Source organism: Pelodiscus sinensis, chromosome 3, assembly GCF_049634645.1.
Source record: "Pelodiscus sinensis isolate JC-2024 chromosome 3, ASM4963464v1, whole genome shotgun sequence".
Classification (NCBI taxonomy): domain Eukaryota; kingdom Metazoa; phylum Chordata; order Testudines; family Trionychidae; genus Pelodiscus; species Pelodiscus sinensis.
In genome coordinates, this window is record NC_134713.1 from 87,660,711 (window position 1) to 87,804,889 (window position 144,179).

Consider the following 144,179-nt stretch of genomic DNA (forward strand, 5'->3'; position numbering starts at 1 on the left):
GTGAGATTCTGTGGCCTGCATTGTGCAGAGGTCGGACTAGATGATCAAAATGGTCCCTTCTGACCTTAAAGTCTATTAGTCTATGAGTCATAGTGCTTTAAAAATACAATGATGGACAAATTAAAATACCAATAATGGAAACAATACAAAATAAGACTGAAAGAATTGGGCTTGTTTAGTTTGGAAAAGAGAAGATTGAGAAAGGACATGATAGCGGTTTTCAGGTATCTAAAAGGGTATCATAAGGAAGAGGGAGAAAACTTGTTCTTCGTGGCCTCTGAGGATAGAACAAGAAGCAAAGGGGGCTTTAACTGCAGCAAGGGAGGTTTAGGTTGGACATTAGGAAAAACTTCCTAACTGTCAGGGTGCTTAAACACTGGAATAAGTTGCCTAGGGAGGTTGTAGAATCTCCATCTCTGGAGATATTTAAGAGTAGGTTAGAGAAATGTCTATCAGGGATGGTCTAGACCAGTGTTTCTCAACCTTTTTTTGCTCATGGCCCCCTTCTGAGCCTTATTCATCATATGCCTGGCAGTTAAGTGTGGGGGGCCCCCTCAGAAACTTACTGTGGCCCACTAATGTTCTGTTTTTTTCCATGTGGCCCCCTAGAAGTAATGAATGCCCCTCTGGGGAGCCAAATGGCCCACTTTGAGAACTACTGGTCTAGACAGTACTGGGTCCTGCCATGAGGGCAGGGGACTGGACTCAATGACCTCTCGAGGTCCCTTCCAGTCCTAGTATTCTATGATTCTATAAAGAGTGAGGATACGTTGGCACTAAAAATAGTTCGCCAGCCCTTCATCTTTAGAGAAGGAATAGGATAGAACGTAAGCCATTCATCTCTCATACAAGGGAAATTAATTAGATTTTTAGATTTTTGTTCACCTAGAAAATCCATCAAACATTTTGACACAGGTCCATGCCAGGACTAGAATACTGAAATGGTCATAGATCAAGATTAAGGCAAGGGTTCCCTGGGGGAAGTTTCAGTATTGTATGCTCAATGTCAGGTGCATTTCAGTACTATCAATTCATCAGAGTACTAGGAACCAAAATATATGGAACATTTAAGAATGCAGGGTTTGAGATTCAAGGAATATTAAACATCTTAACTGATTTTTGCATTCTTACACATTTACTCAGATTTATATTGTCTTTAAAGTAGTAAATAGTGATGCTGCTAATCTAATTTAGATTTAGTTCCATCTACAATTTCCCATAGCCATCGGCTTCTATATAGTAGATAATTTTTTATTAACTGTTTGTATATAAGAGTTGTATCTGCACAAATGGAGGCCAGGCTGAAGCCCATTGACAATGTGACTCCTCATACTATGAGTGTTGTGTCTTTTTTAGGCTGCAAGTCAATCCAGGTAGCTAGTCCCATGGATTTAGCAGCTGGAATGAGATATTCTCCCTTAGGAATATACTCAGAGCTCTTCTATAAGTATACCTTTTTTGCTTTCAAGTATAAATGATATTTGTAATGTCACTTGTTTAATCTGTTACTCACAATGTTAGCAATTAAATCCATATTTTCTGCTTTGTATTTGGCAGTGTACTCTGTTCTGTAAAAGCACCTACTTGACACTTCTGCAGCACTCTGTATTTTAAAAGCACTATGCAGATCACTTATTAATCTTCAGAGTACTTCTGTGAGGCAATTAAATAGCATTACATACATTGTACAGGTAGGGAAATGTGGGTAGGGAAATAGAGAGACTCTCCTGCAGTAACAGTGAATGGAGGAAATTATAGTGTAGGAGGCCCTGGCTCCCAGCCCTAAAAACACCTAAGGATATGTCTACACTACAATGTTATTTTGAAATAATAACTCCCGAAATAACTATTTTGAAATAGCATATGCACACTATATGGATGCCTTGAAATTAGTCCAAGGCAGGCTTCTTTAATGTGGACATGCTACCTCGACTTAGAGACCCAGGAAGCATTGCTAGTAATAACTATTCCCCAGAGTTATTCAAAGTAATTTCAAAATAAGTTCAGCTGAGCATCCACACTAACACTAATTTGAAATAGAAATTTTGAAATAGGTGTTATTTCTCATAGATTCAGGGGTTATTGAATGTAGACTGAGGGTACCCTGGAGGGAAATAAAATTGAACTAATGAAAGTTTGTGCTCCCAGTAGTATGTAAATTAATAGGTAGCATGTTTAAAACCAACAAAAGGAAGTTTTTCTTCATACAGCACACAGTTAACCTGTCAAACTCGTTGCCAGAGGATGTTGTGAAGACCAGACCTTTAACAGGGTTCATTAAAGAACTACATAAATTCCTGGAGGTTAGGTCAATCAATTGCTATAAGGATGGTAGGAATGGTGTCCCTAGCCTGTTTGTCAAAGTCTGGAAATGGATGACAGGGATTACTTTATGATTACCTGTTCTGTTCACTCTCTCTGGAACATCTGACATTGGCCAAGACAGGATACTGGGCTAGATGGACTTTTGGTCTGACTCAGTATGGCTGTTCTTATGTTCTTATGTAACAAATATCCCGTCTTGAGTTTAATTTAAACTACAGTACTTGTGGCTCACAGAGATGCAGACATGTGGTAAACCATCCTTTGCAATTGGGGAAAAAAGTACTTGCCTTCGAGAAAGATAATGCTCATATTTCATTTCCCCTAGAGACAAAGTTGACTTCAGGGGAACAGGATAATATGAAAAAGGACTAAACCGATTATTACAAGAGCATGGGGATACCTTCATGTAATTCCAGACATTCATGCAAGTTGGAATGTTAAATCTCACATTGTGGAATGAAGAATATAGATTGAGGGTATTCTGGAGGGAAATAAGATTGAACTAATGAAAGTTTGTACTCTCAGTAGTATGTAAAGAATTTCTTCAATACTGTCATAGCTAAAATAGTGTCTCTGGGCAATGTGAGTATTATCAGAGATAGAGATTTGAGCGCCCCTCTGAAAACCTGTGGATAACATACATATCATTTGTGCTGAGAGATCACAGTCTGTGGCTTTTGGAGGTATAAGACTGGCTGGATAATATCTTTATTTTATTGGACTACTAATAGTTGTTGAAATAATCTAAAATTAATTTGCACATTTTTGTGCCTTTGTAATAGGGTCTGTTCCCCACAGTCACCCTGAAAGGGGTTAATGTGGGCCAAATGGGCCAATGAACAAAATAGGCTACACACTAGGGTACGTTTAGGCTGAGTGCAAAGTCCTAATGAAGGTAAGCACACCTGTGAAGGAACAGGCAGGGTTTCTGTAATGCTTGAGAGCTAGTGGCATAAATGGGCTGCAATCACTGTCCCTGGGGCAAGGAGGAGAAAGGGTTTGTCTAGCAGACTGGGATTTAACTAAAAGGGAGACACGTGAGCCTGGATTAGATAAGTTAGGAAGCAGTCTAGAGGAATGGCAGGAGGGTTCATAGCTCAGTGATGGGCAATCTGCTGCCTATAGGCTGCATGTGACCCATTAGGATAATCTGACTACAGGCCGTGAGACATTTTGCTGACATTGACCCTCCACAGGTGGCCCCTCTGCCTGCAGGCACCACTTCCCACAGTTCCTATTGACTGAGAAAAGAGAAACGTGGCCACTGAGAGCTAGGGGTGATGGTGGTGGTGCTTGCAGATGGTCAATGTCAGCAAAATGTCCCACACCCAAGAATCAGATTATCCTGATGGGCCGCATGTGGCCTCTAGCCTGCAGGTTGCCCACCTCTTCCTGAGCTGGGGGTAATAGGACCTCTGGGATGGTACCACAGAAGGGGAGGACTATTGTGACTTGGCTAGAGGGCTAAGCCATGAGGATGAGGCACGGCAGCGTCTAAGGAACAAAGAGGAGCTGCAGAGCAAGAGAAAGAAAGAGACTGAGGAGGAGCTGAAGAACCGAGAGAAGAGAGTATCAGGTTGGCAGAGCTAATCGCTGGATGTAGCCAGAAGAAGACACCACCTGCATAGAGGTCCCCATGACAGTCTTGTTGCAGTTTGTGAAATAGTGATACTAAAGCAATTACATTTGGACTAACTTCATTCTGAAATATTCCAGGGTACAGGTGTCAGACTGAAGTTTGTCAAGAAGAAATAACCTTTGAAAGTAACTCTTGGTTATTGTGGACAGATTTCAAGGCAATTAAATATAGATACAAATATGTGTGTCTTAATTATTAAAGTTCATAGAGAGATCATAATTACAAATCAAACTATTACAAAATAGTATAATAATCAGAAAATGTGTCTTAGCAAAAAGGATATTAGGTTACTGGAAAAGTTCAATGCACTAAAATTACAGCTGTTCCTTCTTGATTACCATGTGGCTTGTTGAAGTGAGTACAGTATTTCCCAGCAAATGTTTTATAAGGTGGATAAATTCCTTGCAAGGCTGAACAAGAGGGAAGCATTTCCCACTTTCATTATTTTCCATAAATGATAAATTAAAATTAGCTGCATTAAACCAGCTTTCAAATAGGAAAAAAAAAAGTTCAAGTTTTTATCTAGATGTAACTCCTTGGGTATCATGGTGACAAGATATCTAATTTTGTAAGTAGGAATTAATAATTCATAGCAAATGCTATAGGCTTAGTACCCTGCAGCAAATTATCCCTAAAGATGTTCCAGTAGCTCCAACATAACTATACAAATGTTTTTCAGATAAGCTGCCACAACTGGTGTGGACCTGGTTGCTGGCTGCTTGTGTTAGTGAAGAGCTCTTGAATGGGATTTTACTTCAGCTCTTCAAATACTTCATTGCTGAAACTGCCTCCTGCTCTCAAGAAAACCCAACTTTTCCTGGGGACCCTTTTCAACTCACTGTTATCAAAATGCATTACCTAAATATCCTTTCCCCTTCTGTCTTCCTAAATATCCAGCTATTTACCCACTTCTGTCTACTCGAAGTCCACACACACCTAGGCTGTGTCTACACTGGGCCACTTATTCCGGAAAATCAGCCACTTTTCCGGAATAAGCTGCAAGCTGTCTACACTGGCCCTTGAATTTCCGGAAAAGCAACGACGCTCTACTGTACAAAATCAGCCGCTATTCCGGAAAAGCTACACTGCTCCCATTCGGGCATAAGTCCTTATTCCGGAACACTGTTCCGGAAAAGGGCCAGTGTAGACAGCCCAGTAGTCTTTTCCGGAAAAAAGCCCCGATCGCGAAAATGATGATCGGGGCTCTTTTCCGGAAAAGCGCGTCTACATTGGCCACAGATGCTTTTCCGGAAAAAGGGCTTTTCCGGAAAAGCAGCCTGCCAATGTAGACACGCTTTTTCTGGAAATACTTATAATGAAAACTATTCTGTTTTAAGCATTTCCGGAAATTCATGCCAGTGTAGACACAGCCCTAAAGTTTTCTTCTCCACATCTTCTTCCTGACACTATATGGGGAACATTTTCTTCTTTACTCCCAGTGTTTGAGATTATGCATGCTGTGCAGTAAAGATGATGTAGTTTACTAGACTCAAATAACACACAACCTCTCAAAGAACAGAGGATATTCAAAATCTTTTATTCTCCAGGGTGACTTTCTAAGTTATACTACTCAGAAACAGGGCCAGCTCTAGGCACCAGCAAAACAAGCAGGTGCCTGGGGTGGCACATTGCCAGAGGTGGCATTCCGGCCTGAGAAGGAGCAGGCGGGGAGCCCCACGGAGACCGTCCTGAGCTAGGAGCCCCACGCCCGGCTGCTCGGAGCCTGTGCCTGGCCCCAGGGCACTGGGAGGGCGGAGTGCCTGGCCCCCGCACAGGGCAGCTGCGGCTGATGATGCTGAGCCTGGTGGGGCAGGCCGTGGCCATGGTGGCCGCTCCTGGAAGCCAGCTCACTGGTGTGGAGTTCAGGGACTCAGCGGGTGCTGGGGCTCTGCCACGGCGGGGCCCTGCCATGGCAGGGCCCCATCCCCTGAGTGGGGAACCCTGCAGAGGCCACCCTGAGCTAGGAGCCCCATGCCTGGCTGCTCGGAGCTTGCGCCTGGCCCCGGGGTGCTGGGAACTCTGCATGGGCAGTCCTGAGGCGCGGCCCCTGCTGGGGTGCTTCCTGGAGGGCAGCGTGGGGCAGCCATGGCTAGTGAGGCTGAGCCTGGTGGCCTCTTCTTTGCCTTCATGAGTGCGGCCCCCCCACTTGTGTGCTCCCCCCCGGCCGGCCACCCCTCCTCCCGTGCACCCTTCCCGCAACTCCCCCTCCCCTGGCTCCCCCGCCGGTGTTCTCTCCCCCGCAACACCCCTGTCTGTGACCCCCCCTTGCCCGGCTGTCCTCCCCCCAGCCTGTGTGTCCCTGCCTGTGACCCTCCCCCGCTATCTCCCCCTTCTCTTCTCCTCCCCCGGCTCGGCCTCTGCCCAGCCACCCCATCTCCTGGCCCACTTCAACCCTGCTAAGACCCTGTCTCCTCTTCTTCCCTCCCCGCCCACCTCCCACCTGGATCCCCATCTCCTGTCTGGCTGTCTAAACAATCCTCCCTTCCCCTACTCTCTGAGCCCTGAACCCTCCCCCCCCCACACACCTGCCCAGGAACCCAGCCCCCTTGTGCTGTGTCCTCACCACCTCACCCCTGCCTCGTACCCAGGTGATTCTCCCTCTCCCTTTGTCTGAGGAAGGGGAAGTCTCGTGGTCCTAGTGCCCATGTCCCCAAGTCCCTTCCTGTCTGGGGCAGGAGAGCTTTATTAAAATTGGAATTGTGATCCCATTTAAATAGGCTTTGTTTTAAATAATATACCTTTACAATTAAATTAAAAATTATTACGGCCTACATTTATCATAACCTATTTAAATAACGTATGAATTAAATTTAAAAATTAAATAGAACATGTCTCCTGTCAATTTTTAAAGAAATTCTACCAGTTCACTAGTGTAAGTACTCAGAACCAGTGTTTACATCAGCAGTAGCTTCTTCTGCAGGTGAAGAGAGAATGTTTTTATCACTTTGGTTTATTCATCTAGTTCAATTCAATGATTAGTTCATTCACCGTTGAAAAACTGAGAGTTGATGAACCAGAAAAACTTGTTTTCCTCTTCTCTCAGTAAAAAACTGGTTATGAGAGAGTTCTAACATCTTGAAGAACATGATGACTAGATTTGATCTGTTAAATTTACTATGGATATTTCCTTTGTTTAATAAATGAATTTTAGCTGCAAAGTATGTTTGGATACTTTTTTGTTATGTGTCCTTCACATTTAAGGTAGTTTTATTTCATACACAAATTAAATGCTGGTTTTGTTTATTTTAAATAGAATTTCCGTGCAGACAGAAGTAAATGCAAATCATATGTTTTTAAAAATGTAGCTACCACTGAACAAATAATAAATGGGGTAAAAGCTGTCTCTTAAGTGTTCCTATTACACACCATTTTGTAATAGAATAAAAATGTAAAAATTAAGAATCTGGTTACATGTAAGTTACATAATTATTTGGGCATTTATTTAGTTGGTAGCTGTACTGAGTGTATTCTCCTGGTTAATAAATAGAAGCACCAAATTTGGCAAAAAGGTTATATTTAGTTGTAAATCAACATGTTTTAAAGGTTGCTAATCAATAAGACTCAACCATCCTTTAGGAAAATATTTTAAAAGTATAATTTTAATGTTTAATTGCTCATTTAAACATGGGTTTTCTTGCCAGTTTAAATCATGATTAAAATTAGAGATTTAAATCAAAGCTATTTAAATCAATCCACCCTGCTTCAGAGGCTATTTGGTCCGTCCCTGAAGGAGAAAGCACAGGGCTGAGCTCATGGAACAGGTCCTAGGCTAGTGGGGTTTTGTTGTCTGGTGCCTGTCTTGTTCTGAACAGTTGAGCTGTGGAGTTGAAACAAAAGTTCTCTTAATCCCTTTGAACTGTCTCATTGTATAGAGAGGCTGATTCTTGTCCATGGACACGAAGAGTTGGCCAGCTTATGTATTGGGGTTGGAGTCTGAGTGATTATAAGGCTTCTAATAATAAAATCCCTTTGCAGAGTGAGGAGTGAGACTGGGACTCCAGCACTAGGTGATGTGAACAACTGCGTGCTTTGGAAGTCTTTAACTGACTTGCTGTGGATGAACCTGCCCTCCCATTGTCCTCATGTGGGGAGTCTTTGGCACTCTCCCTGGGGTTTGGGCTCCCCCTGAAGCACATGCCCCACCCCCCAGGAAGCCGCACAAGTTGCATTTGCGCATGCACCCCCAGCAAGTTGTGAAAGCTGCATTTGCGTGCACACCCTCCCTGGACAAAAAACGGGGGGGGGGGGGGGGGGTGAGCCAAAACATTTTTTGCTTGGGGTGGCAATAAACCTAGAGCCAGCCCTGCTCAGAAAGGAAGATTTTCCCCAGCTAGCTAATACACTGGCTCTTCCTACCTGTACAGTTACACACCCGATCTCCATAATCAGTGAATACAAAGCTATTTTTGAAAGGACAATAATATCCCTTCAGACTCTTATAACTGGGATTCTAAGTGTCCCTGTTGCAAACCATCCAACCTCCAGAGCTCCTAGGACACACTGACAACTGCATCTAACCATGTATCAAGCTATATAGCATAAGCTACATCTTTGTAAATTCAGCCCTCTTATGAGTGTCCACCTGGTTCCCACAGGCTTTTCAGATAACAAGTGTATTTCCATATAGTTACTTGTAAAGTATTGCAAATGGAGGCAAAGGACACGCTGAAGAGACAAGAGGACTTAATTACACTTTCCTTGCTAGCAATTCAAAGCAATTAAAAATGGGAATATTGACAAACTCACAGTTTTCTATTTCACATCCAACAACTGCAAGTTCAATAATTTCTCCTTTGTGTTCTTCAGCAGGGTTTCTGAGATGTCAATATCACTAGCACCAAATTCAGCATCTTCTCCAACCTCCACCACTCTCAAGGATTCAGTTCCAGACAAGTTGCTAATAATGTCTCCTGTTTTACTGACACAACGTGCCCTACATGTGTTCTTGCACATCAGTGTACACTTACTTGTCCTAGCATCCGTAAGTGCTTAGAAGGTGTGTTAAACTGTTGCATACAAGAAAAAATAAACATGCCAGGGATTGATCACAATGATATATCCTTTCAGGGCCATCCTTATGTTTTTTGTTGTCATATGCATTCTTGAGCACCTGCATCCTCCATTCCCCAATGGTGGATGTGTGTGTGTATGTGTGTGTGTGTGTATGTGTGTGTGCACGCGCGCACTCACTCACTCGATGGGGGGAGGGTTGAGCTCAAGGCTGGGAGGAAGGCAGGAGGAGGGCAGAGAGCAGGCGGACTAGGTGGTACAGCAGAACAGAAGATGGAGCAGGTGAGAGTGGCACAGCTAGTCAGAGCTGGAGGCAGAGCAGGCAGAAGGAGGGCTGGAGGATTGGGGATACTGCTGCCCACAGTGGCCCTAGGCATACATAGCATAGGGCTACTAAATTTGGGGCTCTCTCTGTGGAAAGCAACATTGATTTGGTTGGGGGTACGATGTTTAGAACAAACTATTAGATGAGATGTAATCGCTCTATTCCTATTGTCCTTTCATCTTCCACTAGTTACAGGAGACTTTTATAGCCCCATTTTTATCGTGCTTGACTATAGTGCAAGATTGAAAACCTCTAATTATAAAGTGTACCAGGCTTCTGGCTCTCACAGTGTTTATTCCCTTCTGCAGTAGTGTTTACAGCAAAAATCCTACATACATTGAAAACAGTAAATTCCTCTCCGCTCTGCCGAGTCTCCAAAATGTTCTGGAGCTCACATTAACCCGTTAACACTTGTATAACAATTACATGCACTGAGAGGCAAAGGCAAAGGCAAAGGCAAAAGGCAGTTAATGGGCCATGTGAACGTCTAGAGAAGTCCAGCCTGAAGACATTTTTTCTCAGCTAAGAAACAGATCTTTTTCTTCTTGTTGATATTCTAACCTGCTTTCTAAGTAACTCATCAGTGGAAATATCAGTCTGTCCCCATTTGTAACTAACATGGCTGCAAGGAAACTTACAATTAAAAGAGAAGAGGATACTAACCAAGTTAAAAATGACTTTGTTGTGTGGCTATACTACAGTCATGCTACTTGTTGCTTGGCAGCACCTCCTTGTGGCTCATCTGGAGAATTACCTCACTTTTGTCCACCCTGTTCAGCCTGTTGCCCCAGTCACTCACACTGCAGTGCTCTCACTTCTGAGGAGGTGAATTCCTTCCTGGCTTAGCCCTTTGGCCAACTCTCTATCACCCTCCCTCTCCAGGGATCTAACCACCTCCTTCCTCAGAGTCTCAGGCAGTCTCCATCTCCTCAGTGCTGATTGCATCACTCCCATATTGACTGGAAAGGGAACCCAGACTTGCCCTCTACCTTGAGTTCCAGTCCAGTGACTCTCAAACCAACAGCTCAGATCTATCTTTCTCAGACTTTTCTGCTTCTTCCTATTCTGCCTTTCTTTGGTGGTAGGCAGCAGGCATGTAGGCAGGCTCCTTCCCTTATATCAGAAAGTGTGACTATAGGCTTCCTTACTGCAGCCCACATCTACTACCAACTTCTTCTCTTTATAAACCTAGCCAGTTCTGTAACCAGAAGGACATGACTCCCCCGCCCCACTCCACTGGAGTCCACTGGACATATTCCTCTGCTCTCCCCTTTTCCATTGACCCTACTTCTCTTAGTTAGGGGTAAGTTAAGTCCTTATCATGTCTTCGGTATGTTAACCCATAGTATTTACATTAGGTCCTTTTAGTATGTCAAGTAATTCAATTTATGGTAAGTTTCTAGTTACTTACCTAGAAACCATGTAGCTTATGAATATGTATATAATCTGTGGAATATGTGTGAGGTGTGAATAAGAAATACCCAACCAAAAAGGCAGTTTAGGACGTGTGACCTCTTAAGGCAGACAAAGACACTACAAGCAGATAAATTCACTGAAAAGCAGCCAAACAATCTCTCTCTCTCTGACAAAATGTAACATCACAGCAGAAACCTGGGACTGGCCCAGAAAAAGTAAAGCCTCCTGCAGATCTGAAGGGATCTCCCAAGGAACATCATGGTCAAGTCTCCAGGAAGCTGATCCTGGCCAGCACTCCAGCTACCAGCAATATTAAAAGTTATCTACACTGCACTTGCAGCCTGCCTCCAAACTGTCAGCATGAATGCGATCAGTGTGCGTGAGTATCACCTTACTCTTTAGAAGCTGTACCAATAAGCAACCCCAAAATTAATACTGCTTCAGCCCACCCTTTGTCCGGGTTTGTTCCTCAACAGGTCTGAGGAAGTGCAACAAGTTCTTCCCACAGCTGGACTTAGCAATTAGAGCTTAGCATCCCCTGGTTTTCTTGCAGGTGCAACCTGTAAGTTAATTGGCCTAATTTACCCCTGCAAGCCTTTTGTGTGGTGAACACCCCATCAAAGTTACATGAAGAGAGTACTTTGTACATGGCTATGATAATATAGCTTGCCATTCCACATATCATAGATATCCAAGCACTGCTCACTCATAGCTATTCCACTGTTGAGTTATGTAAGTGTCTCTAACTTATGTATTAATAAGGCACATTCACCGCCAAACATGGAACTATACTTCTTTTAACCACAGAAGTTCAAGAGAATTGCATCATATGCCTTGATGGTTCACAATTTATGGTCCCTGGACAATGAATGATTGACAGAACACTTGTAGATAGTTTCATGTTGCTGGCTATCCTTTTTATTTCCAGTATTAAATACATTAAAAGATGGCTAAAAGTCATATATGTTTTCCTAATATCACTTTCCCATCACCAGTTGCTGTAGCTAGTAGGTGGACACTATGCAACTGCAAATAGGAAGGGAGACTGTACATGTATGGGAATAGCATTGGTATGTGTGATTGCTAATAGGTATAGAGCAGCTTCACAAACCCATTGCTATTAAAATATGATCCAGAGGACAAAACTGTTGAGAATCTCTCTTATGTCCCATTCTGTCAGCCGATGATCAGGGCAGTGTGTGTGTGTGTGTGTTACACCCGAGTCTTCAACTGCTGGGACACAAGGTCCCGTCGCAGTGGGCAGTCTAGGAGAGACTGACGGGCGCCCCGAGGAGTTTAACATCTGTGTCTTTGTCCGCTAGGATCAGGATCCCTTCGCGGAGGGCAGCCAACAGGTTGACAGATGCCCCCGAGTTTATACGAAGAGCTTATTACATCTCAGATTTTAACTGCTAAGATACAAGATCCCTTCACACTCGTAGCTTGAAATACGCTACACAATTTGAGCTATGCAAATTGCATATCTTCTTTCAAGTTAATTTTGAAATAGCTTATTTTGAAATTTGGCATTGTCTACTTAGAATCACAGAATCATAGAATACTAGGACTGGAAGGGACCTCGAGAGGTCATCGAGTCCAGTCCCCTGCCCTCATGGCAGGACCACATACTGTCTAGACCATCCCTGATAGACATTTATCTAACCTACTCTTAAATATTTCCAGAGATGGAGATTCTACAACCTCCCTAGGCAATTTATTCCAGTGTTTGACTACCCTGACAGTTAGGAACTTTTTCCTAATGTTCAACCTAAACCTCCCTTGCTGCAGTTTAAGTCCATTGCTTCTTGTTCTATCCTCAGAAGCCAAGATGAACAAGTTTTCTCCCTCCTCCTTATGACACCCTTTTAGATACCTGAAAACTGCTATCATGTCCCCCCTCAATCTTCTCTTTTCTAAACTAAACAAACCCAATTCTTTCAGCCTTCCTTCATAGGTCATGTTCTCTAGACCTTTAATTATTCTTGTTGCTCTTCTCTGGACCCTCTCCAATTTCTCCTTTTTTTATTTTAACTTATTTCGAAATAAATCACTATTCTGAAATGTCCCTTACTCCTCATGGAGTGAGGTTTACAGGGACATCGGAATAGCAAACGTGTTATATTTTGAAATAATGGGCACACTCAAAAGTCACAGAATAGCTATTTCAGGATACCTCTGGTATCCCTAAATAGTGCTGTAGTATAGATGTAGCCCCCTAGTGCTTGTTGAGTATTACCATATCTGGACAGCATATGCATGTGAAATGACTATTGAATTTTTGAGGGAATTCACTGGAGAATACAGTTCCTGTATGCAGTCTCAGTTACTTTTTATTTAAAACACTAATCTATGTCTATCAGGGGAATGTTTCAAAGGCAAAAGGGCAGACAGGCTCCTAGCTCACATTGAAAGTTTAATTTATTTCTCTTTGTGCCTTTGAAAAACTCTTCACAAGATTTTCCATCTCTTTTTCTGTTACCTGTGCTGTGGTAATCTTCCAACATCAAGATGTCAGTTTAAGATTGGCATAAAAAACAAAACAAAACCCAGAAATACAAAAAAATGCAGTTTTCCAATTAAACTTGAGACACTTTCAGTATTATCTCCCTTGTTTCCTTTTCTATAATTTTTTTCTATTATTCTGACAAGGACTGTTGTAAAAGCCAAAGCTACCAACCTGAAACTGACAGAAACAGTGGAATAAACACCAAAAGAACAAATTCTTTTGACAGAAATAACAGGACTCTGTCGTCTGTTGGAATCACCTTTCATTTTTCTTTTGTGCATTTTCTTTCCGTTGGATTCCCTTTGCACACCTAAGTGTCAGCTGGAGGTTGTCAGACATAAATCTATGAAGACAAAGAAAAAGAAATGCTACATGACAAAACTGAAGGGGTATCTGTTTTTCCTGACCTAAGATTAATTTAAAATCCAAACACAAACTTTAATTTTCAGTCATGTAGGAAAGTGGCCTATGAGCTCTTTGATTCCAGCTTGGCTTTGCCACTTATAAAACACAGATCTGTTTCCAAGTGCCCCTTCCAGTAAGCTGGAGAAATATATGCAGTTAGGACCTGATCTGAAACGCACTTCAGTGGACACTGTATCAGGCCCGGAGATGGTAGAAGGGTGTTCCTCCTTGATGCGGTTATGAGTTCTATAGGAAAGGTAGGTATATCAATAGTTACATGTGTTTGCTGGTTGTGTTTCCTCAGCACATGGGGCTGGACTAGGTCCCGCTCAGCCCTACTACATATCTATGGTTAATATAAAAAGCCCCATCTACTGTAATGTAAAATTATGGAGCATTGTTCATAATTATGTAAGCTCCATAAAATCATTATATATTACACATGGCTTCATGAAAGCGGCTCTTTACTGTTAGTGCTGCCACCATAACGTCTACTATTATGGTGCCAGCACTGCTTTCCAAATAGCTCCTCTGGTGGAAGAATATGTTAGTGGCACGACTATCAGTGTTAGGTCAACAATTCACAAGAGTGGCCTGGTACGTTCAAGCTGTAACATCTCAGTGAAAAGCAGGTGAGTACACCTTAAAACAAGGGATCACAACATATGTGGATACGGCTACACTGCCATTTTTTGTGGAAGAGGATATGCAAATCATGCTCTCATTTGCATATCTTCTTTTGATTTTTTTTTTGCAGAAGAGGTTTTGCCAATGATAAGCCCTGTGTAGACCAGGCCATTTGTTGGAAAAAAACCCTTTTGTGCAAGATCCCGTAAACTTTGTTTTTTGAGGAATAAGGGATCTTGCAAATAAGGTTTTTTTTCTGACAAATAGCCCCATCTACATGGGGCTTTTTATCAGCAAAACCTCTTCCGCAAAAATAATCAGAAGAAGATATGCAAATGAGAGTGTGATTTGCATATACACTTCCACAAAAACAAAAACAAAAACAAAAAAAATGGCAGTGTAGCCATAGCCCACAGTGATGAACTCTTTAATTCTGAGAACATAGTTAATGCAATATTTAGCAAGTGCAGGTCATTCTAATGCAGTGTTTCTTAAACTGTGTTCCACGGCACACCGGTGTGCCACGAGGCAGTTGGAGGTGTGCTGTGGAGAACAGAATTAAATATGGCCACTCTTAAAGGAGAAGGTGACCTTTTTATTTCTTTTTTAGTTTATTTTATTTTTTTGCTCAATAATTTTTCCCCAATCCTTTTTTTTTCTCTCGGTAACTTTCCCTCAACCCTTTTTCCCCGCAACATATTTTTTGGCTTTTTTTTTTGCTCAACAAATATCCTTGGTGTTCCTCATAAAAAAATATTGTTTGGTGTTCCTCACTCTTAGAAAGTTTAAGAAACACTGTTCTAATGTTTCACCATAAGGAGTGAGCCTATAATCCTGTCTCAAATACTCAAAAACCTCAGCTTCAAAAACCTGAGAGTTGGCCTTGCTGCTTCATTATCTGCTCTGCAAGGATCATCTTCTGTAGCTCTCTTTTGTCACACTGGCTCTGAAGCCATTCACTGAGGCATATGAACAGCACTGGTCATCTCAGCCAGGTATGCATTTACTATTTATAAATCACCACTTCCCAGCGGAACATGAGAGTTCACAATGTTCCTCATTCTTTATCCAACAGGAAGAAGCTGAAATAGCAGTGTGGTAACTACTAATAAATACTGACTTTTTAATGGCAACTGCTGTATCACATTACAGCCTCTCTCCAAGTTACGAATGAGTTATGGACCAAACACTTGGCCATAACTCGATCCATTCGTAACTCGGACTCCATTGAGTTACACGCGACCATGCTGTTCATAAGCGTGGGTCGCGTTCGTAAGTCAGGGACCACCTTTACGACAGTTCCATGGGAGCTTTGGTTGTAAGTGCAAACGGTCGTAACTTGACCATTCGCAACTCGGGGAGCGGCTGTAATTGCTGATACTCCTTGTTGTTTTCCACGGCATCAGCGTATTTGGCTCATGAATATAAGAACTCACAGTGTGATGTGTTGTGATTCCATAAGTATTAAAATCAGAAAGTTTCAAAATGGCTTCAAGCAGGTCCTGAATACTGCACAGCAAGCCACGTTTGCCTGACCAAACTGGGCAGTTGGGGGTGGGATTCACAAAGGTAAGTAGATACCTAAGTCCCATATTCAGGCACCACTGTAAACCACAAGACTTGCTCAGCAGCTGCCTAACCTCGTAGGCCCAGAACTCATTCAGTGACTAAGCTCTGGCTGCTGCTGCCTCCCTTTAGATGGCAGGTCATCTATCCTCCACCTAAGTGCCAGAGCAATTCACAAACCTTGGGAAGATAGGAATCTAGCAACCAAAGTCACATGTGGTGGACTGGGGGCCCAGTCTTGCAGGCTCAGAGGTTGTCAAACTCCAAACAAAGCAGAGTCAGACTTCCATTATAGTTTTCAGCTAAAATATTGGAGACTCCTGGTTCAAGTGCCTCATGGAGAGAAGGGATTTGAATAGGGTTCAACCTTGTTGCAGGTGAATGCCCTAATCTCTGGGCTACAGAATCATTCCCATTCTTTTTCTGGACTAATTTATATTTAAATAAAAGTAGAACAACTCAGCTTGACAGTATTTTGACACTATTTCGAAATTACTGCCTGCTGTGTGGATGCAGACTAAGTTATTTCAAAATAGTGTTGCAGTGTAGACGTGCCCTTAGAAATCTCTCTCTCCCTGTTATTGTATAGGGATGTATGGACCTGACTCAGGCCTTGTGGATTGCAGTGTTGTTCCTGCACTGTTCTAGATATCTAAAAATTAGGCATCATGATGTTCAGCACCACAACACCAAAGTCTCTTTGTGGATCCCACCCTTGGTTATCTAAATATCCAATCAGTGCTGACAAAAGAGAAGGTACCAATTTAAAGGCCACTCATGAACCTATGGTCCCAAGAGTGCAGATGTTCGGTGAGGCTGGATAGCTGGTTGCTGTGACCAACACATTTTTCATACAGCAGACTTGTAACATCTGTTAGGTGAGGTGATTGCAAGTAAGTATGTCTTTATAGGGAAATTGTTTAATTATGTAGTTATTCACACCAATCAATTTATAAGGAACAGATAAACACAAGATGGGAAGAGTAACAAAACATAGTGGCAGAAGCCTTAGGATGCTTGCATCAGCTTCTAAGAAATAACGGGGAATCACATCATTAGAGGCTCTCTCCTTGCGTGTGGCATGTGAATGTTCAATTTAAAGTGAGACTCAAGAACATTAGGAAAGGTTCTGGTTGTAAAAGATTGTTTTCAGGCTAGAATTATGTGTGATTAAAGTGAACCAAAATAAAGCACGATAGACTTAGACCAAACTTTTCAAAATGTGGTTGTTACTTTTTGAATATGTAGGTCTTAAAACTCAGTTTACCTATCTTTTAAAGTATCCTGGATACTTAGCTCAGTTTAAAATTGAACTCAAGCATTATAATGCAGAGATTGAGTGGCTCAGGTGATTGGTAATAAAATGTGGACTCATTCACCATACAGCTGGTGGTGTAATTTGTGTGTTCTAATATTGAAAAGATATCATTATGTTATGGCTTTTCAGTGGTTTATATGAAAAGTTTTTCATTTGCTAGTAATAGTTCGCTTCATCGCATTAATCACCATTACTAGGGCCACTAACCGGCAATCTTAGCAAAGAAGCCGAGTTTAAATGGATAGAAGAAATTAGTGCTGATCATCCTTTTTTGAACAAAATTGATTTTAATCAAAAAGACAATTCTTCCTTTCTTATAAATGTTCACAAAAATGCTCATTTGAATACAATGAGAATATGGGAAGATAGCATTTTTCATATTTCATTTTTGTTTTCTTGTTTTTTCTCTCACTTCCGATCTTTCTTTTAGTGACAAAATGCAAAAGTATGAAAGGGAGGAAAAGAACAAAAACTGATAACAAACGGAATAGAAAGAAAAAGAAAAGAATAACAAAATAAAAAGAAGGGGGAAAGTTTGCAGGAGAATAAAAAAGAAAGAGAAAACAAAAACATTAAGAAAAGGAAAAATGAATAAATGAAAAATTTCAAAATCAAAACATTATGATAAAAATATACATGAAAAATGAAACCTGCATAAAGAAAATGAGTTCAAGATTTTGAATTTGTTTTCAAATTTCCCCCCTCAGTGCGTGCGATACCTGTTTTAATGGAGGATGAATGCTCCTGTCTTGGCTGGAGATTTGATTGGACAGCTGGAGTTTAGTACAAAGATATCATCACTCTAGAGCTAGGCTCTAATGAATGGCAGAAATGAATGGGGTTTACTCTGTTCAGTGGATAAATAGAATTTTGATTTCCAGTATTGTCCATAATTCAATATAAGCTATTAGGATATTTTCATGCTGGTCTTCATTCATGATTGTTCTTAACAGGATACAATGTGTTTTCCTTGACAACAGTTAGCCTATTGGATACTACTGCCTATTATGCTGGCCAATATTGTCTCATTGTTTCCTTGTGCTTCTCCATCTGTCTGTGTATCCATCTGTTGTCTCTTACTTTATGTTTACATCATATGTATCCTGTGACTACATCTACACTGCGGAGCTAATTTGGGATATATTTTCAAAATATAATGTGCTTGCTATTCCACTGTTCCTGTAAACCTCATACCATGAGGCTTAAGGGATGTGCTGGAATATTGCTATATTTCAAAATTAACTTGAAATGAGCTATGCAATTTGCATAGCTTATTTTGAGAAAAGGGAGCAGTGGAGACACACCCTATGAGTGCTATATCAGTAGAGCTACGATGCGGTAGCTGTACTGCTGTAGCACCATAATGTCGATGCTTCCCACAATGACAGAAGGGGGTTTACTGTTGCTGTAAGAATCTGTGTCCCCAAGCAGTGGTAGGCAAGTTAACAAAAGTATCCTTTCATTGACCTACCTGCAGCTGCACCAGGAGTGAGGTCTGCATAACTATGGTTCTCAGGAGAGTGAATTTTTCACACCTTTGAGTGATACAGCCATGTGAACCTAAATGTTCAGTGTAGACCAAGCCTTAGACTTTAAGATTGGACAGGGACTGTCATTTTGTTCTGTGTTGAGGCACTAGGATAAAGCCAGTGATGCAGTGTGAAACGGACCTCCAGAATCAGATGAATGGGACCCGAATCTAACTTTGCTTGCTCAGCAAAGGTAGTATGAAGGAAACACTGGGCTTAATTCTTATCTTATGCTGGTGTGACTAAACAAAAATTCTAATGTTGTCAGTGGAGTTATAACTGTGTAAACCCAGTATAAATAAAATTAGAACCAGTCTCTTTATAGCAGCCCTAAATGCTTTTAAAGTATGTTACTGTTACATCTTTTGCTTTGTTAGACTTTGGTAACATAATCAAGAGCATTTATAAACTAATACCTTTTAGGGTTGCCAGGTGTCTGGTATTGGCCTCTGTCTGCTAAAAAAACCAAAAAATACCGGACACGTAAAATGTCCGGTATTTTCTGTTTTTCTTGGACAGAAGGATGCTTGGGACATTTTTGGGGGGCAGGGGGAATGGTGAGCGTGGGGATTTAAAGGCACAGCACCTCTTTCTTTTGTGCTGTTTTTTGCTCAGCAACTTTGGTCCCCTCCCTGCTTTTTTTTGCTTAACCAATTTTTTTCCTGCCATGTTCGGGTTTTTTCAAAAAAGTATCTGAAAACCCTAATACCTGTTATTCACAGACGTTTGAAACAAGCATCTTTTTAGGTCATCTTAAACAAATTAGAATGAGTTACTTAGTAGTTGGATGTTTTCTAGTGGGTACATTCAGTCTCCTGTGTTGAGTGTTGTGTCCCTGACAACTGAAACAGAAGGAAATCCAATTACCCACCGCTTGCTTCTTTTGAGAATATTTTCACTTTCCATTCAGTACACTTGTTGTGTATACTGATGGGTGCCTTTAAGGAAACCATAGTTTTGTAACCTCAGAATTGCAACAGTGACTTGGTTTGTACGAAAGCTATGAGAGGCAGAAGCTGGTTAGCCACTGCAGTGCCACCAGTATTAAACCTGTACCTCTGTGTGTGTGTGTCCCTGGATGTTTCACTTGAAGTTCTGAAACATGTTTTTAAATATTCCTCAGAGCAGGCCTAGTGGACCAGTGGTAGTGAGTTCCAGGTAGCACTCATCCATCATGACAGGTTAGTGGCTGAACTGTGCATGAATAAACTCCTGTGGCACTCAAAGTGGTACTAGCGACCTCCAGATGAGGATATACTCATGTGCTTCTTTAGCCACAGAGAAAACCTTTGAGGGAGGTGAAAATAAGTGAAGGTATCTCTGAGTATTCTTGCCAAAAAACAGCCCAGAAGTACAGACCTAGGATGGTACAAATATTCTAATACCACACTAATATTTGCAACTTTATAGCAAACAGTAAAGTCAAGTAAAGTCAAGTACAGTCTAGAGTTATCTCTGGAATATGTACAGAATTTGTCTGGATTGTGTATTTTTCATAGCTACTACTCAGTAGACTTTATAAATCATACTACACTTGACAAGATTTACAACCTCACCAGTTAGATTTTTCTGGGTAAGTAATCCTTTGATATTTAATGTTTCCAAATGCCACCGGGTATATCTGATCTTTAAGTGTAAATCTTCAACTTAATGAAGAGAGATTTAGCCAAAAGTCTCCCATGAACGTGTATGGCCATTCAGAGTCTAAAATCTTTCATGGTGCATTTGGACAATGCCCAGGACTGTCAAGATTCAGCTGCACAATTAAAATTAGAGGAAATGTTAAATCAGAAGTATGATTTGAAAATTCAGTTCTTAATGTTGTCCTAAAACAGAGTAGGAAGCCATTCTGGAAGCATGCTCTGTGACTACAAAAAGAAGTTTTGGAACTAGAAGTTTAAAGCAGAATGATGTTCTGATCTGAGCTTCACAAGGACTTGGTTAACTTTGCTACAATGTTAGAGCATTAAAATCCACTTGTCCAACAAGAAAGGAAGCATTTTCAGTGTTATTTAATAGCATTAATCATGAAAAATAGGAAAGCACCACAGAACAGACAGAATTTTAAGATTGCAGAACTCTTATTTATTCTTGCTCTTCCTTATTTGTGGAGAAACAGCTGTTTCATTCTAATATTTTAAGGATTTCTAATAAAGAATTCAGAACCTCAAGAACTAATTTCATCCAGTAACTTAGGTTCTGTCCAATTGTGAATTTCACAGTTTCTCAGTCAGCACTGTAGTATGTCATTATATCCTTTTATTCCATCATTAATAGTGATGTGGACCATAGTGTTTAACCTTTTCATTAACATTATAATTTATAGAGTTAGAGAATTTAAGACCAGAAGAGAACACTATAATTATTTGATACAACTTCCTATTATGGCCAATTGCCATAGAATTTTATTCAGCAATTCCGACAGTAGAGGGAATTATTCTTCCCTACTTCTCTAAATTTACAAACCTTTGGTGCAATCCTTGTCCCAATGAAGTTAATAACAAAACTCTCTGACTTTTGTTTGTCAGGATTTAATCTCTGGGGCTTTCCTCTTTAGTTGATGTAACAAAACATTCATCTAGGGCTCGTTGTATTATTTCAGTAAGATAATTCACTGAACTCTGAAACAAGCTGAGTTTGTTATAATTTTTAGAACAGGATGTCTGTACTTAAAAAATACAAATATGTGCAAAAGGGTTTTATTTAAGTTACAGGCTAGACTAAATGGTACCACAGGCAAGCAGTCTTCAACATCCTCCCCTCATTTTTTAAACGTTTTAATCTTATTTTTTATTACAATTGTAGCCTGTTTCAAGACTTTGAAACATAATTTGCATACAGGATTCATTCCTGTCATATAAGATGATAAATTTGCACATTATGATCTGTAAATCTGTATTTATCATGCCATACATAAGCAAATAAGAAAAATAGATTTCCTCTAAGCGTATAGAAATTTTTAATTATAAGAATAACTGAAACGTACTAATCAGAAGAAATTGAACTGTGCACCAACATTTGTTAGTAATAGAACTTTCATCATTTATGCTTCATTCCTCAATTTCTTCTGCACTGGGGAGGTTGCTATTGCCTGAAGCCTGGTCTATGTTTTTCTGTTTCAGATATCTTCCCATCAAATTTGCCTTTTGCTACAAACTAGATTGCAATTGAACTTTTTCACTAAACTGAGCTCTTGAAGTCTTCTTTGGGGACATCTTTTATTTTCTGTGGGAGAAAACAAGTGGTATTAGGGAGAGCAAAAGTCTATGTTCTGTAGTCTTAGAAAATCATCAAACATTACTTATGAAGAATGGCAAAAAAAGTAACATTATTTCTTATTATATTGTTACATAAATAGGGATTTGATAGCTATCTCTGGCATCTCATTAAATATGTCCCTTAATAACCACTATTTACACTCTTCATGTCTTAATTACACAAGGTTCACAATATAACAGCTGGCTTCTCAGGGTATGTCTACACTGCAGAGTTTTTCTGGAAAAATGGCCATTTTTCTGGAAAAACTACACATACGTCCACACTGCTATTGCGTTCTTTTGACAGAAAGTTGAAAGAATGCAGGAGGTTTTCTGACTGCAGTAAACCTCTTTCTATGAGGAAGAAGCCTTTTCCCAAAAAAGCTTTTTCAGAAAAAGGTAAGTGTGGATGTGGAAGAGAGTGTGTTTTTTTTGAAAGAAGAGGACTCCAGGAAAAAGCACAGGTGCTCTGGTGGTCATTCCATCCACAGTAATTACAACTGAAATGTGAGATAGTGTCTAATAAATGTGGATGCTATCTTTTGAAAAAGCAGATTGCTTTTTCATTGCGCTTTTGCTGTGTAGATGCTCTCTTTCGAAAAAAGTTTTCTGGAAAATCTCTTCCGGAGATGCTTCTTTCGAAAGAAGCTTGCAGTCTAGACGTAGCCTCACTGCTCTTCACTTCTGTTCTTATATTTCACTGATTCACTGGTGACACCCTAGCCCCTATATACCTGTGAGGGCACAGCTGACAATATTCTAGGAGGTTCAAAAAAATGTAGTTCTCAGAAAGTCTGGAAGGTTCCATGAAATTATACAAAGGTCCAGAACATTCTAGGTGGTTAGTGAAAAATGAATCCACACAAAGAACATCTGCAACATTTTATTTCAAACATTCTATTTCCCTTTTGTCACTAATAACAAAAACAACAGCCTAAGACTGGTGCCTTCCAAGCCCCATACCTCAGGTGGTTGCTTGGGTCACTTGCCCCTAACTCTGACCCTGATTTGAGCTTTTCTTCCAGTATTACATCAGACATGTACTTCACCCAACAAGTGTAAAATGTGGGCTCATGTGGGCCATATTTTGCTCTTAATTACCATACATACAGAGCCAAATCTCTGTTCCTAGATCTGCTCCCTTTGCACCACTCAGGATGTGTAACATGAAAAGTAATGGTAACTCTCAGTATTTTCTTATGTGAGGGAGTCATCAGAAGGCACAGAGTTTTCAAAAGCTGCTTCCACACCCACCTCCAGTCCACCAGGCTTTTTAAGGTTGACATGGGGCAATAGCAGAATGCACCAGCTCCAGTGATCTCTGACTGGTAGATTGCCCCTGGATTCAGACTTCTACAGTCTAGTCATGAGCAGATGTCACATCAGCATGCTGTTTCTTTACTACAGATATTGGTGAAACTGAAGGCACTGACTCACTAAAAGTCCATTCTCTTCAAGTTGCTGCTTGAACATTTCTATAGTGCCAGAGGTATATATCAGAACGTTTTTTAACAGAACTTGCTCATAGCTATACACTGTATTAATGTTACATAGAATTGAATTGTGTTTCCCAATATCCTTTTCCCTTGCAGCAAAATATTTGAACTTGCTTGATAAGGACTCAACAACCCCCGAGATGTTTTTATTAATCCCAGCTTCTGATTCTGAAGGAGGATGATTTGTTTATATGGCAGATTAATTGTTGCTACCTAGAATCCATCTCTGGAAGATTTTCTGCTTCTGTTGTGCCTGACATAGTGGAATATTTATTTTCCTTTTGAAGTCTGGATCTGGCGCCACATCCTTGTAGCCTGGTAAGACTATGGGACTAGAATGAGGCACAAAAGTTATAGTGTTCTAGTCTGAATCTGGGATCCAATTTTCAAGGGTTCAGCACCTGCAACTCGAACCAAATTTCCAAAAGAGCACAGCTCACAGTGAGGCATATAAATAAGGGCCAGATTTTCAGAAGTGCTCAGCAGGGTCCATTGTAACACATAAGTTTCAAAAGCATCTAGCATCCAGTGTCATGAGCATTTTTGAAACTGATTACTTTTTTCAATTTTTCAAAAAGCATCTGAGTAACTTCAAACCTGAGTGCCATTTTCAAAAGTGGTTCGGCTACTTCAGAGCCTAACTCTCACTGACTTGCAATTAAACTTACATATCGAAGCACCTAAATGATTTTTGACAATGGGGTTTAGATTCCAAAGTCTCTTAAGCTCTTTTGAAAATGTTACTGTGAGTCCCTTTTTAAAGCATATGAGCATATGGTTCACTGCAAGTACATGGTCAAGTGTTTAGCTGAATAAGTGTAGATTTAAGGATGTGTGTGAAATGGGCTATCTGAATGTGGTGAAAATTAAATATATATATAGTGACATGCTCAGTTATAACAGAATGCAAGTGAACATCACAATTAATGACCACTGGGCCCAGAAGGCTAATGGCATATTGGGCTGTATTTGTAGGAGCACTGCCAGCAGATCAAGGGAAGTGATTATTTTCCTTTATTCATGACTGATGAGGCCTCATCTGGACTACTGTGGCCAGTTTTGGGCCCTCACTACAGAAATAATGTGGAAAACTTGGTGAGAGTCCAGTGGAGGGCAAGAAAAATTATTAGGGATCTGGGACACATGACTTCTTAGGCGAAGCTGAGGAAACTGGGCTTATTTAGCTTGCAGAGAAGAGTGAGAGGGGAATTTGATAGCAGCCTTCAACTACCTGAAGGGAGGTTCTAAAGAGGATGGAGCCAGGCTATTCTCAGTGGTGGCAGATGACAGAACAAGGCACAATGGCTTCAAGTTACAGTGGGGGAGGTCTAGGTTGGATATTAGGAAAAACTATTTCATTAAGAGGGTGGTGAAGCACTGGAATGGGAGGTGGAAGAATCTCCATGATTAGAAGTTTTAAAGGCCCTGCTTGACAAAGCCCTGGCTGGTATGATTTGGTTGAGGTTAGTCCTGCTTTGAGCAGGAGGTTGGACTCTCTGACCTCCTGAGGTCTCTTCCAACCCTAATCGTCTATGATTTTATTGGTGCCTAACTGATAGATGAGCTCATTTGAAAATCTGGCCTTATGCCACACTATGGTAGTTAAACTATGGTCAAATCAGGAATAGAAATGCTGCTGCTGCTAAAACTGAAATTACTTGCTGCAGTAAGAATTGCTCAGAAAGCGCTGATCCTTTTCCACAGAGGGAAAAGGCATCAAGGAATGCCTGATGTAATTACTTCCTTATAAGTCCTCCATTATTTCTTTTATCTAGTTACACATTCTTACATTCTTGTTCCAGCTCCTGCACTCCTCTGTATATCAATTTAGTTAAACAATTTCATTCTAAATGAGAATTAGCATCTCTGAAGACATCTTTACTAAGAACTTATGCTTAATTGACTTTTTATTTTTGTTTCAAATCTGGCATCTGATTGTAGTACTTGCAGAACTGTTAGGATCCTGATTTTTTATTGTATGAAGTGTAGGCTAAAGGGACTATAAAAGCATCAAGGAAAAATAATAGTTTGTAAGTGCAGCAGGAAATAGGCTTAGATTTACATAATGGATTTATTCACCCTTAACATTCAGCAGAGGAAAAAGTAGGGATGAACAATAAATAAATGGCATCATTTCATAAATATATTACATTTAACTGCATTTCTTGTTTTTTTTTCTCATTGTTTAGGTTGGGTGACATGTTGGAAAACACGTTTCTTCATTACACTATTTAAATGGCTTGGTAAATCTGCTTTCAGATTACAGTAAAAATCCCTTATTGCTTCTAGCAACTCATTTATTTTAGAACAAACCTTTCACATTTTTATATACAAGAATTGAAAATAACACAAAAACATTAGCACAGTGAGCCCTGCTGTTGCCCATCTGGCTCAAGAAGAACATGGCCAGGGTTGTGTTTCTTAAGCATGCTCTGATTTCAGGCTGCCCAGATATGTGCATCTTTCTTAATGTTCTTGTTCTGGGTTCATTCAGTCCAGGAAGGGCCATCTGTTTCAGTTACTGAGAGGGCATTTTGGTATTTGTCTATACAATTTACAGCCTTTTATCAAAATGATCCTAAGAAGAAGCTTGTGAATTGCACTTTGCTCTGGTATTACGTGGTTGAATATTTTTGAATGACAGACTTTCAAATAGAAATAGGGCCTTTGCTGGAAAATGAAATTTTCACAGAACATTTTTGTTCTGTGAATTTTTTTGATACAATAATAAAAAACCTGCGTTGTTTCTCAGTTTTTGTATTTTTTCTTCCCCCTCCCTTTACTGTTTTTCCCAACCCCTGCTTCCTTTTCAGTGATAAAATAGAAAAAAGGGATAAAGGGGATGTGGACTTAGAAAAGGGAAAGTGAGGAAAGAAACTGAAAACCTCCAAATTATCAATTTTTTTTGAGAAAAAAATTGTAAAGAATACGCTACCTTAATCATTTATTAAAAAAATGAAATTAAAATGTTTCAAAATGTTGAAAACTCATAGCAATGTTTTCCTATTTTTCAGTCACCTCTGCTCTTGTATACTAAGCTAAACTGATGTTTGCAATGGCAAAAAACAGATATTTTACAATATATATGTTGTGTTCTTTATTGTAGGTAATGCACCTGATGCTAAAAGGTGCTGAGTACTTTCATCTCATGTTGATTTGGATGGAAGTTCGGGCCGAGGCAATCATCACAGGCTTGTACCACTTGTTGGCTTACAGTATCACTACTGCAGCACTGAAGTTATGATCGAGGATGTTGACTATTAGAACCAGGAGGTTCTGTGATGAGCGGAAGCGACAGCTAGGGAGGTTCGACTGATAGTTTTTCATGGAGCATGGGGAGAGCCTTTCAAAGAGTCTTCTGCGAGAACAGAAAAGCTACTGATATTTGGTTAGAAAGCAGCAAGAATGTAGTGTGTGGTGGTGGAGAAAATGGTGGTGGAGAAAAGTTAATCTATCAGAATAGAAGAAAGAGCCCTTACAGTTAATTCTGCAGCAGTGAATGTGCTCAGCAAAACGTTGGCTGATTAAACACTAGCAAAGGAGTCCTTGCAGCACCTCCAATCTTCAGACAAGTCCATAGAAGCTAGGTATCCAGCTCAGCAGTGACTCATGCTCCAGAAGTCTATCTCTCCAGCTGCACGTTCTTCAGACATTTTGACGTACTGCAGCTGTGAAGAGATAAATACTTTGATCTGTACTTTGAAAGAGGAAGCGAGCATATAAATAGTTGATCAAGCAGAGGTTAAAAATGTTATTTAACCTCACAAAAAAACCAAAGACAAACAAACAAACAAATAAACAAAAAAACCACGCAAGCAAACAAATAAACCAACCCTGGAGATTTTGTAGCCTAAACACTGAGAAAAATATTTTTTACAGTGCTGTTCATTGTATATATTTCTATGTTTACTTGCTTCTTTATTCAGAACATATTCATTTCTGTGTATCTGAGTGTTATGTGTTCATTGGACAAAGGATGTGTTTAACTGATCGGGGAAATTGTTTGATTAAATGTAGAGATTCTGGAAAGTTTTTTAGAGTAGTTTACACCATATTTTTCATGAACACAGCTGTACTAGGAATTCTGGCTCAGATCCACAAAACTATGAAGGCTCCTAATTTCCTTTGATTTTCAATGGAAGTTAGGTGCCTAAACACCTTTCCTAGATCTGGGCCTCTCTTCTAAAGCACACTATCTTTTCCATTGTTTTTCCTCTTCTGCCTTTGCCCCTGTTTAAATTTTGGGTTTATAACTGAATAGTCTTGCAAAGAAAACAGTGTAATACGAATTGGGGGAAGAACAGTGCACATGTTGTATCTTTTATGCACAGTTAAAGAATTTTCAAGTATAATATATTTTATTTGCACACTAAAAACCCAGTCACACACTCCCTTCTCAAGCAAAGCTCACATTAACTTTAGGAAGGAGCTCAATTCACAAAGAGTTTTAGGTACCCAGGTCCAAAATGTAGATCCTCAGAACTCTGTCTCAGCTGCTGCTTAATTATGTTGGTGCCTATACTGCCTAGAGGCCTAGATTTCTGCGGATAAAGTCCCTTAGGCACTTACAAATCTGCACCTAGTAATGAAAACAGCCACCCGATAACCTGACAACTACCTCATTCCTAAAACTTGGTATGATCCTCAAACTAGGCATTCCTCATTATATCCTTTGTGTGGCTCAATATAGTACAGTAGTGTGTTTTAGAGGAATAAATCCTGCACAAAGTGAGGCAGAAGGTGGAAGTCTATGGACTTCTTATAACTTGGACCTAGTGGTTTGTATAGCCACCTAGGATGTAGAAGAACCAGATTCAATTTTCCTATCTGTCTGATGTAGAGCTGGGATTTGAAGCTGTGTCACCCACCTCTCAGCTGTGTGCCTAAACTCCTGAGATGTCAACTATCAATTGCTCCTTTTGAAACTGTTCCACTTTGTATAAGTAATCATTGGAATAGGGACTTTATTTGGGTCTTTCACATCTTAGGGGAGTTCCTAACTATTCAGCTATAGAGTAATTTTCACACTCTCGGGGCTAATGACTGTTCCATATTAATACAACTTCAGCAGGAGCTATTGAGAGAATGCCACCTCAGATTAACCCTTGCCTGGTGGTTAAGACACTTCCCTGGAAATTAGGAAACATGGTTTGCAGTCCCTTTTAGGCAGAGGACAAAATTGAACCAGATTTATGCATCTAACTCCCTTTGAGATACAGACCTTAGATCACGCCCTTCTCCTTAGCATTTTCTGCTAGCTAGTTTAAACAAATCCCTGCTCACCCTGCTGGCTTTTGTGGATCCCATTCTTAGGCACCTAACTCTCCCTATATATTATGTAGGGAATCCTTGCATTTAGTGCAGGGCTGTGAATTCAGTTTAGTGGAAGGGTGCCTAAAGTGAAGCGTTGCAATGCTTAGAATCTACCCCTGGGAGTTTAGCCTAAGAAGTGCAAGATCAGAGTGAAAGACACTAATCTTCACTAAGGGCTAAATCCAATTTTAAGAAGCAGGGTATTCCTTTGTAATATAATGAATTCAAAGAGTAAAGGCCTCTAGTGCAAGGAATATTAGACTTTTATAATTTATTTTTGAAACGGAGGGGCTTTTCCCTTAACAATTATTTTCAGAGAATGCAACCAAAAACTAATGAGTATATTTGGAGTATAAATCCAAAAAAGGAGCCAGATGAAGAAGAAAAACAAAATTCTGGCACTGCAGCCAGGGCTTGATCCCATGCAGACATATACACATGCTTAATTTTATAAAGGTCAGTCATCTAAATGGTTTCATTTAATTTTGTATTTGAAGGACTGAGGCCTAACATGAGATTATTGTTTTTCCGGGTATCCCTGTACTCAGAAACCACACCAGGTGTCAAAGAAGTAGTTTTGGAGTTGTCAGAATGAAAATTCTTAGCTAAAAAAATCATTAGCAGATAACATGTTCCAATTCCTCATAACCAGCCAATTTGAATTTTACAAATTCATTTTTAAAAACTCTCCAAATACATTTAAAAAGTCACTTCTTAGGCTGAGAATAAGCAAGAGTCATTCTCCACATAGGGCAAACATTCTCCCAAGAAGTTGCTAGAGTCTAAATTAAAGAATTTACAACGATAAACTGGCTGGGGATGATGCTGAACATTACCACAGCCGACCCCCCTTTTCCCACGCCATAGAAGGCCAAGTATGTTCTCCAAATTCCTCTTTTAAACTTTTCAGCAACAATGGCGTTTGTAATAACCCAAGCCACTGGTGTGGTTGGTTTGGGGGCTTTATTTTTCGTCTCAAATCCATTTAGAGCAGGAGCAGAGACTGATCCCTGTAGGAGGAACTAGACACTAATGAGTGTCCATATGAATCGAAATCAACAATAGCTGCTAATTCCGCTGCAGTTTGTCTCTCTGCACACACAAGGGTGGGAAGAATAGAAGAAGGGGGAGGCAGGGGGCGTTTCTCAGAGGTCGGAATATAAATATTCATTTGCAAAAGGCTTGCTGGTCTTCCCAAGCTGGGCTAGGGAAGCAGGTGCAGGGGGAGGGCCGGGGGCTCCTCTGTGGGTTTTTGTCTGTATCCTGCAGACAGGAAGGGCGAGGGAGGGGGAAAGGGCTGTGCTGGGTGGGTAACAACAACGTGAGCGACAGAGGGGCCGATCCGAGCTGGAGTCACCGGCAGCAGCCGCCTAGGGGGCCCTGATTGACGCAAACCTGCCGGCAGCCACGCACTGAACACAACGGCAGCCGCACCAGCCGACGCCGGCTTGCTCCAGAGCAGCACAAAGGCGGCGGCGGCGGCGGGGCCAGCGCTCTGTCTCCATCGCCTGCCCGCCAGACCCCCGCCGGGCTGCAGGCAGCGCGCGCCTCGGGGAGCACGAGCCCGCTGCTGGTGCGGGGCGCGACTCTGCCTCTCCCGCCAGCTGCCCAGCGCCGGGCTTGCCCCCGAGAGGAGCTGCTGTTGCTGATGGATGCCGGGAGGTGCCGCAGTGCCTAGCGGTGTGTTCGCCTGCTGCTGCGGGCCGGAGCCTGGCGAGCGAGCGGGGCTCCCCAGCCCTTTCTTCTTGCGGGTGCATTTTTGCGAGGCGACTGCGGCCAGCTGCCGGGGAGAAGGACGAGGATGGGCGGAGTGCGGTGTGTGGGAAGACCTGGCTGAGATAAAAAGCAGGGGGGGGGGGCATCCATCATCCAGCCCCAGCTCCTGCTGGTGCCATCTGAGCTGACTGGGTGTGTAGGTGGGAAGAAGGAGAAAACCCACCCCAAGCCACAGGCTGCTCTGCTCTCTGGAGTCCTTTGCCTGCGCTCAAGAGGATCTTGCAGCATAGACCCGTGATTCAACGACATGTAGCCCCCCTTTTGCCTTTTAAAGCAAAGAAACGTGTCTCTTAACCAAGGCGAACGTTGCTCTTAAATCAACGGGGCTTTTGGAAAGCAACCCCCGAGGAGCTCTCCGTGTGAGGGGCCCCTTTATTCATATATGGGTTATAATTAGCCCCGGCTCCTGGGTCTCTAGTGATTGCAGCATCGGGGGTGAGATCACTGCTTGCATGGGAGAGGGATAAAAACCTCATCCCAAACCCGAAGGGGTCCTGCTTTTTTGGACTCGCTCTCTGTGAGCATGTGGCTCTCGGAAAACCACGGCAACGGCAGCATTTGATTACACCGATGAAATGCCTCCCTAACCCAAGGGGCAAAATTGGGTCTTCTGTGGGAAAGAGCCCTCCTCCTGGAAACTCTGCTGGGGATCCACTTTATTAGTTATTACTAGCTGTAACTGGGCTGCTTTCCATAGAGATTTGCAGCAATAGGGTGTTTGCCTGTGGCGTGTTGTTGTTATACTGGCTTTTCTCTCTACAGTGACTGCAGCTATTGGGGTTCTGGGGAAAAGGTTATTTGCAGGGTGGAAGAGGTGTATCATACAAGGCACAGGAGCAGCAGGTTGCTGGGGAGATTTGGGGAGAGGGTACACAGTCTAAAGGTGAGAAATAGCAATATTAGGCTTTTGGGGGGGGGTGCATCCTGTAAGGGAGAGGAGCACTGATAGTAGTGACAGAGGAGGGAGCAGCACTATGACTCATTTGCAGGCAGGTCTGTCCCCAGAGACACTGGAGAAAGCCCGACTGGAACTGAATGAGAACCCAGATACCCTGCACCAGGACATCCAGGAGGTGCGGGACATGGTGATCACACGGCCAGACATTGGCTTCCTCCGTACAGATGATGCCTTCATCCTGCGCTTCCTGAGAGCCAGGAAGTTTCAGCACTTTGAGGCATTCCGCCTGCTGGCCCAGTACTTTGAGTACCGGCAGCAGAACTTGGACATGTTCAAGAGCTTCAAGGCCACTGACCCTGGCATCAAGCAGGCGCTGAAGGACGGCTTCCCAGGTGGGCTGGCCAACCTCGACCATTATGGCAGGAAGATCCTGGTCTTGTTCGCTGCCAACTGGGACCAGAGCAGGTAAATGCTGAGCCAAGATCTTAACACATGCCCCATCCCACCTAACTGAGACCTACTAACCCCCTACCCTATTGGGCTGCATGTCTTATGTTCTGTTCTTTAGGGTTTCAGTCAACCACTTGCCAGTGTCAAGAAGGGTCACTTCCTCCCAGTATTTTCTGTTTTTTTTTTCCTGCTGAGAGGAGTGGGTATATCTCCTTCCTCTGAAGCACCTGGAGTGGCCAAGACTAGAGCCGAGACTTTGGAGAGGATGAGTCAGACTCAAGACTGTGAGATGGCACCATGCGTACTCTCTCTGTCAGGTGCTTGGCTGGCTGGTTCTTGCTCATGGGTTCAGGGTCTAACTGATCCCCATAGTTGGGAGCTGGAGGGAATTTTCCCTCCATGTCACATTTCTAGGGACATTGGTGAGCTTTCGCTTTCTTCTGCAGTGTTTGGGGCAGGTCATTTGCCAATATTATCTGGATATATCTTACATAATCAATTTCCTACCATTGCAGGATCCTTTGGCGCTGGTGCACCTAAGTCCCTTCTGTTCTGTGGCACAGAACAGTCTGGTCTCCTTTGGGCAGTAATAGGTAGTGTGATTTCAGTTGCTGTGTTTAGCATGTGGATACTGGGTGTTGGTGGTGGTCTGTGATGTACAGAAGGTTGAGATAATCTGGTGGACCTTTTCTGGCTTTAAACTCCATGACTGAACCTTCCCTCTATCATTGATGAAATCCAGGAGGTTACAGGGTGATGGAGAGGGCAATATAGACACACCCTGCTTTACACACAACAGGACTGATCTGCAGCATGGAGCACGAAGAAGGAAATAGAGACACATTTTGATTTAAAGCCCCTTCTGTATACTCCCCTATATATTCATGGCAGGGAACAGAAACCCTTTTCCCTGTTATTAATGGATTGGGCAAAAAGCACACTCCTTGATTTACATTCCTCTGCCTTTTCCCCAGCTGAGATAATGATGCATTTAAAAGAAGCAAAACAGATAATTTGTCCAACTGGCCTGACAAATATTTATTACATCTTGTCTCAGCTCTTTTTGCTTAAGCGCCCAATATATCTCAAGCAATGAAATAGGGTTGCTTGACAGTAGTCATTTGCATATCAATAATACCCACAATGCTCTTACAACTCAGGGCTAATTCCCATTTCTGAAGAGGAACTGAAATAGGAAGCTCAGGTTCAGAATACTTTTCCTCATCTAGAGAAGGCAAGATTAGTAACTGAACTATCTAATTATGCATGTGTCAGACTGATGTTAAACACCTCTTCAACTCTCTCCTATTCTGCAGCACAGGTGACAGTCTCTTTGGTATAGTTATCATGGAGGTGGGTGAGGTCTTTATGCAAAGTTTTTGCAGCAAGCTTTCAAAACTGAATGAGGCTACAAAGGCCCTAAAGCTGATTACAGTCTATTCTGGTGCCATTGTGGTGTGGCGATGGCTTATTGGGCTCATACAAGTACAAGGTTTTTTTTTTCACAAAACGGAAGTGGCTACACCCCTGGTGCAAAAAGAGTCAGCAGAAAATATGCTAATGACATCGTGACTCATGCATTAGCATATTTTCTGCCACAAAAACTTGCAGTGTAGACATATGCATGCAAGACTTGCAGAATTAAGCATTACCTAATAATAATGAAGAATTACATCATTATAGCTCAGAGCTGAGCAAAATAGAGCCTGTTGGCCAGATCCAGACCTCCACCATCCTGCAGCCCAGCAGAAGTGTTGAGCAGATTCCCTGCCCGCCACATCCCCACATGCTGCTCAGAGTGGCCAGCTGTGAGGGGCCATGTATGTCTCTGCATGCACTGTGCCCCTTGGGAGGAGAAAAGGGGAGCTTTATGCACTACCCCCACCTGCAACAGAATCTTGCAGGTTCCATTGCCTGGACATTTAACTCAAGCCTTTTCTTAAGAAATAATCTGGTACTATCCTCAAAAAAAGAGCAAGATGACAGAAATAAATACAAGGATGTGACAAGTTAGGCATCTTGTTAAAATTTTACTTCTGCTTTAATGAACTTCCCTCACAAATCTGGTCCTGACCTATCTCAGGTATGATCAATTTTCTTCTTTGTAATGTCACTATGGTAAAACAAGTTTTATGTGGAACTATCCAGAGCTCTAGTCCTTCGTCACAGCACAAAAATAGCACTTTAAAAACTTGTCATTAACATGTGGCAAGGGTGGGTTCATTCACCTGTATTGATTGTGAGATGTTTTCTTACTTGATTTGATTTACATGAGATCAGCTGGGACAATATTAAAAAGACAAATCATAATTACAATTTTATGGAAGTTTTACTGAATGCATTATTATTTATATTATAGTCATAGTATGACCGAGGTGCTCCAATACATATGTACTCCAACGAAGATTGGAATCCCACAGTCCTTGCCCCAGAAGGGAGCTGTTTGTCCATAGGAAGAAGACAGACAAAGGGAGAAGAACAAAGGTGCAGAAAGGGGAAGTGACTTGTTGAAAGTCACATAGCAGATCAGTGGCAGATCAGGGCATAAAACCTGGATCTCCTGACACACGTACCCCATCCAGAGACCACACTGCTTCCCCATGAGTACATCTGACCTGATACTCACTCAGTTAATGACTGATCCTGTGGAGTGTTATGCACCCATCTCTCCTACTGAATAAGCCCTTAGTGATGTACTCAAACATTGTGCTTTTTACTTATAGCAAAACTTTTCAAAAGCTTCTGGTCAGTCAGTGAATTCCCTGCATTCTTTCTTGACTAAGTTAACATGTGCTGCAAGGCCAGAAAAATATAATTTATCACAGATATACAGTTTCTTATAGCCAACATATGAATAATTCCAACAAAAATGATAGTTGTTTTTTAAGTGAATAACAGCCATAGAACAGATGACTTATATACGTCAGTAGTCTAGCATTTATAGTTCCAATTACCATCAGGCCAATTAAAGGATTTAGGAATAGGAAAAGGATGAAACAAAAAAAATCTATGAAAAAAGAACAAGTCTGTGTGCCAAACAAGACATTATACTCACTAAATTAAAGCAGGGACTGAAAACTGTATCAGTTGCCCCCCCATCTGAAAGACTAAACCAGAAACTTATAAAAAGATGAAGGAGGTTGTAATGCAAGAGCCAATGGGAATGTCTCAGTAAGAAGTTTAGCACCTCTCTTTGGAGCTGGGTAGGGAAAGGGTGATGGGATTCCTACCTGGATTGCACAATCTTTCATAATAACTTCTGAATTAGAGATATATGATTTCATTCGGGTAGTAGGTGTATTATTCCTCTTCCTTATGCCTACAACTGGTTGCTGGATGGAGATTGTCCCTCTCCCCACGCATAGACTCTTTATTGGGGATACAGGAGCTCTAAGACCTAACCCCTGCCAGTCAATTTGCTGGCTATTTCAGCGGGCGAGGGGTGGTTTTTTTTGTATCCTCATCCTCCACTAGCCTTTTTGAGGATTTTGGGATATCTTCCCATTTAATTACTGCTAATGTTTGCTATCATTACCACTCAGAGCTTTCCCAAGAAGGGCAGAATAAAACTGGCATGGTTCCTGTCAGTTTCATAGTTGTTTGCTGGGTTCTGAAGATCAGCAATGAAATTGACCAGACTTATTAATTTTACTCTACTGTGGCATGGGGAATCTGTATGCAGAGTCGAAGGTACTAGGTCAGTCTGTTGTACACTCAGGAACTGTACTAGTTCACATTCAAATAGCTATTTCCACAACCATAAGGATTAGAAACTTTTGTGAAATGACAGCTTAAATTCTGCAAACACTAAGGGCATATATACACTAGCAAATGATTTCAAAATAACTTATTTCAAAATAATAACTCACAAAATAATAATTATTTCGAAGTAGAGTGTCCATACTACAGGGAAGCCTTGAAATAAGTCCGAGACAGGCTCCCTTAATGTGGACATGCTACCTCGACTTAGAGCCCCAGGAAGCACTGGAGAGTAATTACTCAGAATGACTCTGGGGAATAGTTATTTCGAAATAGCAGCAGTGGAGTGTGCACACAGCACTTACGAAGCTGACATACCAGCTGCTTTCAGGAGCCATGCAGAATCAGCTTAGTTAAGGGTCCTGCCTTGGCCCCATTGAACCATCAATTGGACCTTTGCTAGCCCAATCGGTTATGCTGACTAGAGCTGCCAGGTCCCTTTTTGACCTGGTATTCCAGTTGAATATCAGACACCTGGAAACCTTGTGGTAAAGGCAAAGAAACACGGTTTTGCTTCCTATACTGGTAGCCCTGGTATAAGACATTAACAACAGCTTATTGAAAAAAGTATTGTATACACCTGACTCGAAGCAAGGGTTCACAGCTGATAAGCCTGAACAGGGGTAGGTGCTTCCTTCCAGATTTAGATGTTGAACTCTGTGAAAGACGTAGTGTTTAGGACGCTACCGTCTCCTTGTCATCTCAAATTGGCTAGTTTAAGACATCTCCCATTAGCTAGCTTGTTGGCTTTTTTGAATCACATTCTTAGGTACCTATCTCTCCCCATTCATTGCATAGAACGTCTGAGTGCCTAACTCAGGCTCGTGAATCTATTGATTTCCTAGGTGTCTAAAAGTTGAACATTGTGATGTTTTTGTGAACCTAACCCACAGTATTAATTCAGTACATGATCATTTTTATCTAGCTTTGTTACTGATATATTTTTAGGCTAAAATATTGTATAAACCATGGTTATATAAAAGGGGGCATTAGTTGCAGTTAATAGTGAACTCTAGATTAGAATTAGTTATACCCCACTACCTAAAATATGTAATGTGAGAGGCTGTATGAAACAGTGTGAATGAAGTCAGCCATTAATTAACCAGGATTTATTTTCTAGCTGTGAAGTACAGGTCACCTGTAAGTTACAGTAAGACACACCTTATAGCAAATTAGACACAATATACACCACTCACCTGTAATTACTGTTGTAAACTGGGGACAGAGAAAAATAAAGCACTCAGTGTCCCCTCAGTAAATAAACATCCTAAACGCTCAAAGGCATTGAGGTCAAAATGACTTCAACTCCTGCATTCTTTGGGTCTTGCTGTGAAGAATGGGCACATGCTACTTAGCACACATCCTGAGGTAGCCAATGGTTGTAACTTAGTACAGATTGATGAAATATACCATAAAATCTCCAGAATAATGTGCACTTTCCCCCTTGGCTTTTTAGGCTCAAAGCCGGGGTGCACATTATACATAGGAGCTATTTTTTAAAGTTTTAAACTCTCCCTCCCTTCCGCACAGAAACTTTCCCGCTGCAGTGAGGAGCGGGGGCTACCACCCCCCAAGCTCCCAGACAAGGCGAGGAGCCGGCGGCGCTGCCAGGCTGCAGTGCCCTGGGTTGCTGCCTGCCCGGTGCTCCTTCAGGCTGCGCCTGGGGGGTCCCTGCAGCAGGCGTGTGCTTGGCATGGCACGCGGGCATCTGTCCGGAGGGGCGGGGGCTGGTTTCAAACTCCGCTGCCGGCTCCCCAGGCTGCGTGCGTGTTTCCCGGGCGAACCTGCAGGTGCGAGCGGTGCGTCCCTCCCTCCCACTCTCCTGTAGCCTGGGGCCACCTACGGGAAGCGGGCAAGGCTGGGCTTGTTACTGGTGGGTCGGTTCCTGGCTCCTGGTGTAGTGGGGCAGGCCAGGCAGCTGTCCGGGAGGGTGCAGGTTTCAAACTCCACCGCCGGCTCCCCGGGCTGCACACGCGTTTCCCTGTAGCTTCAGGTCTAGTTTAAGGATACTCAAATGTTGTGTTCCAGTTTAGTAGAGACCAAGAAATTCTGGACTTCAGAAACAGGTTACCTCCCGTTCTCTTGTACAATGGGGTGCACATTGTACATAGGAGTTCAGTTTTTTTCATTATGCGAAGATTCTAAAGTCAGGGTGCACATTATATGTAGGTGCACATAATACTTGAGATTTTACGGTAATGATGGCGTCTTTCTTTCACACTGTATAATGGCTGTACTTAAAAAAACAGAATCTGTGACAAACCTCATCTCATTCTAGTTTTATGTTGTGCTAGTATAACTGGTACACTAGTGCTTTTCATTTTTTGCCTTGTTATATCTCTTCAGTTAAGGTGAAAGTTATCAGAATGCTGTATATGGATCTTAGCAATACAGTCCAGAAGGTAGGATGGGGACCTAGGCTACATGAACACTGCTGTGCGGAATAGCTATCCCATATCTTAACAGCAAGCCTGTTATTCCAAAATATAACAGGCTCGCTGTTCTGATGTCCCTGTAAACCTCATTCCACAAGGAGTAAGGGACGTTTCAAACCAGCGGGTTATTTTGAAATTTGGCACTATGTACACAGTGCCCAATCATGATATAAGCTATTTCAAAATTGACTTGAAATAAGTTATGCAATTTGCATAGCTCAAATTGCGTAGCTTATTTTGAGCTATGGGTGCAATGTAGATGCACCCCTGGAGAGGCTTTTATAAATCCAAAGACATACAAGAAATTGTATGGAAACATTTTGTAAAACTGGGTGTCTGCAAAAGACTAAAATATAAGCCAACACTCACATTTTTCATTAGTTAGCTTTCCTTTTCCTTCTCTTTATATAACACTTGGGGCTCGTCTACACTGGCCCCTTTTCCGAAAGGGGCATGTTAATTTTTATTTAAATGCCGCGGGGGATATTTAAATCCCCCGCGGATTTCCCTATTACGACCTGTGAAATTAACATGCCCCTTTCGGAAAAGGGGCCAGTGTAGACGTAGCCTTGCGGTGTATCAAATAGATCTTAATAAATTTAGATTAGTGTAACTGTTTCTGAACAATGCTTAACCACTGGGGTACCAAAGACAGGGTTTTCTTTATAGGGTGTGGATATAAGGAAGCATTGATTGGGGTGATGTCAAGAGAATGGAAGAATAGGCAAGCAATTGGGAGAGCCACGGCTGCGGCTTTGCTTGACCAGGGGCACAGCAGACCAGGGGCACAGCTCGACCAGCAGACCAGGGGCACAGCGGCTGCGGCTTTGCTCGCAGTGTCCCTGGTCTGCTGGAGACGGTCCCCAGCAGACCAGGGGCACCGGGAGCAAAGCCGCAGCGGCGGCGGGTCCGCGCCAGAGCAAAGCCTCAGAGGCGAGGCTCCGCTGCGGCTTTGCTCCCCGTGTCCCTGGTCTGCTGGGGGGAGGGGGGGCGCAGCTAGTGTGCCCCCCCCCAGCAGACCAGGCTTTTGTTGTGGACCCTGGGGCAGAGCAGCTGGGGCGCTGCCAGTTGGTCCCGCAGCGCCGCTCTGGGCACTACTGGACCAACCCGGCAGCACCCCAGCTGCTCTGCCCCAGGCGTACTGATTTAGCCGCTGCTGGTCAGTTTCAGCAGCAGCTGAATCAGGACGCCTGGGGCAGAGCAGCTGGGGTGCTGCTGGGTTGGTCCAGTAGCGCCGAGGAGTGGCGCTACTGGAGCAACCCAGCAGCACCCCAGCTGCTCTGCCCCAGGCGTCCCCAAGTCAGCCGTTGCTGAAACTAACCAGCGCTGACTACAGGAAGCCCGAGGCACAGTTGCTCTGCCCCGGGCTTCCTGGAATCAGCGGCTGATCAGTTTCAGCAGCAGCTGACTTGGGGTTCTTAAGTTGAATCTGTATGTAAGTCAGAACTGGCGGTCAGTTTCAGCAGCGGCTGAATCTGGACGCCAGTTCCAACTTACATACAGATTCAACTTAAGAACAAACCTACAGTCCCTATCTTGTACGTAACCCAGGGACTGCCTGTAGAGAGGACAAAGGCTATGTTAGACTGCAGGCTTTTTTTTGAAAAAGCTTTTCTGGATGAGATCTTCCGAAAAAACTACTTCCGAAAGAGATCGTCACATTGCCAAAGCACATTGAAAAAGCAATCTGCTTTTTCGAAAGAGAGCATCCACACTGAATGGATGCTATATCGCATTTAAGCTGATTACTATGGACAGCATAGCCATCAGGACACCTGTGCTTTTTTCTCATTCCTCTTTTTTCAAAATAACTTCCTCTTTCCCGTTCACACACGCCTTTTTCTGAAAGAGCTCTCTTGGAAAAAGGCTTCTTTCTCATAGAAAGAGGTTTACTAATGTTGGAAAAACCCCTCTATTCTTTCAATTTTTTTTGAAAGAACACGATTGCAGTGTAGACGTCAGTAAAGTTTTTGTTTTTTAAAAACAGCTGTTTAAAAAAAAACAAAAAACCAAAACCCTCTGTAGTGTAGTAGACATAGCCAAAAGGAGGGAAAATGGGAGTAGAGGGAAAGAGCATCAGAAGGAATTTGTCAAGAGAAACACACATTTTAGGCTAGCAACACTTACCATCTCATTTTGGAGGGCTCTGTCTCAGGAACTGCTTGATCAAATGCTCAGAGTTACACCACACATTCTACCCTGGCTCCCGAATTGGCATGAAAGTTTTTCAGCTGTTCAGATTTAGAGGGGATTCAAAATAGTTTTTGTTTAAAAAAGAATGTTGCAATCTCAATTAGTGGTTACTTCATAATATATCTTCTAGATCTGGCCACGTAAATTATTCAACAAATATTGTCATTATGGTTTGAAGACCATATTTGACCAGCTTTTGAGGTAGCAGGAAACTGAAAAAAGGCTATTTATCAAATGACTTGACTAACAACAGCAAAGTATTCACCCAGTGTTACCTTCTGTTTACATTTCCCAGTAAGTCTCTGGACAATGTTCCACACCACTACTATATTGTAAGAACCCATGAAAAAATAGGATACTGCTGCATGGTACTTTTATTTGTTGTTGGTTACTGAGATGTGATTTTACAACTATAGATTAGCCTGGCATCCAGTTTTTTTTTTAATTGCATGTATCAGCATCAAGTAATTTTCTACCAAACATACACATACACAGACTCAAGTCCTACAAGTCCAGGTGAAAATGGAGCATGTGCTATAATGTATCATGTAGCAGGACACAGTAATGCAGACTGTCAAAAGCCTGTGAAGGGACTTCAGTTTACATAGGTTCCATGTATTGTATAGAGCAGATTAAAGGTGAGTCTTTATGCAAGTAACTCTGTGCTATATTAAGACTGTAATATTGCACCTTTAATCATATTTCATTTGCTAGAGCTTTACTGTTTTTACTTTAATATACAATGTGCAATTTGCATCACCTAAGATTTCCTCTATTACATTGGGTTTAGATTTCTGCATAGCCCAGCATTCGCTCAAAGTAATAGCTGTGTTAAATGGCCTATAATCAGAACCTAATTTGTAGTGAAAGAGGTGCTGGGATTCAACCTGGGCACTCAGGTATGAAGGCAGCACTGCTGCCAGCAGCACTGCAAAAGTAAAGGCAGCATGGTATGGTGTTGCCACCCTTCTGCACAGCTGCTGGTAGTGGTGCTGTCTTCAGAGCTTGGTGGTCAGAGAGCCACAGCTGCTGGCTGTGAGCCCATGTGTGCTGGAGCCATCAACTGCCAAGCCTAAAAGTGCCAGGGCTCAGTCACATAAAAAATTAAGTGCTGCCTATAATGGATTTTTCTTTCATTTGTGGTTTTTAGCAATATAGCTGGATTAAATAGTACAGCAAAATCAAGACAAAAAGTACAGAACCAAAATGCTAATCTAAGGTATTTTGTCTTCTATTTTCTGCTAATTTCCTTTAGGTGTTTTTTTTGTAACATGGACAGATCTCTGAATGGTTCTAACTTGTTTTTATTAATTTAATGGATACATTGGATGTCTTCTCCTGTTAGCTAGTGAAAGCCTTTGCAGTCATTGTCCTTTTGGTCTTCTTCATTGGAAAAAGAAATTCTTGGCTTTTGCAGCTGAGAATCATGAAATTATGTTACAGGCCAAATTCTGAGACTTATAATCACATTGAGTACGACCTTAATGGGACTTTTTTGGGGAAGCAGACACTACAGAATATGAGTAAGGATATCAGAATCTAGCCCTGAAGAATCACAACTCCTTCAGCACAATGGGGAAAATCCTGGCTCCATTGAAGTCAATGGGAATTTGTCATTGTTTTCAATGGGGGTCAGGATTTCACTCGCAGTATTATGATTACTTAAGGGCCTTATCCAGCAAGCAGTGTACCGTATTTTCTGGCGTATAAGGCGACTGGGCGTATAAGACGACCCCCTAATTTTCCAGGTAAAACATAGGTTTTGGCCTATACTCGCCGTATAAGACTACCCCCCTATACAGAACGTCCCTGTGCTGATACTGTATGTACCGCGCTGAGCCAATCCCGGCAAGCGGTGTATTCTATTAATGCATACAAAGCCTGCTCGGATTGGCAAAGGTTGTAATAGCCCGCCTTCCCTTCCCCCCCCCCCAAACCCGTGTGGGGACGCGTCCTCGCGTTGACTGCATGGAGGCCCCACTCCCTAGCTTTGCTCTAGGCTTGCTTGCAAAGGGAGGTTTAGGTTGTGGTCTACGCCCATTTATCTGGGAGAGACCAACCTACCGCCCAACAAGCCGTCCGCTTCCCCGGTTGGGGGAGAGTCCCTGTAATCTGGGATGGGGAGGACCTGGCGCCTGTCAGGGGGGCTACTCACGGCCCCTCTGGGTCTGTTGGAAGTGTCGCTCCAAGGGCCAGCGTCTCGGGCCGCCTCGCCTCCGGGTCCAGTGCACGTCCGGGGCTCTGGAACTCTCTTCCCCTCGCGTCACCGTCCTCCGCCACCTTGTGACCTCTCGGGCCACCTCTGCTGCCTTGGCACCCCGGGTCGCCCTGCCGCGGTGCCTGCCTCTCATGCCAGCTCCGTGTTCCCCGCTTGCCGCCGCCGCCCGGGGTTTCTGCCGGCCTCCTCCCTCGGCCGGCGTCCGCAGTCGTCCCCGGAGGCCCCCTGGCTGCCTCCCTGCTCCCAGCCGTGCCCGCCGCGATCCTCCTCCGGCCGGCGTCTGCAGTCGCTCCCTGGGATGCCCCGGCCGGCCCCACGCTCTCCGCCGCTTCCGCCTCTGACCAGCTGGTCCGGCCGCCTTTTAAACGCGGCGGGCAGACTCGGGCACACGCGCCACACCACCGGGGGAGCGAGCCGGCTCCTGCTTTCCTCCCCCCGCTGCCGGGGTCATCCGCGGGTGCACCCAGGGACGGGGGCACCCCGTCACAGTAGCCGAAGCTACAGTATGTTTATACCCGGCGTATAAGACGACCCCCGATTTTTGGGGGATGTTTTTTAGTATAAAAAGTCGTCTTATATGCCGGAAAATACGGTATGTGTCATTCTAGGCCCCCAACAGGTTGGCTCTTCAAGGGTACGTCTGCACTACAGAGAAGATCGAAGCTGCTACTGTTGATATTCCAGGGTTTGAATGATTGGGTCTAGTTAACTTGAACTGCAAGGGGCTCTCCAGTTGATGCCGGTAGTCCTGCTTCCACAAGGAGTAAGGGAAGTTGAAGGAACAATGTTCTCCCTTTGACTTCCTGTAAGTGTGGACAAAGCCAAAAGTCGAGTTAAGCTACATTGTCTTCAGCTACGCAATTAATGTAGCTGAAGTTGCATATCTTAATTTGACCTTGTCCCATAGTGGAGACAGATTAATGTGTCCAGAAGAAATGTCTGTAAAAACTTGGTGCATGAGCTACTCTGTTTTATACTGGAGCTAAAGAATACCCACAAAGTTTCCTACTGTACACACACCTTAAGTAGGAGAGAATTATTTGAGCTGGCGACTCTTTTTCTTCCTCAGGTTGAGCTTTGAGATGGAGCTGACAGCTCAGGTTCCTTTTTGATTTGTAAATGTTTCTTTTTTGACTGAAAGTCATATATTGCAGTTAGACTGGATGGAGTCTTATCATATTGTTTCTGGAAAGCGGCCAGCTACAAGTGGCTGTGGAAAGCTGGAAGCCTTAGTCCTTGAAAGGGATCCACTGTAGTCAGCGCCTACGCTCATATAGATCCCCACTGACTCCAGTAGGACATGTAAGGGTCCATGTACAGCTGTTCGAAATATTTTTTAACATTTTACATTAAAAATGGAGTTTTAAAGATTGACTTTTCACTTTATCAAAAATTTTCATCAAAAATAAAAATGAATATTTGTGACATAAAAATTTAAAAATGTCACCCTTTTGTAAGCTTTCATTTCCCCCCTTTAAAATTTCCAGTGCAAGTAAAGGAGGAGAAAGTAAGAAAATGAGAGCGATAAGGTTCTTCCCCTCCACTTTCTGTTACTATCATACCTGCATTTTAGCAGTGGGGAAAAAGAGGGAAGTTTTAACATAGTCGAATTTATCTTGACAAAATAACTTGAAAGATTACAAAATGAAATAATAAATAATAATTGAAATTTTCCCCCAGTTTTGTTGTTGTTTTTTTGGTTTGCTAGCAGATCTCTTTCCAAATGTGGGGCCTTTACCGGTACTGTTCACTGGCAGAATAATTACAAGAAAAGAACCTCCTTGGAATAAAGAAAAGCCTCTTATCAGCTTGGTTTGGAAAGTCCATAGTTTTTGTACGCCATACTGGGCTGTGACTCAGGCTACGTCTAGACTACAGGCTTCTTTAGGAAGAAGCTTTTTTCAGAAGAGATCTTCCGAAAGAAAGCGTCCATACTGCAAAAGAGCATCGAAAAAGCAATCTGCTTTATCAGAAGAGAGCGTCCAGACTGAATGTATGCTTTCTTGCATATAAACTAAAAGGGTGTCATAAGGAGGTGGGAGAAAACTTGTTCATTTTGGCCTCTGAGGACTGCAGCAAGGGAGATTTAGGTTGGACATTAGGAAAAAGTTCCTAACTGTCAGGGAAGTCAAACACTGGAATAAATTGCCTAGGGAGGTTGTGGAATCTCCATCTCTGGAGATATTTAAGAGTAGGTTAGATAAATGTCTATCAGGGATAGTCTAGACAGTATTTGGTCCTGCCATGAGGGCAGGGGACTGGACTTGATGACCTCTCGAGGTCCCTTCCAGTCCTAGTATTCTATGGTTCTATGATTGCTATAGACTGAGTGGCCACCAAGGCACCTGTGCTTTTTCCTCTTTCCTCTTCTGAAAGAACTCCCTCTTTCCTGTCCACACATGCCTTTTTGTGAAAGAGCTCTTTTGCAAAAAGGCTTCTTCCTTGTAGAATGAGGATTACTGATGCAAGAAAACCCCCCTCTGTTCTTTTGATTTTCTTGTGGAAGAATACAATTGCAGTGTGGACGTGCCTCAAGTTTTGTCAGAAAAACAGATGTTTTTCCGACAAAACTCTGTACTGTAGACATACCCTCAGAGAGACCAAAGTGAGGTAGTGAGATGCTCATGGAATTATAGTTTCTGTTGCATGTTTGCTTATATAGGAATCTTTACATTCATGTGTTTGTAAATATACATTATATACTATTTGTATTTTATTTCCTACATGCACCTGTTATACCATCTCTCTGTACACAAATTTAATGTGGACTGTAGCAGAAGAAAATGAACATCAGATTCTAAATTGAGTATTGAAACTGCCTTGCTAGTGGGTAAAAAGTATTCAGAAGGCAATTAATTAAATCTTAATAGGCTGACATTGCCTTTAACCAGAGATGTTCCAAAGCAGTGATATGTTTCTTTTATTTTTGTTTTTGTTTTCATTAAGAGACTATTTTTGTTGTGCTTTGAAAATTCTACAGTGTGCGAGAGAGAGAGAGAGAGAGAGAGAGAGAGGTGTGTTGAAATGTCCTTTTGTTTGCAGTTGAAGACTGGGGACTTGTGTTCTCCACCTTTAGAATTATGCCCAGGAACTTTGGGAGCATGTTTCTAGTGCCAGACTACAGTAGTTTTCCATGTAATTTTGATCTTAAAACAATAGAAGTTGCATTGATATTACAGTATATGCATTTGATAATTGGGGAAATAAGTAGGCAGCTCAGAAGGTTGTCACTCTCTATAGGAAATTTGACATATGCTGTGGCAGTTGATATTTTTCTGCTCATATTTCTTTATCTGAGGGAATCTATACAGCAAATATAAAATCAAAATCCATCCTTTGTTTGACATGTTTTGTAAATAACAAAAAGAAATGGTTAGAAATTTTCAAAACTGATGTTTGCATGCTCACATAATTCCTTTTTGGTTACCCTAACTCAGCCCACCCTCTGTTATTAACAGGTACACACTGGTGGATATTTTGCGTGCCATACTTCTTTCTTTAGAAGCCATGATTGAAGACCCTGAACTTCAAGTGAATGGATTTGTTTTGATTATAGACTGGAGCAACTTCACCTTCAAGCAGGCCTCCAAGCTCACACCAAGCATGCTGAGATTAGCCATAGAGGGTCTTCAGGTAAGATTCCCTTTTTTATCCCTTACTCTATTTCCTGGGCTCCAGGCTGAAAACCTGCATATTACATACAAACTAATGAGGTTCATTTCTTTAAAACAGGGACATTTACACCTTATGCAGGAATAGTGCAGTGCTAGGGTCAAGCTTTGATCTAACTCTTGAAATGCCTTAGCTGGTACTCAGTCTATAGGGTTGCCAGGTGTCCGGTATTCACCTGGATAGTCCGGTATTTTCAGCTCCAGTCCGGTAAAAAAATTCAGAGAATACTGGACACCTAAAATGTCCGGTATTTTCTGAATTTTTCCCAGGCCAGAGGTGAAAATGCTGGGCACCTGGCAATGCTACAAACACTCAGCACCTGGCCTCCCCTCCCACCAAGCCCCCCTCAGCTCCCCGACCCCTGCCCCCATGCTTACCTGGTTCTCCAAGGCTGCTGGCACAAAATGGCTGCAGGCCAAAAAACCTAGGGGAAGCTTCCCCCGGGTCTCCGTGCTCAACCGCTCCACTGTTCCTATCCCTGCACTTAAAGGGGACATGTTGTTTTAATGCTGTTTTATTTTAAAATTTCAGCTTAATAAGTCCTTGGAGTCTTTTTTTGCTCAACAACTTTGGTCTCCCCCCGTTCCCAGTGGTTTTTTTGGGGGAGGGTTCGGTATTTTTGTTTCAACTATCTGGCAACCCTATCAGTCTACCACAACTTAGGTGAGTGGTTTGAGCTAACAGTGTGATTTCAGTTCTCTCACTTACTCTGGTGGAGCTCCATGGACTTGACAGGAATTACTCTGGATTTGTATTGGTGGAAGTGAGCACAGCCAAGCCCCATATTGGAAAGAGTGTGCTAAAATGAACCATCAGTGTGTAAGCTTGGCTGCGAGGGCAAAGAGCAAAGTTGCAGGTTATGTTGGTATACTTTGGACAGAAATCACATAAAGTGACCCAGTGGCACAAAGTATATGGCAGATGAAGGGCATGGTATGTGTTTTATTTGTGTGGTTTTCTCCTCTTGTTTTTGGAAACTTTTAATGTTGCATGGAATTTTTACTTTTGCAATATCAGTCAGCATTTGAAATGGTCCTTTCAGACATTAGTCAGAGGTTGTTACCCTGAGGACAGCTGAGAAATTTTCTGCTAAAGGTAAATGTATCTGAAAATATGACCGATGATGTAGCAAGCTATTGTGTTGTATCTTAAAATTCCATATTATTTTTGAATGATAGGCTGTTTGTTTCTGGGGCTGAGTGATATCCAGTGGTGTGATTTACCCATGGCCTGAGAGGACACCAGGATCTTTTAACAAAAGGCCCATTTTATAAGGTCTAGTATCCAGTCTTCAACAGTGGCCAGTGGCTTGATCCTGTGCCCACTGAAGTCAATGGTAAAGCTCCCATTTACATCAGTGGGGCTCTATCACATTCCAGATGCCACAGAAGATTCAAGAAACTCCTCATATGTCAAAAGTAGGATAACCTGTCCCCTGTTATGATTTGATTCCAAATCCCATAGTTAGAGATTGACCTATGCCCTGAAGCATGAACTTTTATAATTCCTGTTACCACCAATCTATTAAAGTGATTTAATAACTGTGGTGGCTGAATCTGTTGTAAGATAGATCAACATAATTATGTAGTGTAGACATAGCCTCAAACCTAATTGGATTTGGGACCTGTTACACTGGGGATAAGCCTGCTTAGCATTGAAGAGAAAGTACTGGAGTTTTCCCCTCAAGGGAGCTGGAAAGAAGTGGGAGGAATAAAAAAGTCACTTGGTCAAAGAAGAAAAACTAGGGGAGGTCAGCACCAGTGCAGAAAGCCTAAAATTGGCCAGTACAAGAGCGTGGGTACTTATTCTTTCACAGATTGCTGACTTATTTCTTGTTTAAAATGTTATCCTCCCTGCCAGTGACAGGTTTTTTTCACATTCTGGAGAAGACTTGTGGCAAAACAAGACTCTGACTGCATGTGAGACAGACTCCAAATGTTTTATCAGGAGGGTACTAGAAGGGTACAAGAGTGACAGAGGCACGCTATTTGTTATCTTAGTAATCACCCTCTTTTTAATGAGAGAAGATGAATTGGCTTCCAAGATTTCACAGAACTCAAGATGGCTGCTCACTGAAGTTTACCATTTGGAGAGTTCAAAATGTGCCTTGTGTTGGGGGAACTGGAGGAAGGAAGTAGTGTCAATTGAACTTGATGATACTCAAATACCCCCTGAATCAAGTAAATTCAACATTTATGGTGCACATTAAATTCCCATTTGCTTTGGCTTTTATGATTAGAAAACCGTGAAATGCCACATATAGTAAAGCATGAGCATTATGGATTTTCTGACCCTCCCAGCTACTGATATTATTGTGATTAATTCCAAAATGAATTTTTAAATTAAAAAAAATAAATCCAACTTGCTATTTAATATTCTAACTGCATTTAGAGTTCAGTGACCCTGTCCTCACTTTGGACTGACCATAGAGTCTCGCTAGGTTGCAGTGGGGTCAGGAGACAGCTCTTTTGGCATGCAGGCAAGAGCATTTCACACCCTAAAGTCCACACCCCAGTGACTGTGGGGAGCAGATATGCTCCTGAGTCCAGCATTGCTCTGGAAGTCGGGCTAATCACGCTGAGTTCAAATGGGAGACAAACACAGCACTGCTAAGGAGAAGACTCAGGATCATGTCTTTGGTCCCAGTGAAGCAAAGTACTTAAGCACTTGTTTAATTTCAGTCAGATGAATAGTCACATACATTAAAAGTGTTTTGTTGGATCAGGGTAGCTGGTCATTAGGAGCTGTGGGCTACCCCCCACCCACAGTGTCAGAAACATGTAATATGACTAATATAATATAACTAGCCAATTAGCCCGTCATAAAACAGGATTTTCAGGTCTCTCCTCCATGTCACTCTTCTCTCCTGAGCCTCCGGTCTCTCTCTCTCTCCTCCTCCTCCTGCCTCCCCTCCTCTCTCTCTCTCAGCTCTCCTACGCCTCCTGCCTCTCCTTTCTCTCTTTCTCTTCTCCTCCCCCTCCTGCCTCTCACTCAGGGGACCACAGAGCCCAAATGGCCTTTTGGGCTTCGCGTTCCTCGTGCTGCATGGGGAGCGTGGAGCCCAAATGGTCGCTTGCGCCACTTGCTCCCACTCGGCGGCCTGACCAAGCGGCGCAGAAGTCAGCCAAGCGCCATGGCGGGAGGCGAAGGAGGGCGGGGTGGTGACGTTCATGGCCAGGGGGTGGGGCCTGGAGCCGCTGTCACGCTTCACATCACTGCTCCACCCCCCTTCCCCTCCCGCTGTGGCGCTTGACTGACTTCTGCGCTGCTCAGCCGGGCCACCACGCGGAGGCAAGCGGCTGTTTGGGCCCCACAGTCCCCATGCAACACGGGCCACCCAGAGGGAACAGTCAGCATTTTAGCCACAGCGCCACCCAGATGGAACAGCCAGCATTTCAGCGTTACAGATTTACAGACACTGAGCTACTATATATATGATGTACTGCAGTGCACACACAGTAGCACCTCTGTTGCCACTAGGGGGCTCTTGTTGTGGTTAAAGAGCTCCTTATTGGGATGAGCAATAAGTGGTCCACAGGCTGGAAGTGGTTCGCCAGGGTTAGTCCCTGGCAGGTTACCGGATTCTTTATTTACCTGCACACCTGCAGGCAGAGCTGCTTGCAGCTCCCATTGGCTGTGACCGGCACTCCTGGCCAAATAGGAGTTGTAGGAAGCACTGGTTTGACCCGCACCACTTCTCACAGCTCTCATTGATTGGGAATAGTGAACCACGGCCACTGGGAGATGTGAGTGGCCGTACCTGTGGATGCTGTCTGGTGACTTGCCGGGAGCTATTCCTGGCAAACTGTGCTCAACCTGCAGGCTGCTTATTGCCCACCCCTGCCATTAAGCTGCTGTGCATGTAGTTGCCACATACTGACCTCGAAACACATAGAGCTTGTCTATATGGTACAATAATAAGTGCTGATACAGTGTGCATTTTAAAAGCACAGCAATATTTTGTGCACTAGCTTCCTTGTGTGGACTCTGTTGGCTTATATTAAATGTTTCCTAATATTCATTAACAATATTTCTTTAACATGCACCAGCAAACATTTAGTGCATGACAGCTATTTCAATACAGGCTAGATGGTGTGCAACACATTGTTTCTCTTCAGAATGCATAGCCTCCTGGTGCTCATGTCTACACTGTGTAGACAAGCCCTATAGATTGCAGGCGCAGGACCAGGAATGAAGGCATCAGTGGGGCTAGCTCCACACCTATAGGCTGTGTCTACATTGGCACCCTTTTCCGTAAACGGGATGCTACTGAGACACTTAGGAATTGCAAATGCCGCAGGGGATTTAAATATCCCCCACGGCATTTGCATGAACATGGCTGCGACTTTTTTCCGGCTCAGGGTTTTGCCGGAGAAAAGCGCCAGTCTAGACAGGATCTTGCGGAAAATAAGCCCTTTTCCAGAAGATCCCTTATTCCTACTTTCAAGTGCAAAAGCACAACTCGCACATGGCAGTGTGGACATGTTCTTGCACAAGATTTCTTGCACAAGAACATCTTGCGCAAGTAGCCGCCAGTGTAGACATAGCCTAAAAGTTTCCTCTCATGATCAGAATGAATTTTGTGTTGTACACCAGTACGAAGTTCATGTGGCTTATTTGGATGTGCCACTGTGGCATCCTAGTTATTAATAAATATTTTATAAACCTTTACCTTTTCTCTCTGCTGCCATGTCTCCTCCCCTTGCTCCATCAGCTCCCCTGATGCCTGCTGCCCCCCAACTCCTCACCCTCCTCTGCTGTCCTGACTCCTGCCCTTCTCACTGCCCTTAGCCCTCCTCCACCAGCCCTTCTCTTCCCCCTGTGCCCACTCCTCCAGTAGCCCCACTCTGATCATGTGAGCTACCCCTCCTCATTCCCTCTTCTAACACCTCCCTCTACACACCTGCCCTGCCTCTCTCCTCTGGTGCTGGTCCCTCCCCTGCAGGTGTCTGCCCTTCTGCTTCACCCCAGAATCCCCTGGCACCTGCACCTTCCCTTAGCCCTGCACCCTCCTTGTGCCTCCCCCTTCCCTTACTGCCCCTTCCCCCTTTGCCTTCTTTTTCCCTGATGCCCACCCCCTCACCACTCGCTGCCCCGATTCCCCTCCTGCTCCTCTGTGCCCTCACACATGACTTGCTCCATCCCCATCTTTCTCATGTCCACCCCCTTCTTTCAAGCCTTCTCCCAGCACCTCCAGCTCCCCCTTCTGTCCCCCAATGCCCTTCCCCTCTCTTCTCCTCTCCCAGCATCACCCTGTCCCCCCTCCCACTGACACCTCCCCTCCTGCCCTTTTCCTCATTGTCTGCACTTGTCCCCCTGGCATTTGTCTCTTCTCCATCCTGTCCCTTGATGCCTTCCCCTTTCTTCTCCCTCCCCCTCCGCATAAGCTCCTTCCTCTCCCATCCCTTCTCCCTATTTTCCCCCTCCCCCTCCGCACAAGCCCCTTTCTCTCCCCCCCCTGCACAAGTCCCTTCCTTTCCCACCCCTTCCCACTAGTTTTCCCCCTCCCCTACCTTCTGCCTTCCACATGCGGGGCCGGAGTCTGTGCTTGGGCCCTGGACTCTGAACCCAAAGCTAGGCCAAGCAGCGCAACGCGGCGCTGAGCAGTTTTAAAGTCCCGGGCCGTGACGTCACATCACGCCCGGGTGTCTCCCCGCTCACCTGGGAACGCTGCACATGGCAGCAGCAGCAGCCGGCAAGGGGGAGCCGCACTGAGAGCTGCACACGGCACGGACGGGATGGGGCCAATGGGGACACTCTGGGGCTGGCGTGGAAGGACGCGTGGGGGGGCCAGCAGGTGGGGTCCGGGGACTGCTCCAGGCAGAGCCGGGGGAGAGATCCAGCTCCAAATATTGCTGGAACAGGGCCTCCAGCTCTGAATACTAACTTGTCACCCATGGTGCCCAGCACACTTCCGGGTTCAGGATGCAGGGTCCCTTTAGGCATTGGGCTTGATTCAGGGGAATTGGGCGAATCGGCCTAAGGCCAGCCCTGCAATGGCTTAGCCTGGCAATGTTGAGTCATTGGTGAATGAGGCTGTTTGTTAATTGGCAGTGTGTATGGTTGAGGGAGACAGTGTAACAGCATGACTGGAGAGGTGGCACGGGGAGAAAATGGAAAAGGAGCCACAAAAGGAGGATACAGTTTATTTCCACTGGCTACGTCTAGACTGCAAGCCTCTTTTGAAAAAGAGCATCTAGACTACAACTAGTATTTTTGAAAAAGCAAGCCACTTTTTCGAAAGAGAACACCCAGACTGTCTGGATGCTTTCTTTCGAAAAGCACAGTTTGCATTGCTTAGTGCCTTTTTTTTGGAAGAGCACTTTCGAAAAAAAGGCATTATTCCTTGTAAAACGAGGTTTACCGCGGTCGAAAAACCTGCCGCGTTCTTTCGATTTATGTTTGAAAGGATGCGGTAGCAGTCTAGATGCAGGTTAAGTTTTTTTGAAAAAAGCCTGCAATCGAGACATACCCTCTCTGTTGTCCTGTAGAATGTCCCAATTTTTCATTCCAAGGGGGAAAGGGTGGGAGAAGAAAGATGATTCCCTTTTAATTCTTGCTTCACATCCCTCCCTTATCTCCAACAAACCACTTCCTAGTACTTCCTCCCAGCAGTACTGTCCTAGTTTTCCCTTTTAAAATATGCCCAATCTTTGCATGTGTATATGTGTGTGGTGGGGGAGGAAATGGGGTGAATGACCAACTGCTCACTTCAAGCCCACCAGTTATTTGGACCTCAACTGCCAAAGAAACTGGAGAGAGGCCTTGATCAATTTCCCCTTCCATACCGAGGCTCCTCTTCCCCACTCCAGAACTACCTATAGGGAAAAGGACAAAGGAAGAGGGGGGCTGCTTGCTCTTTGAAGCACTGGAACTGGTGCTAACAAATACACTACTCAAGCAGAAAGTCAAACTTAGTGAGCTTCTGCCACCTCTTATTTAAAGAGAAGTGTCCATCCCCATCCCCCCATGTTGTACTACATTTCCTGCTATGGCTCAGGTTCAGTGACCCCTCCCCTGGCTGGAATTTAGAGCAGAGGGGAGATGGGTTGAGGTGGAGAGCAGGGACTGTCCATAGCTGCTGTTTACTCCTGGCCTCTTTATCATCATTGGGAGCCCAGAAAAGCTCTGCTTTCAGTCAGAGCAGCATTACAGAGATAAAAAAATCAGTTTAAAATTCATTTAAAATTGATATTGCAGATTTGATTTACTATTAAATAAAAGAAGTAGATTTGGGATTAATTATAAAAGAGCTTTCAAAAATGCAAAGTTGTTGGGGGTGGCAAGAGCTCTTTAAGACAATAAGCAATTAGCTGATTTATGGGGTTCTTAAATCTGAGACAACAGAAATGCCTTCTAACATGTTATTGCTGTTTAGCAGATAATAGTAGTTGCATCCATGACAGCTTTGTTTTACACTTTGTCATCATGCAGACTGCATCCCAAAGCACTTTATGGAAATAAATAATAATTCCCAGTTAAATAAGGATGCCTCACTCCCTCCTACTATTTGAGAGCCAAATGCACAACAGAAGACATATTTTCAGCTAAGAATGGAAGAGAAGTGGAGAAATATACTCCCTCCTTTCTCAGATGCTGTCAAGTCAATGAGGCTGCTAGGATAATAGCCTGATTATGGAAGGGGACAGTGAGAAGGCCAGTGTTACACAATGGGTTTGGTGTGCAGGTGTTGGATGGTGGGCTGTGCTATACAGGGAGGTCAGACTATGTGATCTAGTAGTCCTTTCGGGACATAAACTCTGGGGGTACGTCTACACTACAGAAGAAGATTGAAGCTGCTGCTTTCCATCTTCTAGGGTTTGAATTAGCAGTTTAGATCAGACTGCTAATTCAGAGTAAGAGGAGCACTCCATTCGATGCTGGTAACCCTGTTTTTACGAGGACTAAGGGAAGTCAAAGGAAGAGTGTTCTTCCTTTGACTTCCTGCCGTGTAGAGAGCACCAAAAGCTGAGTTAATCTACTTTGACTTCAGCTACGCAGTTTACATAGCTGAAGTTGCGTAGCTTAATTCGACTTTGTTCTGTAGTGCAGATGTACCCTATGACTCTGTGATAATCAGAGGGTGTGAGGCGAAGGATTTTGACTTTATTAAAACATCAGTCTACAGCATGGCATGTACAAAGTTTTATGAAGATGCAAATTATAACCAGTATCCAAAATCTAAAATCCTCCCAACCAACCCAAACAAGGACTTTCATATCAGCCCCTTATCCAAATATAGTACAAGTTGAACTTTGATAGTCTGGCACTCTTGTCTGGCAATATCTAAGGTTCAGCATGAGTTTGGTTAGTCAGATGTCCTCTTATAAGTGTGGACAAGTTTCCCACAATCCTATACAGTTACTTTACAGCCAGCAGTCCTGGTTCTCAGTGCTGTTATTTAGCTCTAATTTACCCCTTAATGTCTTCTAAGAGCTCACTAAGCAGTGGAAATGTTGATAATGCTACTAGACAATATTGACCTCCCCTGGTTTGGCACTGGTCAGATCCTGAGGGTGCTGGACTAGAGAAGTTTAACCTGTACTTCCTACCAACACACAGGAGAACAAATGAACTTTGCACTGTGACATGAAAGTAAACAAATTAGGTCTTAACTTGGTCAGTGAGGAAGGAAAGGGAGTTCCAGGCTTGATTACATCACCCTTTTCCACACCTCTCTTTTGTTTTAAATCTAGTTGTTAATGCAAGTGCCTCAGCTAAGCTTGACTGATAGGATATCCAACAAGGAGAGGGGCTTTGTAGGTTTAAGACAAATGACTAAAATAGTGCCCATAAGCAAATTAGAAGCAAATGATGATGAGAATGTAGGGGAGATGCACTTGCTGTCAGAAGTACTGTCTAACAAGCAGGGAGTCTCATTTACCACTAAATGAACTTTTTCAATAATTTTAAATGTGATCCCATGCAGAGTTTATTTCAGTCATCCAGCTCATAGGTGACAAAGATGTGGGCCACTGTGGCACAATCTGGAGCCTAAAGAGATCACAATTTCCCTCCATGAGAGTGGACATCATCCACATCCCAATCACTCAGAGCCATAATCTGGGGGTCATCTTTGACTAAGGGCAGGTTTACACTGAAAACACTGCAGTGGCACAGCTGCAGTGCTTCAGTGAAGATGCTACTAGGTACATAGGAAAGCTTCTGCTGTCAGCATAGTTAATTCATCTCTATGGCAGCAGTGTCAACAGGAGAAGTCCTCCGGTCAATAGTGCTGTCTACATTGGGGGGAATGGGGAATAGATCCTATAACTACATCGCTCAGGGATGTGGATTTTTCACACTCTTGAGTGACATAATTGTATCAATTTAGTCAATAAGTTTTCCAAATGTATTCCTGGCCACAATCTCCCCGCTTAGTTTGTGTGTGTATAATACAGAAATACCTCAAAGACTCAAAAGTTAGGGAACACCAAAATGAAGATTGCTCATGAATTTTAATTCAGTCTCCTTGGACGTATGCATTATGAAACAGCCTTTCATTACATGATCACATACTATTTTTGTGTAGGCCCACTGCCTTATTCAGTACACAACTGACTGGTGCTCTCTGAGGGTATGTCTACACTACCACCCTAGTTCGAACTAGGGTGGTAATGTAGGCAACCGGAGTTGCAAATGAAGCCCGGGATTTGAATTTCCCGGGCTTCATTTGCATCTTGCTGGGCGCCGCCATTTTTAAATGTCCGCTAGTGCGGACTCCGTGCCTGTGGCTACACGCAGCACGGACTAGGTAGTTCGGACTAGGCTTCCTATTCCGAACTACCGTTACTCCTCGTTTCACTCCTCGTTTAACAGTAGTTCGGAATAGGAAGCCTAGTCCGAACTATCTAGTCCATGCCGCGTGTAGCCGCGCGGCACAGAGTCCACACTAGCGGACATTTAAAAATGGCAGCGCCTGGCAAGATGCAAATGAAGCCCGGGAAATTCAAATCCCGGGCTTCATTTGCAACTCCGGTTGCCTACATTACCACCCTAATTTGAACTAGGGTGGTAGTGTAGACATACCCTGAATGAGTAGCTATTCAATAATCAGTTTTCTCTTTGTTATTCAATATATGGCCCCATGCCTTATTTACTGCACATTAGTCAAAGAGAGGCTTTTCCATGGTGCTTATCACTATAGTATGAGTGCTTCAGAAATATTAATGAATTTATCTGCACAAATCTTCACGGAAGTAGAGGAAGCGACAGGTGGACACCAGCCCCATTTTACAGATGGGAAACCGAGGCAAAGAGATTAAGGCCAGAAGTGCCCATGGATTTTGCATGCCCAATTTAACATGCTTAGGACTTGATTTTTTTTTTACAACTGTCATGGCTCCTTCCCGACTCTGTAACGATAAATGCAGAAGTGGAGGCCAGCAAAAGTACCCCAAAATCTTATCTACCAGGCTTTGATATAAAACTTCCCCCCCCCAAATCTTAACAACCTAGATTTTGGGAATAAAATACCGCGGTCACCACCCAAATATTAATAAAGCAACCAGGGAGAGACTACTTGGGAAATCTCACCCCTAAAGTACAAACCAGGACACAAAAATTAACCAATACTAGGTTAATAGAAAAGAGAAAAAAGAACTTTTTTTTATCACCATAATATTCCTGTTGCAAGCATAATGACTAGATGGAACAGTAACAAAATAATATACTCATGGAGGAGAAATGTACCATGGGCCAGGAACTTAGTTACAAAGGCGAGCAAAACTCATTTTTAAATGCACAGACACTAGATCCCATTTTCCAAACCATAAAACAATAAAACCTAATGGATTTATCTAAACTTGATCCTACTTACAGACTGTGAAGAGTATTTTCTTAGAGGGAGACATCCTGTCCCTTTCAATAGCTGGAAAAAAACTGCCCAGAGACAAAGGAGGGAAACCCCACAAAATTCCTTTGTCCCAGTTTGAAATTCCTACCTACATTTCTGTTGGCTGCCTGCCACCTGGTTTAGGTAAGGGACATAGTTGACCCCTTAGTCCCAAGGGTACTGGCTAACCCTCATGATCATGACAATAACATTTTAACATTCAGCTGAATTCTAATATTTTGTAACTTCTGAATACTTGACTTTGCAACATGAATAATGGTTTTTATATTTTAGTGAAATTTCCAAGGTTTTAAAATAACAAACTGAAAAAACCCTAGGAACTCCATCACATAACATTATAAGGGCACCCTTATTTATCATAAACAATGTTGGAACCTTTACATTCACCACACATACCCCTTCCACTTGAGCTAATGGAGTAACTGATCATAGTAGTAGGTTGTCATCCTACATGTGGACCAGCACTACAGGGGACAGGGACACTTCCCCAATGGATTTCATATTTGCTGATGACAGGAGAATGCTGAGATTCAGGGCTCTATCCAGGGGAGTGTGCTCTAGTGGTCACAGACTCTTCTGCCCAATCTCTCTCCCTCCAAACCCAGCTGCTTCTGCTTTGTCTGCTCTAATATGTCCTTGTCCCAGTCATGTCTTTCCATCCCAGCCTTCTTATCCCAATCCTAGTCTCCTTGCCCAGCCATTTCCCCAATTCCCTTCTCCCACCAGACCTTTAACACCTTATCCTCAGACTCTCCTCCAGTGATCTCAGTCTGCCTCCTCACCTACTGGCTCCCAGCTTTCCCCGTTACCCTCCCTGTTTCCTCCTCTCATTGCCCATTCACAGTCCTCTGGCTCCCAGTCTTCTTTCCCCTTGCCCAGCCACTCTCATTCTTTCTCCTCACCCCAGCTCCCAGTCCCAGTTTCCCTTTCCCCACATGCCACACCCTTCCACTGGTTCCTTGTCCCAATCTACTCCTGTCATGGGTCCAGGTCTGACTCTTGTCCCCTCTGTGTTTAAATCAGCTTCCTTCTCCACACTGCCTGGGCCAAATAGGAGGGTCATTGAGAGCAAAGGAGATACAGATTTCCTGCTCTCAGATTCCCAGTACCTAGGCCAGGCACAGCCCAGTGTTCCAGAGCTGAAATTGTAGGGAAAGTCTTGGTCAACGCCTTATTGAATACTAAATCTTTTAGCAGTTGCATAGGGGGTGGGGGGGCAGGCGGCACTGTGGAGCTGGTGCTGGGGGAGGGGGAAACTGGCTTTTAAGCTCCTGTTCCCCCTTGCTGCCTCTGACACAGAATGTATGTGTATGTGTGGGGCGGGGGGAAGTGTGTGTGTGTGTGTGGGGGGGGGGGGGGAAAATTGAGTAGTTGAGTAATCTACTCGGCTACCCAATAAGTTTAGGATTATCAGGTAGTTGACTACTTGCTTACATCCCTAGGGGGCACGAGATTTTCAGAATAAAGGACAGAGGATTTTTTAAAATGTGTTTAACAGCATGAGAACATAAGATCAGCCATACTGGGTCAGACCAATGGTCCATCCAGTCCAGTATCCAGTATCCTTTCTGCCGACAGTGGCCAATACCAGATGCCACAGAGGGAGGGGACACAACAGGTAAATCTCACGTGATCCCTCCTCTGTCACCCACCTCCAGAGAAACAGAGGCTAGGGACACCATTCCTACCCATCCTGACTAATAGCAGGACCATAGCCATTGATGGACTTAACCTAACATATTTTTCTTCAGCCTTATTCTTGTAAATGGTTGAAATATTTTGCTTGAAATTTCCGCCCAAAAATTCATCCTGAAGCGGACACCCAGAGTTGAAAAATTCATCCTAAACCCCCTACATAGTTAAAGATTGTTAAAGTTATAAGCAACCAAAACAGTGCTTTATCAATGGGAAGCATCTGGCAGCTTGAGGTATAGCCAGTGGTACCAGCCTAAGGGTGTCAACATGTAGCTGACTACATGATTAACCGATAAGCTTGGGTTTATCAGTTAATCCTGTCAATTACATGCATTCTCCCCCTCCCCCGTTGCTGCCTCTGTATCAGAGGCAGCAAGGGGAGGAGGAGGGAGCTGGTGTCTGTGGGAAGCTGGCTTCAAGACAGCTCCCTTTGAGTAATGGATCTACCTGACCCCCCCCCCCTTTGTGCTGCTGCCTCTGATAGGGGGGCAGGAAGGAGCTTTCATTCAAACACTAGCTCGAAGCTCGCCTGCTGGAACCTCCTCCCTGATCTTAGCTATTGCAATTTAGCCTCCTCATGTCCATTCAAAATGCAGCCCCATCTGGCTGAGTGTGGATTTCTGCACTGCCTCAGGCTATCAGCCCTTTTTTGGCTATTCAGCCGTCTGGCTGAGTAATACTCCTGTGTGAAATATAACTCTTTCTGGGGTATACACTTAACAGGGGCCCATCCCGGTGCCCTCTCTTAGGCTATGTCTATACTGCACGTCTCTTGCGCAAAAGCCTATGCAAATGAAGCACGGATTAGCATATTGCCTTGCTTCATTTGCATAATTAATCGGGCCATTTTTGCGCAAGAGGCTTTTGTGTAAAAAGGAGCTGTGTAGGCCACTCCTTTTTGTGCAAAAACCCCCTCTTGTGCAAGAGCCGTTCTTCCTGAAAAAATGAGGAAGAACGGCTCTTGTGCAAAAGGGGGTTTTGGCGCAAAGGACTCTTGAGCAAAAATGGTTCTAATTAATTATGCAAATGAAGCGTGACAATATGCTTACCTGCACTTCATTTACATAGGCTTTTGCACAAGAGAGGTGCAGTGTAGACGTAGCCTTAGCGTTCCTCGAGAGTGGTGCCTCTAGGGCTTTCCCTCCTGGAGACAGCTTCCTTGCTCTTACCTTAGGGCTTATTTCTCAGGCCATCAGTCCACTGTAGCTCCCCACACAGAGCTCTCCATGGTGCTGCTGCTCCCTCCAACCAGTTAGCCAACCAGTCAGTCTTCACCTCCTCAGGGCTCCAAAGACACTGAGGGTATGTCTACCCTACAACGTTAATTCGAACTAACTTAGTTAATTCGAACTAAGCTAATTCGAACTAACGGATCCAGACTAAAAAACTAGTTCGAATTAGCGTTTTGCTAATTCGAACTAGCATGTCCACATTAAGTGGACCCTGAACCGGGCTTAAGGATGGCCGGAAGCAGTGCCGGCAGGGCATCAGAGGAGGACTTAGAGCGTGGAGATGCTGTCTCAGGCTAGCCGAGGGCTGTGCTTAAAGGGTCCCGACCCCACCCCGGATAGACAGTTCTCAGGGGTGTCCCACTTGCAAAGCACTCCTGGCTTGGATTGCCCGGAGTACCCAAAATGGGAACATCACAGCGTTCGGCCGTCAGCCCGGCTGCACTTGCCGCAGGCTGCCATCTGGGGAGAGGGGGCAATTGGGGGGGCTGCAGGAGAGCTTCCACCCCAAAAGCCCGCAGAGCCAGCCCAGTCCTCCCCATCAGGGGCGTGTACCCCATTCCTCCCTCACCTCCTTCCACTTACCCTTCCCTAGCCCCTTTTCTTGATGTACAAAATAAAGGACAATTGTGTTCAAAAATGGAATCTGTCTTTATTGAACAAAACTGGGGAAGACTGGGAAAAGGAGGTGGGAGAGGGGAAGAGAGCGGGTGGGAGAGGGGAGGGCAACTAAAATGATCAGGGGTTGGGAACATGTCCCATATGAAGAGAGGCTAAAGAGACTGGGACTTCTCAGCTTAGAAAAGAGGAGACGGAGAGGGGACAGGATAGAGGTCTCTAAAAGCAGGAGTTGGGTGGAGAGGGTGCATACAGAAAAGTTCTTCATTAGTTCCCATAAAGAAGGACTGGAGGACACCAAAGGAATGGAATGGGTAACAGGCTTCAAACTAGTAAGAGAAAGTTGTTCTTCACAAAGCACAGAGTCAACCTGTGGAATTCCTTGCTGCAGGAGGCTGTGAAGGCTAGAACTAGAACAGAGTTTAAAGGGAAGTGAGATCAATTCATGGAGGTTGGGTCCATGGAGTGCTATTAGCCAGGGGGTAGGAGTGGTGTCCCTGCCCAAGGTTTGTGGAAGGCTGGAGAGGGATGGCACGAGACAAATGGCTTGGTCACTGTCTTCGGTCCATCCCCTCCAGGGTCCCTAGTGTTGGCCGCTGTTGGCAGACAGGCTACTGGGCTAGATGGACCTTTGGTCTGACCCAGGACGGCCATTGTAAGCTCAGGGCTCAGGGTCGGGTGTCTTAGTGGACCACCTTGATTTTCATGCACTCCTACTCCTGGGTGGCCAGGCTGGCAGCTCTCCTGCCCTAGCCGGCCACGTTCCTGTGCCTAGTGCGGAGATCGTGGACAAGGTCCACGATCTCCGCACTAGCCCAGGCGGGTGCCCGCCTCTTGCGGTCCCGGGCAAGCTCCCGGGAGCCGCCAGACTGGTCCCGGGAAGAGGGGGAGGGCTGGGGGGCATCGGGTGGGTGGCTCGATCCGTGCCAGGTGCAGGGTCTGCTGGCTGGGTGCTGACAGGCTTGCACCTGGCACGGGCACCGTAGCCAGCCCGTGCCCCTTTAAGGGGTCCGGGGCCGGGAGGGGGGCAGATGAGTTTCCCTGGTGTTGGCCAGAATGGCCACCAGGGAAACCTGGGGAGGGCTAGCCTCCCACTAGTTCGAATTAAGGGTCTACACAGCCCTTATTTCGAACTAGGCTTAATCCTCGTGGAATGAGGATTACCTAGTTCGAACTAAGCGCTCCGTTAGTTCGAATTAAATTCGAACTAACGGAGCGCTAGTGTAGCGCCTATGAAAGTTAGTTCAAACTAACGTCTGTTAGTTCGAACTAACTTTGTAGTGTAGACATACCCTGACTGTTGTAAAGTTGTCCCCTGCCTTTGCTCCATCACTGATCTCAGCTTTCCTGGCCACCAGTGAGCTTCTTCCTTAAACACCTCTTCCCATTTTGCTATTATACTGCCACACAGTCTTACCGGATTGTAACAGGATGGCTTACTCTTCAGCTGGAGAGCCAGGAGCTAAGCCAGCCCTAAGCTGAGCCCCACCAGAGCTGAATCCGTGATTCGGATTTAATAGGCAATTGAAAACAGCAGTGGAGCCATGTGGTTGGGAGATGCAGCTGAGATGACCTGGAGGCCCAATAGCAAGCTAAGGAAACCCAGGAAACGGGGCTGTGGAGTGGGATCTGATAATGACTCTGTGATTGTTTGGGGTCTTTTAAGTTCTGTTTTTGACAAAGTTTGCTACTAGCCTGGTGAAGGGTAAATTAATAGATTTTTGGGACTGAGAAGGGGACTGGAAGCTCAGTGAGTTCTTAGGCTCTGATGAAAGGGAAATAGAGGTATGCTGGTGGAGGTCAAGGTGGGACATGGATCTAATACTGTGAACTCAAATAAATACATTTCAGCTCATAATATAGCACTTTACTGACTCCTGGCAGATGTATTTTATTATGTTAATTAATTACCTATGCTCTGTCTGTCTATATGGCTCTCTTGCCTTATCAGTGCTGTAATGTTGTGGCCATATAATTTATAGACACAGTTGCTTTAATAGTTTTCCATGGGCCAGTGAGACCACAGAATTACTGATCTGAATGTTAGGTGCTACATACAGCTTCTGTAAGCAATGAACTTAAGATATGTTGAAATTCAGTATATTTAGTCAGTCAGGAGAAGCCCTGCCTTTTCAGTAACAAGCTTGACGTCTGGGTTTTCCTTTATTACAGTACATAGCCTACTTGACATTTTTATTTATAGATATTTCTATTTAATTATTTTTTCTGTTAGAAAATTATTTTTACTTTGCACATTTGTGACCAGGTGACCCAGCACAATCTAGGAAGTCTGTATTGCAAAATAGGCCAACGTTAGTGTACCGGGTCTGTGACAACAAATGAAGCAGCTATGTCACCTAGTTGGTGGTGGTACTCAGGTAGCAAGTGGCATTTGTCACTAACTTTTTACCACCTGATCCACTCTCTGTCCAGCAGTTCATTCCTCTGGTCTGTTACTAATGCCCCAGATTTCTGAGAAGCTTTCAGAGTGCCACCATTCTTTTTAGAGACAAGGCACAAGAGGTTTATAGAACAAAAAGCAGGGTTAGTGGGTTACAGATTGCTGTAATAAGCCATAAATCCAGTGGTTTTATTAATACCTAGATTTTTAGTGTGTAGCAAAACTATGAATTTAAGCCCCCAGGCTTGTATTTTGAAACTGTAGTGCAGGTTTTCTTTGAGGTAAAGGTCAGATAGATCAAATAGGGCATGATTGCTTTGTGAAAAATATGATAGCGAGTTTTCCTCATGTCATTTTCCTTTGTTTTCATTTGAGATAGCCTGGTTTCCCCTACATACTTGTTGGCTCATTCATGGTGCGTCTATACAGCACAGTTATTTTAAAATAACTGCCCTTATTTCAAAATAACAATGTGAGTGTCTACACAGAAATTCCGTTATTTTGAAATAATTTTGAAATAATGGATGGCTTATTTCAAAATCTGTAAACTTTGTTCAACAAGGAATAACACCTATTCCATAATAGCTATTTCGGGATAGCAGTAGTGTGGGCACTCCACTGCTGCTATTTTGAAATAGCTCCTCCCCAAGGCCATTCAAAGTAATTACTCCCCAGTGCCTCCTGAGGCTCTAAATCAAGGTAGCACATCCACATTAGGGAAGCCTGCTTTGGACTAATTTTGCGGCTTCCCTGAAGTGTAGACGTGCTATTTCGAAATAAGCTATTTCAGAAAAAAATTTCTAAAGTAACTTATTTTGAAATAAGTGTGCTGTGTAGATGTACCTCAATGCACTGGATGAGGGACACCACATATATTGACAGGCATACGTAGGATCATGAATCTTAAAAGGTATACTGTAGTAGTGGAGATACATCTGCAGGTTTTACATCTGTTGTTCTGGCAGGGTCTGGTACTGCTTTGAGTTGGTGTGTCCTGGTCTGTGGGGATTTTGCTTCTGATGATGATCATTAAAATAAGCTCAGCAGCAAGCATGTGATGAAATAAGCATATTTAAAGGCTTGGCAATGTATTATGTACTCAATATAAGATTTATGAGTAACTTAACCATTTGTATCCTTACTTTTCAGTGCTTGGGTTATATTTGTGTCAAATGATGATTTTGGCACTTAATTTCCCAGATTTTTTTAAATCCTTTAACTTTTTTCTCATGCCTCTCACCCCTGCAAAAACAAAACACTCCCCCCAACCTGAGGGAATAGAATGGGATGTATCCGATTGACAAAGGGGTGAGTTGTATTGGCTAAGTTGTTCCCAAAGTAGTTTGGTACAAGATGTGCCCGTTCACCGTGTAACTACCACACACATCACCTCCACTATTTCCATTCCCCCCATGATGTGGGTATGTACAGTGTCACCTGCATTCACTCTGAGTATCAATAAAAGAGCTTAGTAAATTAAGAATCAGAGCCAAGGCTAGAACTCATGTTAGTGTAACCTGTAGGGCCTCCCAGCCAAACTGTTGAGCCCATCCTGTCCTTAATTACACTATCTAAAACTGTGGAAGCTAATAATACTTTCTCATCTGTAGCTTTCAAAGTACTCAGCAAAGATGGGTGAACATTGTCACAGCTGGCCTAGCTAAGTGCAGATACTTGAACCAATTTATATGAGAAGCAATAAGCTGAGTCTGCAATACCAACCTGGAGACAAGTTTCCTAAGTAACTTGTCACAGCTAATCTACTGTTTGCTCCTTCATTGCACCCTCCAGAAAACATAGCTGGGCAAAGTTCCCCTGAGGCTCTGGTGGGATGTAAGAGGTGGGGTGGAGGGAATTGAAGAGGAAGCAGCATTTTACCTAAGAATTTCCTTTTACTTATGAAAAAATTGCCTTCCCTTGTTTCAGTCAATGGAACTGCTCAGTTATCATGGCTCTTCACCAGGCTTTACAGCCGGAGAGCAATGCCCATTTTATCAATCAGTGCCAATTTTGGAAACATTTTACACTACTTACCCTTGAAAATTACCTCTATACCAGCCAAGATTAAGCTCTAACCAGGTTTCATTTCTCTGTCTAGACAAATTAAAGCAGAGATCACTTAAGATGAATAATGGCAGCAAACAATTGACCATCAAGTTCACCCTTAATTGAGGTGGACAGGAGAGGTGCTGGTATTGGAAGAAGTCCTTCATAGTTCAGGATCAGGGCTGGGAAAGAAGGGCAGTGACTGTGTTCTAGGATTGTAAAATCTTGTTTAATTAGTTAAGTATTAAGTTTAACCAGTTAACTGATTAAATGGGACTGTGTGGCTATGTCTACACTGGCAGGTTCTTGTGCAAGAATAGCTGTTCTTCCATAGAGCATACACACTGCCCGCCAGCTGTTGTACAAGAAGATTTACAGTAAAGTGTGGTAAGAGAGGACTTCTTGCGCAAGATCTATGCTCTTTTCTAACAAGTGTAAGCTCTCTTGCGCAAGAAAGCCCTATGGCTAAAATGGCCATCAGAGCTTTCTTGCGCATGAGAGCATCCACATTGCCATGGATGCTCTTGCGCAAAAGCACATGGCAGTGTGGACGTGTCTTGTGCAAGAATCCTTGTGCAAGAACCCGCCAGTGTAGACATAGTCTGTGTGTGTGTGTGTGTGTGTGTGTGTGTGTGTGTGTGTGTGTGTGTGTGTAGGAATTCCAATGCACTGGGCTGGGTGTGAAAGCCAGAGGGGGAGGGAGAGGGTTGCTGGCTCGGATGAGAGCTTACTGACCATCCCCACTGCTGCCACTTCTGACCATGCCCCCTACTTCCCCTGCATGAGGCTGCTAACTCCCAGCCTGTGAGCCCATGTGGGCTGAGAGTTGGCAGTCCTTCCCCACCACCTCTTCTGACCCCTCACCCTCATGATGCTGCTGACTGGGAACCAGTAGAACAGCTCTCTGCCTGTGAGGGGCTGCTCCCGTGTAACAGTTACCAATTCATATCCCTAGTGTATTTCCAGCTCTGTCACTGAATTCTCAGGTAACCTCTACCAAATCAACAAAACATGAGGGTTGCCAACCCTTCAAGATTGGCCTGGAGTCTCCAGGAATCAAAGATTAATGTTTAATTAAAGATTATTCCATGGGATGTAATTGGCAACTCTACAAAGTACTCTAGAATGAACTTCTGTCTGTTCACATACTAAGTGAATGCATGTATTAGGGTCTAGCTATCTCAGAGAGATAGAAATAATTTTGTAGGTCATCAGGTCAACCTTCCTTCCAATACAGAATTGTTTTCTGCATTATCTTTACTGTGTCTTGATTTTAGCAAGCACAAGTAGAGCTGGGGGAAAAAATTGGGAAAGCATCTCCAGAATAGCAAGTAGACTATTATTTTGGGTCCTCACCCAAGACAAGGAAGACCCAGAGTCAAGCTCTTGCTCTTTCTGATTCAGGGACTTGAACCTGGTCCTTCCCTATCTAAGGTGAGTATCCTAACCACTGAGCTATTGATAATTCTGTGGGCTTGCTCTCTCCCTGGCCAGAAATTCCACCATGGACCTAAGAAATCCACCAGTCCTGTTGAAATTGGCACATTCTCATTAAATACTCTGAAGTCATCTGAAAATTCTCAATCAGTTCTCATCCCCAGTACAGGTCTACCATGTCTCTTGAGACCATTCCACTTTTTCATACAGATTGGACCTCCCTGGTCTGGGACCTGAACAACCCCAAACCAGGGAGTTTGATGGACCAGAGGAGATCAGTGCTCCCCTGCTGGCTACGGACCTCAGCTCCTGGGCTTCCCTTTGGGCTGTCGGCCTAGTCCCCACCACCAGCCCCAGCTACTGGTCCTGTCTAGCAGAGTTCCTTGCTGCTGGCCCTCCATCAGCCATGACTTCCTGGCTACCACTGGGTTCCCTGCTGCTGGCCCAACTGGGACTTCCTGGCCATCACTGATCCTGCTGCTGCTGCCCTGGCTGGGACTCGCCACTGTTGCCAGTCTGGGGCTCCTTGGCCACCGGCAGGGCTCCCCAGGGTCGGGGCTTCCTGGTCACCACTAGCCTCACTGCTGCCAGCCTGCCCAGGACTCCTCAACCTTTGCTTCCCCAGCTGCTGCCCGCCCTATAGCCATTAGCCCGTTTGGGTCTCCTGGCTGCTGGACTCCCAGCCAGCTCCTGATTCTGCTACCAGGGTTCTTTGGTCCAAAAAATCCCAGATATTAGAGGTATAGCCAGTACAGCTTATTGTTTTGTTTCCCCCGGTATTATTTATGTTATAATTTTTCTGTTCCATAACTTTACCCCATTACTTCAATTTGTACTCCTGAGTATTGCACCACAAGTGATCGCGATCAATGCAGAAATTTCTGGATGAATTTTCATGGCCTGTGTTATGCAGGAGATTAGAATAGATGATCACCATGATCCCTTTTGTGATGCCCAGCATCCAGCTGTGATCATATTGGGGTGGACTTTTATTGCCTTTTCTATGACACACTATCTTTGCATATATAATTCTGTAGTACCCTGCTGTATTCTTCCCCTCTAAAATCACTACTATTTGTTTGTACTCCTTGTTTACAGTCTCTTAGCAAGTAGTAGCTCATGAGTGATCCTGTTTAAGCCAATTTAAATTTGGCTATGAGCTACTACGATATAGAACATGCTGCAATGTCATTTAACTAATATTTGCAAAGCACACTTGGGACGCTCTGAAGGAAAGCATTATAGCAATGCAAGATTTTGTTTGTCTGAAGATAGTTTTCCATCTGTCATGGTTGCATCTTTGGAATAATAGAATATTGAGGATTCAGTATTCAGCTGCTGTAACTAGTGTAGCCTCACTGATGTTTTAGGGTGTGTCTACACTGCATTGTTTTTCCGGAATAACAGCCGTTATTCCAGAAAAACAATACTAGTGTCCACATAGCAATTGCATTATTTCGAAAGAAAATCAAAATAACAGAAGGCCTTTTCCGTCGTTGGTAAACCTCATTCCATGAGGAATAACACCTCTTCTGAAAAAGCTTTTTCAGAAGAGGCTGTGTGTGGACACTCCACTGCTGCTATGTCACAATAGCTCCTCATTAGGGCCATTCTAAAGTTATTCCTCCCCAGTGCCTCCTGGAGCTCTAATCGAGATAGAACATCCACATTAGGGAGCCTGCCTCGGATTAATTTTGAGGCTTCCCTGTAGTGTGGATGCTCTATTTTGAAATAAGCTTTTCTACAAGATATCTTCGGGTATGTCTACACTACAAAGTTAGTTCGAACTAATGTTAGTTCGAACTAACTTTCATAGGCGCTACACTAGCGCTCCGTTAGTTCGAACTTAATTCGAACTAACGGAGTGCTTAGTTCGAACTAGGTAATCCTCATTCCACGAGGATTAAGCCTAGTTCGAACTTACTAGTTCGAATTAAGGGCTGTGTAGACCCTTAATTCGAACTAGTGGGAGGCTAGCCCTCCCCAGGTTTCCCTGGTGGCCACTCTGGCCAACACCAGGGAAACTCATCTGCCCCCCTCCCGGCCCCGGACCCCTTAAAGGGGCATGAGCTGGCTACGGTGCCCGTGCCAGGTGCAAGCCTGCCAGCACCCAGCCAGCAGACCCTGCACTTGGAACGGATCGAGCCACCCACCCGATGCCCCCCCAGCCCTCTCCCTCTTCCCGGGACCAGGCTGGCGGCTCCCGGGAGCTTGCCCGGGACCACAAGAGGCGGGCACCCGCCTGGGCTAGTGCGGACATCGTGGACCTCGTCCACGACCTCCGCACTAGGCACAGGAAAGTGGCCGGCTAGGTCACGAGAGCTGCCAGCCTGCCCACCCAGGACCAGGTGTGCATGAAAATCAAGGTGGTCCACTGAGACCCCCGACCCTGAGCCCTGAGCTTACAATGGCTGTCCTGGGTCAGACCAAAGGTCCATCTAGTCCAGTAGCCTGTCTGCCGACAGCGGCCAACCCTAGGGACCCTGGAGGGGATGGACCGAAGACAGTGACCAAGCCATTTGTCTCGTGCCATCCCTCTCCAGCCTTCCACAAACCTTGGGCAGGGACACCACTCCTACCCCCTGGCTAATAGCACTCCATGGACCCAACCTCCATGACTTGATCTCACGTCCCTTTAAACTCTGTTCTAGTTGTAGCCTTCACAGCGTCCTGCAGCAAGGAGTTCCACAGGTTGACTCTTTGCTTTGTGAAGAACAACTTTCTCTTACTAGTTTGAAGCCTGCTACCCATTCCTTTCCTTTGGTGTCCTCTAGTCCTTCTTTATGGGAACTAATGAAGAACTTTTCTGTATGCACCCTCTCCACCCAACTCCTACTTTTAGAGACCTCTATCCTGTCCCCCCTCCGTCTCCTCTTTTCTAAGCTGAAAAGTCCCAGTCTCTTTAGCCTCTCTTCATAGGGGACCTGTTCCCAACCCCTGATCATTTTAGTTGCCCTCCCCTCTCCCACCCTCTCTCTTCCCCTCTCCCACCTCCTTTTCCCAGTCTCCCCCAGTTTTGTTCAATAAAGACAGATTCCATTTTTGAACACAATTGTCCTTTATTTTGTACATCAATAATAGGGGCTAGGGAAGGGTAAGTGGAAGGAGGTGAGGGAGGAATGGGGTATGCGCCCCTGATGGGGAGGACTGGGCTGGCTCTACGGACTTCTGGGGGTGGAAGCTCTCCTGCAGCCCCCCAATTGCCCCCTCTCCCCAGATGGCAGCCTGCGGCAAGTGCAGCCGGTCTGATGGCCGAGTGCTGTGATGTGCCCAGTGTGGGTACTCCAGGCAATCCAAGCCAGGACTGCTTTGCAAGCAGGGCACCCTGAGAACTGTCTGTCCGGGGTGGGGGTCGGGACCCTTTAAGCACAGCCCTCGGCTAGCCTGAGACAGCAGCTCCATGGTCTAAGTCCTCCTCTGATGCCCTGCCGGCACTGCTTCCGGCCATCCTTAACCCCGGTTCAGGGTCCACTTAATGTGGACGCGCTAGTTCGAATTAGCAAAACGCTAATTCGAACTAGTTTTTAGTTCTAGATGCATTAGTTCGAATTAGCTTAGTTCGAATTAACTAATTCGAACTAAGTTAGTTTGAATTAACGTTGTAGTGTAGACGTACCCTTCCAGAATAGCTTATTCCAAAAGAAGTTTGCAGTGTAGATGTAACCTTAGATTCCAAGGGTCTGTTGTGATCATGTGTTCTACTGAAGATCAGACAACAGACCATAAAACTTCCCCAAAACATAGGTTTTAGAAAGACATCCAATCTTGATGTAAAAATTGTCAGTGATGGAAAATCCACCATGACCCTTCATAAATTGTTCCAATGGTTAATTAACCTGACTGGTATTTATACCTTCTTTCCAGTCTGAGGCTATGTCTATGCTACCAGGTTATTTCAAAATAAGTTATTTTGAAATAATAACTTCTGAAATAACTATTTTGAAATAAGCTATTCTTCTTCACGAGCAGGAGTTATTATTTTGAAATAACAGCCCCTTATTTCGAAATAACAGGCTTGGTTGGGTAGATGCTCACCTTGTTATTTCTAAATAAGGGAAGTTATTTTGAAATAACTCCTCATGTCCTTTATATGTCTAGATGCAACTTTCAGACATTGGATCATGTTATAAACTTCTTTGCTAGATTGAATAGCCCATTATTAAATATTTTCCCCCATGTTGTTACTTAGACTGTAATCAAATACCCTTTTACCTTCTTTTTGTTAGACTCAAATTTCTCAATCTATTTAGTTTTTGCTATAAGGGAGGTTTTCTAATCCTTTAAATTTTCTCTTGGCTCTTCTCTGAGCACTCTCCAGTTTATCATCCTTCTTGAATTGTGGGCCCTAGAACTGGAGAGAGTATTTCAGCAGCAGTCACCCCAGTCAATGGAGTCATGGTGACTTATTGTGGACCTAACCCATGATCTTTAGAAGAGAAGTGCAAGCCTAACATTTGCAACATGTAGTGGAAACTGTAGGGTCCCTGTTGTTATGGGAAATATGGTCTCTTCTTAAAACATTCCCAGTTGACTTGTGACATAATACATCTCCTAAAGGTTTAGATACTAATTTCCCCTCTTTTTCTGCCTAGAGCCAAATATTTAATTAACAACCAGCTGCGACTCAATATGAATATTGGTGCCATGTAGGGTAGGAGAAGTATCTTTTACATTTTTTCTCAAAACTCCCATAACTTAAAAAAAGCCAATGAGGCTTTGCACAATTTTTTCACCTAACATATTTCAATCCCAAAGTTGAATATTTTGGAAAGTAAGGTTGAGTTCTAGTTCTAAAAAGGGGATGCTTTTAAAGCAGGGATTCAACCTCCTTGTTTTGTCGGAATAATTCAGTGGGTCTTCAACAAATTGATAACATCATCTGTGACTGAATTTTTAGGTAAATAATTACTTTGCCAAGTTAAAAATGATTTAAAAGTGAGCTCCATTAAAAAAGCTTAAGTTACTTTGGGGCATCTGTAGCTGACAATTTGATACTAATGTTTTAAACTTTCCATCTTGTTAAAACTCTCTGAAAACTATGCTATGCTCCTCAGTCTTGAAAGGGGGCTGTCTGGGGTCATACCTGCACTACAGCTAGGAGCCTGGGTGGAATAATACATGTTAGCTCTAACTGAGCTAATGTGCTAAAAATAGTAGCCTTTCTGGGGGATGCACTGGTGGTACCTTGGGTAGCTGCTGATGTAGCCAAGGGGGTTAGGCAGACTCATACACATGCAACTAACCTGAGTGTCTGCCCACAGACATTTTAGTGCCAGGGAGAGCATGCATATTTACACCCCCCAACCGATTTCTTTATCATTTTTAGGCCAGTTATCCAACTGTGGATAGTGAGGGCAGGAGATAATTTCTGGCAGAGGGGGCACATGACCAGCCCATAGAGGGTTTTCAAATTGTGTGATGCCCCTCCTGTGGGGCTCAGTCAAGCCTGGGACATGTACCTAGGAAATGCTACCTCCACTCCCCACTCAGCTCAGTGGGCTATAGAATGCACCAAAAAATCTGGAGGGCAAATGACCTCATGCCCCCCTTCCTACATATGCCTCTGCCCCCATATATTCCATCCTCATGGATCTTCATCCTGGATTGCTCTTTTGTACCCTCTTTTGGAGCCAGGACTGCCCTTGCTACCCTCTCCCACTCTGTCTACACTGGGATTTTTAGTGTGCTAGGTCGAGCAAAACTAGTGCATTTATCTACCCATTCTGGAAAGTATGCTGCAATATGGGGTGTAGACGTGCCCTTAGGGGGTATGGTTAGAGGAGTCAGGAGCGTGAGGGAACATGGAAGGGAAGAAGAGAGTGCAAGGAGCCAGAGGGCAAATCAGACGGATATGAACAGAGTGGGTCAGAGGTCTTGTAGGACATGGAGGTGAGGTCATTGGAGGCCTGATGGGATGGGGTGGGGAAGAATTGTCTTATCCAACTGGCTAAATTATAAATGCTTATAGAATTAATGACCCTGGGACCAAAGTCCTTTCAGAAACTTTACTGCTCATGTAAGCACAATATGAAGCTAACTGCATATGCCAATAATTTATTTTCATTTCAGAACAGAGGCAAAAGTTAAGTGAGAATGACTGATGGTGGTAGAGAGTAGGGGAGAATTATTTGGCACTGGGGAACTGGCTGAATCCCTTAACTATACACTTCCAGTGCCCTTTTTAAGAGGTAGATTTTCTTAAACAGTTTTTAAAATGCATTTAGGGTTCTGGCTAGGCACTATTGAAACATGCTTCCAACCCTGATTCTTTCTTAAAGCTTTTTGTTTAGGAATATTGAGCAATTATTTCAAACTTCCATGTTTGCCTTAGAAAACCTGAGGTTATCTTCATACCATGGCTATTAATACACTCCACTCTATAGCCCACAACAAGGAACCTCAGGCAGTGAGTGCATGTGCAATTTAATGAAAACTCTGAAGAGAGACTGACCAACCTATTTATAGCATATTAATTGATCAAGGCAGCCATGGAAAGAGGAAACTTCTGGGAAAATCAATGCAGGATCAAATGAAGGTGACACTCAAGCCTCTAAAGAAACCAGTATGGAAAGCCAATTAAAATAGAATCCATTTGATGACACATGGGAACAGCTAAGGCCATATATTGTAAGTGGTAGAAATGAATTCAAAATAATTGGCCTGTCACTACCCCTTCATATACACGTTCTTCTCCTGCCCAATTATTCTTTTTGATGAATCATGTTACCATTGTGTGGTCTTGATGTTGCTTTTCTCTTTGAAATGTCCTTTGCCAAAGGCTTGACAACCAGTTGCTTTTGTGCAGCAGACTCTGATGTCCCAGAGGTGACGGCAGCACTGGATAAATGAATGGTGCAGTCTGTTGGCTCTGGCTGTGTGGAACTGCAGCAATGACTGAGAAATTCAGGGGGGACGCAAGGGGGAAGGACACTTGGGCACATTGCTGTGACTGTCATAGATAAGCAAATGGAGAAGATATTTCTATTAACACTTTAATTTCTGGTCTGTTCAGTGATGTACTTCATCTTATAATAGTAGAGGCGTATACACTTTCTGATATTCTTTCATAGAGTCTGTCAGAGGGGCTGTGTCTACACTGGCATGAATTTCCGGAAATGCTTAAAACGGAATACTATTCCGTTATCAGTTTTTCCGGAAAAGGAGCGTCTACATTGGCAGGCTGCTTTTACAGAAAAGCCCTTTTCCCGGAAAAGTGTCTGTGGCCAATGTAGACGCGCTTTTCCGGAAAAGAGCCCCGATCGCCATTTTTGCGATCAGGGCTTTTTTCCGGAAAAGACTATTGGGCTGTCTACACTGGCCCTTTTCCGGAATAGTGTTCCAGAATAAGGACTTATGCCCGAGCGGGAGCAGAATAGTTTTTCCGGAATAGCGACTGATTTTGTACAGTAGAGCATCGTTGCTTTTCCAGAAATTCAAGGGCCAGTGTAGACAGCTCGCAGCTTATTCTGGAAAAGTAGCTGATTTTCTGGAATAAGTGGCCCAGTGTAGACACAGCCAGGTTGTGTGAGAGCATTTGTGTGCATACCTCCTCTGCCCACAGTACCTTCAGTCTATTGTTTGTGTGCCTGGCTAGAAAAGGTTAGATGAATCCCCAGGATTTCTTTTGTGGTAGTAACGGTGCTGTTTTGTTTTCTCTCACATTAAAGAACAGACAACTGGAATTCTGAAGGCCTCTGTTTTACTCGCGGGTCTATCACTGGCCTTCTAGGTGATGTTGGGCAAGTCACTTTGCCTCTTTACCTCAGTTTCCCCACCTGTAAAACGTCATTAATGATAGTAACATAGTAAATGTTTTGAGATCTATTGCAGCAAAAAGTGCTATGTCAGAACTAAGTATTTTTTCTACCAGATTTATTGATTTGGTAAGGCATTGTTGATATCTGAATTTTTCTTACTGCATATCCTATAAAGAAGATGGAGCCAGTAATTCCTAACTGATGTAAGGTTACTCTAGTGATAAATAGCCTTAAAACGCAAACACTAAGCTATGCACATAGACTTAAGCAGCCGAAAGTGGAGTGTTTGCTTTTATATTTGTACTCATAGCAAACAGAACTGTATCTAGCATAAAAAGGATGATGAGAAGTGAGTGGGGAAAAATCAAATGTTTGTTTCTCATATGCATAGCTGGCTGGGGTAGTAACTTATACTTTTTTTCCCTTGACACCTAAATGTGGTTGGAGGAAATGGGTAAAAACTCAAAGTTGTTTCTATTTGCTGCATTTTGTGGGATAAACTTAGTACTGTATCTTCTAAGAGACTTGCCATATGCTTGTCTTTGCAAAGTGACACCCACAGACATACTACTATCTATCAAGCAGATACATAAATAGTTCTCCCCTGTATTTTCTCAGAGGTATTGAATGGTAAGGGAGTTAATCAACTATGAACAATTTGTTTGTCTTGGCTAAACTGATATTAAAACAATCAAGAAACTGTATTAATGATATTTTACTTCCTGTTCAGTCCTGGTTAACTAACGTTATGCCTTGAGCTGCTCCTTAGTTATGCTGATGAATAACAGTGGAAATGTCAATTATCAATATCTCTTCCATACTTTTTGTAATCCCACACAATTCCCAATGACGCTGACAGTTTCCATGGTGAATCTTCACCAGACAATTTCAATATTTCATTAAATCACAAAAGAGGCAGGCCTATGCAGGAATCACATTTTGAATTCACACTGAGATTTTTCAGCATTCTGCACAATGTAAAGAAGGAAAAGATGGCAGGGAAATAGGATGTCTCATTTCAGCATATCTGTTACCGATACTTTCATGCCCCGTTCAATCTATATGGGTATGTCTACACTACAAAGTTAGTTCGAACTAATGGACGTTAGTTCGAACTAACTTTCATAGGCGCTACACTAGCGCTCCGTTAGTTCGAACTTAATTCGAACTAACGGAGCGCTTAGATCGAATTAGGTAAACCTCATTTTACGAGGATTAAGCCTAGTTCGAATTTACTAGTTCGAATTAAGGGCTGTGTAGACCCTTAATTCGAACTAGTGGGAGGCTAGCCCTTCCCAGGTTCCCCCTGGTGGCCTCTCTGGGCACAACCAGGAAAACTCTTCTCCTCTCCCCCAGCCCCGGGCCCTTAAAGGGGTAGACTCTGGCCAGATGGCACTGGAGTCAGACAGCCCTGCCAGCAGTATCTGCCCCTGAGCCAGTGGCCCCACCATGAGCCAGGCAGCCAGTGGCAGTGAGCCGTCCCCTGCCCAGTCCCCGAGCACCCAGGGGCCAGCCAGGGGCTGTAGACGGCGCGCAACCTCCTGGTCTAGTGCGGAGGTCATGGACCTCATTGAGGTTTGGGGACAGGCCCCCAACGTCCATGATCTCCGTACTAGGAGGAGGAACGCGGCCGTCTACGGCCGCATAGCAGCCGCCATGGCCCGCAAGGGACACAGGTGCACGCAAGAGCAGGTGCGAATTAAGTTGAAGCAGCTGCGGCAGGGGTACGCCAGGGCCACAAGGGGCGGCGCCGCTGCAGGGGCTGCCACCTGTCCCTACTTTGCTGCCCTCCACCAACTCTTGGGGAGAGGGGGGAGTCCGTGCCAGCCCGGGGGACAGCGAGCCGGGACCGGAGGGCCCTGACCTGGGCGCACCGGAGGGGCCACCGCCAGCTGTTCCAGCAGGGTCGTCCAGGGAGACCGTACCGGGTAAGTAGTTTGAATTAAGTAGTTCGGGGGAGGGGGGAGACCAGAGACCATGCGCGTGGGCCATGCTTTCTACGGATCACGCAGACACCTGTGCACGTGCGAGCACGTGCCATGCCACCCTTGGGCAGGTGGCTCCAGCTGCGTGACACCCAGGGGCCATTGCCCAATAGGCACATGCTTGTGCAAAGAGACCTGACATGCTCCCGACCCCGGGGCAGGACCCAGCAGGATGCTTTCCCTTCACATGTCCCCTCTACACGGAGGCAGGGGACATCTCCCCCTCCCCCCCGCCGCCCTGGCCACACTATACATGGCACAGGGACATGGGTGCGGTCTTGGGGCAGCTCCCAGTCCCGGGGAGAGCCAGACATCCTGACCATGGCCTCTGTACAAGCACAGCGGCTGTGACGGTGCAGGACATGGTCACCCTCACGTTGCGGAGTTGGGGAGGGGGCTGGGCATCATCCTCTGCGTCCCCAGGGAGAACTGACCACTTCTCTTCTTTCTCTACAGCTGCACCAGCTGCTCGTGCAGGGCGCACCACCCCACCCGGGACATGCTCTCGCACCCGCAGCCTGCTCCGGACTGCCACCACGGAGCAGGAGTACCGGGAGCACCACCTGGGGGCCCTGCGAGCCGTGCACCGCACACTGCAGGTCTGGATGCGGGAAGACCTGCAGGTCCACCACGAGCTGCTGGCTGAGGTCCGAGGGCTGAGCACCAACCTGCAGCTCCTGCTGCAGAGCATGGTGCCCCGTGCTAGTCCTGCGCCTGCTGCCCCCCCAACTGCTGTTCCTCCTCCCACTCCTGCCCCCCCACCTCTTCCTTCTCAACCCCCACACCGTCTTCCTCAATGTCCACACCCCCCACCTCAACCTCCGCACTCTCCACCCCATCCCCCCAGGGACGCCGAGGCCCCCTCCCTCGCCGTGCTGGGAGGCGGTTGGCCCGGCGAGACCCCCACCCCTGATCCTTCAGTTTTCCCACCCCCTCCTTTCCCTTGCTTCCCCCTTTCAGCTCCCTCCTCCCAGTTTTCCCCCTCCCCTCTCCCACCCTCTCTCTTCCCCTCTCCCACCTCCTTTTCCCAGTTTCCCCGAGTTTTTTTAAATAAAGAGAGTTTCTAGTTTTGTCCACACGTTATCTTTATTTTGTACATCAAGAAGAGGGGCTAGGGAAGGGTAAGTGGAAGGAGGTGAGGGAGGACTGGGGCACGAGCCCCCGATGGGGAGGACTGGGCTGGCTCTGCGGGCTTCTGGGGGCGGAAGTTCTCCTGCAGCCCCCCCAATTGCCCCCTCTCCCCAGATGGCAGCCTGCGGCAAGTGCAGCCGGGCTGATGGCCGAGTGGTGTGATGTGCCCAGTGTGGGTACTCCAGGCACTCCAAGCCAGGACTGCTTTGCAAGCGGGGCACCCCTGAGAACTGTATGTCCGGGGTGGGGGTCGGGTCCCTTTAAGCGCAGCCCTGGGCTAGCCTGAGGCAGCATCTCCACGCTCTAAGTCCTCCTCTGATGCCCTGCCGGCACTGCTTCCGGCCATCCTTAAGCCCGCTTCAGGGTCCACTTAATGTGGACATGCTAGTTCGAATTAGAAAAACGCTAATTCGAACTAGTTTTTTAGTCTAGATCCGTTAGTTCGAATTAGCTTAGTTCGAATTAACGTTGTAGTGTAGACGTACCCTATGCTAGAATTATCTAAGTCTTCATACAGTGTATGTGGAAATGGGAGCTAGTGAACTGCAGAATGCCATTTGGAGTGGGTGGAGGAGGACAGAGATTTTGCCACTTCCTCTCCTTCCCCAGGTTTTAATGCATGGTTTATGCAAGGTTGCAGTGCTTCTGAGGTTTGGCCCAGGCAAGAAGTGCTTGGCCAGTGGCCTGAGTAACCTCCTCACCAGATCTGATAGAGCTTCTCTGCTAGATCTTCAACTAGGAGTGGGTTCCCAGTTGTGAATGGAGCAGTGCCAGCCATAGCACAGAAGTAAAGGTGGCAATACCATATCATACAACTTGTTATATCTGGGCTTCAGAGCTGGGCACCCAGCCAGCAGGTCCCTTTCTCCAGCTGCTCAGGGCTGAAGGCAGCACAGAAGTAAGAATGACAATATTACAACCTTCCTCCCCCACAATAGCCTTGTGACCCCCAGTTTAAGACATGCTGACTTAAGGGCTTTACATGTTTATATTTTGCCATTTTAAAATACATGTTCATGCTTTGTTACAACATGTGACCTTTAAGATTTCAGTATCTGAAGCTGTGAAATTAAAATAACACTGCTTTGGTACTAAGAAAATATTGACAGGAACAGGAAAGAGCCTTTAATCCCTAAGCATTTCAGTGCACATATAATATCATTGAATACAATATGTTGTAGTTGGAATTTTGTACTTAAGAGCAACACTGCCTAGGGACTTTGTGGGCCTTTGCATTATTAGATAGTTCTGGGCCAACTTGCTCCATGCGCATAGCTCCTTTTCTTTTTGCCCTTTGTCTCTCTCTTTCTTTTTCCACCTCTCTCCTTACTTCTCAAAATGAAGATAAAAAAATCAAATACCAACAATTTTTACACATCATGCTGTGGCATATATTATAATCAAAGTAATTCATTTATTTATTGTAAAATAAACACTCCTTGGAGAGGACTCCATGCTTAGATATTAGACTACCTTGGACACTGCCGTGAGAATGTCTTTTTGTAGTGACCCACATTCAGCCTTTGCATCTGAGGCTATGTCTACACTGCAGGCTTCTTGCACAAGAAGCCTTTTGCGCAAGAGTTTTTGCACTAAACTTCTTGCACAAGAGCACATCCACACCTCAAAGCGCATCACAAAAGCGCAAGTGAGTGTCCGCACTGCATGGATGCTCTTGCGCAAGAAAGCTGTGATGGCCATTCACAGAATGGCCTTCAGAGCACCTATGCTTTTTTTTTTTAATCAGGATTGGCCGTTACTTTGTATTTTTCTTATCTCATATCCCCATGTTATATACTTGGATGGGAAGATCAACTGGATCAGGGCATATGAATATGTAGAGTGCATAGGATAATGGCACTTGAATCCCTTATTGGGGCATTAGTTGCTCCTGCAATACCAATAAAAAAGTAGTCAAATCGCCATAGCATGTTTTGGTGCATGGGTGTAGAGAAGAATCTAAATGGATAAGAGACTAATCATGGTAATGTGGCTGCTCTTCATGTAGACGTAGTTTGTATTTTATAGACATTTTCATTCTGCATTCCAATCCAGAGTGGTTGTTTAAATGTAAATTTCTGCGATAGACTGTAATGGCTTTTAATGAGATGAACATCTATGTAATATGCAGTTTTAAAAGTTATTCAATGGGGATTTTAAAGGTAGATGGGAATAGCTCCAAATCTCCATAAATATGTATTTAAACAATAGACTCAAATAGCTCCAGAATAGTCATTAAATTCTATCTAATCTATAATACATATATTAAAAGCACTAATGTAAAGACATATTTAGGGACTTGCAAAACTCCATATGTTTGCATTTTCATGAGCTATTTTTATTCTTTAATTTTATTTCTTTTTAAGTACTCTGTGGATTTGGCTGGGAGCTTTTTGCTGTACTGTAACTAACTTGTAGCTGCCACTTGGGAATACCTGTGAAAGAGGCTGTATCTCAAAACAAGCCACTTGTTGCATCTGAATATTCTTTCCTCTGACACTTGGGGTGTTCTGTCCCCAAGCACGCAGCCATATTGTGTGTGTGTGTGAGAAATAGTGAGGCAAAATGGAAATGAGACAAGTGGATGTATCAACCATTCACCTCCATGGATCTTTCCAATCAGTAGTGTTTATGATGACAAGCCTACATTTTCTGTAACTACAGGGGTCACGTCCTCAATCAAAGACATATAGCAGGGGTAGGCAAAAGGGCCTCCATGGACTCGATAAGGCCCACCAAGCAAGTTGATCCAGCCCATGGAGGCCCTGCCACTCCCACGCCCCTGGGCCAATCAGGGCCTAGAGACCTGGGAGTGCACGGTGCTTAGAGTCAAAGTTGCTGTGAGTCCGAGGACATGGAGTGAAAGATTTCATGTGCTCCCCATGCCCCCGGCCAATCAGGGTTTGAGGGGTGAGAGAGAAGCACATGAAGACTCCTTCCACTCTACCCCCATCCTGCAAAGAGTAAGGATGTTAGCTATCGGTAATTGATTAATTATTCATTTTGCATTGACTATTTGATTAATCGATAGGGCACCTCTAGGGCTGTTGCTACATGTCAAAGGCGAAAGCGCCATGTGGAGTTTGGGGTCAGCTGAGGACTCGCTGACCCTGGGCTCCGTGCAGTGCTGCTGCTGCATTTTAAAGTGGCAGGGCCGCACAGAGCCCGGCGTCAGCTGAGGAGTCCCTAGCTCAGGGGTTCCCAACCTTTTTCAGTCCCTGTACCCCCTTGGCTTTTAGTAAACCTTCCTTTACCCACTATTCAATATGAAAGGAAATACATTCTAGACTCTAGAATCCACAGCTTTTTTCACTAACACTACTACTTTTGGAATATTTCAATTAGGATAATTTAGTTATTTACCAAATATTCCCCGTGCCCCCTTGACAAGCTTCTCGTACCACCTGGGGATACGCATACCCCAGCTTGGGAACCCCTACCCTAGCTGATCTTGGACTCCACAGCACTGCCACTTTGAAATGCAGCAAGGAACCTGACGCCGGGCTCCCCCCCGTCATTTCAAAGCGGCAGCACTGCACAGAGCCTGGGGCCAGCTGGCGAATCCTCAGGTGATCTCAAGCTCCACGCTGCGCTGCCACTTTGAAATGCCATGAGGAGCTTGATGCTGGGCTCCCCAGCGTTTCAAAGCTGCAGCGTTGTACGGAACCCAGGATCAGCTGGGGAGTCCCCGCTAATCTCAGGCTCCACGCAGCACTGCTGCTTTGAAGTACCCTCTCTTCTCCTCTCTTCCCCCCGCTGCCTCTGTGACTAGGGGAGGGAAGTGACTAGTTGACTAGTTCCTCACATCCCTAGCAAGCAGTGCATAGCACCTCTAAGCGCCATGCCTTTTGCAGGGCAGGCGGAGACTTTGGGTGTTCCCCCTGCCCTCAGGCTCTGATTGGCCTGGGGCGGGGGAGCACGCGAAGTCTCCTCCCACCACTACGAGGCACCTAGAAGGTTCTCTCGGGGGAGAGGGAGACCCAATGAGGGTCTGTGGGCGGGGAAGCATGGAAGTATCTTGGCCCCCCTCTTCTGCTTGAGGCCCCACCCCTTTTGGGGCAGCCTGGGGCCACTTCAAAAATTTCTGAAGTCATTCCCGGTCAAAAATTATTGCCCACTCCTGACATACAGTCATCTCTTAAGTGGAATTCAGTGTCTGTTTTGCGGTGCATAATGACTCCTCAAGGCAGTTTGACTTAATGTGAAGCACACTGCAGCACAGTTGAGACTGCAGGAGGAGGAGGTTAGGTAGGCAAAATGTGATAATTGACACTGGAATTTGGCCAAGGCATTGAGGCTAATACCCTACATCTCATACAAAGAGTGCCATGGAATCTTTCCCTACCACAAGGGGTCAAGAACTCAATGTGACATCTGAAAGCAGGCAACTCCAGCAAGGCCAGAACCCTTTTGAGACTGATTTGAGGCTTTTATCTCTGTTGAGTCAGAAGGAAGAGTGCCACTTCCTGAACTGCCAACACCAGTATAACAGCACTAATTTTCCCAGAAAAATATTAACTTAGTTTACCTTTTTTAGTTTGTGTGTTCTGACGTTTTTTTAGGAAAGCAAAGCAATCTATTTGACAATTAAGGTTTTGAACAGTCAAGATATCTTAAAACATATATAATGCTTCTAAATAATTTCTTTCATCATGAAACTGACCAAAATATAACTACACAATGTCCAGTTTCTGATCATGAGATTGTTAAAATGTTTCCTCCCTAATGCATTTATAGTTATATTTTAAACAGAAACAGCACAGGCTTTGAGACTATGTGGGGTCTTTAATTCCGAGTGGGTTATGAAATACAGCTATGCTGCCTCATAGTTCAGTTGTCTCATATCCCATTTTTCAATCTTGGTTGGGGTTCCCATGCTGAACGGTCTCTTCTCTGCACAAGGAGACTATGGTGGATCTGGTGGATCATTGGACAGAAAGTCCAGCCTGTGGAGGAGAACTGGAGATTAGCCCAATATTACGACTCCTAAGAAATGTAACTTTTTTTTGGTATTCAAATTTCATCTGAAAATCAAAACTTTCCATGGGAAAACCCAGTTTTGACCCATTCTAATTCTATGGCCACTTTTGCCTTATGCATATTGGCAGCTTCTAGTCTATGAAACTGTCTCAGCAAATAGTGATATGAAGCACCACAATGGAAGTCTTTTTAACAATGAAGCTTGCTGTAGGGATTTAAAAATTGGATTCTAGTTTGATCCCAATTGAAAGTGATTCTTCTATAAAATATCTATTTTAATAAACCTTCATCTAGTAACCCTGTAAGTGGGAGTTCTAGCTCTTGGGAGAGCCATGCAAGCTGGACAGGTCAGAGGAAAAACAGTTCACAAGTGTTCAGGTTGGGGAATCTACTGTCAGCTAACAACCTATCCTGTTTTAAAAACAGTTAGGGTGTGTCTAGACTACAGGGTTTTGTTGACAAAAGTGGACTTTTGTCAACAAAACTATACCTGCGTCTACACTACTGCTGAGTTCTATCGACGTTATGTCAACAGAACTCAGTAGTTTTATCGATGGCAGTAAACCTCATTCTACGAGGAATAACGCCTTTTGTCAACAGAGTTCTGTCGACAGAAGGCATTATTGCATCTACACCGTCCTTTGTTTCTACACTCTCATGTCGACAAAGCGGCTTGCTTTGTCGACAGAACTGGATGTAGTCTAGACGCTCTTTGTCGACAGAAGCTTTGTTGACAGTAACTGTCGACAAAGCCTCTGTCAACAAAAGCCTGCAGTCTATATGTACCCTTAGGCTGTGTCTACACTGGCATCCCTTCCGGAAAAGGGATGCTAATGAAGCACTTTGGAATAGGCAAATCCGCGGGGGATTTAAATATCCCCCGTGGCATTTGCATTAACATGGCTGCCGCTTTTTTCTGGCTTGGTGATAAGCCGGAGAAAAGCGCCAGTCTAGGCGTGATTCTCTGGAAAATAAAGCCTTTTCCGGAGGATCTCTTATTCCTACTTGAAAGTTTCTGAGTAGGAATAAGAGATCCTCCGGAAAAGGCTTTATTTTCCAGAGAATCACGTCTAGACTGGCGCTTTTCTCCGGCTTATCCCCAAGCCGGAAAAAAGTGGCAGCCATGTTAACGCAAATGCCGCGGGGGATATTTAAATCCCCTGCGGATTTTGCTATTCCGAAGTCTACATTAGCATCCCTTTTCCGGAAAGGGGTGCCAGTGTAGACACAGCCTTTATGTCTAGAAACACAACAAGGTAGCCATTCTGAGAAATAAAATGATTAAGATAGCAGGATCTTGTTTGTACATTGCGACATCTCACTATGGAATTGATTCAGAATAATCAGAAACTCATGTCCTTTTGCTAATTCTATGCCTAGCATCTCCCATCATTAAAAAAAACAAGAAATATTATTCATTTTGGACAGGAAGAGCATGGTAGGCTTATTATGCTAAAACATGCTGCATCTGTCAGCAGATTCCTCTGCATGTATAATCACTGAGGATCGTTAACAGTGCTGGATTTTAAAATTATTTGATGTACCTTTCAAATGGAAGCTACTGTAGATCAGGGAGTCTAAATAAATAATATGTGCCTTATTTCTCTGCATCCAGGTATTATCTTCCTCCTGGCTGGTGTTCTGCTGACCAGTTGCCCTTTTAATTTGGCTGTGTAGGCTGGCTTTTGTTTTTGGGTAGCTTTTTTGTTTTTGTTTTTTGTTCTGTAAGCCTGCTGTGCTCATTTCCCTTTTTATGCTGCTAACATCAAATTTGTTCAGTATGTGCACGAGCTATGTATATTAAAAGTTAAACAGCTACTCTTATACATTATTGATCTGCCAGTAAAATGCTGAAATCTAGGGTGTAGATAGAACATTCTACCCTCGCATTTTATGCTGATAGTTTGATCTCTGAAATCTTTCATCTTTCATTTGAAGTAATCCATTATTTTTCTTTAAAAAAAAATTCTACATAGGGTTGCCAAGTGTCTGGTTTTCAGCCAAAGAGTCCAGTTACCACTGCTGACCAGACACTAAAATTCTGGTTACCAGAGTAACCACAATCATCTCCCGACTAAGAGGGCAGAAAGATCAGCAACTGCTCAGCTGCTGACAGAGAGACTCATCAGTGACTAGAAGGGCAACCCAGTGACACCCCAGGGAAGGTGGCTATGCCTGAGGAGGGGACCAGCCCAGGGCTGGTTAAGGGGAACAGGTTCACAGGGTGCTGTGAACAGAGCGGTAGAGGAGAGGACAAACTCCAAGCAGGTCGTGGGAAGAAAGGGGGCAGTCCCACTGCCTTTGGGGTGCAGATGTTGGGAGAGTGGTCATTCAGGCTACGGCTAGACTGCGGGGGCGGTGTTTTGGGATACCAGAGGTATCCCGAAAAAACACCGCTGCATCCAAGGAATGTGTTTGCTCTTCTGCTTTTTTTTTTGCCGCATTCCTTGTTCCAAAAGAGGGTTTGTTTTCTGAAATTTGGCCCAGTCTAGACGAGCCAAATTTTGGAAAAGCCTCTTCCGACAAAAGTATTGGAAAAAGATACACAAAATGTGGAGCGTATTTCATTAATTTTTTTCTGATAGATCCTTGCAGTCTAGCCGAACCCTCAGAGAGCAGCCCTGACCTTGTCCTGCTCTCCCCACAGTGGCCACAGAGGGATCCCAGGTCAGTGCAGGGCTGTTTCTCCTGAAGGGCTGGGCCAGGTCAGGCTGCCAATCCTGGCTCTGCACACAGTGCAAGCACCATCCAGATAGGACCCTGGCTGCCTGTCCTCTCCCCCCACCCCAGAAGTACTCCTTGTTCAATCCTTGCCACAGGCTCCAGTGTTTTGCAGACAGCCTGTTGCAGCTGCAGTCAAGATAGACTGATCACTGGGGCCCCAAGAGCCCTTCATCATGGGGTATTGAAGAACCAGGCGTGGAAGCTCGTTAAACTCACCTAGGAAAGCAGGGGGACCCTGGAATTAATATTTCTATGTATGTTTTTTGGAGCCAGCCAAGGTGTGCAGGTTGCAGCTACAAACAATGGAGCAAATTCCCCAGATGGAAGCGAGCAGCCCTCTGCCCCAGCTTTGACAAGTGTTAATCTTTTCCATCCGTGTGTAGATGCTTTCCATCCATATGCAGAATAAATGTTTATGTTCACCGAGACATGTGTAAATGTGCACCACCATTAGAGACAAAAAACCTAGCTCTGAGTTCTCTGCTAATAAGCTGGGTGGCATTAGAATCTCTCCTGAATGGCTAACAGTTTACAGAAAATGCTATTTGGGACCATCTAAGGATGTTAAGGACTAGTCAACTATCCGATAAGCAAGTGCTTATCAGATAGTTGAGTCGACTGATGGCTTCCCTCCCGCCCTTGCTGCCTTTATCAGATAAAGGCAGCAAAGGGGGGTACTTCGAAGCGGCAGCACTCCACAGCTGATCCCGGACTCAGCTGTGCAGTGTTGCCCCTTTGAAATGCTGCCACGGCATTTCAAAGCGGCAGTGCTGCGTGGAGCCCGGGGTGAGCTAGGGAGTCTCCCACTGAGCCCAGGCTCCATGAGGGCACTTCTGCTTTGAAATGCACAAGAGCCTCCACCTGCTGCGGACTCTTGTACATTTCAAATTTGGCATGCCTGCATGCAGCCCGGAGTCAGCGTGACTTCCTGTTGGTCTGGGCTGCACGTGGAGTTCTGATTTCCTCCTTGGAAATCTACAAGAACCTCAGCGGGGGCTCTTGTACATTTCAAAGGAAGAATGCGGAAGTGCCTATTCACTAGTTGAGTAGTCGATGGAAATTCCATCATCTACTCGACTAGTAAATTACTCGATATTTAACATCCTTAGGATTATCCCTTGCTTTAGTGGTAGGGTCCAGAGGAGCTGGGGGTGAGAGCTTGGAGCTAGGACTCTTGGGTTCTCTTCCTGGCTCTGGGAGGGGAATGGGTGCTAGTGGGTTAGAGCAGGGGGCTGGGACTAAGGGCTCCCAAGCTCTATTCCTGTCTCGGAGAATCTTTCTGGCGCTTTTTTTGGGGGGTGGGAGGTGGGGAGGAGAGAGCTAGGGGTTAGAACTCCTGTTTTCTGATCCTGGATCCTAGCTCTGGAAGGGACGTGGGAGTGGTGAGTGAGAGCATGGAAGGGTGCCTGGAAGCCAGGATTCTGTTCCCAGCTCCTCCATTGACTTGTGTGACTTAAGTGAATGGCTTATGGAACACACTTCTGCCCACCTGCAGTCAACTGCTGAGGTGGGGAGAGTGTGGTGGTCTCTGGGCTGGGAGGGAGTGGAGTGAGAGGAGGATGGTGCATTGGGGGAGTGGGTGGAATAGGAGGCAGGGCCTCAGGGAGGGGATGGAGTACAGGTATCCAGTTTTCAGAAATTGGGAAGCTGGTAATGCTATTTCTACATGGTCATTATGTTGGATATTTCAGTGTAATAAGTGGAGGTGTAATGACTTTTGCTGTCTAATTTGGGTAATACAATTAATGAGTTTCAAAATTTCAACATTAGCAGGTGTTTGACAGTGTTTTCTTTTGCGTCTCTTGTTGTGATCTTGCTGCTGCGACTGCACGACTGAACCTTTTCCTTGCTTGGTGTGTTGTTTTTCCTTCTGCCGAGGTGTGAGAGTAACTTGTGATGTTACCACCTGCTTCTTCCCTCAGTGGATAAATTGAAATAGGCCATGTCTCCTCACATCAAGGCAGAGTGGCTCTGATTTGTTTAATCTTGTCAGATGGTTTCACTGATAGAGGGGGCAGCTGGTGAGAATAATTCTCTTTTCTTAGTTATGAAGGGATGGGTCCTGACTGAACAGTTAAAGGATGATAAAACTCATTCAGGATTTTGTGTTTATGATTTTAGTTACTGCAGGGAGATTTTCTCTTCTGTCAGTCTATTTTAATACTTGTGCCATTCATATAGCCTGGTTCACAAATACACATGATCCTTCTGTTATGTATGGTGTAACATTATCTCAGGATTTGGAATAACTCACTCACATAAATATTATCTATATTCTCTCCACCAAAACTATGTATGCCTACACTATGCTATGTCCACATATATATCATCTTGCATATTGAATGCAGTAGCTTTCTGTGAGTTTCAACCAGTAATTATAGTGACATTTTTTTTGAGATTTGGATCCAATTTATGTGGAAAATTGTTATACAGAAATAATAAGTACTATATTTTCCTATGATTGACTTACATGGGGTATGTCTACACTACCACCCTAGTTTGAACTAGGGTGGTAGTGTAGACATACCCATGGTGTTTGTAAACAAATTGTATATGCTGAGAATTAAGTTAGAGCTCCATTAAATGTTTAAAATTCATTCTGAAATAAATGGACTCTACATGAAATATTACTCTTCATTTTCTTTTCTTTTTTCTCCCTGTGTGCAATTTTTGGAAAAACCTGGTGGGAAGGCCCATGTTATATTGACTTGAATATTTTATAATATCCTTCATGTAAGTAGGAACATCTTATGTGTTCCTCCCTATATTAATTGTTGATTAATTGCTCTTCTCCATTTCCCACTATTTCTGTGTCTTCCTCATGTTTCTCATATCCACATTTCAATCTCTTTTCATTTTGCCATTATCTTAAACTCTTTATTTCTTTCCTTGCTATAAAGTGGAAATTAGACGAGTGACAAGATTGGTGTTTGGTAATGGGATATAGAGCCTTTCACCTCTAGATAATCAATTCAGATTTCATCCAGCTAAATTCTGGAACAATCACAGCACAAGGCAGGTGCTATCTAATGACTGTTTGGTGAATACTGTAAAATGCCTTTGATCTCAATGGACTGAGTAAGTATCCAAATCATTAAAACCATCACAACAGTTGGCCACCTTTGAGTAGCTTCAGCAGAGAGATCAAAGATTGCGTGTTCATGGGGATAAAAATATTTCATCTTCTATAGAGACAGTCCCTCCTGATCAGAATTGAGATGCAAAGGTGGTGCAATGAGAGAAGACTGAATCACATTTCATCTGTCTATACAATATGTATTTTGTAGAGTGACTTTTTGTCTTATGCAGTACCCCATGACACCTTTCATGAGTGGAAATTTCACACTATTTTTTCCAAATGCTAGAAAAATATCTTCCTATATTTATGCACAGTGCAATTTTCAATATAATATGCTTGCCTTGTTAACAAGATATTAATTACAAAAGTTCTGTGGAAAATTATCACAAGAATTTTTACAGAAGAAATCCCCCATTGGTAAATATCCTATTGGTAAATAATGTTTTTCCCATAGGAAAATTAAAAGAAATTTGTGTATGAGGCAACTTGCTTTTCCTCATTTTCCTTTCTGCTTGTCAACTTTGGTACTGTTCCTCAGGTTACTAAAGTGTGAAAAATTGTAATGGGGTTCAAGCCTCTCTGTAAGTAATGAAGTGAAATTGTGAGAAACTCACTTTTTTTAGTGAACTCTCTGAAAGTAACATTTTAAATTTCTCTTAACTGTTCCTCTCACTTCTGTAGGAAGAGAGAGAAAGCAGGCATTTTCCAACAGTTACGAATTTAAAAATTTTCAAAAAAGACAAAATAAATTGACTTTTTAGTCAACATTTTTGTGTGAAAAATCATGGAAGCATAGGACTATAAGTAACTCCAAGAAGTCAAGTCAGGGAGATTTTGATAAAGAAACAACTTCAATAAGTTCTACTCACAAACTTTAGTAGGTTATTACAAAGATTAACTGTAATTTTTTACTCAAGACAAAGAGAACATAAAATGGTGTATATATAGGATGTGCCTTTAATTGTGCATATATACGTATTATTGTTCACTCTAATTATGCAAACATTTATCATCAGTGGGTTTTAGTAGTATATCACAAAATTATAATTTTTACAAGTGGCATGCTGAAATGAAAGATGGAAGGTTACTTGATGTTAAAACAGATAATGCAGTGAAAAAAAGCAATATTCTTATTGGAGAGCTGCTATCTGTTTGCTGTTCTCATCTTATTTAATGGAAACATATTCCTATATAGCTTGTAAGATAAAATGAATGGTAAAAGGATTGCCAATAGTCAAATTGCCTCATCAGGATCTCTTCAGCTAGATGTCTACATAGAGTTGCAGATAATTAAAGACTGCCATGAATGATTTTAATTTGCCTTTAGGTAATTCCCATTTAGCTGACTGTTGTAACAAAAATACATTTTGGACTCTTTAAAATTTGATTTAGAAAATGCTCTAAAGTTCTTCATAAAACTGAAGCTAGGAATATAAGATAAAAAGGCACGTCTTCAAGTTAAAGTACATATCAGATTCTTAAAGTCTGAAATAGTTGAGGCAGCATGTTGTAGGATATTTGGATTTCTTGAGGTATCTGCATAGGAGGTTTCCTATTTAATATTATTTATTTTGAATTCTGTGATTTATGACCCACCTGTCTGGACTGGAAAAGAGGTCAGGGTACCAAATAAAATATCACTGCTGCCTAAATCTTCCTAATGAAGGCTTTTTTTCTCTGGTAATTATGTTTTTTGCTTAAGTCCTGGATCGCTTTAGATGTGTAAGTGTAAACAAGATCAAGACCTTAGTGTAAATATTCAGAGACAATACAATTATCCTATAATACGTAGCGCACATTTCACTGCAGTCTATTTGAAACACCTTGTTTTTTGGATATCTGCAATGAAGATTTGTGTTTGGTAGCCTGTCTAAGGTGTCATCTACCCCTAATGTAGGCACTGATGGCTCTCAGTTCCCAGATTAGTTTATATTTTCTACTACTACTGCACTGTATTTCCAGGTGGTTGGCACCCAAGGAATTCAGTTGCAGGCTTTGAAAGACCCTTTTGTATAGTATGTAAGAAATCTGAGTCTTCCTAGGGCCCAAAAGCAAACAATTCCGCTGTGTAGGAAAGATAGAAAATATGGCAAAAGACCAGCTTGGCTTAACAAGGAGATCTTGCATGATCTCAAAATAAAAAAGGAGTCCTATAAAAAATGGAAACTTGGACAAATAACAAAGGATGAATATAGGCAAGCAACACAGGAATGCAGGGGCAAGATTAGAAAGGCAAAGGCACAAAATGAGATCAAACTAGCTACAGGCATAAAGGGAAACAAGAAGACCTTTTATAAATACATTAGAAGCAAGAGGAAGACCAAGGACAGGGTAGGCCCACTGTTCAGTGAGGAGGGAGAAGCAGTAACAGGAAACTTGGAAATGGCGGAGATGCTCAATAACTTCTTTGTTTCGGTCTTCACCGAGAAGTCTGGAGGTGTGCCTAACATAGTGAATACAAGCAGAGAGAGGGTAAGTTTAGAAGATAGGATACACAAAGAACAAGTTAAAAATCACTTAGGAAAGTTAGATGTCAGCAAGTCACCAGGTCCTGATGAAATGCATCCCAGGATACTCAAGGAGCTGATAGAGGAGGTATCTGAGCCTTTAGCTATGATCTTTGAAAAATCATGGAAGACAGGGGAGATTCCAGAAGACTGGAAAAGGGCAAATGTTGTGCCCATCTATAAAAAGGGGAATAAGAACAACCCAGGAAACTACAGACCGGTCAGTTTAACGTCTGTCCCAGGGAAGATAATGGAGCAGGTAATTAAGGAAATCATATGCAAACACTTGGAAGGTAATAAAGTGATAGGGAATAGCCAGCATGGGTTTGTGAAGAACAAGTCATGCCAAACCTCTTGAGGTCCCTTCCAGTCCTATGATTCTATGATTCTATAGATAATGATGCTGATAATGGTGCTGATGCAAAGGGTGGGATTTTCAAAAACTTCTGGAGTCCTGATTTCCTTAAGCCCAAGTGATGTTCAATGTGAGAGAGGTCCTTACTATGCTTGTTGAGTATAGCAACTCATTATTATCACCAGCGTTATGCTAGTGCCTACAAGACCAGTCAGAATAAGGGGCCCCATGTGATAGTACTTGTACAAACACACAGAAGATGGCAGTCCCTGCTTCCAAGAACTTACATTCAAATTTAAGGCCTGCCCTATGCTTAAGAGTTGGATTTACAGTACCTAGCTATGTTGCTTGAGTCTGGGAGAAATGTCACTTTTTGAGTGCCATAAGACACAGCTAGGTCAACAGAAGAGTTCTTTCTTCAACTTAACTACTACATCTTGCAGAGGTGGATTACCTACATTGATGGCAAAACCCTCCTTTTAGTGTCGGAAGCATCTATGTCAGGGGTACACAGGATCTGGTCTGCCAGGGTTTGCCCCTGGGCTGGATCTGGCCTGCCAGGGTTAGCCCTTAGCGGGCCCTCCCACTGCCATATTTACCTGCGTCTCCACAGTTACGGGGGATTCCAGCTCCTGTTGGCCATGGATCAACGTTCCCAGCCAATGAGAGCCACGATCACCCATTCCTGCAGCGATGCAGGTAAATATAGCAGCAGCGGCTCACCAGGAGCTAACCATGATGAACTGCCACCATTTTATTGCTCACTCTATGGTATGGCATTATGGAAGCATGCCTGTAGCAGTTATAGAGCAGACATACCCAAAGAGAAGATGCAAAGTGGTAACAGGTAATGGGGGATGGGGAGGAAGGGTAGAAAAAGAATTGAGTAAGAATTGTGGGAGCATGGGATAGTATGCTTGCTGTGTGCACACGTTAATGGTGTTGAGACAATCAAAACCGAATAAGAATTAAATAAACAAATGTCAATAATCTTGAACACTAGAGGCATACAGTCAACTGAGTATGTCCAAAAGAGGAACTTCTGTCCACAGACAGTGGAAGTGTAACGATCCCAGTTATTTGTCAGTGGACCCATGCAGTATGAGTTATGGGTAGCAGTCTTTGTTTCTTCTCTGTGATCCTATGCATACAGAGATAACAAAAATATTGAAATGGAAGAGAACTGAAGACTAGAACACTGCCTGTGCAGCTAAAGAGCTCAAATCTGACTTCTCTGGTATGTGCCCAGGAGTAGAAATTGAAAGCTGCAGGTTGCTGGAAAGAAGCATGTAAAAACAGACAATGCAATTTCTGAGAGGAGAGTGGGGCTGAGAAGACCACTGTGCTGTGAGTAAATTAGGGTTCCTTGGATTTGGAACTGAAAATGCTGTAATAAGGCAATTTGTTTGGGACCATTCCCTTTAACTGTCTTGTTGACCTGAGAGAAGAGGCCAATTTAACAGTCACTAGGAGGCTAGGGATGTTAGCGACTAGTTGAATAGTCGACTATCCGATAAGCAAATGCTTATCGGATAGTCGAGTAGCAACTTGACTAGTCGCTTTCCTCCCTCCCTTGCTTCCTCTATCAGAACGAGGCAGCAAGTGGAGGGGAGCAAAAGCTGGTGCTAGGGCCGGTTCCCCGTCAGCACCATCTTCGTGGGGGCAGGGGAGGCAAAGGCACAGCAAGGAAACGGTGCGAGCGGGGACTGTTTCAGTCCCTGCTCATGCCATTCCTACTGCTGGCACTTCTGCTTTTGGAAAGTACAAGAGCCTGTCAGGCTCTTGTATATTTCAAAAGCAGAAGTGCCACAGGGAGCAGGGGGCAAGCAAGGCCTCAAGCAGTTCCTGCTTCCCCTGTGTTCTCTGTGGCACTCCCCTCCTTGCTGACTCGATGAGAGGCAGCAAGGGGGGGGGGGGGAAGGTGGACAGGAGCTGGAGGGAAAAAACTGGTTAAAAGCCAGTTCCCTTCAGTACCGTCTCCGGGATGTTGCCTGCCCCTCCCCACTACCTCTGTTCGGGGTGGGGGGATGGGCGGGGAATAGGGAATGCTGCTGCGAAGCAGCCGCTGTCCACAGGAGTCCCAGTGGGGAGCTGGGACCCACTGTGGACAGGGGCTGTTGCCACCAAGCAGCCCGTGTTCGTGACAGCCAGGGCTCTCTGCCACAAACAAGGGCTACTGGACTCAGTGCGAGCCAGGACCGAGCATTCCTGGCTAGCACTGATCACTGTGCCCCTGCATTTTAAATGTAAAATGCTGAGCTGCGGTGTGGGTGGCTGCGAAGCTGGCACACGTCAGGACTGCTCATTCCCGGCTGGAGTCGGATCCTGGAGCTACCCCACTGCGGCTCTACACAGCAGCGCTTGTTGACTAATCGTATAGTCGATAGAAATGGTACTGACTATACAATTAGCCAGATAATCGCATTTTAACATCCTTATAGCAGACAACCTTACTTATAAACATACAGGGCTCTACCTTTTATCTGACTGCAAACTATTAGCCAGCATCTGTAAGCCTTGGCTATTTAGGATTGTAAACAATACTAATTAGCTGTACCTCTCTTCATATATGGAATGACTGTATTTAGAACTGATTATCAGATGTATACTTATCTTGCTCTATTCCACACAGTCAGTAATGTTTCTCGGTGGTTAGTAAAAAAAGTCACACAAACAAATAAATCTAATTAGTTATCTATGTTGCAAAGAAAGGAAGAGATTAAGTACACTCTTTTTAACCATTCAGTTATGCTCCATCGGCTGCCTAATCACTTCTCCAGTCAAGTGCATAGCTTGCTTTGTGGCTCTTTCTAGATACATGTTTCTTCTCGGTTTTTGACATGGGATTTCTTTTTCAGAAATCCATGCAGAATGCGATTACTGGGCTACAGGCTGCTCTGCCGTGAAGTGTTATAGGGGCACTTGCAATTGCCACCGTGCCTGTGACTTAATCTGGAGAAAACACAGGAATAATTGATTTGGAAGAAATTATTACCTGCTGATTTGTAGGATGGCCAAGCCCATCTGCCTGATGCATCCCTGGTGTAAAAATTAGTTCTTCTTTTAGTGATTGCATGCACTGTCATCAGAAGGTTTCACTCTTACCAGTACCCATCAAGTTGGTTCTGCAGTGGCATCTTGATGGCAGTGTATTTAGGTCCCCTACCGACCTGCTGCCTGCTCGTTTCCTTCTTACTCCAAGTGATGGTCATTGGGGCAGCTTTTCTCTTGCTTTAGAAAGTGTTTTCCTAGTGGTTTTTTCCCCTGTTCATAGCTGTTAAATCATTATTATACCAGTTTGTTAGTAAGTTTGCATTGGGGGTTCTTCCCCACTAATTTTTCTCATCTCCGGGACATGCCATGGCCCCAGGGTTTCAAGCTGTGTGATAGATATGATAAGCCTGTGGCTAAGGTACTTGTCTGAAGTGCCTCGGAAAGGGACATTTGCAAGACAAGTATAACATTTGCAGAGGCTTCAAGCCCAGAACCAAAAGAGAGAGAGAGAGACTATTGCCTTCAACTCCTTTTAATGGAGTTCATTCTCCAGCCTCTGCTGGCACAAGAGCTGGCACCAGCAGCCTCAGTGCAAATCTCATTGGCTTTGGTGTGGTACACCTTGGCACTGAAGAAAGACAGCACTGTCACTGCTCCCCTGTGTGGAGGGTTGGCTCACTATCTCTGGTGCCGCACAAGAAGTAAGAGGCAGAACGGGATTGTTTCCTCGCCAAGAAGAGTAGATAGAACACCAGTTTGGTGCATCCCACATCAGAACACCAGAAAGCTGGGCCATGGGTCTCAATGCGGTTGAGTCTGGCCTTGAGGGGAGGTCTGTCGAGTCTGCTGTCAGTGCACACCCCAGTCAGGGAAGTGTTGAAGGTGGACCTGCACCTTTCCTCCACACCAAATACTTTAGCGGATCTCTGGGACTTAATTGCCATGGTGGCACAATCCCCAGCTGCTGTGCCACTGCCGACACTGTGTGCGCCACTACCTATCTAGCACCAGGATAAGTTCACCATGATGTGGCACCATTCCCTACCACCAAATGGTTCAGACCCAAGGCCTCCTCCATCTAGTGCAATGTCACAGCTGCAATATCAGTCACAGCGGGGGCAGATACCTCTGAGCATGTCATCAGGGAATTGGAGAGGCAGGAAGACCCTGTCCCACCTCAAGCCTCATCTTCTTCCTCACCAGATGAGGCAGAAGTGAACACTACTACATCCCTCTTGGCAGTGAGCATGAAAGCCCACTTGGACCTTCTTAGAGGGTAGCCCAGAACCTCAACATGCCAACTGAGGAGATTGTGGAGGACTCACACCCCATAATCTACATACGTATCCTGGAGGTGGCACAGCCACTTATAAAAATCATCCAGAACACCACAAAGGTACTCTGGCAGTGCCCTACCTCTATACTTCTAACTGCCAGGGGTGTGGAGAGGTGTTACTTTGTCCCACACTGAAAATGGTGCATAGCTACCTTTCCGTTTAGGATCTCTCAGCCCATTACCTAACTATTCTCTTAAGTATCAAACCAAAAATATTTCATAAACTTCATGGTGTGTGGGGTGTGTGTGTGTGTGCCATCATCCTAGTATGAATGGCTGAATTTGTTTTGGTGGTGTAAATGGAAGGGGGAGGAACTTAACAGAAATAGATCCCATGGGCTAGTTTGTCTCTTCCATATCTACTGCATAAGGTAAATATTTGATCCTCTGAAATGTCCTGGAGGCTAATGGGAACAGTATAGGGACCATAAGTAGTAGTTCCTACTCTTCTTTGCTCCATTCCATCCTATGTATCCCAACCCCCACATCACACATCTGTTTTGTCTGAAGACTTCTTCATTAGCTCTAAGGATGTTCACTTGCATAGAGTACATACTGCTCTGTGCATCTATGCTGGAATGGCAAACTGGATTGACGGAGTACAATTTCTTGTGGATTTACAGAACTATCTGCAAATATTGGTTCAAATGTCACCAAACAATTTTTCCTTCCAAAATATTTCCACTGTGTACAAAAGATGGAAAGTATGGCACCTTGGCTTAGCCAGAAGAACTTACATAATCTAAAAATTGAAAAGGAATCATATAAAGAGTGAAAATTAGGTAAAATTACAAAGAATGAATATAAGCAAATAACACAAGTATGTAGGGACAAGATTAGAAAGCTGGGGGCATAAAACAAGCTCAGTCTAGTTAGAGACTGAGGGTATGTCTAAACTACCCTCCTAGTTCGAACTAAGAGGGTAATGTAGGCATACCGCACTTGCAAATGAAGCCCGGGATTTGAATTTCCCGGGCTTCATTTGCATAAACTGGGTGCCACCATTTTAAAATCCCTGCTCTTTCGAACCCCGTGCCGCGCGGCTACACGTGGCACGAACTAGGTAGTTCAGACTAGGCTTCCTAGTCCGAACTACCATTACTCCTCGTGGAATGAGGAGTAACGGTAGTTCGGACTAGGAAGCCTAGTCCGAACTACCTAGTTCGTGCCGCGTGTAGCCACGTGGCACGGGGTTCGAAAGAGCAGGGATTTAAAAATGGCGGCGCCCAGTTTATGCAAATGAAGCCCGGGAAATTCAAATCCCAGGCTTCATTTGCAAGTGCGGTATGCCTACATTACACCGCTAGTTCGAACTAGCAGGGTAGTGTAGACATACCCATAAAGAGTAACAAGAAAACAAAAACAATAAAAAAAAGAACAAGTTAAAAATCACCTAGAAAAGTTAGATGCCTGCAAGTCATCAGGGCCTGATGAAATGCATCCTAGAATACTCAAGGAACTGATAGAGGAGGTATCTGAGCCTCTAGCTATCATCTTTGGAAAATCATGGGGGACAGGAGAGATTCCAGAAGACTGGAAAAGGGCAAATATAGTGCCCATTTATAAAAAGGGAAATAAGAACAATCCAGGAAACTACAGACCAGTTAGTTTAACTTCTGTGCCAGGGAAGATAATGGAGCAAGTAATTAAGGAAATCATCTGTAAACACTTGGAAGGAGGCAAGGTGATAGGGAACAGCCAGCATGGATTTGTAAAGAATAAATCACGTCAGACCAAACTGATCGCTTTCTTTGATAGGATAACTAGTCTTGTGGATAAGGGAGAAGCGGTGGATGTGGCATACTTAGACTTTAGTAAGGCATTTGATATGATCTTGCATGATATTCTTATCAATAAACTAGGCAAATGCAACTTAGAAGGGGCTACTATAAGGTGGGTGCATAACTGGCTGGTTAACCGTACTCAGAGAGTAGTTATTAATGGTTCACAATCCTGCTGAAAAGGTATAACAAGTGGGGTTCCACAGGGGTCTGTTTTGGGACCAGCTCTGTTTAATATCTTTATCAACGATTTAGTTATTGGCATAGAAAGTATGCTTATTAAGTTTGCAGATGATAGCAAGCTGGGAGGGGTTGCGACTAATCTGAAGGATAGGGTCATAATTCAAAATGATCTGGAGAAATGGTCTGAGGTAAACAGGATGAAGTTTAATAAAGACAAATGCAAAGTGCTCCACTTAGGAAGGAACAATCAGTTTCACACATACAGAATGGGAAACGACTGTCTGGGAAGGAGTATGGCAGAAAGGGATCTGGGGTTATAGTGGACCACAAGCTGAATATGAGTCATCAGAGTGATGCTATTGCAAAAAAAGGACTCAGAAGCAACTGCTGACCTAATGCCCTGTCTGAACCGGTTCTGGGTGACCTCATATGCAAGATAGCATCCAATCAATGTGGATGCTATCTTTCGAAAAAGCAGATTGCTTTTTTGTTGCATTTTTGCTGTGTAGACTCTCTCTTTCAAAAAACGTTTTTCTGGATGATCTCTTCCGGAAGAAGCTTGCAATCTAGAAGTATCCAGGGTATTTAGACACTGGAATAAATTGCCAAAGGAGGTTGTGGAATCTCCATCACTGGAGATATTTAAGAGCAGGTTAGACAGACACTTATCAGGGATGGTCTAGACAGTACTAGGTCCTGCCGTGAGGGCAGGAGACTGGATTGGATAACCTCTTGAGGTCCCTTTTAGTTTTAGTATTCTACAATTCTAGTTGCTCTGATATGTAAATAACTTGCTATCTTTTAACCATCATAATGTATTTTTTCAGCATGGAGATTTATTTTATTGACAAGGTGCAAGGTGAATTAAGGATCCAAGTTCTTACTCATTCTGCTTGATGTTTGCAAGATGTGTAATGACCTCTTTGTGGCACAGTCTTTCCAAACACTTATGACAGTTATTTCAGATTTTGCTGTGGAGTTGAGATTATTGTATGTGCACATTTGACTTCTGAATGTTGAAATACTGGTTCCAAAGGTGCAAATAGCACCTTCTTTTCTTGTTAATGAAGCAAGGCTTGGGTAGCATATAAAGCTTTTGAAGAAAAAATATTCTTAGACATGAAAGCAAACAGAAAGGGGGATAAAATACAACATGTAATTATCAAAGATAGATCTTACTAAACTAAATGGATATCTTTATAATTGACTTTTTTAAGACAAGGGAAATGTACTAGATTTAATCTATTTGGACGTTAGTAATGGCTCAGACATAGTATTATACAGGAAATTATTTGTTAGTATTGGAACTGAAAGCGGGGTTAGTGAATGGTGTTGAAAGGAGAACTTTTAATATAAAGTTCACTAGTGTATTTTCATTAATGATCTTGGGACAAAAAGTAGGAGTGTGCTGAAGACAAAATTGGGAGGTAGCAATATAGAGGAGGGTCAACATATCTAAGAAGAAATGGATGACCTTGAGGACAGAAGTAATAGAAATGGAATGAACAGTACAAAGTGCAAAGCTACGTATATAGGGGCTAACGGGTATTTTTTGATAGTAGCTGTGATTCATCAGTTGAATATGAGTGAGGAGGAGAGAGACCTGAGTGTATGGATGGATCACAGGATGACTATGAGCCACTAATATAACATGGCTGTGAACAATGTAAATATAGACCTAGGACTGTATCAGGCAAAGTATTTACAGTGGGGATAGGGAAGTATTAATGCCACTGGACAAAAACAATGCCAAGACTTACTCTGGAATACTGTGTACAATTCTGTTTACCATGTTAAAGAAAGATGATTCAAACTGGAACAGATACAGAGAAGAGCTACTAGGGTGATCAGGGGTACAGAGAATATAATTTTTGAGAGGAAACTAAAAACTTGGCTTGTTTAGCCTAGCAAAAAAGTTGGCTGAAATATGGTTCTTCTCTATAAATAAATACATCGGGTAAAATCCCAGGGAAGAAAATAATTATTTAGTTGGCACAAGAACAAATGCATATAAATTGGCTGTAAACATATTCAAGCTGGAAATTTCTAAGCATCAGAGAAGTGAGGTTTAGGAACAGCCAACCACTAGAAGTAATGGGGGGCACAAAACCAACTTATTTTAAAATGGTGTTTAATAAATGTATGCACGAGTCCTTCCTTTGATTTCACTTGTTGCAGTAAGATAGTTCCTTTTTTGCTTTTGCTTGGTGGAATGAGGACAATCATGGGACACAGTTGTACCAAGATACAAAATATATCAGGACAGAAGAGAGGCTGGTAGGGGAGTGGCACTATATGTGAAAGAAAATGTAGGATCAGATAAAGTAAAGCCCTAAATCGAACTACCTGTTATTCCTCCTGCAAGGAGGTTTAACAGGTAGTTCGATTTAGGGGCTTTAATTCGAAATACCAGGTCCCTGCTGCGTGTAGATGCGGGCAGTTAGTCCGGATTTGTAAATTTCAAAAAATGGTGACCGGCCGGGAAGATGCAAATCAAGTGCGGGATATTTAAATCCCAGGCTCGATTTGCAACTTCAAATGCCTATATTGGCCTACCTCGTTCGAACTAGGGGGCTAGTGTAGACATACCCTCAGAGCTCTACTGTCTTTGCCTTCTGGGGATCTGAGAACTTCTGGCAAATATGGGCATTTCTCCACAAGACAAATAAATGTTGAAGTAATTAAATATAGTAAGAACTCAAGTGAATACCATTATACAACTCATCAGTGTATCTAAATATCATCCCGTTTAAAGAAGCATGTGGGGTACTCATCCTGCAATGTTATATAACATGGGTATCTGTGAAAATCGGGAGCATTTAAAATTATTGCATATTTAAACCTCTTGTTGTCTTGCACGTATGCCTAATGCAAAGGGTCTAGCCTAGATATCAGAGAACAGCAGACTATTCGAGTCGCTGGGTATATGCACACATATGGACATGATGAATTTGGTGGCAGTATTCCAGAAAAGGGATAGTGAAATCACTTGTCACTTCAAGCTTTCTTCCTGGCTGTTAGAGGAGGGTGTCTGTTCCTTGCTATCAACTTTCAAAAATAAAATGCATGCTTGGTCATACAATATTATTGCAGTTTTTGGTCCTGAGAACAAAAATGAGAATATGAAAATAACCATACAAATGAGTATTCCACCTCTTGGCAAAGCAGCCAAAACCAATTTAGAATGAAGCTTGCTCCATATATGTCAGCTCACAGCCTTTGAATATGTTTATGAGAACAAGGCTCATAAATATTTTATGATCATGTTTAATGCAATTTAATTATGGAAACTGTAAACAATATTGTATATGTTTTGACTTCCAGGTTAGGTTTACATCTGATTTTTAAGGTAGGAACACTTTTTTGTGCAAAAACGTGCGGAGCGTCCACACTATAAGTGCATTCTTGTAAAAGAAAAAGTACAGTAAATCGTAAGAACACAGGGCTTTTTGCACAAGAGTTATTCCTCTTTCTATGAGGACTAAGCCTTTTTACGCAAGCGCTCTTGCGCAAAAAGGCATATATGGATGGGTAACGGCTTTCTTGCACAAGAAACCCCTATGGCTAAAATGGCCATCAGAGTTTTCTTGCACAAGAGAGCACACTGCCTTGGATGCTCTTGCGCAAAAGCACATCTCTAGCACAAAAGCACTTGTCAATGTGGATTGGCTCTTGAGCAAGAACTCTTGCGCAAAAAGTTCTTGCGTAAGAAGCCTGCAGTGTAGACGTAGCCTTCTAGTTATAATACTGGCAGAGATAGGAATGTGGCACACTAGTATTAAAGAGTGAATGAAATTGAATGGATATAATCAGGGACAGCATGCTGTATAGGTGGCTTCTGGGCAGATCATAAATGTGAAAAGTCTACATAGGGGCTGTTTATAGAATCATAGGAATGTAGGCTGAAAGGGACATCAAGAGATCAGCTCAGTGCTGTGAAGTCTTTTGTAATCATTCTGTCAGGAATTTGTCCAGAAGTATTGCTACTCTGCAATGGAATGTTGGAACAGCACTGAATGAGCACCATTTTGGAAAAAAAATTTAAGGTTAAGCAAATGAATGCATTTTAACAGAAGAAAATTGAGTTGATGCACACCATATATCTTTTCCAAAGAATTTACTTTACTCATGATGGTTTTTTTTTTTATGTTTTCTAGGATAGTTTTCCAGCTCGGTTTGGAGGAATTCATTTTGTCAATCAACCATGGTATATCCATGCCCTCTACACAGTTATCCGACCCTTTTTAAAGGAGAAGACACGAAAAAGGGTATTCTGTTTGTTTTTTGTATTGTTAAACAATGATAGTCTGTAGATGTATCATAGGCTATGTCTACACTGCAGAGCTTTTCCAGGATACCAGAGGTTATCCTGGAAAAGCTCTATCACATCCAAGGAACACATCTGCTTTTTCAAAAACCTCATTCTATGAGGAAGAAGAGATGTTTCGAAAGAGGGCTTTTTCTGACATTTGGCCCTGTGTAGATGGGCCAAATGTTGGAAAAGCCTCTTTCGGAAGAAAAGCGGAAAAAGATACGCAAATTGCACTTTGCAATTTGCGTATCTTTTTCCGACTTTTCTTTGTAGTGTAGACATAGCCATAGTGTACTGAAAATAGATGTGCTCAAAATCTCCAGTGGGTGTTTGTGTCACTCATTTCAATATGATTTTAAAGATTTCTGTTATGAAGAATGTCTCCCCTGCCACAAAAATATACATGTCTTTATCCTTTTAGACTCCAGTTCAGCAAAGCACTTAAACCTATTTTATTTTAAGAATGTGAGTCTCAGTGGGTTGAGTGATAGACAGGTAAATATTTTAACCAGTGCTCTTTCATAAGAAATGAGCACATAATGATTTTTAAAATTACTTCAGGTTATATATATATATATATATATATATATATATATATATATATATATATATATATATATATATATATATATATATATATATATATAGTGCCTTATTCTTCTCTGGGGTAACCACATTGGCTGGTCTTCCTTTTGACAAAGTTGCCTTCTATACTTCCTCCCTATTTATCATAATCAAATCTAGAATAGCCTTCTGGCCTAATGAGGTTTTTTTTAACCTTCTTCAATAAAAGTTTCCAGTGCATTCTGAGAATTTGTGAATAACTGTGTGCTCTCAGAAGAGTTGAAGTTCCTCATCACTACCAAATCCTGTGCTTTGAATGTAATTTTTTGGGGGTTTGTTTGTTATTGAAAAACTTTCATCTGCGTCTTCTGGGTTTGATGGTCTATGGCACTGGTTCTCTGCCAGGGATCCATGGGCCCCAGCAGATTTTAGGGGGTCAGTCAAAATAAACTGGGCTTCATCCCTAAGTAGGAGGGCTTAGGAAGAAAGCATTACCTCCACCTTCTGACTCACCTTGGCAAGCCCTCCGCCTGTCTGGATTGGAGGTACACAACCAAAATGTGCAGAGTTGGTACAGATCTCTTCCCCTATCACATCAGAAGAGATTGCTTCACAGCCATTGACTCCATGAGCAGGCAGCAGCTCTCCAAGGAGACACACCATCTCTGTGCCCTACCACCTCAGCATTTGTGACCCACATGTCCCCCTTGAACCACCTCTGGTTGGGGAGGGATTGGGGTGCAGGAGAGGATTTGGGGTCTGGAAGGGAGTTTTGGTGATGGAGGCAGTCGTGACCTGCATTAGGGGACTAGGGTGAAGGGTTTGGGTTGTGACCTGGGGCAAGAGGGGGTTGTGACTTGGGGCAGGAGACCGGGGTCCAAGAGAGGGTGCAGGGGTATGGGTTGTGACCTGGGGCAGGGGATTGGGATGCAGGATCTGGGAGGGGATATGGGTACAGGAGGGGGACAGAGGGTTTGGATTATGTGGGGTTGGGGACAGAAGTTTGGGGTATCAGAGGCTGGCTCCAGCTGGGAGACTTACCTGCTATAGGTCTATGTGGTTTTTGAACAGCTACAAGCCGGGGGGGAGGGGAGGGGAAGGGTGCTTCCCAAGCTGCCTGTTGACAACAGGCAGCTCCTATTGATCGGAAACTGGCCAATGGGACTGTGCTGGGGTGGGAGCAGAGCATGAAGCTTTTCCTTCCCTCTCCCCCCACCCGGCTCACAGCTGTTCAAACAGAACCCCGCAATGGCTGCATTTCTCAGCAGCGTGCGGCAGGCAGGCAGAGAATCTGCCTGAGTCTCCCCACTGCATCCGCAGGTTGTATCTGGCAGCTTGGTGGGCCGGATCTGGCCCACAGAGGGTATTTTGCTCAGGTCTGGGTTTGGGGGTGTTTAGTTAAAGAAGGGCTGAGAATCACTGTCCTTGGTCACTTTGTTTCTGAGAGAACTCAGTGACTGTTTAAAGGCTAGTTGGTAAAAGCCAATATTCATTTCTTATGGAATTATCAAACTTAAAAAAATATAGATTGGATAGTGTCTTGTAATTTGTTGAATATTTATCTTAGGCACTTGATCTTGTAAACTCTTTAGGTGGAACTGTTCATATGCTTAAAGTGATTCCCTTGTGTATTTGTAGGCTCATAGACACAACATGATGGCTCAAGGCAGGGATTCTATCTGCCTCCATTGGAACATCTCTTAGCCCAGTAGGGCCCCAGTATAAATATTTATTACCAGTTATAATAATGATATTATTTTGGGGTGTGTAGATTTGTGACGTTTTTGGTTTTATCCTCACATGAACAGATATTTCTGCATGGTAATAACCTCAACAGCCTGCATCAGCTAATTCATCCTGAGATCTTACCTTCTGAGTTCGGAGGGATGCTGCCACCCTATGACATGGGCACATGGGCGAGAACTCTGCTAGACCATGAGTATGATGATGACAGTGAGTACAATGTGGACTCCTACAGCACTCCTGCAAAAGACCTAGAAAAGGATCTCTCTCCCAAATCCATGAAGAGGTATGTTAAATCAGCTTTTGAGGCATCCCAGCACTTTTGTGGTATTAATACTTCCTTAATTCCCTATATTAGTTGCTCTTGATGCCATAGCTAATTTCTCCAAATGATTTATAACCTGAGAAACCATTTTAAAAATGTCTGCGAAGCTGATTTTTATAACAGTAATCATAACCAGTGGGACTGTGAGCCTATTATAATTTCTTCAATAGTACTCGGCACAGCATGGACAAGAAATGAAGGTCCCTCATCAAGTTGCTTACAAAAGATTAGCCTACATGTGGACCAAGTAGTGGGAGAAAGAGAGAGAACAGAATCTAACAAATATCTTGGTATGCTGAGATTTCTTTGTATAGTTAGTATAATTATCTTGCCGTCATATAGCATGAGGACAGGATGTGCTAGTTATTGGTGAAAGGCTAACTGGAACAAGTATAGTTTTTAGGAAGGCGAGCAAGGTGGTTTGGTACACTAGAGGAGTGATGCTGTTTCAGGCTTGGAAGATAGTATGAGAAAAAGGTGCAAGACTGCAGATGGAATGATAGGAAGGCAGAGTTGTCAGCGTGCAGGGCATAGGCAGATAGAAGTAGCAGGCAATGAGAGCAGAAATATAAACAGGGAAGAACAATGTTGAGCCTTGAAAGTGAGGATAATGGGGCAAATCTACTCTGTGACGCTAATTCAAATCCAGACCTGAAGATCCAATTCAAAGAGATTGAGTTTGGCACAGAAAGAGAAAGGAAGGCAGTGGAGGAACTAGAGCAGAGGGAAGCATTTTCAGAGTTGTGGGCAAGGAAGATCATTTTGACTGAAGGTCTCTCTGCGTTGGAGAGGGGCTAGATGAGAGCAATAAAAGTAGAGAGTAGTATTTAATGGATGAGGCTGTTAAGATTAACCATTGAAGTCTGGAGCAGCTCCCTACCTGCTGCATGCAGAGGCCTGCTCTAGCCTTGTGGGGCCTACTGCAGGCAAGGTCTGCTCCAGCTGTTCTGGAGCAGACAACCCAGCAGTAGGCAGAGGAAGGGTGCTCCAGCCAGCTTGGAGTGACTCCCCCACACCCACCCTCCCCTTTAATTGGTTAACTGGTTCAACACTATGTTTAACTGGTTAACCAATTAAACAGGATTTTACATCCCTAGAAAGCTCTACGGCTTCAGTGCATTAAATATAGTGTGTTAAAATGGCATTGAGGCTAAGATAGACAGTGACAGAAGTAAGGAAAAATCAGAGTTAAGGCTGATGTTATCACCTTGACTGACTTGTTTTGCTGAGGTTTACATTGGTATGGTATCGAACAGCACACATGACTGATTTGTTTTGCCTTGACTGCATTCACTGTGGTATGCAGCAGCACACACTGCTTTCTGACATCTGTTGTAAAAAGAGAGCAAACAAAGAGTGGAGTGACAGCCGACTGAATTTCTAGGCTTTTGTATGTGTGTCAGAGCAACTGTTTTCTTCTTTAACTTCTTTTGGTATCTCAGTAATTATTGGACCCACAAGATAAACTTCCTCAAATCCAGTCCTATCAAGAATGTTATTATTCTGTCATTCAGCTTGCTTCCATATATCTTCTTTAAACCCATAGTGTATACTTCAGAAATGCCTTAGAGCTCATCTAAGTCTTCCGGGATTGGGTGAACCAAATGTGAAAAGCAGGATGATCTCTTATTTAAGGGTACAGTACTCCGAAACCTGAGTTGTAGTCTCAGCTAAACTTCCTGTGCCTGTCTCTCATTTGTGCTAAAGCTCCTGTGTGACTCAACTTTGGAGTGCTTCAGTCTCTAAAATGGGGGTTAACAACACCAATCTATTTCATAGGGTGGGAGGAGATAGAAGATTTTTTCAAAATATAGTAAACTTCCGACAATCCGGCACCTTTAGGACCCAGGGGGTGCCGGATTATCAGATTTGCCGGACTATCGGAAGGGGGGGCTATCAGGGGCCTGGGATGGGGCAGGATTCCACCCCAGACCCCTCATAGCCCCCCCTTCCGATAGTCTGGCTTTGCCCCAGGCATCCCTGATTCAGCCGCTGCTGGTCAGTTTCAGCAGCGGCTGAATCGGGGACGCCTGCAGCAGAGCAGCTGGAGTGCTGCCGGGTTAGTCCGGTAGCGCCGACCCTTGGCGCGGCGAGACCAACCCGACAGCACCCCAGCTACTCTTGGGGACGCCTGGGGCAGAGCAGCTGGGGTGCTGCCGGGTTAGTACCGCAGCGCTGCTCCTCGGCGCTACTGGACCAACCCCGCAGTTCCCCAGCTGCTCTGCCCCAGGCGTCCTGATTCAGCTGCTGCTGATACTGATCAGGGGCCGACTCCAGGAAGCCCGAGGCAGAGCTGCTCTGCCCCAGGCTTCCTGGAGTCAGCCGCTGGTCAGTTTTTCAGCAGCGGCTGAATCAGGACACCTGGGCAGATCAGCTGGGGCACTGCCGGGTTGATCCCACAGCACTGAGGAGCAGCGCTACTGGACCAACCCAGGAGCACCCCAGCTGCTCTGCCCCAGGTGTCCCCAAGTCAGCCGCTGTTGAAACTGACCAGTGGCTGACTCCAGGAAGCCTGGGGCAGAGCAGCTCTGCCTCGGGCTTCCTGGAATCAGCTGCTGGTCAGTTTCAGCAGCGGTTGAATCGGGGACAGCTGGGGTGCTGCCGGGTTGGTCCCACAGCCCCGAGGGGCAGCACTACGGGACTAACCCAGCAGCACTCCAGCTGGTCTGCCCCTGGCTTCCCCGATTCAGCCGCTGGTCAGTTTTAGCAGTGGCTGAATCAGGGAAGCTGGGGGCAGATCAGCTCCAATGGTCCGGCTGCCCGGAGCACTTCCAGGTTCCTGATGGTGCTGGACCATCAGGCGTGCCGGACCATCAGATGCCGGACCATCGGGGTTTTACTGTATTAAAAATAACTTCCATCTAATAAAGAAAGTATTGTACAAGTGCAAAAGTGCAGTTGTTGTTTCCTTGATGTATCACTGAAGTATCACAGCATGGTAGAGAGAGATGCTTTAAGAAGCAATGAGGATGATTACAACAAAGGGAGCCACAAATTTTTAAAGCTAACTTAATTGATCAGGAATATAAGTGTCTTTCCTTTTGAAAGCATATCCAGTTTTTTGAGGGAGTGGAGGAGTTGTGGGTTTCTCTAGGTCCATACATGGCTTGACTGAAGTCAATACATATATGCCCATAATAGCCTCCCTCTTACTCTCATTTATAATTATTTAGTGACAGTTGTGGTGTCTTCCCTATTGTCTAGGGCCTTCTACCCCAGGACCTAGCAAATTTCAATGGCCAGTCTGAAAGAGATACAGATGATAGATAATTGATCTCACCTATTCCATTCCCATCTTACATATTTGCTTGCAGTGGGAAATATGGGGTGTGCAGGTGGTTGGGGGCCAGGGCAGGGAGCAGGACAGAGGGAGTGGACATCCTTGAAAACCCTTGAAAAGCTACTAGAGTCAGGACACCCTTAAGCCTTTAAACAGCATAGCAAGGAACTAATGAAGGGTGGTTGTCATCTCTATTTTCTCTTCCTGATCATAAGCATGTCAGCTTTGTAATACTTGATTGTTCACTAACTTGACGAGCCAAGGCGTGGGTTCATGGAACTTCAGTCTGATTCCTTAGAAATGACAGTAGTAATACCTCTTGTGTCAGAGGTTTATTTTTAAGCACCGGTTCATGAAGATTTAAATATAACAGAGAAATTAGCCCTGCACTTAAGCACATCAGCTTTTTTTAACAGATTTTCCTCATGAACCTGGGGACAAATCCCAAGTTCCAGCACATACTTGGGAACAAGTGCACTACAGGCAGTCCCCGGGTTACATGGATCCGACTTACATCGGATCCCTACTTACAAACGGGGTGAGGCAACCCCGCACTAGCTGCTTCCCCCCAGCAGACCAGGGAGACGCGAAGCTAGCCCCCCCCCCCCCCCCCCCGCAGCAGCAGACCAGGGAGACGCGGAGCGGCTTTTCTTAGCAGACACCTCAGCTTGAGAATAAAGGACTGAGGGAAGTGAGGTGTGGGAGAATAAAACTGAGCTCTGGAGAAATGTTTGGCTAGAGTTTCCCCTACAATATGTACCAGTTCTGACTTACATACAAATTCAACTTAAGAACAAACCTACAGTCCCTATCTTGTACATAACCCGGGGACTGCCTGTATTTTATTATTAGTTCAGAAAGAAATATTAATGGAAGAATAAAAAGAGCTCCAGAATATATTGTAGTCAAACATTTTTATATATTCTATTTACTTGTGAACTAGTTTGCCTACACTACTCTTCTCTTTCTTGTTCTTACCTAGTATATAAGGGCATTCATATACACTCAGATATATATATGGTTATATGTCTGCTATACAAACATTTCCTCCTTCCATTCCACAATGTGAAACATCTCCCCCAAAGTCCAGGAAGTTGTGATCCAGGACTAGCAATATTCAGCGCCATGCCAGTGACAAGTTTAAGTGATGAAAGTAAAAGTAGAGGCTTTCTATAATTGGGGAAAAAAAATCTTATTTTTTCACTGGGTAGAAATATTATTTATTTGCATATATAGCAGGGATGGCCAAAGACTTGAACAGGTTTGGGACCCTATTGTGATAGGAGCTATACAAAGACAGATAGAATTCCTGCCCTGAAAATCTCACATATAATTTATTTTATTTGTTGTCTGTACTTGATGAGAAAGATGGACCAAATTCTCTCGTGGTGTCAACTCACAACTTCATTGACTTTGTTGAAGACTTAGAATCATAGAATACTAGAACTGGAATGGACCTCAAGAGGTCATCAAGTCCAGTCCCCTGCCCCCATGGCAGGACCAAATACTGTCTAGACCATCCCTGGTAGACATTTATCTAACCTACTCTTAAATATTTCCAGAGATGGAGATTCCACAACCTCCCTGGGAAATTTATTCCAGTGTTTGACTACCCTGACAGTTAGGAACTTTTTCCTAGTGTCCAACCTAAACCTCCCTTGCTGCAGTTTAAGCCCATTGCTTCTTGTTCTATCCTCAGAGACCAAGATGAACAAAAGTTTTCTCCCTCCTCCTTATGACACCCTTTTAGATACCTGAAAACTGCTATCATGTCCCCCCTCAATCTTCTCTTTTCTAAACTAAACAAACCCAATTCTTTCAGCCTTCCTTCATAGGTCATGTTCTCTAGACCTTTAATCATTCTTGTTGCTCTTCTCTGGACCCTCTCCAATTTCTCTACATCTTTCTTGAAAGTTGTGCCAGTTCAAACTAGTAGAGCATTTGATCCAGTGCAGGATTCAGTGTTCTTAGCTTTTTGTGAGGCACTTGAGTTCTGTAACGGTGTAATATGGAACTAGACTGCTGACACTTCACAACTTTTACTGACTGGCTTTTGAAATGAAGAATTTTGGCTTTGGAATGAACAGGTAAGGTTGGAAGCCATGCCTCTTGTGGAAGTGATGCTGTCTAGTCTCTAAAGCTGTGCAGGGTAAGGCCAAGTCAAGGATGAAAGGTTCCCAAGGAGAACCCATGAAGCCATAGAAAGTACTGTTGGAAAGTACCATCTACCACTTAATTAGCAGCTCGGTATTATGGCACCAGCTTGTCACCTTTATAGTGCCTTCCATCTGAGGCTCACAGAGAGCCTTACAATTATCAGTGACTTTAGCCTTACATTAGTTCCCTAGTTAACTCTGTAAAATTGATCATGAAGGTTGAGGGAGGTGTTATCTGCCCTACTGGCCATGGCAGGATTCCATGGAACTGACTTAGTGGAATGCATTGCCGAGCACATTTTCTCCTTCTGAACAGCAGTAGAAACTTGTGCAGATGCCTAACATATGCTGCCAACTGCAGTGCTCCATTAGCATGTTGGGCTACTGGAAATGTCCCTTTATCAGCAGACTGCCATTCTTTGGTGGAGTAGGTCAGTCCATGAGTGGGCAGAGCAGACAGCTTGTGCCATGTTGGGTGCTAGGGAGAGATCCTGCCTTGCTGCTTGTGTGAACAGAAGAAGATCCCTTTGTGCTCAACTCCTGTGTCAGCACACCAACATTGAGTTCTTTCCTGCATTTGTTCCATCAAGGTATTTCTGATCACTTGCTGTGATAAGATATCTGTGTTGTCTGAACCCTTATTTTTGAGGCCTTTAAAAAAAAGCTGAGACTTACTCTGGTTTGGCTTCAGCAAGAAAATTCAAATGTTTTCCTTTTGCAGATCTCAGTCAGTGGTGGATCCTGGGGTGCAGAAACGCCTGGATAAAAATGAGGAGGAAAACATGCAGCCTCTGCTTTCACTGGACTAACAGTTTCTGAGCATCAAACGTGAATTGGGGTGGAAGGTCCTGCTTTTCAGCAGCAAGCAAACCATTGGAAAGGTCATGTACCAGCTGGGATTCTATTTATTCATGTTAATGTAGCATAATGTAATCAGGCAGCAGGTTATGCTAGTCTGCCTGAAACATGGGTGTCCTGGGTTGAAAAAATACAATTTATTCTGTAAGTGCCAACTTGTTTGTAAATATAATGTAATCTTCCACTTTGAATTTGTAAGTTATGCTAGGCAAGTAATATGGAGAAGTGACTATTAAAATGCACTGTAAAAGGGAACACACACCAACTCCTGCAAACAAAAATATTATTGATTAAGTTTTGTCCTTTCTGTAGGAAGCTATCTTGCAGCTTAATATTGACAGCTTTTTGACCCTGTCATGATCATCCAGCATTCAGAGACAGTGAGAATATAAGAACTTGGAAATAGGGAAAACCACCCTAGTTACGACAATAGCCTATACAAATTTATTTTGCCAATAACCTTGTGGTTTTGGGTGTTTACTTGGAATAAATCATGCAGCATAGGGGAAAAGAGGTAACATTATATGAGCAAGGAACAAATACCTCTTCTTCTTCATTGTTTGGCTGTATGGACTTGTGAGCTTTTCTTCCGTTAAGTTTACAAGAGAAGTTTGGGGTTTGGAAACTGCTTGACTCATTCACCTAATCTGGGCCTTACAGTGTGTGTCATATTGGAGCTACTTCTGTTGCATATTGTGCTCACTTCAAGATTTTTTCCAGAACATTCTCCTCTCTTGGAGTGAAAAAATATTCATCCCAATGCAGTATAAGAACTAGAATTTTGAACTGCAGCAGCAGGCTCGGGGTTAATTATGAAATCCTGTGCACTGGGTGACTGAATACATATATATTTTTACCAATCTTTAACTAACATATAAAGTGACATTATTAGACAAGTATATTTAATCCAGGGTTTATAAAATAAATCATACCTATTCAATGTACTTAGAGATATTATAGATTGTATATTGAGACAATGTGATCATTATTAACATAGTAGAATCTTATGTACAGCATCCCACTTCAAGCACGGAGTAATATGAATGAGGCATAGTCAAGCTATTCAGTGTAGACATTAAAGACATTTTTGTTTCGGTTGTGGTGTAATTGTATATATTAAACACGTGCCATACTACAGAAATATTCTTACCTCAGAAGAGCGACTGGTTTCAATGTGGACTGAATAGAGTCGGCTGAAATTTGGGGGCTGTATGTTCATATCTGTTGTGCTAATATGCACAGGCATCAAGATAAGAATGTGCCCCCTGAAACTGACGAGATATTTTCATTGGGATTAACACTGCAATCAGACAAGGATGGGAAAACAAAGAAAGTCAAGACAATACTGCTGAGTTATAGAGGTACTGTAGGAACGTATCAGAATCAGTTAGGGCAGGGATGGGGAACCTAAGTTGCCTGAATCTGGCCCCTGAGGGTTAGGGCCTCCCCCAGCATTGGGAAGCCCATGCTGGCATTCCAGTCCCCTGCTGCCTCCCATAGCCACCGACTGACTTTTCTGTGGATCAGCAGCCCTCGAGCAAAAGAAGATTCCTCACCCCTGAGTTAGGGTATTCTTATTTGATCCCTAGTAGCTGGGAAGGACCTAGGGATCCCCTAGAAACACCCCCTTCTTAGGTGTCTGTGATATTAGGTGTCTGTGATTCAAGGAAGATCTTACACTTTGGCAGTGATTACTTTTCTTATTTAAAACACAGATATATGTGTCAGGTCACTGATCATTTCCAAAGGTGGCTTTAGAGTGAAACATTAATATAGAATTTCAAATAAAAAATCCAGCAGGAGAACTGTAGCTTTCAGAATTAAGCTATAGATAAGGCCACACCAATGTTGGTATTGTCAAATGGGGTTCTGCCCTATCCAAAGTGCCACTCTCTCTTTTTACTTAGAAACCACCAGATGTATTCTGACCAGAACAAGCGAAACAGAAGTACCTTTTTAGTATTCATGGAGGGAGCTGTGAGATTACTAAGTGGTATATGTCTGCATTTAGTGCCTCAACATGTGGTTATATTACAGTGATCATTCTGAACAAATCATTGTATTTCTGCATATAAACTACACACTAAAAATATAGTTATGAAAATAATAATATACAAGTCCTGAATTTAAAAAACGTTGAGCCCTGACAGTTTTAACAGAAGTCTGTGAAAACTGTAGGAGCTCACAACTTTGCAATCCACCCTTCCCAGATTGTATAGTGACCTCCTTTTCCAATGGCAGAACGACCTATATCTTTCTATTGTTAAGCTTTAAAAGATGATGGAACTGAGTTACGAATTCTATCACCATTAGTGTTACACCGTGCTGAATATCCAACTTGCACCTCGAGGGCTCAAAAAGATGCTATATTTCTATGTATGCTACACATAACAAGCACTTGTGGATATCAGGATGATATGTTCACATAAATCCTAATCTTGAAATCCTTACTCAGGCAAAATTCTCACAATAGATCTTTTTCCCTGCATATGGATTTCAAAGTTTTGCCCAGAGTTAATGTTCCCTATCTAAGCATAACTAAAGATAGGGATGGTCCAAAATTTGATGGAAGTTTATCAGTTCCAAGTCTAGCAGAAGCAGTTCCATGTTGCACTACCAGCACCGAATATTAATTTGACAGTAAAAAAGAAAAAAAAACAACAATTTTTGCGCAAACCTTTTCACTTAATTGTCAGCATCTACAGAGAAGATTTTAGCCTCTGCTTCTTGTGGAAAATATTCTTTAGAAAAAAGATAGAGTTAAATTGCAATAGATTTTTAGCCTATTTTTCAGTCCAAATTTGAGCTATCTTCATTATTATGGAAGACAGATGACTCATTCTTGTACTGTAACATTATTGCTTTAGTGGTACAACTTCAAACATAGGATGGAATCCTGTGTTCCTGCTTTTGTTTGTTTGGGCAGTATTAACCTTTAGTATTCAAGTTCTGTGCTATTTTTCTTAAATGTAAAAAAAAAATCTTTTGTGGAAAAGGAATTAGCAGTATTAAATACCGGTGACCACAGAGTTAGGTGAAGAAGGTATTATGGTTTAAAAATTAGAGTTATCTTGTTAGTCTTTAAAGTGCTACATTGTCCTGCATTTTGCTTCAGGTCTTAAGCAGGCTCTCATTCCCTTTAAACTATGTCTCTGTGTATAAAACAAATATTTGTAAAGTACTGGAAATTCATGTAATCTTTTGTGCTCAAAAGGCCTAAGCCAGTACCCAAGGAAGTCAATGAGGATCTTTCTGTTCACTTTACTGAGCACTGAATCAGGTTGCAATAACCTCTTATAAATACCAAAATTTACATGGCCTCTTAGATCCAAAAGTGATTATATAGAACATGGTTTTTATCTCAGTTACGTCCCAGAAGGCATGTAAGTTTCTTGTACAATATAAAAAAGAATTGTTTTAGACTCTAGTGTCCCTCTTCACAAAAAGAAACCATTGTTTTAGTTTAATTAAGTCAGCATGCTAAGGGGAATACAGGCAGTCCCCGGGTTACGTACAAGATAGGGACTGTAGGTTTGTTCTTAAGTTAAATTTGTATGTAAGTCGGAACTGGTACATACTGTAGGGGAAACTCTAGCCAAACATTTCTCCAGAGCTCAGTTTTATTCTCCCACACCTCACTTCCCTCAGTCCTTTATTCTCAAGCTGAGGTATCTGCTGAGAAAAGCCGCTCCGCGTCTCCCTGGTCTGCTGGGGGGGGGAGGGCGCTAGCTTCGCGTCTCCCTGGTCTGCTGGGGGGAAGCAGCTAGTGCAGGGTTGCCTCACCCCGTTTGTAAGTAGGGATCCGATGTAAGTCGGATCCATTAACCCGGGGACTGCCTGTACATACTTTTGTAGTGTACATCTAAAAGCATTGTTTTATGCGCTGTACATGGAGAAATGTTCTCTGTGGGGCTTAATCACAAGCTCAGCAAATTTTAAGTATAGCACTAGACAACATATTATACTTTTCCTTTTCTGTTAGGGTATGTCTACACTAGCCCCCTAGTTCGAACTAGGGAGGCTAATGAGGGCGACCGAAATTGCAAATGAAGTGCGGGATTTAGACACCCAGTGCTTCATTAATATGTTCCCAGCCGGTTGCCATTTTGGAAACTGACTAGCCCGGAATAACTGCCTGCGTCTACACATGGCAGAGAAGTGCTATTCCGAGATGATATGCCAACATGGAATGAGGCTTAACTGTTAGTTCGAACTAAGGGGTTTATCTTGGAATCGTGCTTCTCTGCCGCGTGTAGACGTGGGCAGTTATTTTGGGCTAGTCAGTTTCCAAAATGGTGACCGGCCGGGGACATACTAATGAAGCATGGGATATTTAAATCCCGCACTTCATTTGCAATTTTGGTTGCCTTCATTAGCCTCCCAGTTTGAACTAGGGGCTAGTGTAGACGTCCCTTTAGTCTTCTTACTTAGGCCTATATAATGTAATAGAGACTAAAAAGATTTCCAACCCCTCTGAGAACAATCATAACAACATGTGGGGAACACTTAACCAAAAGCAACACCGTCTGACTGCATGTCATCCTTTGCTCTATTGGTTTTGGCATCACCTCAAGATTTCCGGAAAGGATAGGTTTGGGGAAGCAGGAGAAGGAATGCCCTCAAGTCAGTCATCGAAGAGGGAAGTAAAAACATCTTCAGTTGCTTCTTTGAGAACGATTTGTTGGCATATCATCTAGGAATGTAAAGGGTTAACTGGTTACCCGGTAAACATGCCCCTTACCGTCTTGCTTACCTGGTTAACTGGTGGGAGGCTGCTCCAGTGGACCTGTCCCAGTTGGAGTAGCCTTTTTGCCCATGGTGTGATGCAGTGGGCTTGGCCCAGCCTGGTGAAAGCAGCCTCCGCCCACAGTTAACTGATTAAATACTATGTTTAACCAGTTAACCACTTAGCTGGGACTTTACATCCCTAATATCATCACTGTTGAGAAAATGGCCATAAGATAGATACCAATATGAAGGATAAAAGCAAAGAATGCATGGGATTAGCATTAAGAAGTCACTTCATTTCAGGGCTTCTAGTGGGCTATCATAGGAATGCAATGTAATCTTGTTATGATATGAAAGTATTCACATCATCCTACTTATCATGTTGCATTGGCAGCTTTGCCTGCATTTTTGTGGTACATAGAAGAGTGACTTTCATCCACATATCTCAAAGAGCATTACACAGGCAGCTAGCTAGTTATCATTTTTTCAGACAGAGTAGTGGTAAAGAGAATTAGACATGTGAGGTTCCTAAAAGAAGACTTACATATTGATATGTGGTAGCAATGACATTTTTGGTTTGTTTAGCTTACTTCCATCAGTATTGAAGAGCATGTCACTTAAATTACCCCTCTTTTTTTTTTTTTTTTTTGAGAAAACTATCAGCTATTATGTCACAAGCATGTCTAAGATTTCCTTAGAAATTCACTAAACATGCTATCTGGAAACCCTTGCAAACCAGAAATGATTGGCATTCCAATATTATGTTGTAAATTAGGCAGAAATGAAGAAGAAAACATTTCTCACAAACTGTTGTAGCCCTGACCCTTAATTGCCTTGAAAACCTGTTACAGGACTGTATCTGGGATTTATTTATATTTAGTGTACATATTAACTTTGAGATGTCTTTCAGACGAGCTGTCATATCTTAATTCTCGAAGAAATCCTGACCAATTTTTCCACATAGGTGTTTAAAACCAAAAAAATATATTGGTCCCTGTTAGATTATCATGCAACCCGGCTTAGAGATTTGTCATTTTTGCCTTTTCTGTGGTATGCCAGCTATTGGCGTATGGCTGAATCACAGCTCATGAACTCTCCTGCTTTTTCCTTCATGTTTCAGTGCTACTTGTTCCTTGTGCATAAATTGGTTAAACTTACATGAAATGATGTTTTGGAGGATAATAATGGAATATAAATTTGTACACCAACATTCAGAATCAATGTATATCGTGATGGCTTTCCTCTCTTCTGAATGACTTGCCACTTGAGTTATTAATGCTGACTTTGAATGGGATGGAACACTTCAAACAAGCAAGGAAATTCTGAAAAGTGAGCTCATGGGAGCCGGAGGATTTGACCTTAGTTTTTAATAACACAGTACAATAAACTGGTATAAAAGTAGGCCAAGGTATTTGGTCTTTGAGGCTACATCTACACTGCAGCACTATTTCAGGATACCAGACGTATCCCAAAATAGCTATTCTACGTCTTTTGAGTGTGCCCATTATTTCAAAATATAAAGGGCTCGCTATGCTGACATCCCTGTAAACCTCATTCCATGAGGAGTAAGGGACATTTTGGAAAAATAGAGATTTATTTCAAAATAAGTGCTGTGTAGACAGCGCCAAATTTCAAAATAAGCTATTTCAAAATACCATTGAAATAAGATAAACAATTTGGATAGCTCAAATTGCATATCTTATTTCAACCTACCATGCAGTGTAGATGCACTGAATCCTTCTACCAAGCCAGCTATTTGCTTGACCCAATGACTGGGAGGGCCTGTAAGAGCTGTATTTGCTTTTGGTGCCTAAATAGATTTAAAAAAAAGCGCAGGAACCAGAAATATTCAAGATCATTTATTTAGCAAATGACTTCTCCAAAAAGTTATGAGACTGAAGTAGATGATAGTGAAGGGACACATTTGAACAGAAAACAAATGACAGGCTAATTAAGATTCCTATTTTGGTGTTGAAATGCTACTACATTTCCAAAAAGGAATTGCTGCTGCACAAGCAATGGTCAGTATTGCCCAAAGGCAAGGATTTCAAATTGGATCCTTTGGTTAATAATAAATTAAAGAGAAAAAGCATAAGACAAGATAACAAAAAAGATAAAATGCATGTACAGGCAGTCCCCGACTTACGTCGGATCCGCACTTACGAACAGGGCTTCCTCGCCCCGGAGGTCGAAGTGGCGGATTGCTACCTGCGAGCTCCGGGGCGAGAAAGCCCCGTTCGTAAGCTGCTCCGGTGCCCCTGGTCTGCTGGAGACCGTCTCCAGCAGACCAGGGGCACCGGGCGGGTTCCCGCGCTTCTGAGGTTTTGCCAGAGCAAAGCCTCAGAAGCGCGGGGAACCGCCGCTGCTGCCGCTTCAGTCCCGGTCCCTGTGGTCTGCTGGGGACCGTCCCCAGAAGACCACAGGCACCGGGACTGAAGCGGCAGCAGTGGCGGTTCCCCGCGCCTCTGAGGCTTTGCTCTGGCAAAGCCTCAGAGGCGCGGGACCCCCCTGCGGCTGCCGCTTCAGTCCGGGTGCCTGTGGTCTGCTGGGGACCGTCCCCAGCAGACCACAGGCACCGGGACTGAAGCTGCAGCCGCGGCGGGGTCCCGCGCCTCTGAGACTTTGCCAGAGCAAAGCCTCAGAGGCGCGGCACCCCCGCTGCAGCTCTGCTCCCCGTGTCCTTGGTCTTCTGGGGGGGGGGGGTGCAGCTAGTGTGCCCCCCCCAGCAGACCAGGCTTTTGTTTTGGACCCTGGGGCAGAGCAGATGGGGTGCTGCTGGGTTGGTCCAGTAGCACCAAGGAGCGGCGCTACTGGAGCAACCCAGCAGCACCCCAGCTGCTCTGCCCCAGGCGTTCCCAAGTCAGCTTCTGCTGAAACTGACCAGCGCTGACTACAGGAAGCCTGAGGCAGAGTTGCTCTTCCCCGGGCTTCCTGGAATCAGCTGCTGATCAGTTTCAGCAGCAGCTGACTTGGGGACGCCTGGGGTTCTTAAGTTGATTCTGTATGTAAGTCAGAACTGGCGGTCAGTTTCAGCAGCAGCTGAATCTGGACGCCAGTTCCGACTTACATACAGATTCAACTTAAGAACAAACCTACAGTCCCTATCTTGTACGTAACCCGGGGACTGCCTGTATTCAAATTAAAATGGCAGCAGTCCCAAACTTAGAGAGCAAGATGGATGTCAAAATGCTATAAGATTTTTTTTTGTCTCTGAAGGAATATCACATTCAGGAAATAGGGTGAAAGTGTAAATTTCTGTCAAAGGGTAAATTCATGGAAGCTCTAGGAACCCTGGAATACAATTCAACATCCCTTCCTTTCTCAAGCATTTAGGCTTGGTTTCTCTTCCCATCTCAATTATTATATAGAGTAAACAAGCTCTTCAACATGACTTTTACTGGTGAGTAGACAGGTTCCTGACTGACTAAACTCCAGAAACCTGGGGGAGTCAGTATTTTGCTGTCCTTGATTGACAGTTCCATTTCAGATTCCATGAGGGGGAGAAGAGACAAAGTGCAATGAAGAAAATGAAAAGCCAGGTGGCCTGTGACAAAATGGCATTGAAGAAATGAAAGGGCCCCAATAAGCCTACTGTGATGGTGAGAGAGGCCTTCCTCGCACTTAATATGCTGCACAGCAGTGTTCAGGAGGGAGGGAGGTAAAATATTTTCTTCTCACTCCATCTCAGTCTCTTATTTTTAACCTTGACCCATATGCCAGTCAGTATCTTTTCTTATCTCGTCTCTTCTCTCTATCTCTGCTGGACTATTTCCCACCATGCTGTGCAGTCATTTGTAGCAGGGTAAACAACCTATCCTGAGATTTACTTGTAGTAGAACAAGAAAATTGAAGAGACCTCTTTTGCATGAGTTCTTCCAGTCAGGGAAAGAAGTGATGTGCTTTGCAACTCATTGCCATGGAGCTTACTTTGTATGGGTTGGGCCTTCTGCAGTATCAGATGATAGTCCAGCCAGTCCTAAAATCAGTATCTGGGCCTATCTATTTAAAAGACTGCAAATATATATTGTTTGGGAATTATCCTTAAACACTTAGAAAACTTCTTGTGTTCTTAGAAAGCTAGAGATGAGTATCAAGTATCAGTATCAAGCATTTCTGCAAACGGTGTTAATTGGACTTGGAAGGATTAATTTTTTTCAGTATTTGTCAGTAAATGTTGATTTCATTGTATATATGCCGAGGCAAAAAATATTTCAGCTGATGATTACTGAAATCTACAAACAGGAAACATTAGAAAAATTATTTCTTGAGAACTTATTTAGAAACAAAGTCCAGTGATTTTTGGATGCCTGTTTCAGGCATGTCACAAGTGAGTTAGTGAATTAATAATAATAAGTTACTTTTTTTTGTATATTTTGACATATGATGTTGACAATTTGTGTTTTAATGGGTTTTAAAGCTTTAAATTGTTGAATCTCAATGTTTCTTGTTATTAAATAATTGTTTTACCTCTTCATTGTCCCACAATTATGAAAATTTTATTTGATAAAAATCTTAAAAATAAACTATCCATCAAAATTATTTTAAAAAACAGAGATCTGCCATGCTGAATGATGATGAGAGACATTAGTCATTCATCTTCCAGGTGACTTAAAGGAACACCAACAACTTTGAACATCACACTTTGTTCTGTAAAAATATTATCTATTAGGCCAGATCTACACTAAAGGGTAAAGTCGACTTAAGATATGCAATTCCAGCTATGTTAATTACTGTGTTTTGCGCCACCCACACATTAGGACTTCCCTTACTCCTTGTGAGAAGCAGGTTTACTGGCACTGACACTAGCGCCCTCTCAGTCATTCGAATTAATGTGTCTTCACTAGACTTGCTAATTCAAACTTTGGAAGATTGACTGCGGTGACTTCAATCTTTTCTGTAGCTTAGGTAAGCCCTTACAGATGCAAGTAACACTTAGTATTACTGTAACTGAAAATAGGGGTTTCCCTCTTCTTGTCAGTTTCATAGTTCATTTGCTTTGTAATTTTTACAACACTTCCTTTATAATCACCTTCACTATTTTCCTCTATCTGTGGTTTTCCATGAGATTTCTGTGAGTCGGTTACATAGGAATGCAAGGTGGGAGGGATATATTTTAAATAGGAAAGCATTTGCAAAACCACAAAAATTGCAAGGAGAGTCAGTGAAAGGTGTAGTAACTAAAACCACTTCTCTTTTTGCAGTTGACTAGATTTCAATTTGATTATGCCTCTTTGAAATTGGTTCTCCTTCATTTTTTTCTTGCTGTAGACCATAAAAGACTATAAAAGAGATTCTGCAATGCTTTCCCAGGACTTCAAGTTTTCCTGCCCCCTCACATCCTTATACCATCTTAGGGTCTCAAAATATTTCATTTGGTGAATCACTGAGAAAGGGCTCCTTAGTTCACTGGTGATGAGCAGACAATAGTTTGAGAACCACTGTTTTAAATATTTCCCTTATAGAAACTCCATTGTAACAGGGTGAACTTATAACAACAGCTGACCTCAACCACTGAGTAATACAGGTAAGGTTCTGTCTAAGGGTCACTAAAGCTCTTGAGTTCTGTACTCCTCAAGTAGCAGTAACCATTAAATACATTTTTCTCATGCAACAATATACTTCGCAGCTGTATTGAAAATATGCATCAGCATCACATCAAATATACAAACTGCAGGATTAATTTATAAATAGTGCTTGTATCCTCAGTATAACTTTGTGTATTTTTTGTTTCGCAGTCTAGAACTATTAGGTGTCTATATAATGGCAAGACAAAACTGTTGATCATGTTCTCTCTCTATATATTTTCAGTAAAAAAATCATTTAATCAATAGTCCTCCAGTTTGAATTTCATTCCTGGACACTAATAAAAAGTTTATTTTTTTGATCTGTTGTGTTTCATCCTATAAACTGCAGATTTACCACCTTTGTGAATCACTGTCACTGTTTATATTGTATATTTAAATATCATTAGTTATTTGTGATCAGTGGGCTACTTTGGAAAGCGAATTCCTTTCAATCATTGTTGGTTACTGAGGAAGAATGACATTCTGTTTAATAAAATATGACCAAATGAAAATTAAAATACAAATATTTTTGTTTGTACACAAGTGTGTTTGTCAACCTACTTGTGCTAAAATATGTGTGGAGGAAATACTTTTGTTTGAGTAGGTTGTAACTGACATGTTAAGAACAAATAACTGAGTAGAAAATCAACATTTGTATTAAGTGTGGTGATATTGGATGATATTTTAACCATTCAATAGTGGGTGTTGGAGAGATGGTGCATTTTCACATTCACAATACTGTTATGTGCTGGCATTTACTGGAAATGTGTCAAATCTGGGCATCAGTATATGCACAGATGAAGAACACCAGGGAATCCATCATAGGGAAAGGTCACTCCTCTCAATAGAACTAGCTGCTGCATATCTCAACCTGCTCCTCCCTATGTATCTTATCTTCCTCTCACATTTATTCGCTTTACATCTGGGTAGGAGATCCAGGGAGGCTATAGTCTGATGTGACATCACTAAAGCTAGAATGATTCCATCAAAATCAGCTTCTTCAAGATACTGTTCCTATGAAAAGGTCTTTTTGCATAGTGCCTGTAATCTCATATTTAATGCTGAGCTTAGCAGAATTCCTTGTTTAAATGTTGGTAAGGTACAATTGCCATGGATAAGTTCTGGTGGCTTGGCTCCTTTTTCCCAAAATATGCCATCCTTACTACCCCTCCAGGTAAATATATATTTACAATTTCCACAAGCGCAGTCATTGTTATATATGCAATCACTGCTCCAGTAATTCACAGTATCCCTAGACATAGGATGGGATTTTCAGCAAGGTTCAGTGTTGACCTAATTCTACTTCAATTAACTTCAGTGGGAGCAGAATTAGGCCAACGCTGAGGTTTGGCCTAGAGTAGAGAATTGTCCTGCTAGAGTTTTCAGCCATTGTAGTGTAATGGTATGTTCATTCTGATCAGTCATCATGGCTCTTAAATGTTCATGGTCAGAACATTTCCTCAGTACTCCCTTCTCAGGCCCAGTGCATTCTGGGTACTTATGCTACAGTGTCTAGTTTGTAAATAAAGCAAGCCACATCTGGGAGAGATGCTGTAGCATTTTTAAAAATAAAATGAGAACAATATCAGTTTGCCTTTTAATTGTATAAAATGATGTCTTGTAAAGAATTAAGAGGCACAGAGATTCTTTGATTTACAAACAAGAAAAGCTTTGTTCTGCTTGGACTGCATCTTATCAAAGTGAAGGCTCAAACTGCACAAGCTCACCAGAAGGAAGCATGCAGGAGTACAGGAGCCATGCTCATCTCTGAAGGGGTTGTGGAGAGTTGTGGTCTAGACGGGGAGGAGGAACAACCAAGGGGGCAACAGCCACCCTAGTTTTTCCTGTTCATGTGAAAACCACAACAGTTCAGGATACTATACTGCAGTTTTGAACAAATGCAAGTGCAATGGTACTGGCAAGCACCATTGTGTGGTCATAAAAACATGATACAAACATGGCAGAAGTGCACACTGGCAAAATTCCCTAATTTAGGCCAGGCTTTGTTTTAGTCTTATTGCCTGCATGGGTAACTTGATGATGCTGGTTCCATTCTCAGAAAAGTCCTTACATGCTGGGCTACAGAGAAAAATAAATGTAACACATCAATATTTCTTCAGTGCAGCTGGTTAACAGCATTTTTAATAGCTGAATCTTGACTAAGACAGTGTCACCATCTTCCCTCTGGATAGAGAGCCAGTCTGTTTCCCTACCCTTTATCTATCATCTTAAATAGCTGATGTCAGCCACCCAGCTCAACAGCTAAAAGAATATCCATCTCATGATTTTATCATGAGGGCCATCATGGGAGACCTTTTAAGGACATCAGTCCTGAGTTAATGGGACAAGTTGTTGTCCCTCCTCCCATATCTGCATAAGCATCTACTCTATTATTTATGCATTTTTCTCATGAATTTTAATGTTGCCTCTTCCACCCCAAGCTTGTACAAGAGAAGTCAGATTATTTCCTACTAATGAAAGTTTGGTTTGTGTACCATTGAAAAAAATCAGTGTCCCAAATTTATTTTCCAATGAAATCCTGGTGATTTAATAATTTTATGTGTTACAAGCAGTCATTTGATTGGACAGTACCATTATTTTAATCTCACATCCTTCTATCAGTTTCTTTTTTCTATAAGCCCTTTACTGATGTTTTAAAAAGAGTCTGAAATGTTAAAGCAGATGTACTGTGTCTGTACCATTTTTGTACTTGTGAGGCTCAAACACTCTGGCTGTGTCTACATTGGCATCCCTTTCCGGAAAAGGGATGCTAATGAGACACATCACAATTGCAAATCCGCGGGGGATTTAAATATCCCCCGCGGCATTTGCATTTACATGGCTGCCGCTTTTTTCCGGCTTGGGGATAAGCCGGAGAAAAGCGCCAGTCTAGACATGATTCTCTGGAAAATAAGCCCTTCCCCTAGGAATAAGAGATCCTCCAGAAAAGGGCTTATTTTCCAGAGAATCACGTCTAGACTGGCGCTTTTCTCCGGCTTATCCCCAAGCCCGAAAAAAGCGGCAGCCATGTAAATGCAAATGCCGCGGGGGATATTGAAATCCCCCGCGGATTTGCAATTGCGATGTGTCTCATTAGCATCCCTTTTCTGGAAAGGGATGCCAATGTAGACACAGCCTCTGGGTAATTGAGTTTTGCTTCCACGAATGTTTAGAGGAAGAACAATCTAAACTTGCATGCATGAGGATTTGTACCTGGATGTGTTGATTTTTATAGGGAGTGGGACACTGTTTGATGCAGCACGTAACTAAATTCCCAGAACCCTTCTCCTGAGCCCTGGTACAGAGGTGAAACAAGCCCAGACTTCACCCATGGTCGTGAAGAAGGCAGCAGCCAACCAATATTGCTGAGGCCCTTTGTCATAGCCCTTTGTGCAACTGCAGCGCATTACTGATGGTGACGCATATTGTCGGTGAATGCCTGCTGACTTGGTTCAGCGGTGGTCTAGAAGAACCACACTTCTGAATGGTTCAGCGGTGGTCTAGAAGAACTACACTTCTGAATGCTTCAGCGGTGGTCTAGAAGAACCACACTTGGCTAAATGACTATGCACATGCAAAATAAACTAATATATTTGTAGAACAGCAACTTTCCCACCACCTCCTACTGCAACCTTCATGAATGCTAGGTGACCACCACCTCCATCTCAGGGTGTGTCTAGACTACATGCCTCCTTCGACGGAGGCATGTAGATTAGCCAGATCGGAAGAGGGAAATGAAGCCGCGATTAAAATAATCGCGGCTTCATTTAAATTTAAATGGCTGCCCCGATCTGCCGATCAGCTGTTTGTCGGCAGATCGGGGGAGTCTGGACGCGATGCCCCGACAAAGAAGCCTTTCTTCATCGACACAGGTAAACCTGGTTTCACGAGGCTTACCTGTGCCGATGAAGAAAGGCTTCTTTGTCGGGGCATCGCGTCCAGACTCCCCCGATCTGCCGACAAACAGCTGATCGGCAGATCGGGGCAGCCATTTAAATTTAAATGAAGCCGCGATTATTTTAATCGCGGCTTCATTTCCCTCTTCCGATCTGGCTAATCTACATGCCTCCGTCGAAGGAGGCATGTAGTCTAGACACACCCTCATACTGTCAGGGCACTGTCAACTACAAGCCAATTGCCCGGATCTATAAAAAGCTCTCCTTCTCCTTTTCTCTCTCCCCTGTCCTGAACAGTGAGGAGGAGAGCAGGTGACTCTCTCATTCCAGAAACCCTTGTATGGTTAACTCACCCAACCAGCAATGTTTTTTCTTTCCATTCTCAGTGAATAATCACACATAAGAAAGCATCTTACAAAGCTTTAAAATTATACCAGACAGAAATGTTGATAATTACCAGAGCACTGCATTTCCCTTGTATTTTTTAATGTTATTTCACATTTTTGCAGTGGATGCCACGCTAAAAAGAAATAACAAGGTGAACAGTTTGAAATGTGAAGTGATCTAGATAACAAAGTACTGCTTACAGCAGAGAGACGCTCCTGTGAATTGGTCTATCAGCAGGAAATGTTCTGCCCACGAGTGTTTTACATTCTTACTAGGTTCACTTAATGCTTGCATTATGAAGGTCTAAAGAAACAGCGTGAGCAGCTTGTTTCCACAAAGAATCAGGAGGAAAAAACTAAAAAGATATTTTGTGTTTGATTTTTCCTAACTGCACCTTGCATGTCTTTGGAGAAATAGCTTCATTTTCTTGTCCTTTAAAAAGTCATAGCCTTTGTCCATTCCCTATTCAGTAACATAAAGATGATTTTACTTTATACAAATTCCAGGTGCACAGGCACTCAAGCCTAACAGCAGCTTATATTCATGTGGTGCTTTCTCTTCTAAAGTATCCCAAAGCCTTTATTGACTAAACCCTAGTCTCAAGGTAACCCTACAGAGGGGTGAAAGTGTTTGGAAAAACTTTGCAAGGAGACTCTTGTGGACTTTCCAATGCACTCTGCCTTCAAGAGATGAAGTTTTCAGCCTTTTTCAAGAGTCATGATCTTCAAATCCCAGAAGACATGGTAATTGAAAACATGGAGGGGTGGTGAAAGCTATGTGAGAGTATGTCTACCATACAGCATTTTTCTGGAAAAATGGCCATTTTCCTGGAAAAACTATACTGATGCCCATGCTGCTAGGCTACGTCTAGACTGGCATGATTTTGCAGAAATACTTTTAACGGAAAAGTTTTTCCGTTAAAAGTATTTCTGCAAAAGAGCGTCTAGATTGGCAAGGAAGCTTTTGCGCAAAAAGTGCTTTTGCGCAAAAGCATCTGTGACAATCTAGACGCGCTTTTGTGCAAGAAAGCTCCGATGGCCATTTTAGCCATCGGGCTTTCTTGTGCAAAAAATTAAGGTGCTTGTCTACACTGGCCCTCTTGAGGAAGTATTCTTGCGCAAGAGGGCTTATTCCTGAGTGGGAATGTGAAAGTATTTGCACAAGAAGCACTGATTTTGTACATTACAAAGTCAGTGCTCTTTTGCAAATTCAAGCGGCCAGTGTAGACAGCTGGCAAGTTTGTGTGCAAAAGCAGTTGCTTTTGCGCAAAATCTTGCCAGTCTAGATGCACCCCTACTGTGTTCTTTTGACAGAAAGTTGAAAGAATGGAGAGGTTTTTCCAACAGCAGTAAACCTCTTTCTATGGGAAAGAAGCCTTTTTCCAAAAGAGCTCTTTCAAAAAAAGGATGTGTGGATGGGGAAGAGGGATTTTTTTTTGAAAGAAGAGGCCTCCAGGGGAAAGCACAGGTGCCCTGGTGGCCAACTCTTAACTATGAAAGCTATTGATTTCTAGGTAGTAACCATGCAGGGGAAGCCAAACAAAGACAACAGTTACAGTATTAAACAGTAGTTATAATATTAAATCTAACATAAATCTGACTGCAAATAGTAATCACAAATTAAATGCAAGATAGCATCCAATCAATGTGCTTTTTCATTGTGCTTTGGCAGTGTGGATGCTCTCTTTTGAAATAAGCTTTTCTGGAAGATCTCTTCCAGAAAAGCGTCTTCCAAAAGAAGCCTGCAGACTTGTTTCACAAGGCATAAAGGAGCGATCGACAAAGGCGTTCCCTGTTGACCGATCTGTGTCTTGACTGCCGCACTGTGCTGACGATCAGCTGAGCTGGCACAGCGCGGTGGCCATTTTTATTTTAATGAAGCTGGGGATATTTAAATCCTGGCTTCATTGACTATGTCTGCTAGTCTAATTTACATGCCTCTGACGACAGAGGCATGTAGTCTAGATATACCCTTAGGCTTGGAGCCAGCATGCTTTGAAAAAGGAATAGCAGCCTGTTCTCAAATCTGTAGACACCCTAACATGTTCTTTTCTTGGGGACAGTCTACTGGAGACTTGCAGGGAAGAGGCAATATGATGCAGAGATTTTGCTCCTTCTCCTCTGCTGGCTTCAGGGCCCTTCTGCCCTTTCATTCTTCTTCATCAGACCCTTTGTTCTATAGTATGGAAAGAAATTGGCTCCAAAGAATCTCCACTGAAAACATGTTGCCTCCCTTTCTGTAATTTTGTTTGTTTGTTTGTTCTCTTGTTTCATTTTGAGGCATGGCTTGGGTAAAGAAATTGGGTCCCTTCCTCCACTCCAGGGTAACTCATGGAATGGAGTTTACATAACCTAGCAGACTCTGCAAATCATTGTGACAGTATTATTCAAAGTTCACCCATTTTAAATGATTAAATGTGAGCATCTCAGAAATGCACAATAGTGCCAATTTTCTGTCTAGTTTCCTTTTCTTGGAAGCACCTTATCAGTGTAACGTAAAGCCCAGGTTGACAGGAATTTACACCTCTACAAGGATAATAAAATGCAAATAGCCTAGTTTAGCTCGAGTACTTCTCATGTATAAAGTATAATTTTACCATCTCACCATTTTCCCTAGAGCAAGAAATAAACACTAATAACATGACTGCTGTCACTTTGGGCTGAAATATTAGGTTACTGATTACAAATGACCAGCAGCAACTGGCATGCATTAGCTGAATGCTACATAGGGATAACTGCCTATTGCATGTCACCATTGCATATTCCCAGAACAGTGTTTACATCCACTGAGATGGCTGTAATGGAGCCTCTTTAAAAGGGGTGGGGGAGAAGTGGCGGCAAAGTTTTCAAACAATGAGGAACAAAGGAGCCCACAAAAAGCAAATCTCAATGATTTGGCCTTGAGCCTCCTCTCATAAATAGTGCTTTCAGTGAGATGCTTTAGCTGCTTTTCCCTTATGATTCCTAGGCACAGGAGTCTATTTTCAAGCTGCCTTACTGGGCATGATTGCCTCCAACTACTTTATGAGAGCTGGGGCTGGTGACTTTATAGAAAATGTATCAATAAGAAAAAGCATGTAAGTAGCTGCTTTTCTTTTAGTTGCAGTAACTCACAGAAGGAAATAGACATATTGTTTCTCTCACTGACTCAACTGAGGAGTATTTAGAGCGGAGAGGGCTCTATAGGGTCTCTTGCTGGTTGACATATGAACCCCACAGAAATAATCAGTTCGTTTATTTCCATCTTCTAATGAGAAGTCAGCCTGCTGAAAAGCCTATTACTAATTCCACCTTCTGCTTTATAAGTTTGATTGACCTCAGTCGTTCTGATTTACCCCCATGACGTCTCCTGGCAGCAAGTACTGTATTTCAGCCAGCCTGAGTTTGATGATGTGACTAACTTCTGGCAGCACAGTTCTCCATATGGGGCTCACCAGCAGATGTCTGGCTGGGGAGGAAAGGAAGGAGTTTGAGCTTCCTTCCATCTCCTGGCTTTTGGGCGTTAGTACAAATTAATAACAGGTAAATTTGAACAAGAGTAAAGTTTTGTCGTCTTGGTCTCTAATTCTACCTCCAGTCTTCCTTTGCATCTAATCAGAAATGTTTCTCATTGCTCTTTCCCATCCTCTTCTTACTTCTTCTTGACTCCTCATGGGCTGTGTACTTAGTCTGTCACTACTTCAAGCAAGGTAATGGTCTTGCCTCATGCGTTCCCTGTAAATTAGGTATCCCTTGAAAAATTTTACAAACATCAAGAGTTTTTCTATTATTGGATATACCCTGGGATGAATTACATTATAAGCACATACACACACCTTGCAAGATTATGAAGAGAGCAAAGATTAGTAGGCCCAAAAGTGAGGTGATTCAACAAAGATCACAGATGACAGCTGGGGAGTAAAGCATGCCTAACTGAGCCAGTGGTAAAAATATTCTCTTCAGGCCAAATATTTAGCTGAGGTGTGTGATGTTTCTTATTACTGTCTGACCAGCGCGTTTGTGACTCACATAGGGAAGAAAAGCTCTTTATCCTAGCTGTGTTCACACCACATTGTGTTGAACCATCTATAAAATAAATCTTGTCTCCCCTAGCAGATTACATACCCATTGCCAGCAGTGGGTATAATTGCACCATTGGTCTAAGTGCTCGTGTAGAGAGGGCTAAACAGTATTCAAACACAAGGACCAAATTTTCAGGATGGTCTGACCAAGATCTTCACTATTCCAGGCATAAAACAGCACAGACAATTTATGTACACTGATATAAAGGCCAAATCTGGATTTAAAATACTGCAAAATATACCTGAGAATCGTAACAACTAGAAATAACTGGTCAGGAAATTCTGGCATTTCAAAATTTGTTTTAATTTCAAATCAGAACAAAACATCAAATTTCAAAATTTATCCCAGAATGAAAGTTCTGGGGAAAAAATAATCACTTCAAAGACACGAAAAAACTTTATGATAAAAAATATGTATAATTTTATTTTGATAATTTAGAGGCATTTGATATAGCTAATGTCAAAACACAATGTGACATAATTCATAGACTCATAGACTTAGACTCATAGACTTTAAGGTCAGAAGGGACCATTATGATCATCTAGTCTGACCCCCTGCACAGTGCAGGCCACAGAATCTCGCCCACCCCTCTTAGAATAATCCTCTCACCTATGTCTCAGATATTGAAGCCTTCAAATACTTTGAAGGCCCCAACATGCAGAGAGTCCTTCAGCTGTGATCTGTGCCCAATGCTACAGAGGAAGGCGAAAAACCTCCAGGGCCTCTGCCAATCTACCCTGGAGGAAAATTCCTTCCTGACCCCAAATATGGCGATCAGCTAAACCCTGAGCATGTGGGTAAGACTCACCAGCCAGACACCCAGAAAGTTCCCTATAATGAATGGTCAATTAGTTACCAAGATCATGTTATTTCATCCAACCATCCCCTTATCATAGAATCATAGAACTGGAAGAGACCTCAGAAGGTCGTCAAGTCCAGCCCTCCGCTCTAGGCAGGACCAATCCCATCTAAATCAACCCGGCCAGGGCTTTGTCAAGCCGAGACTTAAACACCTCTAGGGATGGAGACTCCACTACTTCCCTAGGTAACCCATTCCAATGCTTCACTACCCTCCTAGTAAAATAGTTTTTCCTAATATCCAATCTGGACCTCTCCCACCACAACTTGAGACCATTGCTCCTTGTTCTGCCATCTGTCACTACTGAGAACAGCCTCTCTCCATCCTCTTTGGAACCTCCCTTCAGGAAGTTGAAGGCTGCTATCAAGTCCCCCCTCACTCTTCGCTTCTGCAGACTAAACAGACCCAAGTCCCTCAGCCTCTCCTCGTAGGTCATATGCTCCAGACCCCTAATCATTTTGGTTGCCCTCCGCTGGACCCTCTCCAATGCGTCCGCATCCTTTTTGTAGTGGGGGGCCCAGAACTGGACACAGTACTCCAGATGTGGCCTCACCAAAGCCGAATAAAGGGGAATAATGACATCTCTGGATCTGCTGGCAATGCTCCTCCTAATGCATCCTAATATGCCATTAGCCTTCTTGGCTACAAGGGCACACTGTTGACTCATATCTAGCTTCTCATCCACTGTAACCCCCAGGTCCTTTTCTGCAGAACTACTACTTAACTGGTTGGTCCCCAGCCTGTAACTATGCTTGGGATTCTTCCGTCCCAAGTGCAGGACTCTACACTTGTCTTTGTTGAATCTCATGAGATTTCTAGTGGCCCAATCCTCCAATTTGTCTAAGTCACTCTGGACCCTATCTCTGCCCTTAAGCGTATCTACCTCTCCCCCTAGCTTAGTGTCATCTGCAAACTTGCTGAGGGTGCAATCTATCCCCTCATCCAGGTCATTAATAAAGATATTGAACAAAACTGGTCCTAGAACCGAACCTTGGGGCACTCCACTAGAAACCGACCGCCATCCTGACATCGAGCCATTGATCACTACCCGCTGGGCCCGGCCTTCTAGCCATCTTTCTATCCATCTTACCGTCAGAGATATTAAAATCAAAAGGGTCCATAGAATCATCCATAGAACTTCTCAAAATAATTCCTACAATCTATCTTTTAGAAAAACATCCAGTCTTGGTTTTAAAATGTCAGTGATGGACAATCCAACTTAATCCTCGGTAAATTGTTCCAATAGTTAATTACCTTCAGTGGTAAAAACTATGCTTGATTAATACCTATGTACAGGTTGGACCTCTCTGGTCCGGCACCCTTGGGACCTGAATGGTCCCAAACCAGGGAGTTTGCCGAACCAGGGGAAGTCAAGGCTACCCTCCCAGTCCTCAGCCCCCTGGGGTGCCAGTCCCAGTCACTGGGCTCCACTCCCAGCCTCGGCTAGGGCTACGCTCCCGCCATGCCAGCCCCAGTGCAACTGACCCCAGTGGGGGCTGCCTTCCCTGCCATGTGCTATGCTCCCCACTGCACCATCCCAGGCTGTGCTCCTCACCTCTGGCCTAGCAGGGGATTCTGGCCACTAGGCCTGCTGCCATTGGCTAGGGCTTCGCTTCAACCCTGGCTGCCCCCGCTCCCAACTAGGTTGTCTGGTCCAGCAATATCCATGAACCATCAGGACCATGGATATTGCTGGACCAGAGAATGCTGGATTTCAGAGCTGTATTAATAATATATCGTTATTATAATATACAAGTAAAACGCAAGAAAACAAAATGAAAAAGTTAAACTGTTGCCTTACTTAAAAATGCCTTACTTAAAAATGCATCTATGTTGTCACAAAAATTGAGGAAACCAAAGCAAATCATTTCAGTTTTTTCCTGTACAACATTTCATCAAAATCAATATAGACCCACAAAATGTTCAATTTACTTAAACTAAATTGCATTTTCTACTGGAAAAAATTATTCAGTCAACATTTTTGTCGCCAGCTCTTTTTTATGTATCTTTCTTTAGAGAACTCAGCCTCTCTAGCCTCTCTGGCCTCTCACTATATCTCCATTTTTGAATTCTCTTATATTTACAATTAGGACACATTTTTGCTGACATCTCCTGTGCCTACAGCTGAGGATACAAGACAGCAGGTGCAGTCTTAGCTGTGTCTCATAGAGAAGGACATACAATTATAAAAGCACAGAAATATAAAATTGGAAGGGACCTCAAGAGATAATTTACTGCATTTCTCTGTACTCTAGAACCGAAACAGCCAAATTTACTGACCTGCTGAGTCACATACAACAGTCTTAAGAATGCTTAGGGCTGGGTCACACTTGCTGGGGCTCAGGGCTTCATCCCCATGGAGGAACCTGCCGGGACTTAGGCCTTCAGCTAATACATCCCAGAGTGTTTGTTTGTTTGTTTGTTTTTGCAGCAGCTTTACACTGTTGACTTATTTAATTTGAGATCCACTATGACCCTGCCCCGCCCCCATTACTTTCTGCAGTACTCCTTCCTAGGCAGTCATTACCCATTTTGTATGCATGCAACTGATCCTTCCTAAGAAGAATACTTTGCATTTCTCCTTATTGAATTTCATCCTATGTACTTCAGACCATTCCTTCAATTTGCCCAAGTCATTTTGAATTTTAACCCTATCCTCCAAAGCACTTGCAACCCCTCCTAGCTTGGTATATTCCCAAAGTTTATAAGGATACTCTACATCAGTATCTAAATCACTGATGAAGATATTGGACAGACCCACACCCAGACCTGATACTGGGGAGGGTGGGGGGAGACACTCAATATGTCCTTCCAACTTGACTTACCCCGATAAGTACTCTTTAGGAACAGTTTTCCAACCAGGTATGCACCCACCTTAGGTTACGTCTACACTGCAGGCTTTTGCAGGCAGAGAGTATGCTAATGAAGTGCTCATTAGCATTTGTCATGCTGTCATTTGCATATTCTCTGCCACTGCTTTTTGTGCAAGAGGTTTTTGCGCAAAAACAAGCAGTATAGACAGGTCCGTTTTGCACAAAAAACCCCTTTTGCGCAAGATCCTTATACCTCCTTTTTTGACGCATAAGGATCTTAGGGTATGTCTACACTACCCCGCTAGTTCGAACTAGCGGGGTAATGTAGGCATACCGCACTTGCAAATGAAGCCCGGGATTTGAATTTCCCGGGCTTCATTTGCATAAGCGGGGAGCCGCCATTTTTAAATCCCCGCTGCTTCGAACCCCGTGCAGCGCCGAGGAGTAACAGTAGTTCGGAATAGGAACCTAGTCCGAACTACCTAGTTCGAGCCCCGTGTAGCCGCGCTGCACGGGGTTCGAAGCAGCGGGGATTTAAAAATGGCGGCTCCCCGCTTATGCAAATGAAGCCCGGGAAATTCAAATCCCGGGCTTCATTTGCAAGTGCGGTATGCCTACATTACCCTCCTAGTTCGAACTAGGAGGGTAGTGTAGACATACCCTTACTGGGAGATATGAATTTCAATCCTTCAGCCACTTTGGACATGGGTAGTGCTATTCTACCTGTATTTACTAGAAAAACCTCCAATAGGATAATGTTTGGTTCACTGTGAGTGTCTTATGAACCCAGAGAGAGAGTTAGGGAGGAGCATTTGTCAACCCTAGCAGCTAATAGTGTGTGGAACTTATCAGCTAATGGTTCTGAAATTTAAGTTTAAATGTTTACATGTTATTTTCAAAAAGTGAGACAAAATATTTCTTCCCATCTTTCCACTATGAACAATTTATCGTGAAAAGATAGATATAAAAAAGAGAATGTTTTAAATGTATTTTTAAAATTAAATATAATTAAATAACTCCCAATCCTTCAGTTTCTTCTTAACATAGTCTCAGTGACAATGGGGGAGTAAACATACAGCAGTGACTCCTGGCAGGATAGGGATGAAAGGAAGTATTTATAGTCTAACAGCACAAAGACTCTTCAGAGCGTAATTTTATTTGTCCCATAATATAATACATCCGCCGTTGCTCAAAATCAGGCGTGCTGCAGGTCCTGTCTCATAAAGCAACTGATCTGTATGTTTATGGATCACTAAAACACAGGCCTACCATATATAATGACATAATCAAGCATGACTGCTTTTTGAGTTATACCATGTGCACATTTAATACTCAATTAACATCTTGGGCTATTGTACACTGTCATGTAAATTTTATTTTGTTTTTAAAAAAATAGAATCCTCTCATTACAGCCTCCTGTTAAGAATCTAAGGACTATTAGCTAGACCTCATAAGAGTCATTTTGGGGGTATTATATTTTTAACATGCATCTCCTATGAAAACTCTGTCTCTGTTCAAATAAGGATGAAGTCTTAATGTCATCCTTCTAGAAGCTTCCTTAGCATGCACAGTATGGTTTGCTACTTGATCATTTTGTATATAGTAGTATGGGCAGGATTTCCAAAGCTATGTAGGTTTCAAAATTGGAAGCTGTTATACACATAGGTTCCAGTGCAGTGTTCAAAGGATGCAAGAGGAATGACCAGAGTCTTGAAGTTCTTAGAGCTGGCCACATCCAAGATTCGGAAGCCAGATGAACTTGGTTGTACTGTCAGGCTAGATTACAAAAGGATTTAGGCATTGTGATGCTTAGCTTGCTTAAGAAATTATTTGGGGGAAGTTCTATGACCTGGCGTCTACAGGAGGGCTGACTAGACGATCACAGTGGTTCCTTCTGGCTTTGGAATCTACCTGGGTATCCGGGGGACAGCGAGCCAGGACCGGAGGGCCCTAACCCAGGCACACCGGAGGGGCCACCACAAGATGTTCCAGCAGGGTCGTCCAGGGAGACCGTACCGGGTAAGTAGTTCGAATTAAGTAGTTCGGGGGAGGGGGGAGGTGGGAGGGAGACCAGAGACCGTGCGCATGGGCCATGCCTTCCACGGATCACGCAGACACCTGTGCATGTGCGAGCACGTGCCATGCCACCCTTGGGCAGGTGGCTCCAGCTGCGTGACACCCAGCGGCCATGGCCCAATAGACACATGCTTGTGCGAAGAGACCTGACATGCTCCCGAACCCGGGGTGGGACCCAGCAGGATGCTTTCCCTTCACATGTCCCCTCTACACGGAGGCAGGGGACATCTCCTCCCCTCCCCCCCCGCCGCCCCGGCCACACTATACATGGCACAGGGACATGGGTGCGGTCTTGGGGCAGCTCCCGGTCCCGGGGAGAGCCAGACATCCTGACCATGTTCTCTGTACAAGCACAGCGGCTCTGACGGTGCAGGGCATGGTCGCCCTCACGTTGTGGGGGGAGGAGGGGACTGGGCATCATCCGCTGCATCCCCAGGGAGAACTGACCCCTTCTCTTCTTTCTCTACAGCTGCACCAGCTGCTCGTGCAGGGCGCACCATCCCGCCCAGGACATGCTCCCGCACCCGTGGCCTGCTCCGGACCGCCAGCACAGAGCAGGAGTACTGGGACCAGCACCTGGGGTCCTTGCAAGCCCTGCACCCCACAGTGGAGGCCTGGATGCGGGCAGACCTGCAGTTCCGCCAGGAGCAGCTGGCTGAGGTCCGAGGGCTGAACTCAAACCTGCAGGCCCTGCTGCAGAGCATGGTGCCCCGTGCTGGTCCTGCGCCTGCTGCCCTCCCAACAACTGTCCCTCCTCTCACTCCTGCCCCCCCCACCTCTTCCTCCTCAACCCCCACACCGTCTTCCTCAATGTCCACACCCCCCACCTCAACCTCCGCACCCTCCACCCCATCCCCCCGGGGACACCAAGACCCCCTCCCTCGCCGTGCTCAGAGGCGGTTGGCCCAGCGAGACCCCCACCCGAATCCCTGAGTTTCCCCTCCCCCTCCTTTCCCTTGCTTCCTCCTTCCAGCTCCCTCCTCCCAGTTTTCCCCCTCCCCTCTCCCACACTCTCTCCTGCCCTTTCCCGCCTCCTTTCCCCCGTCTCCCCACAGTTTTATTCCCCCCCCCCAGTTTTGTTAAATAAAGAGAGTTTCTATTTTTGAACACACGTGTCCTTTATTTTGTACATCAGGAAGGGGGACTAGGGAGGGGTAAGTGGAAGGAGGTGAGGGAGGAATGGGGTACGAGCCCCCGATGGGGAGGACTGGGCTGGCTCTGCGGGCTCCTCGGGGTGGAAGCTCTCCTAACCTGATGCCCTGCCGGCACTGCTTCCGTCCATCCTTAACCCCGGTTCAGGGTCCACTCAGTGTGGACATGCTAGTTCGAATTAGCAAAACGCTAATTCGAACTAGTTTTTAGGTCTAGATGCACTAGTTTGAATTAGCCTAGTTCGAATTAACTAATTCGAATTAAGTTAGTTCGAATTAGTGCTGTAGTGTAGACATACCCCCCGTAACCTGTTGGCCACAGCACTTGTCCATGATGAAGACAACCCAGGATCCAGTCCCCCTTCTCTAATGACTCTTTCTATATTAATTTGAAGTGGAAGAGCTTCAACAGGAGAGTCTGAGAGAGCCCCACATCAGTATATCCCTTAGTCCAGTGGTTAGAACATTCACCGGAGAGTTGGCAGATCCCTGTTCTACTCCCTTCTCCTTATCAGTTGTGGAGTAAGGGGACTTGAATGGCTCATCTTAAACTCACATCCTGCGTGAGTACCCTAACTACTGGGCTAGAGGTTCTAGGAGATTATTGTTAGATATGCTCTGAGCAGACCTATCAGATCAGGCCTCTCAGGAGAGTTAAGCAGAGGACACCTGTTCCCCCCCAGAGAATTGAAGAAATATAGGTGCCCAGGGAACTTTGACGTCAAGAAGTAATGCTCTGAGTGGAGTTTAGGCACCTACAAGGATCAGCAGCAGCTGAGAGGAGGTTATATGAAGACCAATGGTTGCCTAAATCTGGGACTTTGGTACCTAAATTGGCAGTTAGGCACCTAAATCCCTTTGTGACTCTAACCCTCAAATTTATTTAGGTACTTAATTCATCCTTTAGCCTATGCAGATGATACCATTAATCTATGAACCTATGGAACTTTCAAGGGGGCAGGGAGACACAGGAATGAAACTGCATGGCTAGAGTCCAAGTCATTTTCAGAATGGATGTGGGCAGGGGTGGCCCGTGAGTATAGGTCAACTTGGCAGTCGCCTAGGGCGCTGTCTTCAACGGGGTGCCCGGCACGCCCGATGATTACGTCACACCATTGATGGCCGTGCAGGCAGGGGTGCCGATGGCGCGTTCCTCCTGGGGCACCAGCTGCCGCAGCTGGCCTCAGACTGCTCCTGGATGTGGGTAGCACATGGAAACTGTTTAGTCTGAACACCAGATGTGATCTGACCATGTCTGTCTCATGAGGAGTGGGACCAGCTGGAATCAACATCTACTCTCTTAGTGCCCTACTTAACCATTTAAATCCCCCCTTCCTATAGTTTTCAGGGCTCCCCTTGTTCTTACAACATATTAAGCAGCTCCCTGACTCCTGGAGCCACCTACTATTTATTTTCAGTGGGCCAAATTCTCCTTTTGGCTCCATGTGTGCAACTTTCTATTCCTGTGGGTACATATTGTAGCATTAGTGTCTGCTGCATTCATGTGGAAGAGTGGCCGGTGACAGCAATTACAGTACTGGGTGGAACAATATTTTCTTGGCTTGTTATGAGATTTCTGTGATAGGGCCATCTAAGGTTAATGAACAAGAAATAAATGGTGCCAGTAGTGGTTAAACAGGCAATTTAAGGAACAGGGAGACACAGCAGGGAAAGGAAACATAATGCACAGACTAGCTCAGAAAATGCAGACATTCCTTTCAACAGTAGCAGATGACAGCTCCCTGCTCGCAACCCAAAGCTTTTATTGGAAATCAGTAAATTCCTTCTGTTTGAAAGTGCTAATCATAACAATCCATTATAGTTCACTGACTTTAGTCCAGTGCATACACCTCCTGGTCTCTTATTTACTAATGATTTAGGATAACTAGCATCTGTATAGCATACTAAACTGAAGAAGCTGAGCTGTTACTGAGATTAAAGTCAGGCATCAAGTCACTGAATGCTAATCATAGTTTTCCTCTGGGAATACAGTAATCAGATTTGGGATGTCTGGCAGCCAGCCAGACTTTTATTCCACAAGAGTGGAGAGAAAATTAGTTATAAATATGGTGTGACGGGGGAGGAGGAAGTCCTGCTCACATACAATAGATTGGAACAACATGGCCTCAGATGAAAGGGAGAGAGCAGGAATACAATGGTTCATCTCCAAATGCGTAAACCTATTGGAGGTGACAGGTAGAAAGACCTTCTGAACTGCCCTTTGACCCCCTAGCACAGCCCCATTCCAGGAGTTTGGTTGCTAATAAACATGCAGTAGCGTGCAGCTTCTTGTTCCTGCTGCCTGTGTGCTGAGATTGAAGTGACATTTGATGATTCATAAAACAAGGGGCATGGCCGCTTCCAGAGGTGATTTTACTATTTCAGGGAGTAAAGACATTATTTTTACAACTATTTTATCACTGTTCCCTTGAAAACACACCCCAGTATAAGAGATTAGAGCACCCATAGTCATGAAGGAGTGTGTGCATTCTTCATAAATAGGTCAACCTAGCATTTCTCTCGGATTTCTTTACTTGTCCCTCCTAGGAGTACGGCTATACTGTGTTTTATTTTTTGGAAGAGGTATGCAGGGGCTTTCGAAAGTGGGACTTTTTTACACCATTTGGCCCCATGTAGACAGTGCCAAATGGTGGAAAACATTCTTCCAGGGAAAAAAATGGAAGAAGGTATGGAAATTTCGGTGCTATTTGCATACCCTTTCCAAAAAATAAAATATAGTGTAGCCAGATCTAGAATCAAATACTTTCAACTAAGATATCTGCATCCCATTTAATGGTTTTCTCCCACTCATGGAAAATGAAATGGTGGTTTATCTGTGAACCATAAACCTTAGTGGCCTGCTTCTTTAATATCTTAGGCATAGAATATCTCCCCCACGTCAGAAGTTGAAAGGGCTGCTGCCCTGACTGATACTGGCCTACATAGATAGGCCAATGCTGTCCTGCTCTACAGTAGAGTAAAAGACATACAAATGATAAGGCCAGGGAACAGCAAATTACTGTCTCCAACTAAGACTTTTCTTCTGCAATTAATGAGGCAGTGTTTTGTGTTTGGCTCTTCAGCCCAAAATTAGCTCTGATGCTTTACTACTCTCAGAATGAACAGTCTTCACTAGGGGTACATCTACACTAGCCCCCTAGATCGATCTAGGGAGGCTAATGAGGGTGACTGAAATTGCAGATCAAGCCTGGGATTTCAATATCCTGTGCTTGATTTGCATGTTCCCGGCTGGTCGTCATTTTAGAAATTGACTAGCCCGAAGTAACTGCCTGAGGGTATGTCTACACTACAAAGTTAGTTCGAACTAACGGACGTTAGTTCAAACTATCTTTAATAGGCGCTACACTAGCGCTCCGCTAGTTCGAATTTGAATCGAACTAGCGGAGCGCTTAGTTCGAACTAGGTAAACCTCATTTTACGAGGATTAAGCCTAGTTCGAACTAGCTAGTTCGAATTAAGGGGTGTGTAGCCCCTTATTTCGAACTAGTGGGAGGCTAGCCCTCCCCAGGTTTCCCTGGTGGCCACTCTGGCCAACACCAGGGAAACTCTATGCCCCCCTCCCGGCCCCGGACCACTTAAAGGGGCACGGGCTGGCTACGGTGCCCGTGCCAGGTGCAAGCCTGCCAGCACCCAGCCAGCAGACCCTGCACCTGGCACGGCACAGAGCCACGCACCCGATGTCCCCCAGCCCACCCCCTCTTCCCGGGACCAGGCTGGCGGCTCCTGGGAGCTTGCCCTGGACCGCAAGAGGCAGGCACCTTCCTGGGCTAGTGCGGACATCGTGGACCTTGTCCACGATCTCCGCACTAGGCACAGGAAAGTGGCCGTCTAGGGCAGGAGAGCTGCCAGCCTGGCCACCCAGGAGCAGGTTGGCATGAAAATCAAGGGGGTCCACTGAGACCCCTGACCCTGAGCCCTGAGCTTACAATGGCCGTCCTGGGTCAGACCAAAGGTCCATCTAGCCCAGTAGCCTGTCTGCTGACAGCGGCCAACCCTAGGGACCCTGGAGGGGATGGACCGAAGACAGTGACCAAGCCATTTGTCTCGTGCCATCCCTCTCCAGCCTTCCACAAACTTTGGGCAGGGACACCACTCCTACCCCCTGGCTAATAGCACTCCATGGACCCAACCTCCATGAATTGATCTCACTTCCCTTTAAACTCTGTTCTAGTTCTAGCCTTCACAGCCTCCTGCAGCAAGGAGTTCCGCAAGTTAACTATTTGCTTTGTGAAGAACAACAACTTTCTCTTACTAGTTTCAAGCCTGCTACCCATTCCTTTCCTTTGGTGTCCTCTAGTCCTTCTTTATGGGAACTCAGGAAGAACTTTTATGAATGCACCCTCTCCACCCAACCCCTGCTTTTAGAGACCTCTATCCTGTCCCCCCTCCGTCTCCTCTTTTCTAAGCTGAACAGTCCCAGTCTCTGTAGCCTTTCTTCATCTGGGACCTGTTCCCAACCCCTGATCATGTTAGTTGCCCTCCCTTCTCCCAGCCTTTCTCTTCCCCTCTCCCACCTTTTCCCAGTCTCCCCCAGTTTTGTTCAATAAAGACAGAGTCAATGAAGCAACTTAATTAGCTTCATTAAAATGAGTCCTACAATTGCTGTTATGTGTCTCTTTGGATGCTGTTATTTCCACTCCAACTCATCTGATGAAGTGGGTTTTACGCACAAAAGCACCATGATTTGTCGGTCTCAAAGGTGTCACAGGATTACTCATTGTTTTTAAAGTTACAGACTTCACCAACACTACTTTTTTGTGATTCCCTGTAGCTTTCTTACCATAGGAAATACCTTAAATACTTCAAATGCTTAGAATATCTGACTTCAGATACTTACTTAGGGTCAGATTCTGACATTCCTATTTAAATTATTTATCCTGCAAATAATCCCACTAATTCGATGTAATGCAGGTAGCACCAGTTAGCGAAAGCAATCAGAAAAAAATGAAGGGTCACCACTGTAAAAGGTAAATGTACCTACTCTGAAAACTAAACATGCAAAATAGCAACTTTGCGCTATTCAATATGTTTTCTGTTTGCATTCAAAGCCATAACACAGGCAAAAATATGTTTTTACTACATTTTACTCTTCTTCACCCTAGACCCAACACATCTGACATCTATTCCCATTGGAGCATCATTAGTACAACTCTTTTGTAAATTCCAACTACAGAGCTAATCATTTACCTCTGAGTAGCCTCCACTGAGGATCATGGAATTACACGAATGTTGCTCTCGAAATAATCTACAGGTAATGGAGTTGAATAGGTTTCACAGGGAACACAATTTGAACTCATCTTGAACTTCAGATCATGGATTGAATGCACAGAGATCCATATAATGAAGAACATATTTTAACTGTTAATTGTTCATCTCAGTCACTGACAATGTACATGAAACCCTATAATACAATTTATACATAGCCATTCTTAAGAATGTCACTTTTAAAATCCATCAACACCATAGTAAATGAAATGAAAAGTGAATGTCAATTGTAATTATCTGAATATACGTATTGTATCATATTTCCTGTTTTCTTAAACATCAGTTTTCAAATTATCTATATCTTGTTATCATAGGAATTAAAATATTGCATTTAAGTTATACCACTGAAGAGCTACGAGGGATTTTTTGGGGAACTGGGCATGTTACATTGTATAGGAGAGCATGAAATATGGAAAAACAGTCAGCCCATCAGCTGAGTTCAAATATTTGGATCAAAAAATCTTTGAGTCCTGAGATAATATCTCTTAGGTAAAGGAAATAATCAGGTAGTATTAATTAAGTAATAAAAATGTGAAATTGCCTTTATGTGCTCATATTTATGTTGAAAGTTTAGCATGAGGGTCTTTGGAATGATATTCCAACTAAACATTTGATCTACTATTCTTTTTTTCATTTGTCCTACCTCACTAGGTGCCTGTTAACTGAAAGCAGTAATTTTATCGTGCTCCTAAATATTAATAGTTCGGAATTAACTATTGGGGTGTTAATTGCTATATTATACAAAATAACATCACACAAGGAAAATAATGCAGACTTTTCGTACCTATAATAATATGCATTACCAGATCTATCCAGACATCTAAATCATAATTTTAAAATGTCATAATTGCATTCTATCACATATCTGGCAGCCTTATGAACTTAGTTGTAATTTAACTCTGTGGGTATTGAACTATTTAGAGTGGTTGTTGTCAGTTATTTCTTCAGGTAATCATTGTTGCCTGAATGGCGAGGACAAGGAAAAGAATTTAGATATAATAGTCGTTACACCGAAGATTAATTTGGCCTTTATACAATTCAGTATTAGTTAACAGAAAACAAGATAGTGAAACTTTGTACTTACCAAGGATCTGACCTAATTAGATTGTTTACACCAGAACCAAAAGCTGGAAGGCAAATTCTTTTCTATGCTGGAGCTCTGTTTAGCAAGGAGAGGGAGGAAGCTAGGGAGCTGGTTTCAGTTCCCTGCTTCTGAGGGCCAACCATGCTCCCAAAGTCAATTAGTGCAGCTGTCAAACTGATTGGGAATCTGGTTTAGGGTTCCTAATAAGCCCCTACATTACAGGATGACTGGAGTAGCAGAGCAGAGCTCTGCCATCCCCCACTTCTTACTTCCCACTTCCTTCCCTCTGCCCAGTCCCAACATAACCCTCTAGACCAAGCTGTACATTCTGGAGCAGATGTAGGGGCTCAAGGCCAGCACACTTATGCCATCATAGAGTCCTCCTTTGGCTTGAAAATTCTCTGCTGGTGATTTGCAGACAGTTTCTTGGAGTGTTTGTTCCTTCTGCATGGTGCAGAGGAGCCCAGTCTTAATGAGGAATCTGGCCTATATGGCTAAGTACTGAAATCTGAATGCATTAAGGCATATGAGCCTAAGGTTTTTGACGTATCAAATAATTCTGTGTAAGGTTCTTGCAACCCCCCTGCTACTTCATGGTCAGATTTTCATAGTTAGCTTGCAGGCACCTTTTTAAAAAATTAACTATAACAGGGCAGTAAACAGCGCATGTCATTGTATGCAGATCAGTGAAACCCTCTGCTTAATGGGCAGCTGCAATCAGAACAGCAATGTGATATTAAGATGGATAGGGAATGAGATAGAGAAAATAAAACTTAATAAAAAATCAGTGATGCATCCTAATTTGGAATACAGTGTGTAGTACTGGTCACCACATTTCAAAGAGTCTGTTGTGGAAAGAGAAGGGCAAAAGAATGATAAAGGGCATGGAAGAACTTGCTTATGAAAAGAGACTGAAAGTATTGGGATTGGTTTCTTTAAAAAGGAGCTGACTAAGAAAGAACATCACAAAATCATCTACGAGTTTCATAGAGATGATAGGCAGGTAGCTTCTGTTCTCCTTGGCTACTTCTACACTGCAGAGTTTTTGTGCAAGAAGAATTTTGTGGAAGAGTTATTGCGCAAAAACTTCTTACACAAAAGCATGTCCCCATCTGAAAGCCCTTTAAAGAAAACTGAGTTCAACTTTGCATACTCAGACTCAAAGCCTTAGATATATTGTATAAACTGCTCTTCAGATCTCTTCAGGCCTCTGAAAAGCTGCATCATTAATAACATATTTTCACCATAAATGTATTTTATCCAAGAATGCTGTTCAAAATACCAGACAAAACACCCTGATGATGGAAACTCAGTAGCATAATTTCCATGAACAGGCATCTTTTTATTCTGTGGCTCAATGTTACTTTAGATCCTATTATAGTAACCAGGATTTTGCCTTATGAAAGCATATCTGCTTTGGATGTAAGCAATTAAATTGTAATAATGGTTTAGCCTTCACAGTGATGCTGAAGACAAAGACAAAAACTGACACATCAGATTTCTTGCAGTGCAGCAGCATCACTGTGCAAACATTTCTGTTCCATTTTCAAGCTAGGACAAGTTCCACATGATTATCTAAAGGAGGCAGTGAGAGACTCTTTAGTGGGGATGTAGCCAGGGCTCAGTCAGATGTCACGGCCATAAACTTAATGTCCTCACTTTCTTTTATATTATGCAGCTGTATAGTCAAAGCAAAATCCTAATCCCTGCTCCAGCAGCACAAAACCAATCTCTCAAGGATTTCTTCTGTGTGTATAACTCTCCAGGTGACTTGGGGGCCATAACAGTCCACATGCTACTGTCCTTCCAG

At 43.6% G+C, this 144,179-nt stretch overlaps 1 protein-coding gene across 1 annotated transcript; it reads left to right on the forward strand.

Annotated features, from left to right (window-relative positions):
* Window positions 1-30,052: 30,052 nt before the first annotated feature.
* Window positions 30,053-113,970, forward strand: CLVS2 (clavesin 2). The gene is made up of 5 exons (XM_075924073.1): window positions 30,053-31,871; window positions 45,920-46,094; window positions 101,384-101,494; window positions 103,911-104,131; window positions 110,328-113,970. The coding sequence occupies exons 1-5, from the start codon at window positions 31,483-31,485 to the stop codon at window positions 110,413-110,415; spliced, it is 984 nt and encodes a 327-aa protein (XP_075780188.1). The 5' UTR covers window positions 30,053-31,482; the 3' UTR covers window positions 110,416-113,970.
* The last annotated feature ends 30,209 nt before the right edge of the window (window positions 113,971-144,179 follow it).

Bases quoted from the DNA above. Each gene is read 5' to 3' on its own strand.
- CLVS2 (XM_075924073.1), top strand. From the start codon at position 31,483: ATGACTCATTTGCAGGCAGGTCTGTCCCCAGAGACACTGGAGAAAGCC. The intron at 31,872-45,919 runs GTAAATGCTGAG...TGTTATTAACAG, and splicing joins GCCAACTGGGACCAGAGCAG to GTACACACTGGTGGATATTT. The intron at 104,132-110,327 runs GTATGTTAAATC...TTCCTTTTGCAG, and splicing joins TCTCCCAAATCCATGAAGAG to ATCTCAGTCAGTGGTGGATC.